The sequence below is a fragment of the Neltuma alba genome, unplaced genomic scaffold (genome assembly GCF_004799145.2).
Source record: "Neltuma alba isolate B1F8T4 unplaced genomic scaffold, ASM479914v2 tig00012280_pilon, whole genome shotgun sequence".
In the NCBI taxonomy this organism is placed as follows: domain Eukaryota; kingdom Viridiplantae; phylum Streptophyta; class Magnoliopsida; order Fabales; family Fabaceae; genus Neltuma; species Neltuma alba.
Window position 1 is genome coordinate 64496 of NW_021636801.1, and position 144179 is coordinate 208674.

At 33.4% G+C, this 144179-nt stretch overlaps 9 protein-coding genes and 3 pseudogenes across 14 annotated transcripts in view; 5 read left to right on the top strand and 7 right to left on the bottom strand.

Annotated features, from left to right (window-relative positions):
• Positions 1-9058: 9058 nt before the first annotated feature.
• Positions 9059-10576, bottom strand: LOC114725796 (uncharacterized). Its single transcript, XM_028912358.1, has 2 exons — positions 10087-10576; positions 9059-10002 (listed from the first exon to the last, which is right to left on the bottom strand). The coding sequence occupies exons 1-2, from the start codon at positions 10574-10576 to the stop codon at positions 9059-9061; spliced, it is 1434 nt and encodes a 477-aa protein (XP_028768191.1).
• A 30211-nt stretch (positions 10577-40787) lies between these two features.
• Positions 40788-46877, bottom strand: LOC114725797 (receptor-like protein 32; annotated as a pseudogene).
• Positions 46878-53789: 6912 nt separating this feature from the next.
• Positions 53790-62309, bottom strand: LOC114725798 (receptor-like protein 33; annotated as a pseudogene).
• Positions 62310-68650: 6341 nt separating this feature from the next.
• On the bottom strand, positions 68651-72667 carry LOC114725813 (programmed cell death 6-interacting protein). 2 transcript variants are annotated; one of them, XM_028912381.1, is made up of 6 exons: positions 72275-72667; positions 70741-70908; positions 70049-70301; positions 69798-69964; positions 69474-69623; positions 68651-69093 (listed from the first exon to the last, which is right to left on the bottom strand). In XM_028912381.1, the coding sequence occupies exons 1-6, from the start codon at positions 72317-72319 to the stop codon at positions 68740-68742; spliced, it is 1137 nt and encodes a 378-aa protein (XP_028768214.1). In that variant the 5' UTR covers positions 72320-72667; the 3' UTR covers positions 68651-68739. The 2 variants fall into 2 exon arrangements, with proteins under 2 accessions (XP_028768214.1, XP_028768215.1); XM_028912382.1 differs by having other exon boundaries at positions 68887-69109.
• Positions 72668-77101: 4434 nt separating this feature from the next.
• On the bottom strand, positions 77102-78017 carry LOC114725799 (RING-H2 finger protein ATL30-like). Its single transcript, XM_028912360.1, has 2 exons — positions 77447-78017; positions 77102-77181 (listed from the first exon to the last, which is right to left on the bottom strand). Exons 1-2 carry the CDS (start codon positions 78015-78017, stop codon positions 77102-77104), a joined length of 651 nt encoding a protein of 216 aa, XP_028768193.1.
• A 983-nt stretch (positions 78018-79000) lies between these two features.
• Positions 79001-96279, top strand: LOC114725802 (mediator of RNA polymerase II transcription subunit 25). 4 transcript variants are annotated; one of them, XM_028912365.1, is made up of 17 exons: positions 79001-79164; positions 79310-79493; positions 81809-81839; positions 82816-82879; positions 83252-83382; positions 84401-84610; positions 84707-84772; positions 85054-85261; positions 89982-90049; positions 90143-90970; positions 92084-92137; positions 92292-92320; positions 93068-93136; positions 93250-93334; positions 94327-94413; positions 95480-95750; positions 95816-96279. In XM_028912365.1, exons 2-17 carry the CDS (start codon positions 79396-79398, stop codon positions 95956-95958), a joined length of 2442 nt encoding a protein of 813 aa, XP_028768198.1. In that variant the 5' UTR covers positions 79001-79164; positions 79310-79395; the 3' UTR covers positions 95959-96279. The 4 variants fall into 4 exon arrangements, with proteins under 4 accessions (XP_028768198.1, XP_028768196.1, XP_028768195.1 ...); XM_028912363.1 differs by having other exon boundaries at positions 90143-90511; positions 90581-90970; positions 95480-96279; XM_028912362.1 differs by having other exon boundaries at positions 95480-96279.
• Positions 96280-97316: 1037 nt separating this feature from the next.
• LOC114725811 (ATP-dependent Clp protease adapter protein CLPS1, chloroplastic-like) lies at positions 97317-100886 on the top strand. 2 transcript variants are annotated; one of them, XM_028912378.1, is made up of 4 exons: positions 97317-97466; positions 98511-98582; positions 98662-98812; positions 100218-100886. In XM_028912378.1, exons 1-4 carry the CDS (start codon positions 97403-97405, stop codon positions 100477-100479), a joined length of 549 nt encoding a protein of 182 aa, XP_028768211.1. In that variant the 5' UTR covers positions 97317-97402; the 3' UTR covers positions 100480-100886. The 2 variants fall into 2 exon arrangements, with proteins under 2 accessions (XP_028768211.1, XP_028768212.1); XM_028912379.1 differs by lacking the exon at positions 98511-98582 and having other exon boundaries at positions 97324-97466.
• Positions 100887-101857: 971 nt separating this feature from the next.
• On the bottom strand, positions 101858-106494 carry LOC114725810 (GDT1-like protein 4). The gene is made up of 12 exons (XM_028912377.1): positions 106213-106494; positions 106057-106125; positions 105276-105335; positions 105099-105146; positions 104558-104646; positions 104412-104448; positions 104283-104330; positions 103205-103273; positions 103077-103121; positions 102932-102993; positions 102574-102646; positions 101858-102221 (listed from the first exon to the last, which is right to left on the bottom strand). Exons 1-12 carry the CDS (start codon positions 106228-106230, stop codon positions 102153-102155), a joined length of 687 nt encoding a protein of 228 aa, XP_028768210.1. The 5' UTR covers positions 106231-106494; the 3' UTR covers positions 101858-102152.
• A 6762-nt stretch (positions 106495-113256) lies between these two features.
• LOC114725800 (protein ASPARTIC PROTEASE IN GUARD CELL 1-like) lies at positions 113257-116491 on the top strand (annotated as a pseudogene).
• A 10061-nt stretch (positions 116492-126552) lies between these two features.
• LOC114725814 (CTL-like protein DDB_G0274487) lies at positions 126553-131483 on the top strand. Its single transcript, XM_028912383.1, has 7 exons — positions 126553-126732; positions 126994-127454; positions 128517-128700; positions 128827-129051; positions 129156-129272; positions 130173-130406; positions 130944-131483. Exons 1-7 carry the CDS (start codon positions 126670-126672, stop codon positions 131157-131159), a joined length of 1500 nt encoding a protein of 499 aa, XP_028768216.1. The 5' UTR covers positions 126553-126669; the 3' UTR covers positions 131160-131483.
• Positions 131484-134214: 2731 nt separating this feature from the next.
• Positions 134215-136148, top strand: LOC114725801 (protein PLANT CADMIUM RESISTANCE 2-like). The gene is made up of 4 exons (XM_028912361.1): positions 134215-134389; positions 134483-134554; positions 134678-134905; positions 136063-136148. Exons 1-4 carry the CDS (start codon positions 134215-134217, stop codon positions 136146-136148), a joined length of 561 nt encoding a protein of 186 aa, XP_028768194.1.
• Positions 136149-142871: 6723 nt separating this feature from the next.
• LOC114725815 (probable carboxylesterase 6) overlaps positions 142872-144179 on the bottom strand; it is a 1402-nt gene continuing 94 nt past the window's right edge. Inside the window, exon 1 of the mRNA XM_028912384.1 lies at positions 142872-144179. This exon is cut by the window's right edge and continues 94 nt beyond it. Within this exon, the coding sequence (XP_028768217.1) occupies positions 143138-144179 (1042 nt within the window). The 3' untranslated portion in view covers positions 142872-143137.

Genomic DNA, 144179 nt, shown 5'->3' on the forward strand with positions numbered 1-144179 from the left:
TTAAATTTGAAAATTCTAAATAGCCTAAATTTCATGACAGCAATGTCTTATTCATAATTAGTCTCTGTCATATAGTAAATTAAGAACGATGTACCATATCTGATGCTAAATCTTCAATTACTTATTGCATGTGACTCACAGGGTGTCTAGATTGATTGGAAAGTGTTTTTAAAAAATAATTTTTTTTTGATAAATCAAGATAAATTTGTTTATATATTTATTTCATACATTATAAAAATATTTTTAAAACCAAGTTGATTAGAAGACAAAAGCTCGCCCTTTCAATTTAGGTGACGTGACGGTAATATTATCCGTTTAAAGGATAGCATAAAGGTATTTTTATCCTAAAAATTTTCAAAACAAATAATGGCTGTCAGGAAGTTCTTTTTAATAACAAAAATATGGCAATGTCTGTTAACAAGCTCTACCAGCCAACTGTTAGTCAACCAGTTGTGACTCTGCCACCTAAGATATTATGCCACATGTTATCCCACATAGGATGCCAAATCATCAAAAATAAAATAAAAAATATATGAAATATCAAACATGCCCTTAATCCCTCGCCAAGGCATTCGGAGAGCAACCGAACAACTGAGAGAACAAACCTCCGGCATCAAGCCGTCAGCTGTCTCTACCACTTGTGAGTCGCTTTCCATCCCGTCCACTCGCGACACCGGTGACGACGTTGATCACATCCCTTGCTTCTCAGTTCTCTCTTCTGTGATGTTGCGATCCCGATTGGCTCAACGTCTCCCTTATGGGCCGATGAATCTCTCAAGCCTCTCCCCTCACTTGTTCTGTGTTTCTTCCCCTCTCTTAAGTCTGTTTAGTATGAGGGAAAATAAAAAAGAGAAAAGAGAAGGGGAAGAAAAATTTTAATAAGATTGATTTAAAAAATTAAAAAAATAGGATTAAAAACTTTTAATTAATTTTTATTACTCTTTTATATTACTTTTTTTTAATTAAAATTTTAAAACCTCACTTTTTAAAATTTTTTAAATAGAGCTCATTAGAATTTTTTTCCTTCTCTTCTTCCCTCCATTTCCCTCGTACCAAACAGTAACTTAAAGGGGTAGAAACTATGATGATAACGGAGGAGGAGGAAGCGGAAGTTGAAGATTCATTGAGACTGGAGAGAGACGGTGACGAGATGGATCGTAGCTGGAACGGGATTTTGACGGTGACGAGAAGACAACAATGGTTAACAATGGCAGTGGGGCTAAACCAAGGTGTGTGACAATGAGACCTTGGCTTCCACATCCTTGATGTTTTTGATATGATGTTGGTTCTCTATTCTTATTTTATTCCATGTTCAAATCTGGAGCCAAATATTAGCTCCATTTGGATTAGTTATTGAAAAAGTGGTTTATTGTCAGTTTGATTTTTAAAAAAGTGAAGTTGGGTAATGTGAATTGTATTTAGATTATATTTTATAAAAATTAGTTTGTAAAAATTAAATTGGATAAAAAATTGTTTGAATTATGATTAAATAAAAATAAGTTTAGTTTGTTTAATTACCAAAATGAATATGGGTTTTATTAGATAATGAAAAATAATAAAGAAATGAATTTATATAATTCAATGAATTTAAATTAGTAAGTTTAGTTTGTACAATTATCCAAATCGGTATGAGTTTTATAAAATAATGATAAATTATTAAAAAAATGAATTTACATAATATAATAAATTTAAATTATTTTAATAAAATAAAAAAATGAAGTATCAGGTGTGTCCAGGGGCGAGACAATGCGAGTTTTAATTTGGAACGAGACGTTTGGGTGAAATAAATGACAGAATAACAAGGGAGGAGTGAGAGAAAAATAAATTCTTCTGACAATTCCAATGGTAAATAGTTTAGTTAAAGGGAAAATGACAAGAAAATGACTGTTGAATTCTGAAATGACAAAATGAGCATGTAAATTACTGAAATGACAAAATGGGCATGGGTATCAATCTGGAATTTGGATAATTCACCAAAAAGACTGAAATGCCCTCAATTTTTTTTGGGAATCAGAGGGCGGGATATTGTGCAACGGAACTGGAGTTTGGTTGGCGGTTGTCTACTCGGCGAAACTACATAGACCATAGGGTTCTCCGAACTCTCACATTGCACTTGGCAAAACTGCACATGGTTCTCGCAAGTCTCACATTGCTATGGTTGAGGATATTGTGAATGAGGAATGTGAATAGCGTCTGGCTTCTTCGTCTTTTCCGTGGGTCGCAGTGAGAAGCAATAAACTAGTGACAAGCTTCAATCTTCAGAAGGGAGAGGGGGTGGCTAGAGAGAGAGATTCTGAGGGAGAGCACCTGTAAGGTCATCACCAGTTGAGGAAGAAGTCGATATTCGTTCTGACCTCGGTAAGCCACCTAAGTCTCTCTGTCTTGTACTTGTCTGATTGGAGTGTTTTGATTTGGGAAAAACGGTGAATGTTGGTTGTAAAGTGGGGGAAGCAATGGTAAAGGCTTAAAATGGAATTTAAAGGTAGATTAGATTAAAACTCGGTGCTTCTATGTGTGACGAAATTACAGAAGTTGTTTGCTTGCTTTGATTCATATAACTCGGTCCATGTTTGACGAGATATCTCTCTGATTGTTGTTGTCTGATTGCTGTGTTGCTGTAATGTTGGAAGGCATAATATACGTGTGTGTTTATGATTGTTACACTACTTTTTAGAAGCCCATAAATTGAGACCACTATCGCACATGAGCCAGTGGATTCCTGTTTCCGCCCCCTTGTTTGGTCTGTTTGTGTAATGGACATTGCACATTTTTAGCATTGTGTATGGGACTAAAATGAGTTCAACTATATCCCCATATTGGTTATGCAAATTTAACATTGTGAAATAAATTGAAAGGGGTGACTCTTTGTGGGTAGAACTCTGTTTTGAAGATATAGCTACCTAATGGTCATAACCTCAGTCATTTAGCGGTGCAATTTACCTGAGGATGAACATGCATATTCATTTTAGTATGTACCAAGTGAGAATAACCTTTGTGACCTTCTTATGCATTGCTATTATTTACTTGGTCATCTGTGGCACTGTGTAGTAGTAATTTCCATAATATAAGTTACTTGAAGATGCAAATTTTGTAACATTTCATCGAGAAAGAATCACTTTTGATGCATATTCATTTATTTTTTAATCTGCTGGTTTAAGGATTGAAGAGGTAGAGATTAATCTGCTGGTTTGAGGATTGAAGAGCTAGAGGTCGTTAAAGTGCTAAGAAGCATCAATCGCATTGCTGTCATGGAGGAGGTTGGCGAAGTAACTGTGACTGCGACAAACGGTAATATACAGTTGTAATAGGAATTAAGTGGTTGAGTTATATAGGTTTGGTAAGATTAGATTGTTTTTAGTTTGTTCTTAAAGTGTATTATGTCGTTAGTCTCTATTTTCTGCTCTGTTCTGTGAAGTGAGAAAGAAGCAATAACATTCATTATGTGATCAGCAAATTTAATTATTTGAGTAGTAAATAGTCGAGGTTCATTTTTGGCTAAATAACAATACCTATAATGTGAATGACTACATTGGAAATGGTAATGACAACTTTTTTGAAATGCTAAGAAAGTTGAGCTGTTCAACTGACCAGATTTAGTTATTTATGCTTGTTGTAAAAGGAGGGCCAAGTGAAGAAGTGAAGAATGGCTATATGTTGTTTAGACGAGAATTTCTTAAGGGTGGGGAGAAGTTTAAGAATATGTCTGAACAAGTGAAAAAGGCATCAAAGGCATGGAAGCAATTGACACCAGAGGAGCAGAAAAAATACAGTGATCGGGTGAAGCAATCAAGAAAGGAAGGGATGAAGAAGAAGAGGAAGAAAAAAGTGGCTTTTAGCACTCGTTGCTCGGTTCGGCAATTTAAGTTATTAGTGGACTTCATAAAAGATGATGAACGTTTGAAAGTGAGGGTACAAAATTTAGGCTTTGGCCATTTGCTTGACATTGGATGTGAGAGACTCCCTCGTGACCTCATAGTATGTGTGCTCCGAGCATATGATCTGCCTACCCATCAATTTCTAATAAGAGGGATAATAAAGGAAATAGAAGCAAATGATGTTGCAAACTTGTTGGGTGTACCCCACACGGGGGAGAAGGTAAAAATAGACGTATGTGATGATGATGAGACATACCAGAGGTTGAAGGAGGAATTTGGTAAAGTCCCTTATACGAAGATACTCAATGACATTAAATCTGGGCAGAAGAAAGATGAGTTTGAGTTCTTGTTTATGCTATACACACTTGGGAGTTTTTTAACTCTTACTTCACAAACAACTGTGAGTGACAAGCTAATAAGAGTCATGTGCTGTACCATGAAGGGATTTCACCAATTTGATTGGGCTACGTACATTGTGAAGCACTTGTGGAAAGAAATGGGAGATTATGTGAAAGTGTACACAAAAGAAAAGAAAGACGAAGATGAAGATGAAGGAAGCTGCAATGTGGGAAGATGCATCTACCTCCTGTTGGTATGTATTTCTGACCTATGCTTCTAAGTTATTGTTTTCTTTATTTGTGGAATTGGGAAGTTAATGATTTACTATTGTAGTTATATTTTGCTGAGCACTTCCTACTATCCAAAACTGTTGAGAGAGGGTCCCTAAATGCTATTCAATTCTGGACTGATGAGAGGATAAGGAAGCTGTAAAAGAAAGAGAAGGAAAGCAAGAGGGGTTTACTGTATAAGGGCAAGGGAAGTATGGATAGAAATGGGAAGGATGAAGGAAAACGTAGAAGTGTGGCTCATTTACACCCGGTATGTGCTTTCGTTACTAATTTTCATTCTCATTAGCAAATAATCTCAAGAAAAAAGTGTTTACTCATTTTAAATTGTTTGCTGCAAGAGTTACAGAAGTTGCACGGATGATTGATGGCTCAGATCGAATTAAGCACTAAGAGGCTTATAAGTGCAATAGAAGATGAGCTGGATAAGGTGCAGATAACGATAGAGGAAAATAATTTGACCATAGATGATGAGGACCCTATTGACGTCCCAGATGATGATAAGGGAGATGATAATGCATTTGGCGATGAGGACCCCTATGATCATGATGGACATGAGTCTGATCATGAAGATGATGATAGAGATGAGTTCCACGAGGGAGATGATTAGGGAGACGATAATGCAATTGGCTCAGATAGGGGTGATGAGATCGATGTTGTAGCAGAAGGTGCAGACAAAAAAATTATGGAGTCTCCCCTGCCCTTTTCCCCCATGGACAAGGGATGTCAACTCTGGAGATCGCAAAGGGAGATGAAATCCGCTATCAATTCTCCATGGATTTTGACAAAGCCAATTAAGAGGTGAAAGAGGCCCATGGATGACAAGGACCGGTTTTATGACATAGTTTCCCGTATGTGTTCAAGCAAGGAGGGTGACATGTATGTACATATCCACTACCCACGTAATCATATTCATTACAGTTTTGTGCTAATTGACTACATGCATAATGATATTGACAACATATTTTTAGGCTTTTGGTGAAAATCTCTAATGAAGATATCACTAGGGATCAGCTAAGGACACTTGATGGAATTGAGAAAATAGGTAACTGGGTAAGTAGAATATTTGTGATCAGGTCATTTAATTGTTTAGTAGATGCTGTGTTTTGGGTTTATCAAAACAATCATCTCTTTGCATACAGCTGATGTCAACTGTGTACAAGACTCTAATGGCTGATATGGAGAAGGAAGGGCAAGTGAAGCGGCACATTTTTGATGTTGACTTTACGGTAAGCTTGCTGAGATGTTAGTTTTTTGTGGATTGATGTTGATAATGACTAAAATGTTCATGTTTTAGGCAATAATGGCAGCTAACCCAAAGTTGTGGGATGCTACAAAATGGAAGAATCAATTTTTACCTGAAAATGTAGGCTACAACATAGAAGAATGTGATTTGATCTTTGGACCCACACTTGTTGGCGCTCACTAGTTTTGTGTTGTGCTTGAGCTTAGCACAATGAATTTCTATGTACTGGACTCAATAAAGCCAAATTTAGAGGGTAAGAAGAAGAGCAAGAAGAAGGGTGTAGTTACTGATGACATGACGATCGCGGTCACTGAATGTGTAAGGATAATGCAACTCATCTTCTATGATTGACATTTCATTTACCTTTTATTTACAATTGTGTAATGATATTGTGTAGAGGAATAGATTTTATGACATTATTAAGATAGTTAAGCCTAGTGCCATTGGGAAGAAGAAAATGAGTGATATCATTTGGGCTCCTGTTCCACAACAAAACAATCTATGAGTGGTTTATGTTGTTGATATTATTATGTCTCAAAGCAGCCCAATGTGTTATTTTCATTCTTTTACGTCGTTGGGATGTTTTCATGTGCAGGCGAGACTGCGGCGTTCATGTAGTAATATGGTTGAGTAAATGGAAGCCCGGTGAGATACTTGACTATACGGATGAACAAGTGGCTGAATTCCGACAAAACCTCATGGTGGCTAGTGAATCACGAGCTTAATTCAAGACGTGATGAAGCATTAAGCTTGCTTTCATCAACCCAAGCCACCACACTGACCAAAAGACAACATTTGTGATAGCAAGACACATTATGCAGATTAGGCATATAGTACTTGTGAAAGTAGTGTTAGTTTTAAGTCTTAATATTTGACTTATGGTTGGAGGTAGTAAGTGGCTACCATTTGTTGGCCTAATTGCAATCCTTTTTGGGATAATTTGAGTAAAAAAGTTATGATATTTACAACATGCCATGTGACTTCTGTGATGATAATCACAAGTTGATTATTTGTGTCCCAAATTACATCCACTTGGACCCAGGTTCACTACACAAGTAATAGGATTAACAACTTTCGTATTGAGAATTGCAACCTTTGTAATGATAGTTACCACATCGCTGTTGCCATTTGCATCTGAAGTCTTTCAAGCCCAAATCACATTTTTTTAATCCATTTTTGCTACCCCAGTAATGATAATGACAACGTTCGTACTTATAATTGCAACCTGTGTAATGATAGTTACAATCTTCCTATTGCCTTTTGCAACTCTGCATGTTCATACCCAAGTAACACTTTTTTAACGGAAATCCACTACCCCGATAATGATAATCACAACATTCATAATGAAAATTGCAACTTTTGTAATGATTGTTACCACCTCGCTATTGCTTTTTGCAACTGCATTTTCGTACCCACGTATAAATTTTGTCATAGAATTTCACTACCTGGGTGATGAAAATCACAACATTGTTAATGTAAATTGTAACTCTAGTAATGAGATTTACCACTATGGTTTCCCCATTTGCATCCCCATGTTCTAAACTCACGTATGAAATTGTAAATCTTAATTGCAATTTCAGTAATGATATTTACCAGTCTTTTTTTCTCATTTCTTGTTCCTTTAATTCAAACCCACACATCACATTGTTCAGGAAATTTCACTACCCCTGTAATGATAATGACAACATTGAAAATGTTAATTGTAACTTCAGTAATGATATTTACCAGTCTGGTTTTCCCATTTCTAGTTCCTTTAATTCAAACCCACACATCAAATTGTTTAGGAAATTTCACTACCCCCGTAATCATAATGACAACATTTGAAGTCTTAATTGCAATTTCACTAATGCGATTTACCACTCTGCTTTTCCCATTTTCGATTCCTTTAATTCAAACCTATGCATTAAATTGTTCACGAAATTTCACTATCCCCGTAATGATAATGACAACATCAGAAATATTAATTGCAACTTTAGCGATGATATTTACCACTCTTCTTTTTCCTTTTCCACCTTAATTCCAAACCCACGCATCAAATTGTTCAGGGAATATCACTACCCTCGTAATCATAATGACAAAATTTGAAGCCTTAATTGCAACTTCACTAATGCGATTTACCACTCTACTTTTCCCATTTTCGGTTCCTTTAATTCAAACCCACGCATCAAATTGTTCATGAAATTTCACTACCCTTATAATGATAATGACAACATTGAAAATCTTAAATGCAACTTTAGTGATGATATTTACCACTCTACTTTTTCCACTTCCACTTCCTTTATTTCAAAGTCAAGTAACACATATTTTCAGGGAGTTTCACTAGCCCGGAAATGATAATAACAACATTGGTAATGTGAATAACAACATCGTTGATGACATTAACCACTCCAGTCATACCCATTGGCAACTTCCACCATCTCCCTTGAGGGCATTAAACAAAAGGTCATCTGTGTTGACAAAATAGCATAGAAGTACACCTGAAGAGCATCATAGGATGTTTACATTAACATTCAGACTATACTACATGTGTAATGGAATTGACCACTGAAGTGACAATATTTATCAAAAACCAGTAGGCACATCACAGAAGCTACATAACTTATATTTAAATGACAAGTTAACAGTAAGATTAACCCACCACCTAATGTTTCCTTGTCATTTAGATTACAAAACATATCTTACCCAGTGAATATCATTTACAAAAAAGATAGCCTACCCATCATAGGATTTTTACATTAACATTCAGACTTTACTACATCTGTAAAGGAATTGACCACTGAAGTGATAATATTTACCAAAAACCAGTAGGCCCATGACAAAAGCTACATAACTGATATCCAAATGACAAGTTAACATTAGGATTAAACCACTGCCTAATGTTTTTTTGTCATTCAGATTACAGAACATCTCCTACCCAGTTAACATCATTTACAAAAAAGATAGCCTACCTATCAACCCTTCTCTCAAAAAAAAATTAAAAAGGGTTCAAGAGTCATTCCATTCCTATAAAAAAAAATTACCCCTGTTGGTATTGACATCAAACCTTAAGTTGGGCTTGGATTCTTGCATGTTCTTCTTGTGTGGCCAACTTGTTGGCACGCGCTACAATGGTACACCTTCTTGTTTTGAAACTGCGACTCTTGCCTATTTATCTTAGGCCTTCCAGGCGGTCGACTAGTCAAAGGTGGTGCCAAAAACACTTGACTTGCTATATCTTGTAGCTGATAGTTATTAGGATTTGGCATGTCGATTGTCACCACTGGAGTCATCGTCCTACCATAAATCTTTTGTTGGGATGTGATCTTGTAGCATTATTCAACAAAATCATCCACATTGCAATTCAAGGCCTTGATAGCTGCACATGCATGTGGGCATGGGATGCCTAACATTTGCCAAGCTGCACAGCTACATTCACCTTTTTTAAGATCAACATTAATGGCTCCTTTTGCTGCATGGACACGCACCTTCCCCCTTCCGTAAGGAACACTTAACATCCTTGCAGATCTTGCCACATTTTCCATCAATGTTGCATTTGTATTTGGGCCTATACCATTCTTCCATTTGCTCATTGCCATGCTTGCTGCATACATCTTCTTAGCTACTTTTTCACGATACTCATGTATAAGTTGGGCAACATTATATCTTCTCTCCTTCAGCATCCACGCATTGAATGACTCTGCAAGGTTTGTTGTTATGTTGTCCCATCGTTTAAAAAGGAACTTGCTTAAGGCCCACTTGTGAATATCACCATGATTGACAATCTTTTCAAATAATTGGGAATTGAAGTGTCTCATGTTATCCATTGCTTGATCAAACTTTGTGTCAAGCCTTGCATATGCAATGGCATCTAGGAAATGCAGTCCATCCTCCCTTGTGTTGCCACTTGTCTTCCTTTTTCCTCTATTTAACTTGATCATTTGTGTACTAAAATTCTCCTTAACATGTCTGTAACAGTACATATGTCGCTCACCTCCGAATATTGCTTGCATAGCGCCTATAATTGCATTGTACCGGTCTGAAATAATTGTTAATTGCATTGACCCAACTATCTCCTTAATCATATGTAAGAACCATGTCCAATCCTCAAGTGTCTCTCCCTTCACAATCGCAATGGCAAAAGGTAATAATTTGTTGTCCGCATCATAAGCCGACTCTGAAAGTAGTGTCCCCTTATACAGTCCACTTAAATGACTTCCATTAATATACAGTACATGTCTAGCACCAGTAATAAAACCCTCTATATAACACCCATAGGCTATGAATACATGTTCAAATATGTTGTTCCTTGCAACCACCCATTTTGCCACTATTTTGTCATCAGTTTCCTTCAACTAGTCACATATCCATGGAATAAGCATGTAAGTTTGATCAGGTCTGCCATGTATGTCCTCCAATGCTTTTTCCTTGGTCCTGTATGCTTGCTTGTGTGTCAACTTCACACCATAATCTCTTTCCAACCTCTTCTTTATATCATTTGGACGCATGTCTATGTGATCTCTAACCTCTTCAATTATAATTGATGATGTCAACCTAGCTGATCCACCATGTGTCACGTGAAGATTGTCTTGGGCATTATGAACATTCTCATTTTTGAATGTCGTTACACGTAAAAATACTGGAGTATTCTTTCTAGCTGTTCTTGCACTGATCCTCCATGGACAACCTTCAACATTGCATTTGACATACATATGGGCATTAGAATTCTTCACATATTTATACTCAAATTTGTTTGCAATGCTGAATTTGTGTAGTTTCTTCTTGAAATCATCCGCATCTGGAAAAGTCTGCCTCAATCCTAACAATATTGTCTTCCATTTCAGGGAATTCATTCGTGGCAAAGGAGTTGGTGCACTCTCTACTGCATATGGCAGGTTAAGAACATTTTCAGCTGCTATGTAATTCACACATTCGATAGCATCCTCAATTATTGGCTCATCATTTTGCTATGACAGTCCCGACAATTTTGACATGCTGCATGTATAATTACAACATTTGTTATGATACTGACAACAACATTATGGCAATTAACAACTTCCATAATCAGAAACTTGTGACTTACCTGTTTCGATCAGCTGCTTCCTCCTCCGTATTCTCATTACCTTTAGCTGCTACGTAAACATGTGTATTACTATTATTATACTCAAATAGGTTGTCAACTTCATCATCATCAATAAGATCTATTAATATCCTATCATTAAAGCCCAATGTGTATTTAATGTCGCAACCATTACTATCTACACCAAACCATTCTCCTATTATAACCCTCAAATCTTCAAGCCTTATACCCTCCTTTATCACTCTTACCCTGACAGTTCCACCATAGTACTTAACTTCACCATCACCATTTTCTGCAAAGTTCCCACCCACATGAAAGTAACAAGCAAGACGTTTTGAAGATGTTGACCCAATGTTAGATGTCATCAAAGCTACCTAACCTGCACCAGAGAAGCATAAATCAATATTTTAGTTCCCCAATAATCAATTTAATTTATTAGGATTTCGAAACTTTTCTTAGGATTTTACAAAAAATGCAACACTCAAAAAACGCACACACACTCTTGCTGCATTGACAACTCAAGTATGGGATTTCACAATTCCAATAATGAATTTAACAACACTGACCACCTCATGCTTACTGTTAGCCCTCAATCTTCATGCCCACGTTATCAGTTCCCACCATTTTTCCATTCCCAATGTATCACTCTCTCATCCTAGTCAGATTCTTCATTTAAACCATCTATACTCATAAACCCATCCCCATTAGACCATGTACCAGTAAACCGACTTGAAAACCCAAACCCATCATTAAGCTCCACTTTCTTATGTAATACCCACGTTCAACCCCTCTCTCACTACAAACCAGGTTGCCCACAAAGCAATTCCACCGTAATAAATCAGATTTGTAGAATGGTGAAAGTTGGAGGAGTAGATAAGAGCATTTTAGGAGAAATTTTCCTTACCTTTTTCATCTTCTCAGCGTTCGACTCTGCTCTAGCTGTGTTTTCAGCTTCTGAGCTCTCCCTCTTCTACTATTACGTGTCATGTGTTCGTTCTTCATGTGTTCAGACTGGTTCAGGGGCATTTTAGTCTTTTTGGTGAATTATCCAAATTCCAAATCGATACTCCATGCCCATTTTGTCATTTCAGTAATTTACATGCTCATTTTGTCATTTCAGAATTCAACAGTCATTTTCTTGTCATTTTCCCTTAGTTAAATGGTTTAGCATTTTCTTGAGTTTTCCATTATTTTTTACTAGCTTTTAAGTGGATTTGAGTGTCTTTATGCTTTTTCTGTTTCAATCATTGAAGCTATCTCCCGCCTTGCATAACTTTTTTGGTATTCTCCAATCCCCACTGACAAGGATGACGACGACGCTGGTGATGAGCAAGGAGGGTGACATGACATAATAGCAGAGCCACATCAAAATAATTGTTTGGATCCAGATTGCTATAATTTTATAACTTTCATATCACATTGCTCCAAAAATAACTTTCTAACTGTTGGTACTTTTTCGTGAAAACTTTTTAGATAAAAATGACCTTTATCCCTTTAAACATTTTATGGTTAAAATATGTAAATATATGAGAGATAAGTTTATCCCACCTCTAGCCATTAATAGAGAATGCTCATTATTCACGCCAAATAACAAAAATAAGATGCAGGGTATCGGGATATTATAGATAAAATTAATTATAATAAAATAACATATATTTTCTTTTCTGTAGTGATGACCTGTGATGGATTTTAATAAATCAATTTAATTCAAATAACCACATACAGCAACCACAGTAATTATCAGTCTTGTTCTATCAAATGGGTCAATTAATTGCATTATGTCGTTATTTATTTTTTTTGCCAGCTGCATTACATCATTATACTACATCAATAACCGAACTCGTTAGTATATATCAAAATGTGTGTGTATTTGTATATGGTGTTTGAAAAGAAATAATCATTTAGTTTTTTTTATAATTTTGAGTCAATTACAAGTCATTCATTAAATTTTAACTTAATGCAACTGGATCATTTTAGTCTTTTAATTTATTGATCCCCATATTTAATGGCTTAGTTACAATTCAATTTTAAAAACTTAGATGTACACTACTAGAAAAGACCACTGCTTGATTTATATTATTTATTCCAGCAACGGTGTTAAAAAAAAAAGACCGATGGCATTTTTGTAAATATTTATAAATTTTTTTACAGTGGTTCCTCATATAATTGGTGTAAAGTACCTCTTACACTAGTTGTTTGTGCAACTAGTGTAAAAGGTATTAAAAATATATTTGTTTTAAAAAAATATTTATAAGCTTTCAGACTAATTTCTCATACAATCAGTCTAAAATATACTTTTTACATCGGATATTTATTACAATCAGTATAAAATGTTTTTTTAAAAAGAATATTTAGAAGCTTTGAAAAGGTGACTTAAAATCTAATGGTTTAACTTACTTTATTTTGTAGCCACCTCTTCTAAATTAAACTCCATTTTCTCATAATCTCTTTAAGTTTTCTCATTATCTCTTTTCTATGTTTTATTTACCAATCACCTCGATGTTAGTCCTCTTCTTCACACACTTCTCTTTTGTGTTGTGACGTCTTATTCATGCTTGACTCCTTTATGGCGTGTCATCTTCTTCAAGTTCATCGACTTCTCCACGTTTATCATATAGAGATCCATACTCAAACCATCCGGATCCATACTATCTCAAGCTCTTATTGCGTTATCGTCCAGATGATCATATTTGCCTAGATCTATACTTGTCTCCAAAGTTATATTTGTTTTAAATTTATACTCTTTCCCTATTTTTCTGATTAATAAATAAATTTGATTTTTGTTTAACAAATATATTTTTATTGTGTGAACCAATATGAATGGATATCATTTCTAAAAAACTTGGCTAGTTTTTTAACAGTGTCATTAGATCTAATTGTTTCTACCATTATGCTATTTCTTATTTATTACATTGTTGGATTGTTTGTTGTGATGTTATGAGATCTCAATTTTATGAGATTTGATAAAGTCTTAAGAGAAGCTATAATTTAATCACAACTTCTTCTGGGATTTTATCAGATATCATGAAATCACATATCTTTTTTCATTTTTCTATTTTTTGTTTTATGTTTTACGCTGGTTGAAATAACAACCGGTGTTAAAAGTAGCATTTTCTACACTAATTGCAAGATTGGACTTTTAACACTACTCATTTTTACACTGGTTGTCTTTCATATGTCAGATACCCATTCTAATCGATGTAAAAGACTTTTTGTTTTAGTAGTGATGATTTCTATTTTGAACATGTAGTGATCAGTTTATTCAAATTCCATTATTTCTAAATGAATTCCTATGATATGGGAGCAAATGGCCAACACAACTAATTTACTTAATATCTCCAAATTGATTACCTAGTTTTCATATTAAGGACATGATATAGTAATTAATTTTTTTAATTGATGTTATATTTACATAATTATTAGGAAAAATCCCAGAAAAGACCTTTTAAATCTATAAAAGACAAATCAAGGAGCTGAATTTGGATAATACTGTACTAGGGTAGATGGACAGGTTTGGAATATTAAAATATTAATAAAAGATGTAGTTGCCCTTAAAATATGAAAGTGAATGACGGCAATTTTTCAGGTATTGTCTAAAACAAATAAGCTATTAACAAAAATTAACAAACACTGATTCCTCAATAACAACTTTTATTGAAAGTTCAGATTTGGGTAAAAAACCAACATGCTATTAATAACAGTTTGATTCCTTACTAACAACTTTTACTAACATTTCATGCTTGAGTAAAATTAAAGTCTTAAAATATGAAAGTAATTGACAACAATTTTTTAGGCATTACTTAAAATGAATAAGCCATTAACAAAAATTGATTTTTTCAATAATAACTTCTATTGTCAGTTCACATTTAAGTAAAATTAAAGTTCTAAAACTTGAAAATAGATGATAATAATTCTCCAAGAATTACCTAAAATGAATAAGCTATTAAGAAAGTTGATTCCTTAATAACAACTTTTACTAACAGTTCACATTTAGGTAATATTAAACTCTTAAAACAAGAAAGTGATTGACAACAAATTTTCAGGTATTACTTAAAATGATTAAGCTATTAAAAAATTGATTCCTCAATAGGAATGCTAATGGGACGGGACAAGATCGGGACAAGCCCGTCCTAGTAAACAAGGACAGGACAGATTTTTTGTTCCCTGTCCTGTCTGATCCCGAAGGCATCCCGGTCTTGATTGGGGTGGGACAAAATCAGGACGGGACCAGGACGTCTCGTCTAGCAAAAAAAATAGCAATGAAGGGAAAGAGAACCGATTTTAGTTTATACCCAAATGAAAATATTGAAGGCCAGAAACTCAATAAAAATATCAGAGATTACCAACTAGGAAAATGGATGTAAACTTATAAAAGGGAGGAAAAAAATCACAGCAAGCATTAATGGGTATATTCAAATAGACAAAATGAAACCACAAAATGAGAAATCAAATCTTTGAATTTTACAGCATAGGGAGCAGCGAGAGGCAATAGGCCAACACGAGAATGCTAGGCTGAGACTAAGAGCGATGAGCGAGATCAGAGAGGAAAGAGTCGAGATTGATAAGCATTGACTGATTGAGGAGGGAAGCTTGGTGAATAGCTAAGCATGATAAGGATTGAGAAGGAGGCGAGAGATAGTACTGAGAGGAGGTGAGGGTCATAGTGCTGAGAGGAGGCAAGAACGATGATGATTTCAATTGATCTAATAAACTTTACATTTTTTTCTTGATCCATATCTGATAAACTTTACTAATTTGCCTTTGTTTTTCAAAAATTTAAAAATAGGCTTCATCTACAATAAATTTTTGGGCCTAAAAAAAGAGTTTGTTATGGGCCTCTTATTTATCAGCATATAATTATTGATATGATAAGATAATGACATATTTTAATATCTATAGAATATCCTGGGACGGGACGGAATGGGACAACCCCATGTCGTGTCTTGTCTCGTCCTAGCCCCTTTCTTTGTCCCGTCTTGGTATTGTCCCATCTCAAATATTTTCAAGACGGGACCGATTGGGACTAAGATAGGACAATTTGGACACCCTTACTCCTCAACAACTTGAAAGTGAATGAAATGATTCTTCAGGTGTTAGGACTAGGATGAGACAATTTGAACACCCTTATTCCTCAATAACTTGAAAGTGAATGAAATGATTCTTCAGGTATCACCTAAAATGAATAAGCTATTAACACTTACATAAAATTAAAGTCTTAAAACTTGAAAGTGAATGATAATAATTCTTCAGGTATCACTTAAAATGAATAAGCTATTAACAAAAGTTAATTCATCAATAACCACTTTTACTAATAGTTTACACTTGGGTAAAATTAAATTTTTAAAACATGAAAGTGATTGACAACAATCTTTTAAGTATTACCTAAAAAGAATATGTTATTAACAAAAATTGATTCCCCAATAACAACTTTAATGGTAGTTCACACTTGGACAAAATTAAAGTCTTAAAAATTAAAACATTAAAGCTTGAAAGTGAATGACAATAATTCATTAGATATTGTCTAACAGGAATAGGTTATTAATAAAAATTTTCTTCAATAACAACTCTATTTGCACTGCATCCTCTTTTTAAATAACTTAGAAGTAGTAACATTTTTAGCAACATTTTAATATTTTAAATTAGTCCACCTATCTTGATATGGTATTATGCAAATTTAGCATCTTAATTTGTCTTTTATACATTTTAAAGCTCTTTTTAGAAGATTTTCCCTAATAATGAAATAAATTTTAACAAATGATTATTTATGATTCTTCTTGATGAAAATGGTTGCATTATTAAATTGCTAGTAAGTATTATTTAATTGTTTTGATTCAATGTTCATCTTGAAATATTATTAAAATTATATTTTAAACTTTAATTTTTAAATTTAATCCTAAAATAATATCATATTGATTTATTTTTGGATAAAGGTTCAATTTTAATCCTCATCTTATTTTTAAAGTGAGTCCAAGACCCTAATCTTTTTAGGAGTGCAATTTTGTTCTTGATGTATTTATATTGGTGCAACTCTACCCATTAGTAATGGTGGCTCTAAACACTGTTAACAGTAGGCATTTTTTTGGGGAAAAAAATCCACATCAGAAGGGGATTTGGCTGACATATAATAATTGGGATTAAAATTTCCACATACTAATTTATTTAGAGGTTACCCAAAAAAAAAAAAAGAAAGAAACCTAGAATGTGACTTTGTGCGGCACTTTGGAAAGATTGAAACTTTATACCTGCCATTGTCTATGCGACTTGAAGATTAGCATCCGAAGAAGAAGGCGACAAATTTCAGTGAGCCAAGTTGTCTTGGTTAGGAAAGGTAAGAACTAATTTGCAAGATGTGCTGTTGTTTTCATTCTATGGTCCCATAATAAGAATTGGCTTGCTAAAGGGGGTTTTATAATCAAAAAATGTTAAGAGATGCAAATCTAGGAGATGAGGTGGAGCGGGACTAAGATGATATGGCTAACTATGTGTCAGTCAACGAAAATGATGTGGCGCTCCATGTGATGATGACCGACGAAGATGTGGAAGGTGTCGATTGCTTTGATGTCGAGGTAGGGACAAAGCGACGTCAAAGAACAGGACTTGAAATTTGGAAGTTTACATATACCATTTGGAATTAAAAACTGAGCCATGGTATTTATGAATAGCATGGCTTCATACATACTAATTTACACACACACATGATTAGGCAAAAAGGATCTCAATTGTGGCATGAAATTTAATTTTTGTCTGCTGCTATTCTGGCCATCATGTCTAGCTAAATATAAACTTTGATTTTTATAGAATTGAAGGAGTAAGCTTTATTTTTGATGATGAATTCGAAGGATAATTTTTTATTTTTCATAATACTATATTGGCCTCTCTGATTTTGATAAACTAAGGGGGGGGGGAAATAATTTTCACTTTTTTTCCTTGTAATAGATGGCCAATTCTCCACTTGTAGTGAGGATTGAGATGGTGAGGAGGAAGAGTCAACAAATGATGAATGTGAAGTGAGGAGGGAGAGTTAGGAAATGAGGAGTCTGAATATGAAGAGAAAGAGTCAATAACAAGTGAAGAAACTGAAAGTGATAAAGAATTAATGAGGCTTAGTGACAATTATGGATTAGAGAAACAACCCTTCTTCATGTTAGGCATGACATTTGCCAATGTTTAAGAAATTAGGAAGGCCATTAACAATATACTATTGTAGAAGGGGTTAAATTGAGAATTAAAAAGAGCGGGTCGTCAAGAATTAGAGTTATCTATAAAGAGGGTTAACCTTCTGTTTTTTATACTGCAAAAGAGAGGGATGACTTTGGATTGAAAGTTAAAACTCTATATTATGAGCATAGATGCCTTAGGGTTTATAAGAACCCAAGAGCTAATATGAAGTGATTAGCTGGGCACTTTAAAAGCAAGATTCAAGAGAGGCCATAATACAAAATAAGTGATATGAAGAAGGATGTAGAAGCTAAGTTTAAACTACATGTAAGCATCCATAAATGCAAGCGAACAAAGAAGTTGATAATTGAGGAAATGGAAGGAAGCTATAAGGATTAGTTTACAAATTTAGAAGACTATTGTAATGAGTTGAGAACTTCAAATCCAGGGTCGGATGCTACTGTTGAGGTGAGCAAAGAAGCGTTAGAAAATGGGAAGAGAGTATATAAGAAAATGTATGTATGCTTTAATGCTTGTAAGGTATGTTTAATGTCCTTTTGTTTTTTTCTTTTTTCTTTAATAACAAGTGATTGTAAATAAATTTGATCAATGCCATTTTCAATTTTTCATTCTTGATTGTAAAATCAAATTTTGATTTTTCCATGACGTGTAGGTTGGATGGAAGGTTGGTTGTAGGCCATTTATTGGGATTGACAGTATCTTGGTAAAGCAAGAGGTATTCTTCTCACTATAACAGGGATTGATGCAAATGACTCATTATATCCAATTGCATTTGGATTGACTTAACAAGAAAATAAAGTAAATTAGAAATGGTTTTTGCAATGGCTTAAGCGGTCACTAGATCTTGGGGATGGATCGGAAGTGACATTAATATTTGATATGCAAAAAGTGGTCCTACTTAATTCATAAACTTCCATTTTATCATATTATAATTCTAATTGAGTCTTTATTTTGTAAGGATTACATTTGGCTGTTGAAGAGGTTCTACCTCGGTCTGAGCATTGGTTATGTGCTAAACCTATTTATGCAAATTGGAGCAAATGGTAGAGGGGACATGAGCTGTAGAAAAAATTCTTCTCTTGTGGACACGGAGCATGTTTAAAGAATAGTTTAAAGACAACCTAGAACAACTAGGAGGGTTGAGTAGATTAGTAGTTCAAGCATTTTTTTTCTTACAATCCACCATAGTGGGTGGGAGCCTATTTCCGTAATAGGTGTCAAACATGGACAATAGATAACAATTATAGTGATAGCTTGAATGCATGGATATATGAATGTAGGTATCTTCTTGTTATTCATATGTTTGAAGGGATAAGAGAAAAATTGATGATTAAATGGGCCGAGAGTGATAACATTATGCAAAAGTGGAAGAATGATTTTAGCTCGAAATGTGTTGAATTGTTTGAAAGAAATAGGCAATTAATAGTGTGATGTAGAGTTGTTTTCAATAGGGATGATGGGTATGAAGTTAAAAAGATGTCAAGTAAACATACTGTGTTTCTAAGTAGGAAGTTATGTAGTTGTAGGGCATGGGAATTAATTGGGATCCCTTGTCAACATGCAATTTGTGCATTTTATAATTAAAAAAAAATCAAACCTAGCAGTCACATAACAAAATGCTATCATAAAGCCTCATACATGGTGAGCTTTGACATGAAATTTTAGCCAGTTAGGGGTAAACAGTTTTGGGATATAAGAGAATTTTCATCCTATAGACCCCCCCACTAGTGTGCAAATTACTTGGAAGACTGAGGAAGAAAAAAAAGAGAACTGAAAGAGCAAGTAGGAGAAAGAACAAAGGTATTGCTCAACAAAATGGTTCACTTGAATAGTTTGTAACACCAAACCTAACAATTGAAAAGTTGGCCAAGTCAAGTTCAACTTAGAGATGCACTATATGTAGCCAAGAAAGGCACAACAAACTAACATGCAATGATGTAAGTTTTCCCTCCAAAATTATATTTTTCACATGTGATGTCCCCTTAAATCTAAGTGTAGATGATACATAATTTGTATTCAATGCAGCATCCTCCATCAACAAGCACTAATAGTACAAGAAAGAAAAGAGGAACACCTAAGAAAGTCAGTGCCAATTCTGGTCAATAGAGTCAACTAACTCAAGATGCACAATGTCAACCAATTACACTAAGGCCTGAATTCCAAGAAAGAGGTTCCTTCAAGAAGAGAGCAGAATTTGTCCTAGGTGTTAGATTTGACTTGCAAACTGGATGGGTTGTGTTAAATGCAAGTGGAGATTGTATTATACATGTGAATGATTTTTGTCTTCCATAAATTTGACACATACATGCTTTCTGGTTACTAATTTTTGTCTCTTTAGTTAGTAGCCAATTTTGTAATGACTGGCTTTTCTTCTATCTTTGCCTTGTAATGACCAATTTCTATTTTGTTGCTTCAGTGTGCTTACTATCAATCAAAGAAATGTCTAACAATGAAGTATACATTTACTCATCCTATTTGCTTTTTCTAGCCTGGAATGCCATCTGAGACTGTAATCAAAGAGGGGAATGTTGAAGAGCACATGGAACATTATGCAGATCCTGAGATACGTTATCCTGTTCCAAATGAGTGGGAATAAAGGAAGAGCTACCATCCAGAAGGTCAACAAAGGAGAATTGCACTTGTTGGTGATGGTTCCATTGTCTTACAGCCAATCAGCTTTCATTCAATCCACCAGGCCTAAGATGGATGGGATAACCATGCTTAACTACTTCACAATTACAGGCCTAAAGATAAAGGAGGGTTGGTTTACAGATAACTAACTCAAAAAGTGCTAGCATATAGACCTACTTTTTAGTATATTTTGGTCTCAACAATGTAAATTTTGGCTGTTAATTATGTTATTTAGTCTAATGAATATATTTTAGCAAAATATGAATGTTGTTTATTTTGATATCATGGAAACTATATGTTATTTTTTTGGTCCATGGATTATATCATTTTTATGGGAAATGACCTTATCTTACGTGAATGAGTGACTATTATTATCATATCCAAGTTGCAAGCTATACCTTGACAAATTAGAGTATATGCTACTTTTGATAGGGTTTAACCTTTTTAGCTCAATTAAATTTGCCAATTGTTTTTCTACAATTAATTAACTTTAAAATTTATTAATTTAATCTTTGCCACATGCTACTTTTGACAAGGTTTAACTTTTTTAGTTCAATTAATTTGCTAGTTGTTTTTCTACAATTAATTAATTTTAAAATTTATTAATTTAATCTTTCCTTTCTCTAGTTGGCTTTAAAACTCACATTTTTAGTTGAACATGTGCAAAAAAAAAATACCACACAAAATTAAAGATATACCATATATGTGAAAAGATATACATATCAAAAAGTATATATTTCATGCATAAGAAAGATATACCCTCACAAGTTAAACCCATATTGTCATTATGCGACTCTTTAACAGTACAACCTTGACAAATATATTTCCTACCAAACCAAATCAGACTTGTTAATAGAATAAGCACACAGTCATCAAGTCATTTGTACTAATACAATATATTGCCCTCTAAACTAGTTTATTGCGGCAATTTCTTCAAATGATATTGCAGTAGACAAAGTATTCTTCAGATTGAAATATAACATGATAGCAACATTAACATAGGTGCAAAATCAGTGCATTTAGAACTTCAATTTCACACCTTACATAAAATTTTATTACATTACAAATCTAATAACTACATCAGCACTTTGTAGCCGAAGAAGGAAAAAAAAAAGACTACGTGGGCCCTTTATGGCCAAGAAAAAGAAGAGTACATCAGCACCTCCTTCAAAAATATACATATAAAAATAAACCATGATAAGAAGATAGAAACTATGAACATTTTTGGCTTCTTCTTTCTACTTTCAACTACCACCTCTAACTTGACATGTCTCCTTTCTATCTTTTTCACCACTTGATATATGTGACGTACATCTGCACTCCAAGCCGCCTACCTAGGAGCAAACAAGCCATAGAAACAATAACTTCTTTGACCTTCATGCTGCCTCTCTACTCTGACTTGTCTCACTAAAAGAAACTCTTCTCCTTGATGCCATCAAAGATGAGTTTGATTCACCCTTCAAACATTCATCTGCAATGACCCATAGATGATCTGGATTCTATTTTAGCAGTGGGTATTTTCCATTCACCATTGTCTTTTATGGCTACTGCATTACGCAAATTGCTTTTAGGTTTTCAATCGCTTCTCTTCTCCATCTTTTGTTGTCTTCTCAGCTTTTTTAGTTAATAACCTAACATTTAATCCAATCAAATATTATGTGTCACTGCAATGCCTATACGGAAACCTCTCCCCCCAAAATGCATACGTTGTAGTAGTGTTTAGAGCCACCGTTACTAATGGGTAGAGTTGTATCAAAATAAATAGATCAAGGACAAAATTACACTCCCAAAAAGATCAAGGTGCTGGGCACTCCTAAAATAATAAGATGAGAGTCAAATTGCACCTTTACCTTTTATTTTTTATAATGAATAATACGGGCCTATGCCAAATTGTTATTAGCAAGAGATTCCCACGTCTGTGTACAAATAATCCCTAACTTCCGTCAGTGGTGGTTTATCAAAAGACTTAACCATCTCCCCTTGAGCTATGCTCATATTAGCTAGGCAATCAGCACACATTTCGCCCTCTCTACAAACATGCCTAATCCTAACCTATTAAATATACAACATTTTACTCTTTACAATTTTCACCAGACTCGACTTAACATTATTACCATCATATACAACATTTCAAGAAAAATTTATAGCATTAGCGGAATCACATTCTACAATTGGACTATTAATATGAAAACTATTAACAAGTTTTATCCCAGTGACGACTCCTCATAATTTAGCTTTATCACTGAACAAGATCTTAGCCACCTTAAGAAGTCCTTCATCCATCCCTGTTCCAGCACTTCCCATCTAATATCCCTTCTTACCCCATCAAATCCATATGCTTTAAAATTCTAATGATTTCATCTACATAATTTTCAAACAGCTTTAGCATCATTGGCATTTCGAAATTTTTGTCAAATAAAATTCTATTTCTCTAGTTCCATAGCTGCCAAGAAGGAATACCAAAAATATTATCCCACCTCTTAGACTCCCTCATTAAATTCCTCCTAAACCAATCCTTATTTTGAAAAAGTTTAAAATCATGGGGCAAAGTATACCCACCAATATGCTCCCATATGGCTTTGGCAACTTCACAGTCCTTTACCATATGCATAAGGTTCTCTACTCCATTCTCACTCCTTACACACATTGCATTTCCTCCCAAAATTTTACATCTTCTTTTAATGGTCCTGAGTAGTAATCCACATACAAATTTGAATTCTCCTTAGCCCCTTCCACTTCCATAACTTCCTCTATAGCACATCAACCTCCTTGTTCATTCTTTAACTCATGATACATTTTTGAAACAACATAACCACATTTTAGTGGAGTTCCCGATTTTATTTTGACACGCCTATAAGAAACATTAGGAGGAGGAATGGCTAAAACAAGACTTATATGTTCATCCATGCCACAAGCTTTAATTCTCTCCATGTTCCACTCTCCATTTGACCATACTATTTCCTTTGTAGAACAACTCAAATCATCAACATTCAACCTTATTCCATTCTTTAGAGACAAAATTCTTTTGATGCCAACCCACCTATCCCTCCAAAATTTAATAGATTCTCCATCTCCTACTCTCCAATAGATATTCTCTATTAAGTGAGGCCAAATTCTACTCAAATTCTTCCATATTTCAAAATCAGAGGCTTTCACTATACATTCTTCCTTTAAATCCTTAGTTCTCCCATATTTCCCTCTTAAAACTTGAGAAACTAAGTCTTCGGTTTTGCCAATAAGTTCCACTCAATCTACCCCAATAAGCATTATTTATAATCCCCACATCTTTCAATCCATACCCCTTTTATTGTTTGTAGTGCACAAAAGACTCCAACCTATAGCATGTATATTCCTTTCTTATTCATCATTATTCTAGATAAAATTTCTTTGAATCTGCTCTAACCTCTGCCTTACCCCCACTAGAATATGGGCATGCTGCATATGGAAGATTGTCATCTGATTTGTCATAGACTAAACTAGAGTATGCTGCCAACTAAAGAAAGGGTCTATTTCTTCTATCTACTCAACTTCCTTTGCTTTTTATTAAACAAATATTGAAATTTCTCTCTAGAATTCATTCCACTGGTTATATACCCTTCAAGATACAATCATCCATTCTTCTAAAACCTAAAACATCACATATTTCATTCTACAAACCTCAAGCAACATTTTTAGAAAAATATATACTTGTTTTCTGGGCATTTATTATCTTGCCTGAAATACTTCCAAAATCCTCCAGCACCTTAAGTAGATTACAAGCTTGATTCGAATTTGCTTTATAAAACAAAAGCAAATCATCTGTGAAAAGAAGATGGGACACTGCTATACTTCCTTTGCAATTTTCATAGGCTTACACTCTTTCTCTCTTACTTTATCCGCAATCATATGAGAAAGTTTGTCCATCCCTGGCACAAAAAGTTAAGGAGATAAAGTATCTCCTTACCTTAAACTCTTGAAGATTCAAATTTCTCCTTTGTTTTCTTTGTTCCATATTATAGCCATCTTTGTAGTGTTAACACACATCAAGATCATCCTTCTAACATGCTCATAAAAAGCCTATTTCCTCTAAGACCCTCTCAATAAAACACCAAGACATTTTATCCTAAGCTTTTTCTAAATCAATTTTGATGGCCATAAATCCTTTCCTCCCTTGCATTCTATTTATGGTATGAACCACTTCTTTTGCAATTATTATATTATCTTGAATACTCCTCTTAGGGACAAATCTAGTTTGAAAAGGATAAACCAATTTGTCCATAAGAGGTTATTCCTTTGTACAACACATTACACAAAGCTATAGGCCGAAATTGACTTGCTAACTCAGGGTAATCCACCTTCAGAATAAGAACCAGTAGCATGCTATTAAGCTCTCTAATTCTTTCTGGCTGTTTCCACAAAAAAGCAACCAAATTAGTTATAGCGTTTCCAACTATGCTTCAATTTTTCATTTGAAAGAAAGCATTCATAACTTCTCTTTCATTTATATCACTGTTGACTCAAGCTAATTCCTCTTCACTAGTCTTTCCCCATTACTAAAAATCTGACAACATCCTCTATCACTAACTTTCTCTTTAAACAGCTTTATATAGAATTTACAAAACACCTCCCCACTATCTCATTCTCCTCTTCAACCCATTCTCCCTCCTTATTCTTTAATATTTTCACCTTATTTCTTCTCCTTGTTTGATCCATCTACCTCTTGATTTTTGAAACCATAGCAACTCCTCTTGCTTCAAAGTAATCAATGTTAGATATGATTAGTTTTGATAATGTCAAATATCATAGCAAAAAGTTTGCATCAAATGTTTATATCATGCTTTGACTAAGTACAATACTTAATGAGAATATCTCGTATAGATTGGTCAAGTAAAGAAATGAGGTATCACTATGTTGAATAATCAGGAAGAAGAAGAAATGAGAGAGCCCGACTAAGGAGCATGACTTCAAGTAAAGATAGCCAAGAATAGAAAAGCCAAAATCAAGTAATCTAAGCAACATTACTCGATAAAGTAATAAGGTAATATCTGACTTAACAAGGCTTTCGAGTAAAAGCATAGACAATAGAAAGAACTTACAAAATCAAATGAGAATATCAAGATTTAAGTTCTTAGATTTAGTATTGAAGGTTATTATGCTTAATAAGAACTTGGAGTGGTTCAATTGGAAGTTATATCAACATATCTTGAATTACCCTTCATTTAAGCTCAAATATAACCTTCAGAGATGATTTTCACATGTGTTTCTTGAGTACATTTTTGAGTTTCATGTTTCTTTAATACGTTATCAAGAAATCACATACTATATTATGCTCTATTCTTTATTCAGCTCTAAAATATATTTGGTAGTTCTACAATATCTCCTAAACTATAAATCTATTTGAAGTGAAATTTGATGCATATGAAACTAGACTTAGAACACGGTTCATAGACACCAAGATCAAATCCAATAACTTCATACAAAGGAAATATACTGTTTGAAAGTTGCTACTAAGATTTCACACCTTGGCCCTGACTCTTAGTCACTATGATCATGATAAATTTAAAAATAAAATGACTTTCAGAGTGGCACTTATTGTTTTGGAAAGTAGACTCAAAGAGCTGATGATAGGTTATTTGCAACATTCAGAGTTGAATTGAAAGATTTATGATCACCTAAACTTGACCTTTATTTGCATCAGTGTTTAAATGACAAAGACCAGAAGTTGTATTTTCTACTTCATACTCAAACAAGTTATTAGGTTAAGGCATAATTGAGGCAATTATCAAGTAAGAAAAACATGTAACATTTTTCTAAACTCATATGCTTACTCAAATAAGTATTCGAGTCAGCGATAACTTCTTCGTACTCTATATTTCTAATGGATTCGAAATCAAGTCTAAATCTTTTGTTACTCTATCTAAACATGTTTGATGTAACATCCCAAAACTTATTTGTGTTTCAATGCTCATGGTTAAAAAAAAAAAAAAAAAAAATAAAATAAGTAGATTACTCACTACTCAAATCTCACCTTAAAAGATTAAAAAAAAAATGTGATTTAGAAGAGAATCACATTATATAAATTATACATGTGTAGTTTTTTTTTAAAAAAGGAAGCTAAAATCAACAAATATATGACAATAAGTATATATATAAATAATAATAAAGTGAAACAAATTAAAACTCAAGATATTACACAAACTTGCATCTTGAAATTAGTTTTTTTTTAAAATCTGGTTTGGCTTTGTTTATTTTCAAATAGATCTCAATTGATTTTGTGCATATTTTCAAATAAACATATTTAAATTTAATTTTCATATATTCTAAGAGTTTATATAGGTAGCCTACACCTAGTTATTTTAGTGTACTCTCATTCAATACTCCTACAGCCATCAGGTACTCACCTTCCTTCTCTTTTCTCTCTTTTCTCATTCTTTTTCTTCCTTTAACTCCTCTTGTTATCTTATGTTTCGTAAAGTGCCGCCCAGCTGCTCCTATTTTATCCTTTCCCATCTTGAATCACGTGTTTGCATGACCCAGGCGTAGTAACTTTCTGAACCTACAATTATCACTTGTAGTCCGAGTCTTTGTATAAATATATACACATGTATGGCAAGGATAGAAACTTTTCCTCTAATTACTGGTGCTACGTGGTCTTGTTTTTCATTCACATATATATATATATATATATAAATACACCTTTGCAATTGCTTCATGTTAAGCCGTACATATATATGTGTAAGTATATACATGCACATATGTATTTCTTAATAGGTATAAGGCATGAGTGTTATCATAAAACTGTCACCTTTGTCCTCTTTCTTGAAACTATCTCCATTTCTTCACATCCTTTGCTTTTTGTCCTCAAGTCCCTTCTTTCCTAATCACTTCTATGCATACACACACATAATGATTTAAAAAGAAAAAAAAACAAAGAAATTCTTTTACTTGTAGGTTACTGCGGATTAAATTAAATTACAAGAGGATAATCATTCAGAATAAAAATATATAATGATATAATATAACTTAGGGTATTTTGGAAAACTTTAAGACTTTAGAATATCTTAAGGATATGCTTTGAGTAGTGTGGTCTAAATATTAATTCCTTTATGTATACGTGTGATTTTGTAGATTCTCATTGAAAGCTTTTATTAGTTGGGATTTGCTACTTGACCACTTGTGACCTTAAGGATACCAGGTAGCTTGGGGGTTTTCCATGTGTATGCAATCTTTAACCATCATGATTATATACATAACTCTCTCGGCTTAAGAGATACAAATAAATAAATAAGATTTAAAAGGTGAAGGGATAAAATTGTATTATCTTCTATGTTATCTGAATTCTTTGTTAAGCAAGAATGTGTTTTGGTTATTTTGTGAAAGTTTATGGTGATTTGTCTCCTTTTAAGCATGCTTGCATATACTAGATTTGTTACATACTCATGACATGCATAGATGGTTGGACTTGGGAGTTTATGATGTTGATATATGTGATAAAATATGACCACGTGGTTTGCCTCCACTGTGCGCACAGTGGTTGGCCTTTTTAGGGCCCTGTTTCTTAATACTTACCTGGCCAAGTTTGTAGAGGGAGAACGTGGGATAGCGACACCTCCTGGTTCTTTTAAGAAGGGGAGCCATAGTCTAGGCTTGGGCTCTGTATCTTTGGCTAGATATATCCTAAGTACTAGAGTAGCTTTAGTTAGTCCAGTGTGTGGGCCAGACCATGTATAAGCCTATGATTCTAGTCAGGGGAATAAGGTTGGAGGGAACAATAAGGGAGGAAGCATCCATTGCATATGAACATGGTATATTATTAAATTAGTTACATATTTTGCTGACAATTATTTAAGCTGTTGCAATATCTATTTGTCTAGCTAATATGAAAATGTTTGGGTAATGGTTGTATCTACATGGTTGAACTCTGGGTTACTGAGACGTTTGTGCTCACCCCAATTATTTTAACATTTTTCAGGTGACAATTCTTATAGGGAGCAAGGAAAGGCACTAAATGAGTGAACCTTAAAGGCTCTAATGTACTCGTTGAGTACGTTATGCTATATTATATTTAATTTCCATGCCACTAGGGACTGATTCTTAAAAACAAAAAAAAAACAAAAACAGTTTTTATTAATTTCTTATTTGAGGCTACTTTTTATATTAGTACTTGTAATTATAATTTGTATTGAAGTAAGACTCCTATGGCAAAGAGTATTGAGATCCTGTATAGTTTGGGATGAAGTTCCTGAGCGTTTGTGTGGTTTGGTTGATTAAAAGATAAGTTTTTTGGTTAGTCGAATAAGGTGTTATGTTTTTGTAGTGAGGTGTTACATTTGATACTTAAGAAAATATCTTAGATCATCTAACAATATGTTTAGCAAGTGATTAAGCAGGAATTAAGTCACAATGGATTGATGATATTGCTAATCAACTTTTAGTTAAAAGCTTTCAATGGCTAATTTCAACAATCATATTTTTCAAGCCGAATGGGAAGAAGATGCTCAACAGTCAAATGCTTAATATCATCTGTAAATAGAAGGAGCATTTAGAGAACAACAAAAAACAATAAAGAGAGTCTAAGCTTGCAACGTCAAAATGCTGAAATGCAGAATTAACATATCTTCATTTAGAGCTCCAAGAGAATACTCTCTTCGCTTGCACTTCAGAGATTATGTACATATAATTGTGAGATATAAACAAAGAGTTTTCTATGTGCTTAAGAGTCAATTATCACTTCTTTGACAGAAGAATTATTCGAGTTTCATTCTAATCAGTAGATTTTAACCTTACGGTTTGTAAAAGGGAGTAAATTCTTACGAGTGTGAGGAGTACTTACCTTGGTGCGACAGTGTTATGTCTTGTAGTACTTCTCAAGTACCCAACTAAAACTTGAGAGAGATAGTGGATTGAAAATCTTAGATAGAGCCTGGGGACTGGACGTAGGTCTGTGAAGAGACCGAATCAGGATAAATCACAGTTTGCATCTTCTCTTTCTTACTTCTTTATATTTCCAGCTAAACTATTTTACTTTTTGATTGCACGTATCTTGTTCATTTTTTTTTTACTTTGAGTTTCTTACAATTTTCACTATGTTACAAAAAGGTTTTTGATTTTAATCAACACCCAATTCACCCCCTCTTAGGTGATCAGCCATTGTAACAATCAAAAGCTCTAAATCCCTTTCAAGCTAAATTAAAAGGGGATTACTTCTTTTATCATTACTTCCTTCTCTTCTCTTCTCTGTTCTACCAAACACTTCATTATTCCATTTCACAATATCCTTTTAACTATTAATTACTTTTGCTTTTAGAATTTTGATGACTACTTTTGTATAGTTATTGATTACATAATAATAGTAAGTAGCTGAACAAGAGTAGTTATTGGATCTCCAACACATCTCTTTGAATTTTTGAAATACAAGTAGGCACTATCAAAACTAGGATAGTAAATAGCTAAATAAGTGTATTCATCCAATTTTAAAAAACAAAAACATTCAATTGTAATACTAAAGTAATCAATAGCTAAATAAGAGTAGTCAATACTTAAACAAGAACAGTCAGCGGGGCTATGACAATATGCCATTAGAACTCTAGTAGCCTTCGACGACTAGCTTTTTGTTAGGGGTGCTAGGGTGGCATTCTTAAAAAGAAAAAAGAAAAAATTAAAAAGTGAAAAGCATTTGCATCATTTCACAATATTTAAAAATGTCAAAATAGTACAAAAAGGTATGATTTGAAAATTTGAAATTCACCTACCCTCATTTATCATTTAATAATTTTTAGGATATTTTATTGCCTTGTTCCCTTTTTCAGAAAAGGAAGAAAAAAATATACAAAATCCAAGCTCTGATCAGTCCGTTCAAAACTTTTGATAGGATAAAAATATGATTGATTAACCTATTGACCTGGGTTTGGTTTTAGGGTTAAAGTCCAAATTTTCCTTGGAAGCTTTTATTTAGGAGTCCTGGGCAATCTTTTTGGGTTCAATACTGTCTTGAAAGTTTAAAATTGTAGCAATTTTGCTCCTATTGTTAAGAAACTATTGTTGACTATTAAAATAATGACATTGACTATGAATATTTTTAACAGTAGGGCAAAATTACTATGAATCTAAACTTTTGAGGCAATATTGAATCCAGAAAAACCTTCAAGTGTATAATACCCATGAGTGAAAATTTTCAAGATAAATTTGCACCTCAACCTCTAGTTTTATTAACAGCATGAATCATTACCAAAAAAATAAAAAACTTTAAGTGATGGCTTTCAGTGGCCACACAAAATGTTGCCACTGAAAGTGTGACTTTCAGCAGTGACATTAAAAGTCGTTGTTGAGAATCTTACTTTCAACGATGACTATTATCTGCAACTCCTAATATTGCTTCTGAAAGTATACTTTTAGTGGTGACTAATCATGTTGCCGTTGAAAGTATATTTTCAGCAGTGACCTAATGTTGCTATTCAAAAGGGCTTTTATCAAAGTATCTTTTAGCGGCAGCAGAAAGTCTATTTTAACTGTGTTATTATTTTAAGTTTTTTTAAAAAAATATTATATTTAGATAATAATTTTGTCCATTAATATTATTTGTTATAACAAAATAAAGTATTTTCACATGTTGTTGTGTTAGAAAGAGAGAAAAAGAGAGGGTTAGAGAAATAACATGGTGTGTGTGTGAATGTTGCTATGAAAAGGGTTTTTATCAAATTTTCACATGGAAGAATTCTTAGGTACTCTAAGGGTACTAGCTCGGTGTATACTGACCGATGAAAACATCCTATTTGGACAAATTCAAACCTACATAGCAGCTTATGTGTGAATTTTCAGATTTATAATGTTTTAATAATTTCTTTAAAAAACTGCCTTTTTTTTTTATTTTCCAACTTGCTTTTCGATGCATCTCTTCCTCACTTTCTTATTTCCCCCCTTATCCTCAACATCTTAACATCCCCCATTTTCCCTTCAAATTTATTCTCTCTCCTTCCAGCTACCTATCCCTCTCTATTCCTTCCACCATTAAAACAAGGTTTGAGACATTTGGCTTTCGTTTAGCCTCCTGCAATATTCATTGAATTGCAACCAGTCATGCTAAAAGGGGAAAATCCACTTAATAGTGTAATAAATGGGCCTTCAGAACCAAAAGCACTCAAGCATATAGAAGATACTCTGCGTCTAAGAAAAGAGAAAAGAAAGTAGATAGGTTTGAGGAAGAAGATGATAGTAAAGGTGTGTGACGTGCTATTCCTGATGGCGTTCCCAATCACGATGGAGGCGACTCAGTCAAATGCGAGCACCTTCCGCTACCATTAATGTTCCAATGCTGTTAAAATTTCTTTGACCTTGCTTTAATGGTGGAAGATTGGAAGGGATAGAGAGGGGAGGGAGAGTGAATAGATCTAAAGGAAGATGGGGACTGTTGAGATGCTCAGGATAAGAGAGAGAAGGGAAAATGGGTCAGGTAGAGATGCATCAAAAAGAGAGTTGGAAAATTAAAAAAAAATGGCAGCTTTTTTAAAAAATTATTAGAATATTATATATTTGAAAATTCACACATGACCTGCTACGTAAGTTTGAATTTGTCCAAATAGGATGTTTTCATTAGTTAGAGTACAGGTGAGCTGGTATTCTCATAGTACCAAAGAATTTCTCTCTTCACAGATTGTTGTGTTAGAAAGAGAGAGAAAGAGAGGGTTAGAGGTATAATATGGTGTGTGTGACAATAAGAGAGAGAGAAGGAGGAGGGAATGAATGTGTGTATGAAAGTGAGATATTATAATTATATTTGTGAGGGAGAGTTAAATAATCATGATAAAATTTTTAATTAAATTTTATTATTTTTTATATACTATTTCTATATTTCAAATTATAAATATAAATATTAAACATATAAAACAAATAATATTGTATAAATTATATTTTTTTAATACCAATAGATATTATAAATAAATATTTTAATCAAATAAGAAATTTAATTATAAATATTTAATAATAGCATTATTATTTAACAATATTTAATATGATAGTCTTTAGGCTAAAGGATGCTGAAAATCTATTTCAATATTTTATTACCAGTTTCTAATTCCCTACCTATCAAACATCACCTGTCTCCAATCCCTAAAGAATTTGATTACAGTAAGGTCTTCAAAATGTCTTATCTTATCTTAAGACAATTAAGAAAACCTAAATCAACATTTCCATCCATATAACCTAAACCTCTTCCTAGACAACCAGTAAGACCACCTCATTTTTCTTCATTCGAGAATCTTTTTCAAACCTTCACCTTCATACACTAAACCCCCGAACCAAAACCACCCTCTCAAGAAGTACAAATCAAATATTTGCCATCTTCGCCACCAAAAACAACTTCTCTTCTAGAAAAAAGAAGGAATGAAGAAGTTATTGATCCAAACAAAATCATAGCCACCCGGCAATCATTAAACAAATCCCAATTACTTTCTGTTAGTAGTTCAGATATAGATCCCAGTCTTTCTACTGCATATAATTATAGCTCTGACTCTGAGACATAACATGCTAATATTTCTCAAATTGCTATGGTTAAACCAGATCTTGTAGTTGATGATCCATCTGAAAAAGAACCCTTTGTGTCAAATGTAATAACCTAAATTTATTTTAGGATTAATTTTTACAAATTATTTATCTAGTTAGCTCGTATATTTATGATCCAAGAGAGATTATATTTTTTTGGCTAATAAATGATTTAGTATATAATATTATTGACTAATTTAGATTTAGAATTAGGTCACATTTCGTTTACAAGAAGTCCTTTTCAAAGATGTTAAATTTCTTGCCATCTATTTACCTGTCAATTATAATATATATTTAGTCTATAAATACAGCTTCAATTCATTTGTAGTTTAGTCTCTATGATATGAATTCTTTTTTTTTTCCAAGTAAAATACGAATATCATGTTAAGAATTTAGGATTTACTTCACCAAATCAGGGGGGACTAATATGATATAACACGCAACTTGGCATCTTTCAAGTATGCATTTTTTTCTAGGTAAAAAAAAAAAAATGCGTTCTTCAAATGCCACATACCCACATAAAAATTTGGCATCTCTCAAAACAATAAAAAAATTTCTCAAGATTTTGATTAAATTTTAAAAAGTAAACAAAATTCCTAAATAATAAATAATTTTTTCAGGTAGTTTGAAAATCATTTACTTCTTCAAAATTAAACAAGCCAGCCTTTAGTGAATAAAATCATTATTATTATAATATCCAATGTCTTGCACTTCGGGAAAGTGGTGCAAACGTCTTCTAATGGGTGAAACTTGGAGAAACTTGTTTTGTATTTTATTAAGAAAATATCAAAGGATAGCTTAGTCATGGATTTATGGGAGACCCACAGGTTATGATTTATTCCACGTGTCATATAATGACAGGATCTGTTGTTAAAAATTCTTATTCTTATGAAATGTTGGCCTTACGGATAAAAGTTTTTTAGAAAAATTGAAGACTCAACTAATCAAGATTTCATTCAAGTTATACGGTTCTTTTATAGATAATAATTTTTTTTTTCAGAAATATGTATGGGAAAATTGTAAATAAAAACCTTTGAAAGTATGAAATTACGAAATACTTATGTAAATTATCATAATTGATTGAAGAGATTCGATCGTAAATTGCAATTATATATGAAATGATGAAAAAAAGCCTAAGGTATCCTTCCCTTCTTCTCTTCCTCCTCCTCTTTCCTCCTCTTCTTTGTCTCTTCCTCTACTTCCTCTCTTTCTCTTCCTTCTCCTTTCCCCCCAAAGTCCCTTTTATTAGTAACTTCACAACATTTTCTAAACCTGATTTTCTATCTATCTTTTGAATTCAAATGACTAATTGTGTAATGAGGTAATAATCTATGGTAGTAGAAAGTAATATTTAGCTATTTATCTACTTCTTATTTGGTGATTAACACGTAACTTGTTGGTTTTCATGAATTAATTAGTGAATGAGATTCAAAGCATTACTTTATTTTTTTTCCAGCTATGGGTTTTGCACTCAGTTATCTGAATATAATGTCGATAATGCCATGGTATCTACTCATGACTTGGATTTGAAATGTTCTAATAATTTCATAGTAGCAAGCCTCGTATGCTGTAAGGGAGATTAGTTTTGATATCATTAGATTATAATATGAGAAAGAATTGTTGCTTTACAATTCTATCGCTAAAAGGAAATTAAAAGATGGGAATAACAAGTTAAGTATGGAGAATTGACAAATTTATAATTAAAAATAACAAGTACATAATTGGAAATAACAAGTTTGTAAAATAGTTGGGAATGCTAAGTTAAGTTTCAGGATTTAACAAATGTATAATAAGAAATAACAAGTATATAAATGGAAATAACAAGTTTGTACAGTAGTTAGAAATAAAAAAAATTGAATATAAGGATTTGACAAGTTTATAATGAAAAATAATAAGTTTATAATTGGAAATAACAAATTTGTAAAGTAGTTCGAATAACAAGTTGAGTATGAGGATTTGACAAGTTTATAATTAGAAATAATAAGTTCATGTTATATGTTATTTGACTGCGTTGATTTATAAAACTTTGTAACATAAAAAGTGTCCATGTTAGATTAATTGAGTGTTAAATTTGCTGTGCAGGGTGAAGCTTCAGCCTTAGGAAGAAGACCTTATGTGGTAATTGGTCAACTATGATGAGAATAAATGCCACGAAGATACATTGAAACTTATTGCACAGCCACACAAGGGATAAAAAGCCTAAATGGGAGAATGGGAGTAAATTATACATAATGTTGTTAGAATTAAGATATGTTTAACATATTTTACTTTGTACTAATAATTATTCAGCACAATTATACATTGTTATTAACAATTATGTATTGTTGAAATGACCTATACCTAATTTGTTACTCTGATTTTAATGTTTCACTTTAAATTAACATTATTTCACATTTGATTAGTCAATAATAAGTCTACTAAGTAAAATAATGCGTTTGAATATGAAAATTATAGGTCTAATAAGTAAAATTATAAGTGTAGTATATGAAATAATAAGTATAGATATGAAAATTATAAGTGTAATATATTAAATAATAAGTCTTGATATGAAAATTATAAGTAAAGTATGTCAAATAACAAGTCAGCATATGAAAATTGCAAGTTTAGTAGGTAAAATAACAAGTCTATAAATAAAAATTACTGGTTTAGTAAGTAAAATAATGTCTAGATATGAAAATTACAAATTTACTTAGTACAAAATTAAAAGTTTTATATATAACTATACAAAATTGATGCGATTAATAGTGATGGGGTCATACTAAAATAGAAAGTTTCCAAGCTCTAACGTGCACCCAAGTTAATTCTCCAGTAAGATCCACGCCTCATTAGGATAGCTTATGATGACAAATCCTGTTAATAGGGATTATATATCAAGTAGAAGAATTTTTATTTTCGATGAAATACTTAAACATTTGAAAACTAATTTTTGTATTACTTTTTTAAATGTAAAAAGATATATCAAATTTGAAAACACATAATAGAAGGGGAGGATGACTAAACCTAAAGGCTAAAAAGATACACCCAAACTTGTTATTACACTAAGTAAACTTGTAATTTTCATATCTAGAGTTACAGACATGTTATTTAACTTACTAGATTGTAATTTTCATATCTAGATTTGTTCTTACTAGTCTTGTAGTTTTCATATGCAGACTTGTTATTTGATATACTATACATGTAATTTTTATATTTAGAATTGTTATGTAACAAACTACCTTTGTAATTTTCATATTTAAACTTATTATTCTACTAACTAAACTTGTAATTTTTATATTCAAACTTATAATTTTACTTACTAGATTTATAATTTTCATATGCATATTTGTTATTTCACTTACTAAATTTATAATTTTCATATCTGCACTTATTATTTCACAACTAAACTTGTAATTTAAATATATGGGTGCAAAAATAATGTCAATTCAAAGTGAAACATTAAAATCTAAGTAATAGATTAGATATATATATTATTTTAGTAATACATAATTGTCATTAACAATCTATAACTGTGCTGAGTAATTGTTAGTGTAAAGTAAAATACATTTAACCTATTTTAAATACAGCAAACAATATGTATAATTTATCCCCATTTTCTTCATTATCTATACAGACTTCTTCCTGTTTTTGGCTTTTTGTCTCTTGTTTGGCAATGTAATAAGTTTCAATGTATTCTCACGACATTCATTCTCACCATGATCGACCAACCATTATATTAAATCTCATCAAAAAGCTAACACTTCATCCTCCACAATAAATTCAACAATCATTAATCCTCATACTTGTTATTTTTAATTATAAATTTGTCAAATCCTCATACTCAACTTATTATTTTCAACTACTTCACAAATTTGTTATTTCTGATTATAAACATGTTATTTTTAATTATAAATATCATACCTTGTTAATTTTCGCTTGAAAAATAAGAAAATTAGGATTGATCAACTGCTAGTTAGTGTAGTAGAAATATAGACAGAACAACTTTTGAATTAAGATCAGATCAGGAATCAGACTATCATTTTTAAACTATCCTATCAATATTAATCAAAGTAGGAAGTTACACCTAAAATTCTCAAAAATACTCACAAAATCATTAAAAAATAGAATAAAGGGTACATAATAGTATTTAAGGTCTAAAAGATTAAAAATAGGATAAAAATAATTTATGCTGAAATTTTCAGTATTTTCTTGAAATTTTGGCTAATTAAAAAAATGGGCTAAATTGAATTATTCAAAATACCTAGGGTCGTCAATAATTCATGAAAAATTTAGGAAAATTATTTGGAGAATTATTATGAATTTCAAAATTGTTCCCAACCTTTGAAAACATAGAGCATGGCTTTAAAGATATTTAAAGTTTAATTTCTATTGGCAAAGCGCCGATTTCAGGAAAATTTTAATTTAAAGAGTTAAAGGTTGAAACAAAATCTGAAAAAAATAAGGAAAATCTCTCCTCATTAAAAAGAAGCTATCAGTGCAATAAAAAGAAATTTTAGAAGCAATGGATTTCATAAGATCCAAGAAAAATCTAACTAATAATGTGAGATTATACAGTGTAATGAGTATAAACTTGGTGAGACAAAATTTCCCTCTATTTTTCTAATGAAATTGGCACCAAATTGAAAGGAGAATGACCTAATTGGAATAATATAAATTGTTGAAAGGTAAACTTGGAAGAATGTATTATTGAATAAACAAATAGTAATTCTTGCATGTGGTGGATTAGGTGTCTATTGAGTTGGCATTTTACATTTATGTAAGGGATAACATAAGGGGGAATATGTGGCATGATCATGAAGGAAGATGGATCAAGATGATGCCATGTGTTATGGGTTAAAACTTATGGTAAATGGAAGAGTTATCAAGAGGTGAATTTTGGCTATTTTATAAATATGACCACCCCTCCTCCCATATATTATTTTCAGCCAAGCAAAAGAGTGAAAGGGAGAAGAGTGTTTCAGCCAACCAAGAGAGAAGGAAGAGGAGGAGAAGATCATACCAATCTTAGGCCAAATCAATTGCCAAATCAAGGTAAAAGCTTGGATTTCTCTTCTAGTTTAAGATGCCTAGTAGTTTGATAGTTTAAAGTGTAGTTTTGATGGAATTTGAAGCATGAAATGGTTAGAGTTCGGTGCTGTCCAACTTGGTTTATGTTGAGCTATGGATGATTTAAAGTTTGTTTATGGATTAGAAGGTAGAAAATGCTTGAATTATGGTGTTTAAACCTTGTTTTGGAAAGAATTCTAACTTGTGAAACTTGAGGGTTTTATTCGGCCAACAAGGGTTCATTGAGAGAGGGTTTATTTTTGTTGATTTGATGCTTCCAATGAGTTTACAAGCTGAAATTGTGTAGGTATATGTGAAGAACATGTGTTTGGAAGCATTAAAATTGAAAATGGAATTGTGAACCCTAGGTACACCAGTTTGGCTAATGTGAGAAATAATAGGAGGAATTGGATTTTGATAAATCTAAGTTCATAATTGGATTCTACATGAAGAATCATGTAGGAAAAACATGTGAAAGTTAAATTAAAAGGGATAATGATAAAACCCTAAAATAAAAGTTAAAGGGTTAGGGTTTTAGGTTAAAGTGTTAATGAAGTTGTTGATGTTGATTGGAATGTCATTATTGTTATTTGATTGTTAGGCTTTGGCCTTGGACAAAGAGGAGCTCAAGAGAAAGAGAAAGAAGTAAAGGAAGCAAGGCAATCAATAGGTAGCAAGAACTTCCAATTTAAGTGTTAATTTGTCTTGGTTGTTTGTTTTATGTGTGTGCGCCATGATATGGTTGAGTATGGATGCGAACATGTAACTAACTCCTTGTATTGATGCCTTGACAAATATTGAGTTGAGTTGTTAAATGATATATTATGTACTCCCTTTCTATGGCATATTGATAGTATGTTTATGGCATGTTAATGCTTGGATTTGATGCTTGCATATAACATGAATTTACCTTGCTCTTTAATGCTTTAATTGTTGTTCATTACTATTGGGGTCTTTGAAATTTCATTCTATTATATTTGAACCATAATCATTTAGGGGATGGAAGCTCCAAAGGAAAAGGCAAAGAGATGACCATAGTTTGAAGAACTTGATTATGCCTTGATTTTTTGAAACTTTGTTATGTAATATGCATAATTATGAATGCTTGACTGTTTGATTATTATATGCTGCACACCATGGTTAAATATGGTTTTATGTTGATTAGTATGATAGTTAAGGATTTTGAAGTGATAAAATGTTATGGTGCAAGATTAGGTTTTAAAATGGTTAAAGTTTGACCTAATTGCACCTAAATTTTGACATGCAAAGTTTTGAGCAATTAGAAGAGTTGGAGCCTCAAACTTAACAGTTTAATAGATCTCATTTTTAGTTATAAAATGAGCAGTAATTCATTAAAATTAAAGTTTTGTGTAAAAAGTTATGCCTATCCAAAGTTAGGCAAAAATTCTATTAAAAAAAAAAAGACCAAATGAATAGTGTATATTTGCGTGGAAACTAGGCACAGATGAGATGTATCCATAACTCAAAATTATTTTTATCTCAAATATCTCTCTAAAAGCTTCAAAGAAAACTTGAAACCACTTCATTTCAATTTTTCTAGAATTAGTTGTGATTTTTCAAAATTGGTTAAATTTTTAGGGTTAGGTGAATAGTAACCCAAGGAGAAATGTTTTGAAATTTAAAATTTATCAATTTAAAGACTTAATGGATAGTTTCATTTGCTTCTATTTGTTATAAAGAGGGGTTTGAAATTAATGTGTTACAAATAACTTGTCAAATCTTCACATTTAACTTGTTATTCCCCACTTCTTGATGAACTTGATATTGCTAATCATATACTTGTTATTTCTTATTATAAACTTATCAATTTCTTATGCTTAACTTGTTATTCCTAACTATTTGAGAAAGTTGATATTTCCATTACTGAACATGTTAAATCCCCACAGTGATCTTGTCATTTACAAATAAAATGTTCAACAACAATATGGCATGAATGGAAATATACAAGAATGACACTATGATAGAAAACAAATCAAACATTGCAAATAGCCCTGAAAAATCTAAAATTTGGAAAGGGGACTGCGGAGAAACGAATATTAAAGAAAATTAATTAGTTAAATTAATTATTTATAATAAATATGTGTTGTCATTTCTAAAATACTTTTGTTAATAATGTCTGTTAAAATGAAAACCTTTTAACATGTATAATCATCAACATAGAGATTATTTTGACAGAAATGAATAAATATGAAAAACAAATTAGATTAAGGTCATATATTTAGATTCAAATTGAATCTTCAACTAATTTTTATATTTAGAATCTAAGGTAATATTAAACTTTGAGAAAACTTGATAAACAAAGAAAAATACAAAATACTATATTTCAAGTCCTCACATTTCACTATAGCCCTATTTATTTTATGCTTAACACGCATACTCATAAAACTAAATATAATACTTTGAAGAAATAAGGGTTCAAATAGCAATTGTAAATTGTTGGCAAAAAAAGAAAAATAGCAATTGTAAATCGAAAAACTAGCTTTATTTCACTTCTGACTTCCCTAAGAGAACTAATTATTCATCTCTTCTTGATATTAAAAAAGTAAAAAAAGAAAAGAAATTGCATGCTCTTTCCCTCTTTGTTCAGCTAAAAATCAGAAAGGTTTCCACCTTAAGCATCTGTAAGTTTGCCCTCCACGGTGTTCATATGTGAAATCAAGTTGAGGGATAACCTTGTACAACATGTCATCTACATATTTGAAGTATCGAGACCTCCATTGCTGATAAAAAATAATGGGAAAGATAATAATACCAAGGCCAAAAGTAAATCCCAATTCAGCACTTAAGAATTCCAATCAATGTCACTGCCATGATTTGATTCATCAGATGTTTTGGATGATGATGTCGGGGTCAACAATCCTGGTACATCATCAAAATTGCAATTTTGTATCAATGGAGGCCCACATAAACGATTGTTTCCTTTGAAGGAATCAGCCTCAAATGACTGAATTTGAGTACCTGTTGGGATTGGCCCTATCAGATGATTATAGGAGAGGTTGACAAATGCAAGGAAAGTTAGACTTGCAAGTTCTGATGGAATTCTCCCACTGAGATAGTTCATTGATAAGTCTAATGATTCAAGATCCTTCAAGTTTCCTACAGATGAAGGAATATTGCCTGAAAAAGCATTCTTTGACAAGTTAAGAGCGAGAAGTGCTTTGAAACTCATAATTTCCTCTGGTATTGGCCCTTCAAAATGATTGGATGAGAAATCCAAGGAAGCAAAGGCGACCAAAATCTTGACCAACTTTAGTTGTCTTCCTTTGTTGACAATTGTCACTGAATCTGAGTAGCTAAGACGACCAATATCATATATATTGACATCAAAGAATATGCTATTGATCACAAATTGTGATTCTACTGCTATAATTTTGGCTAGCTTCAATGCAAGATCTTTGTTCAAAGAGGATACTGCATTGTTGACATCCATAAGATTAATGTTGTCATAGATGTCAATATGCAACTGGCCCAACTTTGATTTGCCATCATCTTCATCAGGTGTCATCAATGATTTCCAACTTTGCAAAAGTGCAATAGGTAGAGCACCACTTAAATTATTTGATGCCACATCAACAATTTGAGGTGCCTTCCACCTCCCATTGCTATTTGGACAATCAAGGTGTAACATCCTAAGTTTTTATCGGGTTTTAATAGCCTCTTTTGGGTTGATTTTGAGGATAGATTAGTGATTTAATCTTGTTCTTGGTGTTGGGTTGGATTTGAGGTTTGTTGGAGGAATAGGTGAACGTACCCCTCTCAGGGTATGTTCGCCGCGGCGCACCGGGAGTTTCAGAGGGGAGTGTCTTCTCGGGAAGGTTTGGCCGCGGCGAAGTCTAGGGGACGCCGCGGCAAAGTTGTTCAGGTGAGCGAGACTTCCCTTTCGGGAAGGTTTCGCCGCGGCGAAGGTAGGGGCATGCCGCGGCGAATGTTTTCTGGGCGAGCGAGAGTTTCCTCTCAGGAAGCTTTCGCCGCGACGAAGATTGGGGTTCGCCACGGCGAAGTCAGGTTTTCAGGCGAGTAATCCCTCTCGGGATTAGTTCGCCGTGGCGAAAGGTCGCGATTCTATATAATCGCTGGAGGGTTCAGCGTGCGAAAATAAGAAAAATATGAAGGAGGAGAGAGGAGCTCTGCTAGGGTTTCGAACTTTTGGCTTGGAGGAGACATTTCTAAGGATCCATTACCTCAAGTAAGTGATTTTAACCTCTAATCTTCTTTCTTTATTGGAATTTCTGAGGATTTTTGGTGGAACCCTAGGATTTTCTAAGTTGTGATGGAATTGAGGTTTTTGACCGATTGTTTTGGGTTTAATTGATTGCATTGGGTTAGTTTAAGTATTTAGGGATAATTAATCTGCAAGTCCTTATAGTTTCAACCAATTTTGAATCAGGTCCCTATAATTTTTTTTTCTTTTTATCAGATCCTTATACTTTCACCTGTTTTTAATTAGGTCCTTACATTTATTTTTCTTTTTATCAAGTCCTTATAAGATCACCTTATTTTTAAGTAAGTCCCTGAATTTTTTATTCTTTATTTTATAAATTCTAATAGTACTATTTTATAAACATAAAATAGTATATATTATTTAATATTAGTTTATAAACAGTAATATTCTAAAAATAATGAATTATTATAATAATTTTATTTTTTTTAGCAAAAAAAATTAATTGTTTTAAAAAAATTTCCTTAATTAATTAATTATATTACTTATCTTTTATTATATAATTATTAATATTTTATATTTTAGTACTAATTTATTTAATTAAGTTCATATTTAATTAATAAATAAAAATTAAAACTAGATGGACCTAATTAAAATTTTAGTGAAATTATAAGGACTTAATAAAAAGAAAAATAAATGCGAGGACCTAATTAAAAATAGATGAAAGTATAAGGACCTGATAAAAAGAAAAAAAACTATAAGGACCTAATCAAAATCGGTGTAGTTTCCTTGGATTTAAAGAATCTTGAGTTTTTGGAGTTGGGGTTTATGGAATTGGATGATTTGGGATTGAGGATGATAATGTAGAGATTGATTTTGAGTTTTGTGAATTGGGTTATGTTAAGGAGGGTTAAAATGGATGTTTAATCGGTTTAGATTTGTTGTTGGAACCTTAATTGCTCAAATGAGATGTTTGGGTGTAGAATTCCATAGTGGGTCCTTGAGGTTGTGAATCTTAATTGATGTTTGGAAAGGAATTAAGGTTTTTATGGATTGGTATGACTTTGGAGTGTTGCCTTGATAGTTATACCCTTTGAGTTGGGTAGAGTTCGGTGGGAGATAGGAATTTTGTGTCCCCAAGTGTTGTTTTGGCCACATTATTAGTTTGAAAGCTAATATATGATGGTTGTGTGTTTGTGTGCTTGTGTAGACCGGTTGTGAGTCTTGGTGGTGCACGGGGCCACATCGTTGGTTTGTTGTTCCTTGCTCAGGCGAGAGGTAACCACTTTCCAATCCTTAGTACTTGCTTCTGTGGTATTGTGAGTAGATTTGTGTTTTGTGCTCCAAATAGTAATTGTGTTCAAACTATATGTTGTATATAAAAAGGGAAAACCGTCTTGTGGGGTTTTGATTTATGATGAATGTATTTTTGGAATTGTGAAAGATATGCCACTGAATGAGGTTAATTGTGAAATGATTATTACTCTTTGATTATGATTTGAGCATGATGCATGATTTGGGATTTGGTGAGAGTTTGATAGTTACTACCACGTGGTAAGGCCTCCATTAATGCATGATGGTTGGCTTAGTACGTCCCCCATAGTGAGGGATAGGCCTTTTGGCTCCTTACGTCCCCCATAGTGAGGAATAGGCCGGTTTCGGCTCCTGAAAATTCCCCAAAGTGAGGGATTTGGTTGTTGGGATTGCATCATTGCACTTGCATAATTTGTTGTGGCTATCGTTTTATATTATTTGTGAACTGCCCCACTTGACACCTCACGAGCACCTATTTAGTAGTACCTAGTATTGGAAAGGTTGGTTACTGGGACTTTGTCTCATCCCGTGGTTTACAATGTTTTCAGGAGAAGGTTCTAGGCGTGCGCCTTCGGGAAGAGACGCAGAGGCTTGAGCTTGGTTAGCTCTAGGTCTCTAGCCTTTATTTATGTATGATCGGTTGTATATTGCCACAGTTAGGGTCTTTGTGATATTTTGATTGTTGATCTATTGTAAATTGGAGGATGCGTTATCTCCTTATTTTAGTTGGCCGGAGGCCATTGCTATTGTTTTATGGAACTTTGTTTTATGGTTGAAAACGATTTGGATGGGCTGATTTTGATGTGTGTGTTACCCGGGCCGGAGGCTCGGAGGCCCAGTGGATATGAATGGATTATTTTAGTTGCATGCAACTTCTTACGGGTTGACTCGAGTTTGAAAGTCAATTTCTAAAAATATGAAATTTTCCTTCTACTATGGTAGCTCGTTTTAACAACTTTCCTTTTCTACCATAATAGTGATTTCATGATGAGTTATAATGTTTTTGAGGTTAAGGGTTTTACACAAGGTTACCATAAAATTGATTTAACCTGAGAATAATGACTCTTAAGGTGGGTATGTTCCCTAAGAAACATGGAAATCTATCCCTCAATTGATTGTTTCCTAGGTTTATGACTTGCAGTTTAAGGCAGTTAACCAAAGATGCAGGGATTTCACCACTCAAGAAATTTTCATTTAGGCCTAAGAATTGGAGGGCACAAGAAGTTGAAAATGTGTCTGAAATCTGCCCTGTGAGCTTGTTTCCAGCTAGATTCAACACCCTATGAGTCCAACTCATTCTTATCAAACACTCAGGAATGGAACCACTAAAGTGATTATCAAAAAGATCAAGCATCCAAAGAGAAGAAATGTTGCAGAGGGATTCTGGGATTTTTCCCTGAAAACTATTATTTGCAAGGGAGAGAGAAATTATGAAAGGGATATGGTTACTAATATCTGGTGGGTCAATTAAGCTGAAGTTATTGCTTGAGTAGTCCAAAATGAGCAAATTTTTTGGAAGTATAGGAGTTGGGCCTTTGAGTTGGTTGGAATGAAGATCAAGAGAAAACAAATTAGAGCTAATATTTTGAAAAGGACCTTCCAAATCTGTTAGAAAATTGTTGGAAAGATTTAGAAAAACCAATGAATGAAACCTCCAAATCCAATTGGGTATTGTTCCTTGAATTTGGTTGCTGGATAGGTCAAGGTACAGCAAATTGGATTGATGTCTGAGAAATCTTGGAAACTCTCTCAACTTACAAAAAGCCAACATGAGTTTCCTCAATTTAGGGAATAGTGACTGATGACTTTGGTCAAAAACTAAATTTCCATCAACTAGCAAGTTGTTATGAGAGAGATCTAATATCGCCAAATTTTCCATACTTTTGAACATATCCAAGTGTATGGTTCCATTGAACTTGTTTGAGGAAAACTCGATGAAACTTAGTTTTTCGAGATGAAAGATAGATGGAGGAATATGCCCTTGTAAATTATTCCCACTGATATCAAGGACCTCTAATGGGCAAGAAGAAGCATTTGGAAATTCATCCAATAGACCCTCAAGTTTATTATGAGAAAGACTCAATACACGTAAAGATGGAAGTGTAAAAAGAGATGATAGAACACTCCCATTGAGAAAATTACGACCTAAATCAATGAAGGCAAGATTTTCAAGGCCCTTGAAAGAAAAAGATGGAACTTCACCCTCTAAGCCATTGTTATTGATAGATAGATATGAAAGGTTCTTTGACATATTGAAAAATGGAAGAGAACCAGTGAAGTTGTTGGATGACAAGTCTAGATGAACAAGTGAAGTCAGTTTTGAAATAGAACTGGGAAGCCTACCATGGAATTTGGAGTTTGATAGATCCAATGAAGACACTATCCTCAAATTGTGAATAGAAGTTGGTATTTGCCCTGAGAAACCTGTATGGCTGAGGTTCAATGAGCGGAGAAATACATTATGCTGGAAATATGGTAGAGAGCCTTGAAGATTTTGATTATCTGACAAATCAAGGACCTGCAATTTGGATATCTAGAAGATTTGTTTTGGGAACATCCCAATCAAATTGCAGTTTCTAAGATGCAAGGTGGTTAAGTTGGTTAAACCACCAAAGGTCTCAGGCACAGAGCTTGAGAAATTGTTGTTGTTCAAACGAAGAACTGAGAGAGATTGAAGCTTTACAAGTGATGAATCAATAGGTCCAAGGAGAAAACAAGAAGACATGCTAACAATTTGAAGATTTTGCATTGAAGATAGTGCTTGGCCCCACTCCTTCCCCTTAACAGACATCTTCACACCATCAAGATATAGCTCTTTAATTTGTGTGAGGTTCTGCAAGAACTTTGCCTTATTTGTCTCTTCAAGTTTTGTAGTGTGAAGTGAGGTAGATAAATCAAGAAAAACTAGCTTTCTCAGATAAGATATCTCATTTGGAATCTGACCCTTAAAACCTGCATTTGACAAATTCAAATACCTCAAGTTTTTCAACTTGTGCAACTCCGAAGGAACCTCAAAATCAAACTCATTATAAGCCAAGTTCAAATTTTGCAGAAATTGCAAGTTGAAGAGGCTGCTGGAATTGTCAAGTCCTCCAGAGATGGATTCTTCACTGAGATCAAGAGCTATAACATGTGCCTTGTTGTCACATGTTACTCCACTCCATTGACAGAAATCATGACTTTGGTTCCAATGAACCAATTTTTCGGACATCGAAGGGTTGAATACAAGGCTCTTCCTCAGATGAAGCAATGTAGATTTTTGATGGCTAATACAATTGCCAGTCACAACAAAGATATTGATGCGCAAGTTTATGATGCAGAAAGGTACCAAGAAAAGCCATAAGGTTAGGATGGACCTCATTGCATATAAGAGACTCCAGTCCTCTCTGTAAGTGATCAAATGAGGAAGGTGAGGGCTATTTTTTGCCTTATCAAAGCACATTATTCTTTTATATTGTCATTTGCTTTAGAGTTGAATGATTCTAAGTCGTATGTTAATCTCAAAGTCTCTTCAATCTCAACAGTTAGATATACATCCCATCATGTCATCAAGACCCTAATTTTTCCACATAAGCTTTTAGCGTAGTTTGTAAGTTTGCATAACTTTCGATTCCATGTTCCTACGTTGTCTTGATTGTGATGGTCACTACTAGAGACCCCCTGCCAAGTCCCTTTACTTCCATATATTGTTTTGTAATACTTCAAGAGCTAGTTAAAGAAGTTGTTTTGGTCATAAATATAAAAATATAATCAACCTTCTCTTCTAAATTTATAATTTTTTTTTCTATATTATTCCTATTATTACATGCGTTAAAAAGGATTTCATTAATGAAGTACTACCCCTGGTTCTAAATATAAAAACTAGTTGGTGGTCCTAAATATAAGACCCAAATCAAAGCACATTATTCTTTTATATTGTCACTTGCTTTAGAATTGAATGATTCTACTTAATCTTAAAGTCTCTTCAACTTAACATTCAAATATACATCCCATCATGTAATGAAGACTCTAAGTTTCCCATATAAGCTTTTAGCGTAGTTTGTAAGTTTGCATGACTTTCGATTCCATGTTCCTATGTTGTCTTGATTGTGATGGTCACTACTAGAGAACCCCCGCCAAGTCCATTTACTTTCATATATTGTTTTGTAATACTTTAAGAGCTAGTTAAAGAGGTTGTTTGGGTCATAAATATAAAAATATAATCAACTTTCTCTTCTAAATTTATAATTTTTTTTCCTATATTATTCTTATTATTACATGTGTTAAAAAGGATTTCATTAATGAAGTACTGCCTCTGGTCCTAGATATAAAAACTAGTTGTTGGTCCTAAATATAAAATCAAAGCACATTATTCTTTTATATTGTCACTTGCTTTATAATTGAATGACTCTGAGTTGTACGTCAATCTCAAAGTCTCTTCAACCTCAACAGTCAGATATACATCTCATCATGTTATCAAGACCCTAATTTTCCCACATAAGCTTTTAGCGTAGTTTGTAAGTTTATATGACTTTCCATTCCATGTTCCTACATTGTGTTGATTGTGATGGCCACTACTAGAGACCCCCCCAAGTCCCTTTACTTCCATATATTGTTATGTAATACTTCAAGAGCTAATTAAAGAGGTTGTTTTGGTCATAAATATAAAAATATAATCGACTTTCTCTTCTAAATTTATAATTTTTTCTATATTATTCCTATTATTACATGTGTTAAAAAGGATTTCGTCAATGAAGTATTACCTCTGGTCCTAAATATAAAAACTTTTTGGTGTTCCTAAATGTAAGACCCAAATCTAATTTGTCTCCCAAATTTATAATGTGTTCTAACAAATATTCCTGTTGATTGTAAGGTATTCTCACCCAAGTATAATTTCAATGTACATGATTGAATAAGAGTAATTGATGCTTCCAAATATTAAGATGCACTGCAAGTATATGGGTTATAAAAATAGACAGTGACAAATTAAGGTTGATCCCACAAAGAACTCAATTAACAGTGATTAGGCAATAAAAATCCTCGTTTCGTTTAAGTTGAGAAAATCAAGATTTAATGAAATCGAGCGAAAAAAAAATTAAAACAAAATAAAACCAAGCTTTCTAAAATTAACTAAGACAATTATTTAAAAAATCAACCTAGAGTTACTAATCCATTATTTGCTCCTTAGATTTTATCCTCACTGAATTAATTATATTTAAACTCAATTCATTAATCTAGAGTCTCAATGGTTAAAAATGCATGTTGGTCCACTTATAACTCTATTTCAATTAATTATGTAATGTCTCACACAATTATAAAAGTGCAATTTAGTCCAATTTCACTCTAATATAATTATGTGGAGCCTTTAGGTATATGTCTATCTTAAGTGCAAATTAGATTAAATCTAATTCCACGTTACTTAATCCTATAGTCTATTTAAGATTTCCTTTGTCAAGTTCAATCTTAAATCCCCAAAACAAACTCAATGGTAGCCAAACACCATGCAAGTTACAATTAAAAGCAAGATTAAGTAAACTAAATTAAATAGAAGTATAATTAAACAGTGAGAATAATCTCTAAATCACAAACAACTACAACTTCATAGTTCCTCTGGGTTGTAAAACAAAATTAGCTACACATGACTTACAATTCCAATTCAGCAACAATAATTCCAGATTCAAAATTCATGATCGAATTTTGGCCAAAAAAAAAAAAAATTCATGATCGAAATTAAAGGAGAAAGGAATGAGAAAACTGAAAGCACAAAACGCAGCTCTGGTCCAGCCGTTGGAGTGAAGACTGTCGTTGAACTCTTCCTCCTCAGCTCTGATGTCTGCTACAGCGTCCCTCCAGTCCAGAACCAGCACGGCGCCTTTTAGGTGAAGGAGATGATCCACAGCTCTTCCTTGCTTGTCTCCGTCGAGCTCCAGCAAAAGAACGGTATGCTTCCCTTCTTCCACAACAGTTCGGCGCCGTCCTCTGTTCCTCTAACGAGAACCAGCCACCTCCCTCATTCGGCGGCCTCCCGTTTCAAAACAGAACCCTTCTATTCCAAAACGCTGCGTCCAGCTTTACCCAAGCAGCCCGTGCTCCACATTCTTCCAAGCTCCCTTTGACTCAAACGGTGCTTTGCGTGAAGGCTGGGGGGAGGAGAGAAAATAAAATAAAAACAAATAAAAGGAAAAAACTGGAAAAGAAAATAAAAGAGAAAGGAATAAACTATAAGAAATTAAAATAAGATAAGATAAAACCAACAAAATATTAAACTTAGTATAAGTTATTTTTATTAATTTCAAACTAAGGTACTTACAAGAAAATCCCCCAAATAATACTCACAATTAGTTTTTTTTCAAATCTCTTTTAAATCATCCAAAATCCTATTGATAACTCTCCAAAAATCACTTAAAATATCCTTTCAATATATTAAAAATAAAGAGTTATCAGTAATTTAAGGAAATCTACCCATATTTGTTACAAATAACTAACTTAACTAATTTTCTTAATCTCTTCAATTTAGTTATCTAGTTCTCATATTAAGGATCAAAAGTAATGGTTTCTAACGCAAATAATTAAAGAAGCTCTATTAGAAAAATTCATGCACACTTTTTTTACAAATAATAAAACTAGCCAATTTCATTAATTTTCAGTAAACTAGTTAAATCTAGCTCTTATGCCCACATAGGACACAATGTATGGTTTTTCTTCAAACGAAGAGATTTATGAGCATCATCAAAATCATTATTTTTTCCCCCATCTGTTCAAAGTGCTAGTTAGTGCGTAAAAATCAAGTAAAGTTGATATTGGTGGAATTATGAAAACTCATGAAGGAGATTCGTTTAGACGAGGAGCAAGTCTCAAATGCATAATACAATCATGGAAGCTGTGAAAATCTTGTTTTGGAAAATTGCTTATTTGATGATAATTAGAGTCAAGTTGATATTTGTTATCAGTTTTTATAAATGGCCTTTGAACTTCGGGCCTGAAATTATTTTTTAAAGTCTTGGTTTGAGGGTCTTAACAAACTAAACAGCGTACATAGCAACACTAGAATGGGAAGAAGTTCAATACCTTATAGGGATGATTGTGGTTGTGTATGGTTGTATTTTCTTTACTATTTTGCTTGTAAGAGCCAGTCTTAGCTTGGAACCTCTATGAGATTGAATGAATGAAGTTTTGTTCGCTTTTCAGTATTACTTTACATCTATGCTGATTTCCACAGGTTCAACATGGTATATAGTGGTAGACTTATGACGGTTTTTTATATATGTAGGTGTACATCTCATAGGAGATGGGGTATATGTTGCAACTTAATATAATAAAACCGATGCAATGCAAACTGTTGGCTGTGGTTTTGGAAACAGAGCAACACAATCAGCATAATAAAACTTCATCCCCTGCATGTAATTGCCTATCACAAGTTACACGCTATGGTTGTCAAAACAAAATTATTAATAACCAATAATGGAAAAGTAATAATACAAAGTCAAAAGCATGAGATGAAATAACATTTGAAGCTTATTTTCTTAAAAAATCAATTACATTTGCCCGATTAGCCTTCTAATAACATATTCGTATTTACATTCACTTGGCACCGAATAATACATTGAAAAAAACAAAGTCAAACTAGAGAGCTCTCCTAGCCGACAAAGCTACATCTAGAAATCTTCATCCCTGTACTCTTCATCATTCCACTACTAAGTTGAGACCAATCGCGTCCCCAACAATTCTATACCAGCAAGCACGAGCTCTAAGACATTCTCTAAAAATATGAAAAAGTGCCTCTTCCTTACCACATCCAAAGCTGCACTTATGTCAAGAGCCAATTGTCTTCTAACACTTCAGAATTAGTGAGGAGTCCATCTTGTGCAACTGGCCATTTGAATATTCAAGTCTGAAAAAGACCAGCATCGCATTGGGGAATTATAATATCAGAGCAGTGATATACTAACTAGAGATCTGGCAATTTGAACACGTTAAGTAATTTCAATAAGCACAAAGCAGGTTCGCAAGAACATTTGAACATCCAACTGGCTTTCTTTTTATTTTGATATTGCATACCATCATTTCATTATAAATTAGACTACTGCTTAGCAAATGTCTTTAGTTCTTTGGGCAAACTGCATTTTGACATAACACCACTGATGTAGGTTCGCAAGAAACCACTGAATAAGAAAGAAATAGCAAAGAAAGAGGAAAATTTAATCACCATAGATTCCTAAGCTGACACGGCTCATGAAAGGAAACTTAAGGTGAGTAACTATGTAGTGGGTTGTCCAAAAGGACCTAGCTTTTCATAATATGACAAACTTATTATGGTAAAGAATTATGCATAAACCTGAAAAGGATATCATAACATAATATTCTGCATAAACATTATCTATTTCTTAAACATTAGGTCTGACTAGCATCGGTTTGATGGAATAGTCACAAGATATGTAGCAGATCATACATATGGCTTATACATCCAACACTAATTTCCCATCTAGCATTTTCCTATAAGAAGGCACTGCGTCAATATAGAACAAGACCTTATCGCCTATAAATATCTTTCATCTAACTTGCAACTGAAAGCTCTTGCTCTCTTCCCTAACAATAAACAATGTCTTCATCCCACGGTGGTCCATTTATCCATGTAGCACTACAAAAAAATTGACTTTCAGCGGCGACAAAAGTCGCCGCTGAAAGTACAAAAGTCGCCGCCAAAAGTTTTTTGCGGCAACAAGTCGCCGCTGAAAAGTCGTTGCCGTAGCAGCCGTGGCTGAAAACTTTCAGTGGCGACTAAAAAGGTCGCCGTTAAAAGATACTTTCAACGGCGACTTTTAGAAGTTTCAGCAGCGACAAATGTCGCCGCCGAAAGTGTTTTCTGCGGCGACTTTTTTGTCGCCGCTGAAAGTAATGCCTAAGAAGAATTGGCTTTACCAATGCCACGTCATCACCGCCGGTGCCACGTCATCGTCTCCGGCCGCCACGTCAGCACCGTCGACCTCCACGTCATCGCCATCGGTGGCCACGTCATCACCGCCGACCGCCACATCATCACTAGCCACCTCCACGTCATTGCCACGTCACTCCTCCTCGCCACGTCATCGTCTAAATATTTTCACCTTAAATGTGTCTTCTTCCAGGTTCGAACTTGTGACCGCCTCCCTTCGTGTCCAACCTTCTTGCCGCTGAGCCAGATTGAATTTGTTTATTAATATTGTAAAATAAAATATATATTATTATATTATACTTTCAGCGGCGACAAAAAAAGTCGCCGTTGAAGGTCCACTTTCGGCGGCGACAAAAAAAGTCGCCGTTGAAGGTCCATTTTCGGCAATTTGTTTATTAATATTGTAAAATAAAATATATATTATTATATTATACTTTCAGCGGCGACAAAAAAAGTCGCCGCTGAAGGTCCACTTTCGGCGGCAACAAAAAAGTCGCCGCTGAAGGTCCATTTTCGGCAATTTGTTTATTAATATTGTAAAATAAAATATATATTATTATATTATACTTTCAGCGGCGACAAAAAAAGTCGCCGCTGAAGGTCCACTTTCGGCAATTTGTTTATTAATATTGTAAAATAAAATATATATTATTATATTATACTTTCAGCGGCGACAAAAAAAGTCGCCGCTGAAAGTCCACTTTTGGCGGCGATAAAAAAAGTCGCCGCTGAAGGTCCACTTTCGGCGGCGACACTTTTGTCGCCGCTGAAAGTTTTGGTTTCAGCGGCGACTTTTTGGTGTCGCCGCCGAAAGTGGACTTTCAGCGGCGACTTTTTTTGTCGCCGCCGAAAGTCGTCGCCTAAAGTCTATTTTTTTGTAGTGTAGAGGGCAAAAGAAAAACTTGACATAATACTTGGAATTGCCATTCAAATATAGATACATGGACATCAGTTTGTGAACAAGGTAGAGTAGTAGTACCACAAAGATAAAAGATATAAGTTTCAAAACCTATGATATTTGTCCCTTCCAGGCATTGATAGAGACCTAGAGTTTGAGGATGCTGTCCACGGCTACGAACCTTCTTCACCCAAGATCAACTCTAAAGGAGACGTGACACAACGTGCGACAAATGATGAAGAATGCGTGCCGTAAGAGATGCCGTAGGAAGAATGCACGTCAGAAGCGAAATTCAAATCAAAGATGCAGTAAAGCTACGGACTCTTCACCGTTGATGCTACATACTCCCCACCGGCGAAGAAGATTTTGGAAGGCTGGGCTAGGGCATACTTCTTCAACGGAATGAGTTTCAGTGTGCAGCGGCTTGATAAGCGCAAGGAGCTCATCATCACCACTACACACTGTTTCATTAAAGTTATGAATGATCTTAACCATTCAATGATGGGCGATGTTGATTGTTTGTTGCGAATAGAAATTCTGAAAGTTTGGACCGTTTCAGTCCTCTCTCTTGTTCTTCGGCACCATCTTCACGTGCAGCTAAGCTAAACACCTAATCAAGCGATTGAAGAAATGAGAGAGGGAGGAAGGAAGGAGGGGGCTAATGATTGTGTCTTTGCTCCTTATTTCACAAAATCTTTGGAGCCAATGTCAACAAAATGCTTCAGGTTTCTTCATCTCTTTCTTGATTCTGTTCTCTTGCACTTCATCTCTTTCAAAAGACACACTGGTTGGTGGTTAATGTCAACAACCAGGATGAACAAGCAGTACCAAGAATGGGCTGTCAAGAATGCCACCCAAAAGGCTACTCTTTTGCTCTTTTCTTGACTCAAATCGGATAAATCAACACACCCGAATCATTTTTATTTTTCATGGTCTCTCCTCTGCTAAAACTCCGCAGCCAATTAGAACTAATTGATTTTATTTTTAGCCCAAGCACTCACAAATTCAACATCCAAAAAACCAGATCAGTAAAAAGAACAATGAGCAGATAAAAGAGGTCAACAATGACCCTAGGTTTGAAGGATCTTGCTTGATAGTTTGGGTGTAAAATGCTGTGGCTTTGAGATACTTCTCCAACTTAAAAAAACTCATTACCCTAATCTTTCAGAGACATTTTTTGTCCATCTGCTGAAGATGGGAAGTCGCCATTGGTATTCTTCTTCAAATAAAAGAGACTCAACTGCAAAAATTTAGAACTTGCTCATTATTAAAAAAAAAAAGTTAGAACTTGCCTTGCTAAGCGTTTTCTCCTCCTTCAGATAAAGAAAAATGATATCATAAGCATAAATTTATAGATCCCAGTAAAACGACATTGCCTGGCTACTGAATAATTATTAAAACGGTGCACATAAATGACGTGCTCTTGGTGCTCATCATTATGCTTAGCATGGAATCTGAGTCCCTTGTTCAACCCCTTCAATTTCTCCGCTGAACCTTGGCGAGGAGTTTTTTTCCGCAGAATTTAGAGGTTTATTTATTTGTTTGGAAAAAAAATAAATTGATTAGGAGCAAGTGAATCATCAGCCAAGTAGGATTAAAATTAGCTAAGTTGTTAGCTTGTGATTAGTCATACTACAAATGACATGGCAGACCAGGTTCATGTAAGAATTTCTTGCATTAGGAGTATATTCAACAACGACCGTGCGTCCTTACTTTACCAGATATGCCATCTGAAAGATATTCTAAGCGTTAAAAATTTACCCCTTATAATTTGATTAATACATAAACACAACAACTATTATTTGATTCGTTAACTGCTAGCTGCTTACACCACTTGATCTGATTATAAGCTTTAGCCAAAAGCAAAAAGTAATAATATTTCTTGATTAAAATTGATCAAACATTCAGAATAATTAATACACACACATGCATGTATGTATCCTACGCTCACAATGAACATTAATGCTATAGAATTTCGCATCTTAGTTAATTATGTAACCAAAGTCTACTAGAAGCATCTAGTGATACTTTACTACCTCTGGTTCTTGATATAAGAGCTAGTTGACTAATTTGAGTAGATTAAAAAAGTTTGTTAAGTTAGGTATTTGTAATAAATAGATGTTGTTTTTCTTAAAACACCTTTGCTAATTATGTGTATTAGTTAGAACTAAAATTTGATGAAACATCTAATATGTGCAACTACTACAAGGACTACCTTGGGAATAATGGATAAATATGAGAGATAAAATGTATTGGGATCTTATATTTAGGATCAAATTAAAAACCAAACTAAATCTTATATTAAGAATCGGAGCTAGTATCTCATAAGGAGAAAAGCATGGGACATTATTAATAGTATTTATATTAATTTATTCCAATAGACAAAAATTGGAGAAATATATCTCATTTTATATTAACTTTTTTTATTTTATCTAGTATAAATAGGGCAACATATTATATGCAAGTCTTAGAATTTCTACCATAATATTGTATAGAAAAAGAATTTTTATCGTAACATCTAAGAAAATATATATTGTGTAAACAAAAATATAAAAATAACTTTTGTCCAGTTCAAAATTTGTATGGTTCACTATCATTAAATTTAGAAACCATTTAGAATTTACTTGACATCTCAATTTGACAACTTCAACGTATACCAAACTTTAAGAGAATTGAGCTCTTCTTCGTCTCTTCTTTTTATTCTCCAAAACAAGGTTTGAATATTGATTTTATGTCATGTACAAAGACATGAAAATGCAATATTTATGGATACGAGTTTAAAGGAGAAATTGGAAATATTTGGTTTAGAAAAGAATAGATCGTGTGTGATGATAATTCACTACAAAAAAATTTACTTTCAGCGGCAACAAAATTTATGGCCAGAAGTTTTTAGTGATGACAAAAAGTCATGGCCCAATCGTTGCCATAGTGACTATTATGGAAACTTATTAACGGCGACAAAGTGAGTTGCCGCTAAAAGACCATTCAGCGACAACACAAAAGTCACCACTAAAAGACCCTTTAGCGACAACAAAAAAGTCGCCGGAGAAAAATAGGACTACTGTTGGCCACCACTACACCATGGATGGTCGTCTAGTAGGTGTCACCACATTGATTGCCACCTTGCATGTGCCACATGTCTCCACCTCGACGTGCCACATTGCTAACTGGATATTATCACTTTAAATATGGCTCTTTCATGGTTTGAACTTCTGATTTCCTCCTTCTACATGCCTTTTTTTTTGCCATTAAGTTGGAATGAATCTAGTAATAATTGTTGCAAAATTAGATACACACACTCTAGTAATAAAATATTGAAATAGACTTTCAATGTCCTTTAGCCTAAAGACTATCATATTAAATATTGTTAAATAATAATACTATTATTAAATATTTATAATTAATTTTCTTATTTGATTAAAATATTTATTTATAATATCCATTTTGTATTAAAAAAATATAATTTATACAATATTATTTGTGGTATATATTTTTATGTTAAATTATTCAAGTTATGATATTATATATTTTAATATTTATATTTATAACTTGAAATATGGAAATAGAATATGAAAAATAATAAAATTTAATTATAAATTTTTATCATGATTATTTAACTCTCCCTCGCACATATAATTATAATATCTCACTTTCATGCACATATCCATTCCTTCCTCCTTCCCTCTTTCTTACTCTCACACACTCCATATTATCTCTTTAACCCTATCTTTCTCTCTCTTTGTAACACAACAACATGTGAAAATACTTTATTTTGTCATAACAAATCATATTAATGAACAAAATTATTGTCTAAATCTAATATTTTTTTAAAAAAACTTAAAATAATAATACAAAGTTAAAATAGACTTTCTGCAGAGACACTTGTGTCGCCGCTAAAAGGTACTTTGCTAAAAGCCCTTTTCAATAGCAACATTAAGGATTCGTTTGGATTGATAGTGGAAAAAATAGCTTATTTTTAATATGAGTTTTAGAAAAGTAATATTAGATAAAAGTTAAATTGGATAAGTTGAATTGTATTTAAATTGTAGTTTAAAAAATTTAGTTTGTAAAAGTAATATTAGTAAAAAGTTGTTTAGATTATGATTAAGTAAAAGTAAGTTTGTTTGTAAAATTACTAAAATAGGTATGGGTTTTAATAAATAATGAAACATGACTAAAAAAATGATTTAACATAATACAATGAATTTAAATTAATTTAATATGAAGAAATAAAATTTAATAGGTGAATTAAATTTTAAAACTTTAAAAAAATTATAAAAAAATATTTTTAAATATAAAGTGAAATAAGACGTCACTCAGTAAGAATGGGCACAGGAGGGAAGAAGAAATATTCCTAGGGACTATCAAGAACTATACATGGGGTGGGGATGAGACTGTGATTCTAGGTGATTGGAAATTCCAAGAAAGCAAGTGACGATGACAAACAGGGCAAGTATCGTTTTGGTCAAAGTTGAGCCAAACATGGATACATTCAAAGCAAAAGAAATGGTCGCCAGGTAATTTGCCTGCATCTCCTCCTAATTTGAACTCCTCCTTGTATATGGGACATATGGTTTTCTCTCTTGTGATCGCCTCCGTTATTTCCATACTCCTAACCAAATCACCATGATCATCTTCAAACCCTGAGATTTCAATTGCATTTACACGGATTCGTGGAACCTGACTATGGTTTTGTAGATGATGTGACGGGAGCTGATCCACAATAAACGAAGGCGGCGGTGGTGGATAGAGTTGCCAATCAACTTTAGCAGCTGAATGGGAAGTGTAAGGTATGGCATCTTCAGTGGCTGGGCTCGGCGTCTTCAGTGACCTCGGTTGCAGAACGGTCCTGAATTAAGCTCTTCAGACTTAAAAAATAAGCTCCTCTTCACTGACTCAAATAGGCACTAGGTCACTGCTAAAAATATACTTTAAACAGCGACATGGTTAGTCGCCACCAAAGGTATACTTTCAAAAGCAATATTAGGAGTTGCAGATAATAGTCATCATTGAAAGTAAGAATTTCAACAGGGACTCTTAATGTCACTGTTAAAAGTCACACTTTCAGTGGCGATATTTTGTGTGGTTAGTTAGGTTAGTTATTTATAATGAATATGTGTTGTCATTTTTAAAATACTTTTGTTAATCATGTATATTAAAATGAAAACCTTTTAACATGTATAATCATCATCATAGAGATTATTTTGAGTGAAATGAATAAATATAAAAAATAAAGTAGACTAATGTCATATATTTATATTCAAATTGAATCTTCAACTAATTCTTATATTTAGAACCTAAGGTAATATTAAACTTTGAGAAAACTTGATAAACAAAGAAAAATACAAAATACTATATTTCAAGTCCTCACATTTCACTGTAGCCCCGTTAATTTTATGCTTAATGCGCATACTCATAAAACTAAATATAATACTAAATAAGGGTTCAAATAGCAATTGTAAATTGTTGGCCAAAAAAGAAAAGAAGCAATTGTAAATCGAAAAACAAGCTTTTATTTCACTTCTGACTTCTCTAAGAGAACTAATTATTCATCTCTTCTTGATATTAGAAAAGCAAAAAAAAAAAAATGAAATTGCATGCTCTTTCCCCTTGTTCAACTGAAAATCAGAAAGGGTTCCACCTTAAGCATCTATAAGTTTGCCCTCCACGGTGTTCATATGTGAAATCAATTTGAGGGATAACCTTGTATAGTATGTCGTCTACATATTTGAAGTATCGAGACCTCCATTGCTGACAAAAAATAATGGGAAAGATAATAATACCAAGGCCAAAAGTAAATCCCAATTCAGCACTTAAGAAATTCCAATCGATGTCACTGCCATGATTTGATTCATCAGATGTTTTGGACGACGATGTTGGGGTCAACAATCCTGGTACATCATCAAAATTGCAATTTTGTATCAATGGAGGCCCACATAAACGATTGTTTCCTTTGAAGGAATCAGCCTCAAATGACTGAATTTGAGTGCCTGTTGGGATTGGCCCTATCAGATGATTATAGGAGAGGTTGAGAAATGCAAGGAAATTTAGGCTTGCGAGTTCTGATGGAATTCTCCCACTGAGAGAGTTCATTGACAAGTCTAATGATTCAAGATGCTTCAAGTTTCCTACAGATGAAGGAATATTGCCTGAAAAAGCATTCTTTGACAAGTTAAGAGCATGAAGTGCTTTGAAATTCATAATTTCCTTGGTATTGGCCCTTCAAAATGATTGGCTGAGAAATCCAAGGAAGTAAAGGCGACCAAAATCTTGACCAACTTTAGTTGTCTTCCTTTGTTGACAATTGTCACTGAATCCAAGTAACTACGACGACCAAAATCATATGCATTGACATCAAAGAATATGCTATTGATCACAAATTGTGATTCTGCTGCTATAATTTTGGCTAGCTCCGATGTAAGATCTTTGTTCACAGAGGATATTCCAGTGTTGAAGTCCATGAGATTCATGTTGTCATAAATGTCAATAGACAACGGGCCCAACGTTGATTTGCCATCATCTTCATCAGGCATCATCAATGATTTCCAACTTTGCAAAAGTGCAACAGGTAGAGCACCACTTAAATTATTTGACGCCACATCAACAATTTGAGGTGCCTTCCACTTTCCATTGCTATTTGGACATTTAAGGGTCCCATAAAATCGATTTAACCTGAGAATAATGACTCTTAAGGTGGGTATGTTCCCTAAGAAACATGGAAATCTATCCGTCAATTGATTGTTTCCAAGGTTTATGACTTGCAGTTTAAGGCAGTTAACCAAAGATGTTGGGATTTTACCACCCAAGAAATTTTCATTCAAGTCTAAGAATTGAAGGGCACAAGAAGTTGAAAATATGTCTAAAATCTGGCCTGTGAGGTTATTTCCAGCTAGATTCAACACCCTATGAGTCGAACTCATTCTTATCAAACACTCAGGAATGGAACCATTGAATTGATTATCAGAAAGATCAAGCATCCGAAGAGAAGAAATGTTACAGAGGGATTCTGGGATTTTTCCCTGAAAATTATTACTTGCAAGGGAGAGAGAAGTTGCGAAAGGGATATGGTTACCAATATCTGGTGGGTCAATTAAGCTAAAGTTATTACTTGAGTAGTCCAAATGAAACACATTTTTTGGAAGTATGGGAGTTGGGCCTTTGAGTCGGTTGGAATGAAGATCAAGAGAAAACAAATTGGAGCTGATGTTTTGAAAAGGACCTTCCAAATCTGTTAGAAAATTGTTGGAAAGATTTAGAAAAACCAATGAATGAAACCTCCAAATCCAATTGGGTATTGTTCCTTGAATTTGGTTGCTGGATAGGTCAAGGTACAACAAATTGGATTGATGTCTGAGAAATCTTGGAAACTCTCTCAAACTGCAAGAAGCCAACATGAGGTTGCGCAATTTAGGGAATGGTGACTGATGACTTTGGTTAGAAACTGAATCTTCATCAACTAGCAAGTTGTTATGAGAGAGATCTAATGTTGCCAAATTTTCCATGCTTTTGAACATATCCAAGTGGATGGTTCCATTGAACTTGTTTGAGGAAAACTCAATGAAACTTAGTTTTTTAAGATGAAAGATAGACGGAGGAATATGCCCTTGTAAATTATTCCCACTGATATCGAGGAACTCTAATAGGGAAGAAGAAGCATTTGGAAATTCATCCAACAGACCCCCAAATTTATTATGAGAAAGACTCAATTCACGCAAAGATGGAAGTGTAAAAAGAGATGATGGAACACTTCCATTGAGAAAATTACGGCCTAAATCAATGAAGACAAGATTTTCAAGGCCCTTGAAAGAAAAAGATGGAACTTCACCCTCCAAGCCATTGTTATTGACAAATAGATATGAAAGGTTCTTTGACATACTAAAAAATGGAAGAGAACCAGTGAAGTTGTTGAATGACAAGTCCACACGAACAAGTGTAGTCAGTTCTGAAATAGAACTGGGAAGCCTACCATGGAATTTGGAGTTTGACAGATCCAATGAAGACATCATCCTTAAATTGTGAATAGAAGTTGGTAGTTTCCCTGAGAAACCCGTACGGCTAAGGTTCAATGAGCGGAGAAATACATTATGTTGGAAATGTGGTAGAGAGCCTTGAAGATTTTGATTATTTGACAAATCAAGGACTTGCAAGTTGGATATATGGAAGATTTGTTTTGGGAACATCCCAATCAAATTGCAGTTTCTAAGATGCAAGGTGGTTAAGTTGGTTAAACCACCAAAGGTCTCAGGCACAGAGCTTGAGAAATTGTTATTGTTCAACCGAAGAACTGAGAGAGATTGAAGCTTTACAAGTGATGAATCAAGAGGTCCAAGGAGAAAACAAGAAGACATACTAATAATTTGAAGATTTTGCAGTGAAGATAGCGCTTGGCTCCACTCCTTCCCCTTAACAGACATCTTCACACCATCAAGATATAGCTCTTTAATTTCTGTGAGGTTCTGCAAGAACTTTGCCTTATTTGTCTCTTCAAGTTTTGTAGTGTGAAGTGAGGTAGATAAATCAAGAAAAACTAGCTTTCTCAGATAAGATATCTCATTTGGAATATGGCCCTTAAAACCTGCATTTGACAAATTCAAATACCTCAAGTTTTTCAGCCTGTGCAACTCCGAAGGAACCTCAGAATCAAACTCATTATAAGCCAAGTTCAAATTTTGCAGAAATTGCAAGTTGAAGAGGTTGCTGGAATTGTCAAGTCCTCCAGAGATGGATTCTTCACTGAGATCAAGAGCTATAACATGTGCCTTGTTGTCACATGTTACTCCACTCCATTGACAGAAATCATGACTTTGGTTCCAATGAACCAATTTTTCGGACATCGAAGGGTTGAATACAAGGCTTGTTCCTCAGATGAAGCAATGTAGATTTTTGATGGCTAATACAATTGCCAGTCACAACAAAGATATTGATGCGCAAGTTTATGATGCAGAAAGGTACCAAGAAAAGCCATAAGGTTAGGATGGACCTCATTGCATATAAGAGACTCCAGTCCTCTCTGTAAATGATCAAATGAGGAAGTTGAAGGCTATTTTTTGCCTTATCGAAGCACAATATTCTTTTATACATTGTCACTTGCGTTAGAATTGAATGATTCAAAGTCGTACGTTAATCTCAAAGTCTCTTCAATCTCAACAGTCAAATATACATCCCATCATGGCATCAAGACCCCAATTTTCCCTTATAAGCTTTTAGCGTAGTTTGTAAGTTTGCATGACTTTCCATTCCATGTTCTTACGTTGTCTTGATTGTGATGGTCACTACTAAAGACCCCCCGCCAAGTCCCTTTACTTCACATTATTCTTTGATACACTGCCACTTGCATTAGAATTGAATGATTCAAAGTCGTACGTTAATCTCAAAGTCTCTTCAATCTCAACAGTCAAATATACATCCCATCATGGCATCAAGACCCCAATTTTCCCATATAAGCTTTTAGCATAGTTTGTAAGTTTGCATGACTTCCCATTCCATGTTCTTACGTTGTCTTGATTGTGATGGTCACTACTAAAGACCCCCCACCAAGTCCCTTTACTTCACATTATTCTTTGATACACTGCCACTTGCATTAGAATTGAATGATTCAAAGTTGTACGTTAATCTCAAAGTGCCTTCAATCTTAACAGTCAAATATACAACCCATCATGGCATCAAGACCCTAATTTTCCCATATAAGCTTTTAGCATAGTTTGTAAGTTTGCATGACCTTCCATTCCATGTTCTTACGTTGTCTTGATTGTGATGGTCACTACTAAAGACCTCCCACCAAGTCCCTTTACTTCACATTATTCTTTGATACACTGCCACTTGCATTAGAATTGAATGATTCAAAGTCGTATGTTAATCTCAAAGTGCCTTTAATCTCAACAGTCAGATATACATCCTATCATGGCATCAAGACCCTAATTTTCCCATATAAGCTTTTAGCATAGTTTGTAAGTTTGCATGACCTTCCATTCCATGTTCCTATGTTGTCTTGATTGTGATGGTCACTACTAGGGACCCCCCGCCAAGTCCCTTTACTTTCATATATTGTTTTGTAATACTTCAAGAGTTTAAAGAGGTTGTTTTGGTTCTAAATATAAAAATATAATCAACTTTCTCTTTTAAATTTATAATTTTTTTCCTATATTATTCTTATTATTACATATGTTAAAAAGGATTTTATTAATGAAATACTACTTTTCGTCCTAAATATAAAAACTAGTTGAGCATCCTAAATATAATACTTAAGTCTAATTTGTCTCCCAAATTTATAATGTGTTCTAAAAAAATATTCCTGTTGATTGTAAGATATTTTCACCCAAGTATAGTTTCAATGTACATGATTGAATAAGGGTAATTTAAGGAAATTACCCATATTTGTTACAAATAACTAACTTAATTGATTTTCTTAATCTCTCCAATTTAGTTATTTAGCTCTCATATTAAGGATCATAGGTAATAGTTTCTAACGCAAATAATTAAAGAAGCTCTATGAGAAAAATTCGTGCACACTTTTTTTTACAAATAATAAAACTAGCCAATTTCATTAATTTTTAGTAAATTAGTTAAATCTAGCTCCTACGCACACATAGGAAACAATATATGGTTTTTCTTCAAACGAAGAGATTTATGAGCATCATCAAAATCATTATTTTTTACCCACCTGTTCAAAGTGCTAGTTAGTGCGTAAAAGTCAAAGTTTGAAAAGTGGAATTGATTAAATTGAAGAAAAACATAAATGTAGAATGGAAGATAATCAGAGGTTACGAGTCTACGAATTGAGTTGACAATTCAAGCTTTGAATTAAAAGCCCCTTCCATGAAAACTATATAGGCGCAAATTGCATACGTTATGCGCGTGCCGCTCTTGGTGAAAGTTCAACTAAATTCTTATTCCCAAAAAAAAAAAGTTCAACTCAATTAAAATGATACTTTTCTTTCAGCATATGTCTCAAAATGTTCAACTATAAATGAAAATAGAAATAAATAATCTTATAAAAATTTGGGAGATAAAGTAGAATAAAGTCTTATATATAGAACCAAATCTAATTTTTAACTAGCTCTTATATTAAGAATATAAAGTAATATCTAATACTATTATTATATATCGAATGAAATGAGTTGGCTCTCATGTAAAGTATTAAAGTATTATACGATGATACTATTTTGGATACATTTTCCTCATATTGATAGAAGAATAATTTCTCACATCAAATTTTTGTTACGTTGATTTAGGGTTTGTAAGGAATTCCGTTGGCTTAAAAAGCTTTTTTGATGGAATTCTTAATTTTTTTTTTGGGGTCACCTAGAGCTAGTTTATATGGTGGTGGTAAGATGGAGGAAATCAAGCATGGATAGAAGTTGAAAAGATTCAAACCCTCACAATGTATCAACAAATTCATCATTTTTTTCTGATATTTTTTTATTATAAATATATAAATATACAGAAACACACACACACAATATTTTATATCTTTTTTGTTGTCAACATTTTATGTCATAATAAAGTATATATACTACGATATAGCATCTAAGATATAATTGGCTGTGAAATAAAGAAGGAGTGAGAAAATATTTACAAAATAAAAAAATATGATTTGTTTGCCCAAACCATTTTTATTTGTGATATTATTAACACTAATCTAGTTGGGCATAAAAAAGGAACAGTTATCTAAAGTAAATACACACCAGATATTTTCTTCGTTATGAAAAAATTACAACTATGATAGATTGTACCCACTTTTACCCTTAAATATTGTTAAAAACATGTGAAATAAAAAAAAATATAGAAAATCTAATAAAATGGGAGGGGGTGAATTTATAGTATAATGAAAGAAACTTTAAAAGTTAAAGCATAAGGAGGATGGGTGAATTCTTAGGTAAACATTGTGTATTTCTTAAACATTGGGTCTAAGCAGCATGGATTTGATGAAACAGTCACAAAATATGTAGCAGATCATAATCATACATATGGCTTATACATCCAACACTAATTTCTCATCCAACATTTTCCTATAAGAAGGCATTATTTAAATGGACACCACCAACTCTGTGTCAATATAGAACAAGACCTTACTGCCCATAAATATCTTCCATCTAACAATAAACCATGTCCTCATCCCACGGTGGTCCATTTATCCATGTATAGGGGAAAAGAAAAACTTGACGTGATACTTGGAATTGCCATTCAAATATGAAGAACACATGACATGAGAGATGCTATCGGAAGAACGCACGCCAGAAGCAAAACTGAAATCAAAGATACAGCAAAGCTACGAATCTTCACTGGCGATGCTCTGGACTCTCACTCCCCACCGGCGGCAAAGCTGCATACTCCCGCCGGTGAAGAAGATTTCAGAAGGCTGGGCTAGGGCATACTTCTTCAACCCCTTCAATTTCTCTGTTGAACCTTGACGACGAGTTTTTTCTGTAGAATTTAGAGGTTTATTTATTTGTTTGGAAAAAAAATTAAATTGATTAGGAGCAAGTGAATCATCAACCAACTAGGATTAAAATTAGCTGAGTTGTTAGGTTGTGATTGGTCACACCACAAATGACGTGGCAGATTGGGTTCATGTAAGAATTTTTCTGCGTTGGCTCCTACTGACACGGAGGTCTCCCACTCTCCCTGCTTCAACTTCGATAAGTGTCTGGACTAACCAACCTTATATGGTGGTAGTATTTGGATTTTCGTTAAAAAAAAAAATACCCATAAGTTTTACAAAATTAAATACAGATAGATTTCTGTAAATAAAAAAAATAGATATATTTCCCAATTTCATTTTATACTATTACTATACAGAGGAGTGGGACTAATTTTGCTTAATCTTTTATCTCATGTCTTCTGTTTATCAAAATTTTGCAATATCATTTCTCCAATTTTATCAATCAAACTTATTAAAAAAAAAATTTTCCCTCCCTTCCTCTTCAATTCTCTCATACGAAAAATAATTGTTAAAGAATAAGTTACAAATTAAAAAAAAAAGTAAATTGAGATATTATATTTAAAACCAAATTCAATTTACAACCAGCTCTTATATTAAAGATAGGAGATAATACCTCCTAAAAAGCGTAACATTTGCAAATATAATTAATTTCAACTTGTAAACATACAAGTTTCTCTTATAAATGCTAATCTGTAAATCTGGCTTATAAATAATGGGGTTTGACTTGTGTGTGTGTATATATATATATTTATATATATATATAAATTGACTTGTAAATATTAAATCTCTTAAGATATAGGGAGAATCCCAATTAAATCCAGCCGAAATACCTAAATTCATATTTAGGCCTGTACTTTTAACAAATTCTTAATTAGGCCATGAGACCTAATTAGGGATTTCTAAATGTTGTTAAATAACCAAAATGCCCTTCTTCAATAAAAAAAAATTGATTAATATATCTCTCCCAAGTAATTCCTCATCTCTTATGATTTTTTTTAGACCAAAAAACATATAAGTAATTTTACAATGTTTGAAATTTGTATATATAACTTACACTATTAAAAATATTTTAATAAAACATGTTAAATTAAAAATATAAGTAAAATTATAAATATAAGTAAAGTTTAAATAAATTTTTTTATTTTCAGTTTTTATAATTTACGTTAGTTTTATTTATTTAAACAATGTTGGATCCAACTGAAAACGTAAATGATTACGATTTAATATTAAATTTTTATTATAATTAAAATATTTTAAAATTTTAAAATAAATATTTACAACCTGAAAAAAATATTTATTTAAAGATTACTTATATTATAATTTGAAATGTTTTATGAAAATATTTTGAAGATTTTAGTTATATTACAAAATTTCAAACACTAAAAAATTATTTATATTTTTTTGTCTAAATATTAATAATAAGAGATGATGAACCACTTTAGAGGGATAAAATAATCAATTTTCATTTTTAACTAAAGAGGGGCATTATAGTTATTTAACAATATTCAGCAATTCCTAATTAGGTCTTATGTCTTGATTAAGAATTTGTTAAAAGTGTAGGCCTCAATTTAAATTTAAGTATTTCAGCAGGATTTAATTAAGATTTTCCCTAAGATATATTAGTATTAAATGGAATTAAAGTTTCTTACTTAGAGCTCATTGATAATTTTTCCCAAAAAAACAAAAGATTGTCTGGACTAATGTTCTTGATTGTTTCCGTTAACTTCGGATTAGCCCTTTTTGATGATTACAAGGGGAAAAAAATGGGTGTCCTACTCCCTTTCGCTTTATTTATATAACAAAATTATCTAATTCTTACATATCAATTAATGGATAAGTAACATTTATATAACAAGTCATTTTACATATTTAATATTAATAGGTATATATTGGAAAAATATTAAATATTTTTATCTTTTTGGTGTTCAAACTTCTTTTGCATTGATTTTTTAATATTTTTTTGCCATGATTGTTTTTTAAAAGATTTACCCAAAAATTGTTATACATTATGAATTCTTTTAAAAAAATTGAAATTTTAAATAGTTTTAATAGTAACTTCTTTTAAATTGTATGTTAAATTCTCATACATTTATTGAAAAGAAAAATAGAGCGCATGAGTTTTTTTTTAAAAAAAAAAAAGCATATTTCACAATAGAACCAAAAAAGGTTTTGAAAACTCATACACCTATCATCAACTACCTCACCGCAAACAGGTTTGGTTTTCTTTCTCCTTTTTTTGGCATTACAAGTCAATTTTTATTCAAAGACCAATAAAACGAGTCAAAACAAGCATCACACGCTAACTTGTTTTGTCAAAAGAGGTGAGTTACTGGCTCTCTTGCGAAGATGGGATTAACAAATTCTTCCCTTGTACATGATTGTCCTTCTCAGATAAGAACTTGTTCTGACCAAACAAAGAAATTAGAACTCTTGCTGACGAATATTGTATGGTATTGAATTCCCGTCATTAGTCTCATGTGGTAGGACTGTGCCTTCTTATGTACCGAGAGAGAAAAACGCAAGTTTGACTTTGAAGGACATTTGAAAGTTGATTTCCAGTAGTCTTATGTTTATTTCCAATAATGTGTGTTTGTTGCGGATGGCCAGTCAAAAAGTATACGTATATATTGCAAGGACTATAGGGAACTTTCCCCTTCTAAAATCAAGGAGGTAATCGCATGTTGTAATTTACACAAATTTTCTTTATCCAGTCAAAACTTTTAACCCACCAAATTTATGAGAAAACATTGTACGAAACATCATATTATTGATGAGACGTGTTTGGCAAAGACAGACAAAGCTATAACTTGTATAACTTTCCTCTACTTCATCACCTTAAAAGAAAGGTGTCTCTCCCATCTTTTGGGACTATAAGGTATCAAATTGACAATTTTGTTACCGTGGGGCAGTGGTAACTCATTTTCTGAGGGGATTTTCTCATGCCAGACAAAATCGTTCTCGCGTACAAATTTTTGGAGGATCTCAGAAGCATCAAGAATTTCCTCCTCAATCACAGATTTCCATTTTGCTTCAACTCGTATTTTCTTTTTGATCTTGCTCAATTCAGATTGAAGAACCCCGATCGCAGCCCCTATTTGACCAGAAGCCTTCAGACTTTCTGCATGGTATCTCTGACCTCTCAACGTATGTAGGGCTTTGCAGCATTGGATAAATTCCTGCGTAAGAGAAAGCCTACCAGTGAGAAAAGAGAACAAAATATTATCATGAACATAACATGAATGAAAAAAATTTATGTTTCCTTCAGTGGCCTCTCCTTAATTAAAATTCAAGAAAATGAAAAAATAAATGTGATGTTATTATATATAAGAGTGACGTAGTTTGAAAGACTAGGGCATACAGGGTGCTCTCTGGAAGAATTACACACATGGGTCCATCAGCCCTTACCAATTGAGCAAGCTCATTAGGATAAGGACTAAAACTTCAGTTTTAGCGCAAGTAAAATATATGCAGTGAAGTAAATTGAGATAGCGACACAGATTTGTACCAATACGGAAAAAGAGAGGTAAATTCTAACAGAGAAAATATGTAACAATACCATTAAGTTTGGTGCAATGTCTTTGCCATCTCTGACGGAAGTCTCTAAAACTCCACTTGCTTCTGCAAGAAACTCTGTAACGCCATGATGCAACTTTGCTAAAAGACTTGAAGAATTACCGTTCCCTTCAGCCTTCCTTGTTGTTACTGCCTATATTAGATATCTATCACGTTATCAGATATTACAAGTAAAAATTTTCCACCTTCATCAAATGGGAAAATTAACACAAAATACTGTAGAAATAATATAACTAAGCAAGTTTCAGGATATGACTGAGCAATTTATAATGTAGAAATAACAAAAAGTAGCAGCAATGACACCAACCTGTGCTTCAGCCAAACAAATGAGGCTCATAGCAGTGGAGACAGAAGTACGAGCTTCTGGTGGAACTTCTGATGCCCCAGCAGCCTTTAAGCAGGGAAGAACATTAAGTGCCAGGTGATGATAAATGCCAGCAGCTTCTCTAAATGTGGTGGCAGATTGAACCAAATCTATAACAAAACAAGCACAGTATAAATAAATGTAATCAATGGAACAAGTAAGGTCATCATGGAGAATAGAATCTTAATGCATACCTGTTGATAGAACTTCTAAAGCCCTCTCCCTTAGGATTGCACCATAGAGAAAAAGGATCATACCAAGCTCGAATTGCAAATGGTCAATCTGGAAAAACTCTGTACTCCTAAAGAAGTAAGATGGGCTTAGAGCACTACTCCACCGTATCTTAAGAGAGGCATCCCATTGATACGTTTTGTAATTGCTGATTTGTTCATTATGTAAAACTAGATTTTCCAATAATGGGAGATACTGTGTTACTCTGTGAAGATCCTGAAACAGAACAAAATAAAATGAATAAATGGCATTCACACAGAATGGGGAAAATCCATCAATATCCTTCGAAATTCAAAATTTTGGCAGATACTAGTCATTCCAATTTTGTCAGAAGTCTCACATTTCTGATCAGGTAAACGATCTCATACTGTGCCATTGCCAGAAAGACATACAGATACAGAAGTTCCAATTCCATAAGGTCCTTCCTTAAGTTATTATTCATAAATAATTATATTTAAAGGCATTCGTACCACAAAACAATAAAAAAATTTACAGAACTATTCACCATAATTGTTTGTGTAAGATTTCATCTTGAGGGGAGTGTAATTTGCAAGTATGATCAACTAAAAATAAATTGAAATCAAGGATTCAAGATTATAGGCATTTTTGAACTGTGCTAAGCACAAGATTCCTTACAGAAAGAACATGAAGTTACCTGTTCAAGACGAGATACCAACCCTCCAGACATTTCCCTTGCTATAGCTTCTGTAATATGGCTGCTCTCATTAATAGACTCTTCAATTGCTCTTCGTCTTGAGCTTAACTCCTTAAGTTGCTCAAGTGTGGCAGAATCACATGCAGCATATACATCCTCAAACACAATCTGTCAACATGAAAAATCTGCAGTGAATGCCATTGTGCCAGAAATTATCATGAAGATGCCAGTTATATTACAGAGAAAGATTGTGCATATTGATAGGTAAACAACAAATCACTTCCATAGCAACCGAACACACACTATAGAACTACTGCAAGTAAACACTTCAAACCTTCAATACCAAGCACTAAAAACAGTGCCGTATATTTGTAACTTCAGTAATAGGTCAGTCTTTTCATCAGCAATAGTTGTTTAGGTTAACAGAAGTCAAAATATGACGAAAGAGAGTATAATTAATTTTTAAGCATATCAAGTTGTCAATTATTCTTTAAAATTGGGAGTTTAATCTAAAGCTTATTTCCTTAGCAAACCCAAAAAAAATAAAATAAAAAATCTAAAACTTCTTTCAAGACAGTCGTTTGTCAGGGTTGCAGCTCCCTATAGGATTATAGTATAATAATAATGATTATTACAGGTTCTAAAGCCCAAAACAGCTATTTTCCTGATATACGCATTATTCTAATGAATAGTTCAGAAACATTTCCACATCCTTTTCAAATTCCAGCAGCTGCCGTTTTGCAGAATAAACAGTTTGGTGTATATGGAGAACATAGGTTGTGTCCTTGACCTTTGGAAGGCTTTCTTACTGCAAGGTTTACAGGTTTACGAGGGAAAACAGTACTAATGTTTAGTACTGCGGTAATGTGCAAGTTTCCCAATATCAAGGTGCATTTAGTCAGGAAGAAACTTTCGAATCTTCTTTGAGCTTTCCGTAAGTTTGGAAATGTTATAGGAAAGGAATTAAAGGATAGTGTTCATGTCTTCAGTTTGGCGTTCTGCTACCCTTTTTTTTTTTTTTTTTTTCCTTTAACAGATTTGATTTGATGTTCTCTTAATTCACCGTGCTCCTCTGTTTTGGGATTTTCATTGGAGGATATCTTGTCCCCTATTTTGTAACTCTTTTCTTACTTTCTATTCTTTCTTCTCCGGGGGAAAAAAAAAAAAAACTAGAAGACAAACAAAGCTTCGAATTTGAAAAACCAAAGCAAAAAAGGGAAACTATAATGTATCATAAACTCATTCTATTACTACAGGTGCACTCTGTGAGACCATGCATATTCTGATACTTCTTTTTCCTTGTATTTTTTGGATATACATAGATTATTATAGTCAATCCCACTAAAAGACACTGGCAAGTAAAGACCGAAGCTATGAAAGCTTGAAAGTGTGAATTGTTTTCCTCTTTAACAATAACACGATAGTGCCTAGAAAAGACTATGCTTTTCCTTTTGGCCAAAGAAAAAGACAAAAATTACTAGATGCATGTGAAAATTTAACAACAGACGAAAACAGTCAAAACCCCAAGTCGTACCTTCTTAGTCTTCAGCTTAGCCGGCTGTCCAAAATGCAGCATCATCTTTAACACGTTCAGTTCCTCGCACCAACAATACCCAATCTGTCAAGAAAAGGTAACGGAAAAGAATCCCAAAGGCCAAAGCACTTGAATTCAGTTTGCTCTCGGGAATACTAAGAACATCCAAATTCGTAAAGGCCCTCAAATTCCCAATTCACAACTCGCTACATAAATAATTTTCAGACCGCAAATTCTATGAGATTCGAAACTCTGGTCCGAGTCCTACTGAAATATCAGGCTTTGGATTGATCGCGTGAATATAGCAGAAGAGTGTGTAGAAATCATTGGGGATATGGGACCCTTGTGGCCTCCGTGTACAATGCGGATTCTGGTTCTGGACTTGCGCAATCGCTATCATTGTCATCGTTATTTTCTGAGATAAATAATTTTTAAGGAATTTCGATAAGCCTTCTTTTTCCTTGCGTTTCCTTCGCCAACAAGGTTACCAGGAGGCGCGGGACAACATCGTCGAGGCCACACGTGTGGGCCCCACACGTGTGGGCCCCACACGTGTGGGCCCCACACGTGTTTTGGTCATCTGACTGGTTCCTTCACACGGTAAGGTGATTTGATATTCGTCTTTTTAGGATTATTTAATTTTAAATTTAAATTTGAATTTGAATAAAATGATTTAACTACTTTATTAAAAATTAAAATTATCTTAAAGTTACTGTTGATCTCCCAAGATGATAACTAAATTCGGATCATGGGAAGAACCAAAATTGCTTATATAGTATTTGAACAATTTGAATCTTATTTTATTTTTAACCAAGTTTACAATTTTAATTTTCAAATAAATTCGACACAAAAATTAAAAATAAATTAGATAACCAAATGGTTTTAAAAATACAGTAAAATTACAAATGAAATTTATATAGTTTTTAAATTGTAAAATTAAGAAAATTCAAATACTATCACAAAGATGAACACAATTATAATATTTAATAACTAAAAATAAATTGTAATATTTTACAGTGCGTCCTTATTTCTCCCCTATCTCCTAACTCTTAAAATAAATAAAGAAAAAAAATTAAGAAAAGGTCTCCTATTAAAGAATTTATTGATGAGAATGACAAAATTATAATAGATAATTTGTGAATGGGTGTATAAAATTTGCAGTACCGATACTTTCTATGCATAAAATATAAGTCATTTTCATTAATAAAATTTTCAAATAGGATTTGCCTCTAATTTTTCTAATAATAAATAAATTATTCCCATCTCATTAATAAGTTCAAATATTTTATGGCTTTGACTTAGATCGATCAAAAAATAAATAAAGGCTATTTCATAGCAATTGTGGTTCATTTGACCCCCCAGAAAAAAAAAAAAAAAAAAAGGCAATTGTGGTGGTCAAGAATAGTTAAATTAATTTTTAGTCCTCTCGTGCAAGCATGTTAGTAAATGCATGGAACAGGACACATACGATATACCCTTTCATCTGCGGGTGGGGTGATTCATTTTTAATTTTGAAATATAATTAAGGGACAAATTATGCTAATCGCTATAAACTTTTATTCCACAGCCTCTTCAGCATCCTTTCGGGCTAATTAAATTTTTCAAAGATTAAAGTTTCTAGGTGATTATTGCCTTTTTTAATACACACGGAAATAGGGGAATTTATAAATATTCTTGAGGGAATGAGAGATGAATGTCTTGATGAATAATTGGTAAAAACATTATATACTCGCCTGATCTTGTTTATAAGATATTTTATTGACTAATAAAAACTTTAAATTGTATGAACTTTTTTCTTAAAATATAGCAGTTTTTCAACTTTACTTATATTTAATATATATTCATCTGGTTCTATTTATAAGACAGAAAAAAAAAATTTTGTCATGTTTATAAGTTGCTTCATTAAATTTTTAGCATGAATTTTTGCCACCTATCTGTTATAGTGTAGACAGTTTTTTTTTTAAAAGTGCATATATTAAATAGGAATAAAATTAAAAAGTTATTATATTTTAACAGAGAGTTAATACAGTTAAAATTTTTTTAGTTTGGTGAAACATGCTAAAAATACTTTATAAATAGAATAAGGAAAGTACACTATTTTAAAAAATAATTATTTATATTATAATAAATAAAAGACAAAATAGTATATTGGTGTTAAAAATTAAATAAGGTGAAGCTAAGAAAAATCTATTTTAAATTATAAAAATAATTAGAATGAACTTCTTTAGGTAATGAGAATGAAAAAGAAATAGCGTAAAAAACGAAATAATGCTTTTAATATCTAATGGCTTTTTAAAATGTTAAATTTCTATTATGATAAAATCTTACAAGATGCCTTCTCATAGGATAAGATAGGCAACTCGTGCTTAATTAGATTTAATGTGCCATCCATTGAATTCAATGCTTTCTTAGTACTCTCTCAATTGCTTTTATACTTACTCTAAGGTAATCTTATAAAAACAATTTAGTCTTAAGCATAAGTGATTGACTAAGAGCTTGTTTGGTTAAGTGGTGGGATTTCAAATAAACCCATTTAAATCCAAATAAATGATTATGAAGTATGTTTGTCTTGTTTAGGTAATTTTTATAAAATCCCGATAAATCGTAATTTTATCCTTCTACTGCACTTTTGGAATAAGTAACAAGGAGTAGCTTTGGTGTTTGAAAAATTCCAATTAATTTTCAGCAACTAAATTTTCTCCAATCTACCCTCCCACACTCTTTCAAAAATCTCTCCTCAAATATTATCTCTACATATTTTGCCTTCAATTTTTCAACTCAAACCATTTCAAATTTTTTTAAGAGGCCATCGTCTTGTCTTTTTGGATCAATCAAGCAATCAAAAGGTATGTTTCTTCTTTATTTGTAAGTTATTTTAAATAATAATAATTTTAAAATAAAAATAATATTTAAATATTTGTGTCATTTATTAAATTATATTTAATAAAATTTATTATTAAATATAATAATTATGAAAATGTAAACAACTTTATTAACTTCATACCCTTTTTAGTAATTATACATCCATAAGTGATTTTAATAAACGAAAACCAAACGTAATCACAATTCTTAAAATCACTAATAAAAAAAATCCAAACAAAATCACGATTAACCAGTGTCACTTTTAAAATTCACGATTATCTAAAATCTTTACTACTAATCCAAACAGGCACTAACTCATTAATGGTTACCTTCCAATTTTTTCATTATTATCAATTGAAGTTTAGTGTTAACAAGCTCAATGAACTTTGTGTTTTTTAAACCACATCGTTTAAGTTGGAGGTAGACTTGAAAAAAATTAATTTATAACAGATTTAATGCTTTAACAGTTTGATATGTAAGAATTAGTTGAGAAGCCTTTTAATAAAAATTAAAATTAATTGTTTTTCCCCCTCTTTAAAGAATTAAAGGGGAGCTACAGATAAAAATTTAAACACGGATTTGTTTTTCTGCTGATATAGCTTTGTAGGTTTTAATTTCTTTCTTCCAGTATCAATTGACAACTATTGAGTGTAATTTTTTTGAAAATTAACAAAATTTCTACTAAAAAAATTGATAAAGTTCATTGGTTTTGTTAATTAAAAATAAAATCAAGAGTTGATGTTCCCTTGATTACCCTAAAAAGTTAAAATAAAGATTATTTAATAAATATAAAAGTTATTAAAAGGCACCGTGTATATAAAATTCAATGTTTTTTAGTCAAGGTATATAAAAATCAATGTTTGGACATCAATTTGCCATAATCTCCTCCAATTCAGTGAACCTTCTATTAAGGCTCATAAGTAAAATCTCCAAAAGATTACAGCTACAATGCGGGCCGGGAAACATCTGTACTAACTGTTATTCTTGTTTTTTATTACACAACCGGAAAAAAACAAAAAACAAAAGAAACACCTAGTCTGCATCAAGAATTGCCAGCCTTCGAAGTTCGAATCCAAGCCTAAATCATTGTTCTACTTGAGCAATAATTATTCATGAAATCCTAAAACAATAATAAAACTAGAGATGTGAACAATTGCTAGGAATTAAATAAAATTGAAAACAAAGAAGATATCATTAAGCCAACCACCAATACATGCAAGCATGCTGGCTCCCTTAACAGAAAAAGAACTCCATCAGATCTTCTCAGTCACCACTTTGGATGCTCAAATCCTTGTATTGCCATAAGCTTATGTTAGTAGTAGTACATCAATACCTCAATGCTTTCTAAGGATATATCTTGGTGTCGATCTGTACAAAGAATTAGTGGTTTCACACTTGATACAACAACAACAAACCTTTATCTCCGGGGTAGATTTGACCATATAAATTACACGCGACATGTCATTCTACTGTGTTCTATCAATAATTAAATTTTGAGTAAACTATTGATGACCTAAAGGATTGGATCAAATAATACTTCACCCATCATATTTCATAAAAATGTGGGTTTGAATCTAATCTATGAATTTTTTTTTTATAAACACCTATTGTGTCTTAATACCTGCTCTAACCTGGATATATAAATCCTTACAATATATCCAACTTGATCATCTATCTTTGTTTTTCCCTCTGAAAAACCAAAATCTGTCGCTACTCATTCTTGCTTTCTTTTTTTTTTTCTCTCTCTTTTTGGGTAAGCATATATATACCTCTACGATTTTTCTTTGTAAAGTCGTGTCCCTTGCCTGATACCCATTGCGAAACATGAAGGTGCATATGCATGGCGGGTTTATCAGTGACCGTTAAATAAGGATTACTTTCTGCATAATATGCCATCTAGCTCTGTGCCCTAACTAGCTGATCATGTTGATTAGCATTGGATTTGCAGAATGAACATTCAAACCCTTAAAGGCTCGCAGGAAGTAGTAGTGCAGCCTGATATGGCTTCAGCATAGCAACATTTACTACAAAGTCTGGCCATTTCACTGTAAGATGCACAACTCTTTGCGTAGTTATGTCCTCTTATCAGTTTAATCTGAACATGCTCTGGTAGTTTCAATGTATATTTATCTTCATTCTCCTTCTCATAATTATTACTACTTCCTTCTTCGTCTCTTATCACAATAATGGAATGACCCGTTGAGTGTGACCTTGAAAACCTCTTCTCATCAGAAACAACTTCTTCTTCTTCTTCCTCCTCTTCTTCTCTTCTCCTCGAAACTTCTTCTTCTTCTTCCCTTACATCAATACGGGTCTCGTTGTTGTTGTGATTATTCTCTGTTAAGGGCTCTATTCTTGTCTGGTTTTCCGGGCGTTTTTCCTTTGACGAAGAATCGAGATCTATGCGACAAACAGGGCATGTCTTGTGAGATTCGAGCCAGAGATCGATACATTCTTGGTGAAAGACATGGCAGCAAACGGTCAAGAGGCGAAGGAAGCTATCCTCCTCGAATTCTAACAAGCAAATGGCGCATTCTAGGCTATAGCTTTTGTTATTCTTCCCTTGGATCTCCTTCACGGAGGCGTATGGGAAGGTTGGGAAGATTTGAAGAAGCGCCGGGTCGAGGCCTCGGATCGGAGACGCTGCGCCGGTGGGGGAATGAATCTGGTGGACGAAGTTTTCGGCGGTGGGACGATGCAATGCCCAGGAATAGAGGAGACTCACGAAGCAACATCGACACAAGTAGATGAAGCAGAAACCTATGATGAAACATATGAGGACGCCGAGCGTGAAAGCTATGATCACCGGCGAAGTGGCGTACGACGTCGCCGGAGATGAAGAGGAGGAATAAAAGCCAAGGCCTATTGCAGAATGAGACATTGCCTTCCGATGATGGAGGCAATAATTAAATCTCAAGGTTAATTGAATACTATTTTCTGTTATGAATTAGTTTATATTATTTTGCGAATGCTAAAAAGATTGGTAAATTCAATTTTGAAGTTAAGTTCATTTAATAAAAAAATCAAATTTAGATTTTATATAGTATTAATGAAATATCATTATTTATTTAAATTACTCTATTTCATATTCCTGCCCCCTTGCCCTCCCCGAACATCGCATACTCGGTTGATTATAAATTGGTAATACCACCTATAATATTTTTTGTCCAAAAAAAGAAATACCATCTATAATATTTGAATCAGATAATTTATATCTATACAGAGATTAATAATTTTATTTTTTAAGTATCTTTTGAATAAATAAATTTTTTCTCCAAGTACTAAGAGCTCCGATATTAAATATTTTGATTCTAAATATAAAATTTTAATATAATTTATTTTTTAAATTTATAATTTTTATTTAAAGTATTTTTATTAATTGTACAGATTTTTAATTTTTATAAAAAATTAATTATAATACACATGATTAGAAAAAAATTAATGAATAACTAACTTAGTTAATTATTTAATTATTATATATAATAATGACAATAGGTGGACTTATAATATAAAGAAAGATGATGGCATATGATCCGTTATCCGTTTATTTTGCTTCATTTTTTTTGTTTGAAGTTCCGTTTCTTCCGTAAATCAAGAAGGAAACAAAAACCATTTCTCCGTTTCTTGAATTTGTAGTTTGTACTACGCTTTTCTTGATAGGAGAATTTTCAAGAGGTCTTAAAAAATTTAATTATGAAAAAATTCTAATAACAAGTAATCAATTTAAACTTACTATCAGTTTTTACTTACTTTTTACTTATTAATAAATTTTAAGATAATTAAATCTTTTTCTTCCTTTTCTTGATTTATATTTATGTACGCAGCTTTTTTTGGCCTGTGCGTGTGTGTGCGCGTGTGTTATTCTAGTCACCTGACGCAGTTTTCCCAGCCCAGCTCCCGGCCAGGTCGTTACACTTTTCTCTGCGCGCTTCTAAACCAAGAAGCAAGCCTTGTTGGGAGTTCGCCGATTTGTTATAACCACCAACCTTTCCGTTCAGAGCGCGGGGTCGCTCGCTGGCCATTGCCGGGTATGGATTTTTCCCTCTGAAATTCTAATCCAAAAAAGCGATACTTTTTTAATGCAATTCATCTCTTTCCATTTCTGCTACGCCTTCGGCACAGTGGATCGGCCATATGTGTCATATTCATGCTCACTGTTTCTTGTTTTTCCAGAGAGAATAAGCTACGGCTAATCAGAGTGATCGTTTGGCTTAGACGCACTTCACTTTACTGCGTGTCTCCAAGACTCAGAATCGATCATGGCGGAGAAACAGCTGATTGTCGTAGTCGAAAGCACCGCTGCTATGGGACCGTATTGGCAAACCATTCTTGCGGATTACCTTGATAAGATAATAAGGTTGCGTTCTTTTTTGGTATCTGTGTTTTTATATTGAGTCAAACTTGGGGATTTTTTCTTACTCCCCTTGAGTTCTGGCGTTTGGAGCTCTGATTTTGGTGTGTAAAAATGCAGTTTGCTTCAACCCCTATTCAAGTTTATTTCATTGACCTGAATTTTCAAATTTCAGCTTCTGGCATGTTGTTAGTGATGGAAGGAGTCTTATCTCTCGATAATTACTGTCATTTATAGAGAATTGGCAAAACACCCATCCCCCTTCACTTTTTCCTTTCAAATTCTGAGAACTTGAAGACGTAATGCTAATCTTATAAACCCGGTTGTTTTCGTTGGTTTAGATGTTGTATTTCTTGTCTTTCATTTCTGAGTTGACTGTAGATACCCTTCTTATGGAGCAAATGGCTTTAATGCAATCAGTTGATAAATTCAGGAACTGGTCTTAAAAGTGACACTCTGAGAATTGATCTTCCGTTATTAACTATTTCTTATGGATCTGATCAAATAGATATTGGCAAACCATCACTTAGTGGACTTGGGATTTAGTCATTTTAATCCAAGTTGCAAAACTTTTGCCGTCTCAACTGTAAAATTTCTGTTGAAGGTGGATGAAATCACGGTTTAATACCGTGGACGTTTGACACATTTTCTTGGCTTCTGAATCAAACCTTGGGGGGATCGCCCCAAAGATATCATTAAGGGGAAAGAACCAACAGTTACCTGGTTTGAATTTCTCATAGTATTTGGATGCTGGGTCCTAACTTCTAGCTTCTAACACTTATTTTAAAGGCAGGATCATTCGTTGCCTATATATTTCTGGTTTACATGGGCATGGGAGGTAAATTTAAATATATGATCCCCCCCCCCCCCAAAAAAAAAAAAAAACAACAAAAGAAGAAGAAGAAGAATGGCAAGATCCTTGTGAACTGAATCCTAGACTTTATTCTAGCCACGTTAAATCATTTGCCCATTACTTTTGGGCTACTTTTATTTTTCTTAATTTCTCTTCATTCAAGAATTAAAATTGCTAGGAATGGATTCAATGCTTTGTCCTACTCTTTATGCCCCTACACCATGGGACAATTGATGTTGGACAAATAGAAAGTGAAGGAAAGAGAGAGATTATGGGGTGAGAGAAAGGGAGGAAGGACAGAAGTGGGGAAACAATTAAACACATTCTCAGTTCTGACTTCATGCCTGACAAATCCAAATTTGTAGGAATCCTTTAACTGGCAAACCCCAAATGATAGAAGAGAAATCCTAACTTAATGTTAATCCCACTCTTGTAAACCCAAACTAATGCTAATTAGTTAAATATCCAAATCACCATAAACTCTCTGTACACAAAAATTTATTTTTTGATACTCCTGCACTCCCGATATTTCTTTCCCATTGTATCAATTTTTGGCAGAGACAGACATGTTTATCACTCACAGGTCTGATGTTGAGTTTTATGGTTAATTAGTTAGATTTTGAATGATTATGTTGTTGGTATGAGTCATGCTTTAAATGTGACGTCTGATGAGAGTTTAGTTTTTAACATACTAGTTTTTTTATCATTAAATTTTTGTTGTTTATGTAATATGAGCTACATTGTAATGCTGCATGAGCCTACACATGTTATTTGCTATTAATTAATAATGATTTAAGTGAATGTAAATGTAAAATCTGCCAAGATATTATAACAAAAATAAGCTTCTTTTGCTTTGTTCTAAATTTATTAATCATGTCTAAATGGTATAATGACATAGAGGTGGTTTCACAGTTCAACACTTAATAAGATAAGAGATCTCATCTTTTTGTTTGCATATACTTGAGCCATCACTCACTTATAACTGTTGTATAATGTGTTAAAATTTTTATCTAAAATGAGTAGAATCTCGGAAACACATTGTAAAAGCTTAAATGGGCATCCTTATTACATGCTAACAATATTGCTTATAGACTATATAACGTGTCATGTTAAAATCATCAGTACTTGTTATTGTAGTTTATCAATATTTAATAGGCAAAAGAAGCTCTGCAAACTGGGGAGACTATTGTGTAAAAGCATGTTCTTTGGGAACAGACCATTACCAGTAAAATATTGAACATACTTGGTATTTTCACCCTTCACCACCTCCAGTTATTTTATCTAGTGCTGGGTGATGATTTTCAGGAGATTCCTTTTTCGTGTGCTGTAAATTATAACAGTCCTCATATGTGAAGTCGTTCCTGTTTTAGTTTAAATAAATAAATTGAGTCTTCAGAATTACCTTGCTTTACGGTTTTGTCAGTATAGCATAACACAGCATTTTTAACATCTTATGTTATTCATACAGGTCTTTTGGTGGAAATGACTCAGCTGGCCAGGTATGCCTGATTTTCACTCAAATGAAAATAATACCATCAAGGGGAAAGATAAAAGGAAGATATTATTGTCCAGTGTGACTTTGCTCACTTTTTATGAGCTGTCTGTTGTTGCCAATAGTATAATTGTTATTTTGGCTTGGTCTAAAGCTCTTATAAATGAATAAGGCTTCAATACTGGTCATTGATGCATTGGAGACATGCATGATTTGGTCTTGGCAATCCATTGGATAGTTTCAACTAATCAACTACCTCAATATTTTTATGTGGTCTTATTTTGTGCTGTCTATTGAAATTTACAAGTACTAAACTCTATATTGAAGTCATTGTTGGCTTACTGTGATTCAATTACTTGGATAGAGGAAAGTTGTGCAAGTAATCCAAAGGATTTATTAGGCGTTGGAAGCTTGCAAGGTTTTAATGTGATACTGTTGAAATTACTACTATTATAGGCAAGGACTGCTCATATCTTCAAGTTTATCTTCTTGATCTTACTACTACTGTGGGATGAAGTTTTGTTTACAGCCTCATTTTACTTCTCTGTCAACGAGTCTTTTTGTTTCAAATGAATTGTAATTTTTGAAATGCAGAGGCTGAACAGCTTTATATGCAGTTGAGTCTCTTTGTGCCTCCTCTCTCTTATGTTTTTCCAGAAATCTTCTGGCTGCTAATGCTATTTCTTCTCTTCTACCTCATACTGATTTTCTTTTGTAAAAAGAAAGAAAGAAATATTAAGGAAAATTTTCTCTGATTGCTATACAGGAGCATTAATCGATCTTGAAGGTTTAAGCTATTAGGTGAAGTCCCATAAATGCTATTAGCATGTGTAGTGTGGAAAAAGCCTAGGCCCTCAATAATATGTGGAGTACATTAGTTTCTAGCTTTTTATATCTTAGTAGACGTGATATTTTTTCTAGCTTGACAAATAATTGTCTTTTGTTTGCTTGTCTATTAATTTCTCCTACTCCTTTTAATGCAGAAGCCTTCGACTTCCAATGTTGAGTTTGCATTAGTCACCTTTAGTACTCGTGGATGTTATTCTGGTACATTTTTGCACAATCTTTAAATGGTGTTATTAAAATCTTCTCTTGTTTAGACTGCATTACTACTGAATTATTAGAACTTCAGATGAAGTTGATCCATGATTGTGAGTCTATTCTTTTAAGTGCATGTAAACATATATTATTCTATCACTTGCTATTTCTCTTTAAGTATTCTTGTGTGACCTGTCCTATGCACTTTAACTGACGAGTGTGATTTCTTTGGATGAATTGAGTATAATTTTAAGCATAGAATATATCAACAATTGTTTGTTGCGTTTTAAGTCTGAATTCTGCTCTCTCACACCAGAAAATATGTATGCAATTGGCTAATATATGGAGTATCTTTACTTAATTGGGCATCTCTGAATGCAGCTTGCCTTTCGCAACGGAGTGGCTGGACAAGGGACCTTGATACATTCTTCCAATGGCTTTCAGGTCTACCCTTTGTTGGTGGTGGTTTTGATGATGTCGCAATGGCAGAAGGGCTCTCTGAAGCTCTCATGGTATATATGTTTAGTTTCCACTTTCTTTCTTCGTTGAATCACGTTCTCCTTTCAAGTTTCATTTGACAGACTCTCCCATTTCTTAATGCCAGCACCCCGAACTTGCTTACTTTGAATGGAATATTCTAATGTAAAAGAGAAATGTATTGACGTTTAGGGGATCTTGTACAAGGCCAGATTCAAAAGCTTGCTGATTGGCAGCAAATGTTATGGTGATGAGAACTATGGGGAGAGCAGAAGTTCAGGAGAAAAGAAAGGGACTGAGCAAAATATATTGTTTAATGTGGGGGTGTGTATGGGTTGGATGGGGCCTGTAAACCAACCCAGTTTCCTTCTTGGGCTCCTTTTCCAAGCCCAAAATCGGTGGTTAACCTTGATTGACTGAACATGGAAATAAAATGGATTGGATTCAGTTGGGCTAGAGAAATTTGTTCTGAAATTATCAAGTTTTTCTTTGATTAAGTTGAAGAGCTGCTCTGTAGTGGTTGCATGCCAGCATTTTTGCATATGCTCCAATCACAGGACCCCCTCTACCCAAAAAAAAAAAAAAAAAGCGCAAGAGAAAATAGAAGATTAGAGCTTGAACTCTACTGTGGTGTTTCATCTTCCTTAGTGATTATTTAGGACCTCTCTTCCTTGTCGGTCAAGCAAAAGACTAGGAAATATCTCATTCCTTATCATCTGCCGAATCTCAAATCACTGATGAAATCGTTGCTTAGTAACCTAAATATTAGATAGTCAATAATGTCTGTTTTTCTATTGCTACTGTATTTTGATGCTACTTCGTGTTGGAATTTGTGCTAAAACTAGTCCTATTATGTATTTGATTTATGCAGCTCTTTTGTTTTGCTATTCATGTAAGTAACAACGTGCACCTGTTTTGGATGACCTGTTTTGTAGTCTCGTACACAAGTCCTTCTATAATAATTAAAATATTGAAATGCGTTATCTAAAATTGTCAAGTGGTTCTTTTTGAAAACCTGGAATCTTATTCATGCCAAAATGTTCAATTTCTCAGATGTTCCCCACTTCTAAAAATGGAAGCCAGAATCAACAGAATGTGGACTTGCAAAAGCACTGCATTCTTGTTGCAGCAAGCAATCCATATTCTTTGCCGACACCAGTTTATGTACCACGACCACAGAATTTAGATCAAGGTGAAACCATAGAATCAGATGCAGGGAATCATGTACATGATGCCGAAGCTGTTGCTAAAGCATTTCCTCAGGTGTTCCCTTTTTCTTAAAAAAGGGGGGTGGGGTGGAACTTGGTTTCCTTGCTCTCATTGTTCTCTTATATTTGGAATGTAATCTTTTGCATGCAGTGTTCTGTTTCTCTATCTGTTATCTGTCCAAAGCAGCTCCCCAAAGTTAAAGCCATTTACAATGCGGTAAGGATGGATTGCAACTCTTTTCAGAAAAGAATTATTTATTTTATTTTCAAAGGATGAGATATCAGATACTTTGTCTAAGATAAACTACTCATACAACAAACATGATCTGATAACTTAGTTAAGTCGATGCTGATATCTTGTAAAGCAGAAGTAGAGCATATTTAGTGAACTATTTGCTATTTCCCCCCTTTTTTAATGTTTATTTTCAAATTCAGCATACAAATGAAATTAGCGTTTGAGCTCTTCATGAAGTTGACTACATCCCTTTGGCAATGTAGGGAAAGCGAAACAGCCGCACAGCTGATCCACCTGTTGATACAAAGAACTCCCATTTTCTTATTTTAATATCTGAAGGTTTCAGGGAAGCCCGTTCTGCTTTGAGCCCTTCTGGGATCACAACTGTACCTTCAAATCAGAGTCCTGTCAAAGTGGATGCAGGCCCTGTTGCACCAGTTACTGGGACAGTACCTACTTCTATGCCACAAGGTTGATTATAAGCCTCTTAACAGATGCATCACCTATCAAATACCGTAGTCATGTGTACAGACTTGCTTGTTTGACACTTGTATGATCTTTTGGCATCATTTGGATGATTGAACACATCATACAATCTTAGATCTCAAATATATGACTTTGTGCTGCATTCAGCTTCTGTTGTTGATATGAATGGCTTTGGGGGTGAAAAGACAGTTTACGTAGACATGAACTGACTGCCAGTGCCCCTATGGTAGCATCATTGAAGTTGAGCTCATACCATATACTACTACAAAATATTGTCTTCTTTATTTTCCTCTGGAGCTCTTATTTTAGGGTTCTAGGATAGTTTCTGTAATGCATATAAATTGAGACTGGAAGGTCACTGATTAAGTGGCTTATTTCTTGCGTGTCTTTGCATTGAAGATGATTTTTATTGATCTCACAATATGACAATATATATAGAGCAGCCCCCATGATAGAAAGGAAAAAAACATAATACTAGGGGTATATAAAATTGGGGAAAATAAAAAATAATAAAGAGCCTCATATGTGCAACCCTATACAGTCAATTCTATTATATTCTAATAATTTTGATTATCCCACACTCCCTCTCAAGTTGGATCATATATGTTTAGCATGTCCAACTTGCCCGCCTAATCAGAAGCCCCTTTCTGAAGATATTTGTTGTTGGCACATAATTGAGGCATACAACGCTTGCTTCAATCTTTTCTTTGGTGAAATATCTGTCCACCTGTGTTGCTTGGTCTTGTCATGTTGTACAAGATTGTGAGAGATATTAATAGCTGCCTTGTTTTTACAGTAGAGTTTAATAGGAGGATTTGTTTTGGCAACTCTTCTAGCACTCTCTTAATTCACAACCTTTCATAGATCCCATGACCAGTAGAATGAAATTCTGCTTCAGCACTACTTTGGGCCACAAGACTCTGCTTCTTACTTATTCATGTAACTAGGTTGTCCCATATAAATGTGCAATACCCCGATGTTGATCTTCTATCCTCAAGTGAATCTTCCCAGTCAGGATTAATGTAGACATCTTTACAAGTCTAGTTCAATTTTTTAAACCACAAGCCTCTACCTGGAGCTCTTTCTAGGTATTTCAAAATCTTTTATACCACCTCTAAGTGTTTTTGGTTTGGACAATGTGAGTGCTAGCTCACATCACTAATTACAACGGCAATATATGGTCTTGTATGGGAGAGTATATCAATTTTCCAACAAGATTTTGCTATCTTTTTTCTTTAACAAGTTTCCCATCATTTTGTTCTTTGGTAATCCCAATTGGAATATCACTAGCCTTGCAACCAAGCATACGCGTTTCTTCTAGTAGATCTAATACTTGCTGCCTTTAAGATGTTTAGATTTTCCTCTTGGATTGAGGCACTTTAGTGTCATCCGCACAGACAATTAGGATAGTCTTACCTTCCTAATGCTTGAAGAATATTGTATGATCTATTTCCCCTTAAGTATACCCTTTTGTTTTAGAATATTAGCGAATCTCTCAAACTATGCATTAGGAGACTACTTGAGCCCATGAAGGGATTTCTTCAGCCTGGAGACCTAGTTACTTCTCCCATTGTCAAAACTAGGAGGAAATGTCATGGATGCTTTTTTCTTTTTAATCACAATTTAGGAAGGCATTTTTAACATTAAGCTAGTGAAGAAGCCAATCTAGATTGGCTGCCAAGGACAATGTGATATGTTAGGAAATGTCAGTGTGAACAAATTCAACTTGATGTCAGAAGTCCCATGTCAAATAGAATTGGGCTTAATAAGAGAAATGTATAAAAGTGGAAGGACTCATAAACTTGAGTCTTGAGGTTTTGGGTTAAAATATATTGTCAAGCCCACTTGTATGCTTTGTCTTCTTATTGCTATTAAAGCCTTGGTTATGGTAGGGACTTGTGTAAAAACGATGTGGGAAGCCTTAATTTAAGCAAGGACTTGGTGTTTATGGTGTCTTTAGTATAGGGAGCTTGTTTGTGTGGTACCAGTCTTGCCTTGTATCTCTGTAGTCTTTCCTTCGGGCCATTCTTTTCTTGGGCTTGCTTCTATTCTCAAACAGCTTTTGTCCCCTAAGGAATTCTAAAAGCCTACTCAATGTCGTTAGGCATCTTTATCCTATTAAGATCAATAATGAAAGCACAATGCTAAGGTGAAAGGGCTTTGAAAGATACAGATTTCTCTATAGGATGTAAAGTTCATGATTAGGGCATCTTTCTAAGAGCAATGGGAACGAGGAAGACTGATCATGGACTTCACTTACGGGTTTGGAATCATCAAGATTACCTTGTTCTGTCTTTGAATCTGATGCAGGTTTGTAATTTGGACAGGAAAGAAAAAGAGAGAGGGTACTTGAAGGGAGAGCAGAGAAAAGAATGGAAGGATTTGAAAAGGGGACAAAGGAATTAGAGACTAAATAATGCAGTTGTATTATTCTTGCATAATCTAAAATACAAGTAGGTAGATAGATCTATATACAGTTGTCAATGGTTCTAACAGCTGTTTCCTAACTAATGCTTAGAATCCTTACTTTGCCATTTACCATATTATCATTACACAACAGAATCAGTATCAACAAAATTATCTTCCCTTTCCGGGTCAGGATATGCCATTGGATCTGACTCAAGTTGTGTACCTTTGACTTATTACTTGTTTTCTTCATCCATGTGTGGATAATCAAATCCTTTCCAGTTGTGTTGGTTGCATTTTTGTCTCCCCTTCTGTTAGGATTCAGTTCAGTTTCTAGCATTGGAATATTTTCTACCATGGTCTTACTCTCAATATTGGTACTACTCTCAGACTTAGCGCTTAAGGGTAGCAAGGAACTAGGTAACTCTCTTTTTTCCATGGCATGAAATTCTCTCCAAATCTCCCCTGAATTGAAGAGTAAGAGTAAAAAGGATGTTCTTCATTAAAGGTGGCATCACAACCAACAAAAATTCTCTTTTTAATGGGGTCATAACACTACTAACCTTTTTGAGATGTAGAATAACCAAGAAACACATTTGACCACTCTAGGATTAAGTTTTCCATTCACCCAAAAACTTTCAAAGGAAGCTTATTCTCAAGGTGAGATATGGGATAATTGGTATGACGAACTTCAAGAGGGGTGTTGAAGGACAAGATTTTGCTGGCATCCGATGTCTAATATAGGTAATAGTTAGGATGACAAGAACTTCAAGAGGGGTCTGGAAGGACAAGCTTATCCATTCATGCCTATTCTTTCTCCCAGCAATTCCATTTTATTGTTAAGATGTGTAAGTGTGAGTGGACTTGTGTTGATACGAGAAGCCTGACATGGGATATAGTTGGGCTTGATAAGTAATATATAATTTAGTGTAAGGACCTATAAACTTGAGCTTGATGTTTTGAGTTAAGATGTGGTGTCCTCCACTCCTTATTGCTCATTTGTTCTCTCCCCCGGTTTTTAGGTTTCACTCCTCTTTCCTAACAACTGGTATCAAAGCTAGGCTTTGTCTTGGACTTGTATAAATTGGTTTGGCTCTAGCTTGTCTTTATCAAGAACTTGATGTTTGTGGCATCTTCAATATAGGGAGCTAATGGACTCACATTTGAAGGGGAGATTATTAGGATGTTTCAGTTTGGGTGACTTGAGTTGATGTAGGAAGTCTTACATCTGATAAAGTTGGGAACTAATTAATACTACCCCTAGTCCTAAATATAAGATTTAGTTTGTGGTGCAAATTGTTCTACAAAGTAAATCTTATATTTAAGACCAGAGGTAGTATATAATATAGCATAGGGACCCACAAACTTGAGCTTTAAGGTTTTAAATCAAGGTGTGGCATTCTCTCCTCCTCATCACCCATTTGTTCTCTCCCTCCACTTTGGGGTTTGCTTCTCGTACCTAACACATTTTGTTGAGGGCTATAAGCATGTGCACTTTAATGTAGAATTCCTTGTTTGTTTAGGTACTCTCCTAGGGTGGTGTTAAAGTACTTTGTGCCATTATCTATATAAAGGACTTGAATATAGGAGTCTCAAACAACATCCTAGATTTCATTTGTAGTTGGGAGAAACATGAAGCTCTTCTTTATCCTTGGGATAATAACATTCACCAACCAAGACTCTTCTTTATCATTGGGATAATAACATTCACCAACCAAGACAGCATTGCATGGCCTGAATCTTCGATGCCCTGATAAGGGTGTTTCACTAGTGATATATCCAGCCTTTCCACAATCTTCAACTGCAAATTCTATTGCCTGGGCCCTCTCAAACTAATTTTCGTTGTTTAGCTTCTGTGGTATGATCAGAACCACTGGCCCTTCAAGAATAGAAGTCACCATGATGGAACCCCCAATTTGGCACCAGTTGGACATGGAGGAGCCATCAAGGCCCGAAGTCATTTTAAAGTGTGCAACTTCCTCACCGGAGTTCAACTCCATGCCTGTTTAAGGATCACCGTCTTCGGTTTTTGTCTCATGCTCTAATGCCATATGAGTCATTGCACTGAAGATAATTTTTATTGATCTCACAATATATATTGAGGAACCCCCATAATATAAAAAGGGAAAACCTGATTGAGGAAAATAAAAAATAATACAGAGCTGGATATGTACAGCTCTATACAATTAATTCTTTTAAATTCTAATAATTCTGATTTTACCATATTTCTTCTTTTATCTGTTGGTTAAAAATTGTTATAAGCTCCATTAATATTGCTGCTTTTTCTATGGATTTTTAGTTAATGGATCTATCACAAACCGGCAACCAATTTCTGTGGGCAATATTGGCACTGCTACTATAAAAGTGGTAAGATCCTCAATTTGTATGAAAATATTATTAAAATTTGGCACTGATTTGTTTTACCCCCATAATGATCCCGGATTTATCATATCTCTTCAGGAGCCCGTTCCTGTTACTTCCATGGTTACAGGACCTACTTTTCCTCATATGCCATCAGTTCCACGTGCTCCTAGTCAAGGTGTCCCAAGCTTGCAGACTTCGTCTCCGTCTTCTGCTTCTCAAGATATTATGGCAAGTAATGAAAATACACAGGATGTAAAGCCCATGATGTCAGTGTCACAGCCCTTGCGCCCAGTGGGTCCTGCTCAAGCAAATGTCAACATTCTTAACAATCTTTCTCAAGCACGACAGGTGCTAAGTGGAGGAACCTCAATGGGACTTCAGTCAATGGGTCAAACTCCTGTGGCTATGCACATGTCGAACATGATATCCAGCGGAATGGCATCTTCTGTACCTGCTGTTCAAAATGTATTTTCATCAGGACAGTCAGGCATAAATTCAATAACTAGTTCTGGATCTCTCACTGGTTCCATGCAGGTTGGAGCAAACTCAGGTCTTGGTTCATTAACTTCAGCCACGTCAAATTTGTCTGGAAGTTCAAATATTGGGATTTCACAACCACTGGGAAATCTGCAAGGTACTGTTAGTATGGGTCAGCCAGGGTTAGCCATGAGCCAAGGAAACATTGGCGGCGCCCAAATGGTGCAAAGTGGAGTTAACATGAACCAAAATGTGATGAGTAGCCTTGGTCCATCAGTTGTCTCTTCTGGGACTGGTACAATGATTCCTACTCCCGGAATGTCTCAGCAAGTACAACAGGGAATGCAACCACTTGGTGTGAATAATGCAGCAGCTAATATGCCTTTACAACAACAGACCTCAGGTGCTATGCAATCTACACAATCAAAATATGTGAAGGTTTGGGAGGTTTGTCCTGATCCCTTTTTAACCCCTGTAAATCTGCCTCTCAAGCTTTGGCTTTCATGCATTTTCTTTTTTCCTTGAGAAAATTTTAAAATAATTGGCATGGAATGTGAAATCCTAACATCTTCTCTATAATGAATTTTGTCCAGCATCAGTTGACCATCATGCATTTGTCATCAGTTTCTTTAGATTTGATAAGAATAATTTATGCCACTTATCCCTTGTAAGGCTTATTCTTGAGTTTAGCGTGATTGGAGTATGTTTTTGAAGTATTACTGCTAATCAATTTTCGGGCATCTAATTCTAAACTGTTATTTGACATGAAACGAAGTGTTTATCTTAGACAAATTAACTGTTTTTTTTTTTGGCCGACAAATCGAGACTGTTATTGCAAACTGTGGTTTTCATTTTAATTGCAATGGTTGCCTTTTCTGTTATGGTTCACTAAGGGAGACCATAGTTTCTTCAATTAGATTTTGTTGGATCATGTCTTTGTTTTCCTGTTAGTATCTTTAACTTGAGGAGAATATTTTTGACAAGTGCAGCTTATATCTCTATCTTTCTAAATCCTCTGCTGTGTCCTCCTTACTCTTGCCCACATTGATTTTAGATTCTCATTATCACTATTTAGTAATTACATACCATAAATGTTTGTATTGTAGGTTGCATTATATCGTTTTTGCTTTGCTACAATTTTCAATTTTTATTTATCACGCATGATGCAATGATCATAGCCCGTACTACCTTAATCTCTGATATCTCTGAAAAATTCTGGATATTTGACATTATGAAATGGATAATATCACTGATAGAAGCAAGAGGCGAGGAAAGAATTTGCTCAAAATGCTTACTGCTGTAGTTGTTTATACTATTTGGCGTTCATTAAATCTAATAGATCCTTACAATTCTGCTTTAATCTCATTGAAGTTATCTCTTTGTTTTCTAAAATTCTATAAATCAATTCTATGTTGTCCGGTGGCTGTAACCATTAATAACTGTAGATCATCAAATGATAAGTAGGAATTGCTACAAAGCACGGGTCATGAAAATTCCTTATTGTTATTCTCGCATGCTTTTGCATCAGTTTTATATCTTTAATTGTTGCTATTCATGCAGGGAAGTTTATCTGGGCAAAGACAAGGACAGCCTGTATTTATCACCAGACTAGAGGTATCATCTCAAAGCTTGATAAAAACTATCTGGCTTACTTCTTCTTACTTGACCATTGCATTAATTTTGTGCATTTTCAGTCTCTTTCATAATAGCAGCAATTCCTCCAAGTTTGTGGCATGTGTTAATTTGATGAGTACTTTCTTCATGGCAGGGGTATCGGAGTTATTCAGCTTCTGAGTCGTAAGTTCAGGAACTCATATTCTTTCTTCGTAGAAGTCTAGGGATCATTGTCAGTGGTTAGACTTTCTAAAACTGTCGGCTCAATATTCTTTTCTCATTGGTTTGTTGAGCTGCCTCTTTATTAAAGAAATTACTGACTTCTCTTTCCTTGATGGCTTAATTGGTTTTTCAGAAGTTTTGAGTCATTAGATGATTATATTCACGGAACCATACTTTCAATACTGGGTAACAATTATTAATAAGCATCTTGAGAAGCTCACTTTTGAGTTTTTATTCTACTGATTTATGAAATCAATAAGTTCCTAGATTCTTTAATTTGGATACTTGGAACAGCAAGGATCAAACTTCCAACCTCCCTTTGAGTTTTAATTCTAGTGATTTATGAAATCGATTTCAAGGTTTCCTTTATAAGTTCTATAATTTTTCACATGGGCAGGACATGCTTTTAACGGAGCAAAGTGTGCATGAGTATTTTGTATTATGCGCATATGGAAGTGATCATAACTATTTAGGTTGAAATTTCTCCCATTTCTTCATAATAAATTACCTTAAGACTGGTATGAAAAATTCAACTTATCATGACACATCATGTGCTCCAAAATTATACCAATATGGCTGAAGCAGTGTGGGATTTTCCTAAATGTCTACCTGGTCTAAATCACTATCAGTGGCTTTAGATTGTCACCTATATTGGCCTAACTTGGCAGTAATTAAAAAAATCTAATGACTGCTTTTTATGGGTCCCAGGCTTGCATCGAACTGGCCACCAACAATGCAAATAGTTCGTCTTATATCTCAAGATCACATGAATAACAAGTAACTTCTTTTTTTGTGCTTAGCTTTGGTCTTGCTTATTTAGTGTGTGTAGCTTTATATTGGTCCAGGCATTATTCTGTATATATTCTGACTTGACAATGCTTTGACACAAGGCAATACGTTGGAAAGGCAGATTTCCTAGTTTTTCGGGCTATGAACCCACATGGATTTCTTGCTCAGCTTCAGGAAAAGAAGCTGGTAAGTTATCAGTGCATCTTAATTTCTTCCTTTTCTTTAGTTTCTTCTGCTAATCTATAACATAACAATCTTATTAGTCAATAAAGTATTGTTGCTTCTTGATAACCGAGCCTTGTTCTAGAAAGAAGATAAAATGTGGCTTTTGCAATGTGTGGATTTCCAATTAATTAAATTGGAAGATTAAAAAAAATCACATCACTGAAAATATAAGATTAAATCGCATGGAACTAGGACTGTATGCATGAGGTTATCTTCGAAGTGTTTAAAAGTTTCAATTTATATCTAAGATGTCCTAGTATGTGTTGGTGTCTTCAATTCGATGTGTTCCAAATTTGTATAAGCAAGTAACTAGGAGGTTTTGTTACCAGATATAACCAGTCACTCAAAATTTGTAAATCACACTTGTATAATTATCCTCTGTTATTTCTAACTCCACTTTTAAGGCACGGAATCAGAATGGACAATTTACCTGTTCCATTGAAGGATTGTAACAGTTGTGTATTTTGTGCCTGCTGCCTGCATATGCTGTGAACTTGTTTCGCGGGTATTCTTTGTTTGTTTGCATGCATAGGAGATAATTATGGTAAACTTGAATTAGGAGAATATAGGCACAGTATGCTTATGAGACTCGTGCAAAACAAACGGGCAGCATTTCCTGTGTTTCTCTTTTGAGCAAGTAAAGAAGAATTGACAAGAAAAAGAAGAGCAGGACAAAAAGGGGGCATAAAATAAAATCTCCTAGGTCAATTAAAGGATGTAAAAACGACCGTAGGAAGCAAAGGGAAAGAGAGAAGGCTCAATAGTGCTCTCCAATCCTCTATAATTTTACCTGTGCTCCAACTCAATCCTACAAAAATAAGAGGTGACAATATCAACATCAGCTTAATTTGAACTATTTTTGTGCTTGAAATTATGGCCCTTATGGCTGAACCGTTATATTTCTTGGTTTGGTAAGCCTAGTCTGGTGCTGAATGTTTCTTCTTCCATTACAGTGTGCAGTAATCCAATTACCATCACAGACGTTGCTACTATCTGTCTCTGATAAAGCCTGCCGCTTGATTGGGATGCTTTTTCCTGGGGTGAGAAATTCTGAACTCAAGCCTCTTGAGCATTAAATTTTCTTCCCTTTTGTGGGAACCGGGATAAATGAAATCCACACTTACTTTCACAATCAATTTGCTCACACGTGAAAAGCGTTTGAGTTTCTTTGAAGTATGCCAACTTCAAGGTGCATGCAACATTCTGTTTATTATACTGTTGTGAGAGTTCAAGCTAAGTACACCTCAATTAGTTGTTGACTCTTCCATTTAATGCTATTTACGCTGTAATAAGTCTAGAAGTTGGGCTACTCTTCTCTTTCCCAGGGGATGAATAAACTATACGGCTTAGACACGCCTATTTTCACACATTTAATGTGACTAACGTGTTTCTCACGCCAACACAATCATGACGCTATCAACAGGCAATTGAGCTTTGGTTTGATTATATATGCAGAACGGTCATTATCTATTTTTAATTGTAGTGGGCATGTTGTATTATGTATATTATTCTTTATTTATGCAATACTCCCTCTGGTTCAAAATATAAGCATCAAATCTTTGGAGGGGCTTAATTTTTTTTTTTTTTTTTAAATAATGAGCATCACCTTGAATTTGTCTAATCATTTAATGCATTTTTTCCATTTGTACCCCTAATTAATTATTTGTCTCTTTCATCTCTTTTTTCATTCATTCTCTCTTTTCCCACTCATTCTCTCTTCCACTTACCCTCTTCATAAATGAGGGTGTTTTAGGAAAGTAAATTGCATTGTTTTACATATTTATTGTCTTTAACCAATTTTAACTAACTTTTTTCATTGCATGAATTAGTTATTTGATGTTCATATTTTCAATTGGAGGGACTATTACTATACTTGCACCTTATATTTTGAAAGAGAATTGTTAAATCCCCATTCACGCAAGGGTAGGATACTTGTAACTGTACTTGTGCAACCTAAACTTCTACCTTCCCTTGGAGGTTAAAGTCAACCTGAAACTATTCTACTCTAAATCTCCTCAACAAACCCAATTTTTTGAAGTTCCAAACCATAATGATATCTGTTTATGCATGCTTCCAATATTTCTCTGAAAATTGTTATACAAACAGGACATGGTGGTATTTAAGCCACAATTATCCAGTCAGCAGCAGCAACAAATGCAACAGCAACAGCAGCAGCAGCAGCAACACCAGCAGATGCAGCAGCAGCAGCATCTTACACAGATGCAACAACAGCAGCCACAGCAGGTTGCCCACATGCAGCAACAGCAACTTCCTCAGCTGCAACAACCACAGCAGCAGCAACTTCCTCCGGTGCAGCAGCAACAACTCTCCCAGCTGCAGCAGCAGCAACTCCCGCAGCTTCAGCAGCAGCAGCAGCACTCCCGCAGCTGCAGCAGCAGCAGCAGCTTCCTCAGCTTCAGCAATTGCAACATCAGCAGCAGATTCCTCAGCAACAGCAATTGGTTGGTGCAGGAATGAGTCAAGCGGCGTACGTTCAAGGTTCAGGACGGTCACAACTGGTGTCTCAGGGACAGGTATCATCGCAAGGTGCACCCAACATGGGTGGAGGTGGATTCATGAGTTAGCTTAGTTTTGCATTTAGTTCCCCAATAATCTATTAGAGTAACGATCTACGAGTCTTTAGCTTAATGTTATTTGAAGCATTGGGCCCTTGGCATTGATAGTGTTAGGTTCAATTTCAGATTGCAATGGTATAGTCTTGGGATGATGTCTTTTGCCGATGAACCATGAAGATTTATGCAGGAAACACTACCGTTAGAATGTTAATAACTAAATGGAAGTTTGCTAGCTAGATGCTGTGGCATGTCACCCTTCCCCATGTTTATATGCGCGTATTTGGGTGATAAATATGTTTTTGAAACTAAATCGGTAAAGAAATTATTCAAGGCATTTGGTGCCTGGCAAAGCAATCTCCTTGCATGGGAGAGGTGGTTAAAGCTGGTTTAGCATTTGCTGGAACCGATGTGTGAAAAAAGGGCACTGTTAAATTTCATAGCTTAATATTTAAAATTGAGCAAGTTAATATTTATTTATAATTACACGTTGAATTTAAAACAGTCAATTAAAAATTTATCATTGCAGCAAATATTAAGGGAATCTATAATTATAATTATTAATAATTAAGTGTAATGATACATAATATTATGAAATCAGAAGAAAACGACTATCCAAAAGATAGTGCCATTTTGTGCCAGTAATAAAAAAAATCTGAAAAGTTCAAATCGTTGAATTACGATTCTTCTTTTTTTTTTTTTTTTTGCACAAAGTTATTGAACAAAATACACCTTTTTAATAGTACTAAGATTAGAGATTTTTCCCCCGCAGTAAATCATCCACATCCGGTATTTGGCCTTTCCTGTAGATGGTTTTTTTCTTCATTTCTCATCCGAAAATTAAAGATGTAATTTAAGTTTGTTCTCATAGTAAAAATATTATATTTTTTGCCATTAAATTTGATTGTTAAATTATATTGTTTGATCAGTCAGGATATTTAAGCATCTTATACTACTAAAAAAAGATTTAAGATAATTCTTTAAAGTGTATTACATCTTATTTTGTCACTTAACCCATCATTTATTGGTAAAATTACAGAGATTCTACATCCATTTTATTCAATTTTATTGTTAGTTTACTACCACCAATTGACTCATTAAATTTTGGGACTTATTGAGATAATGTTTCAAATTATTTATAAACGCCTTTTATATAAGTCAACACACAAAGCTCTTTTTATGTACTTATCATATTCTGTAAATCATGAATAAAAAATTAGTTATGAGCTATTTCAAATTCACCTTATAAGTTACAACCCCATTGGAAGGAAGGATCAACAAACACAGTCTAGGACACATTTCACTCAAAAAAATGGAGGGGAAAAAGAGAGATTAGGAGGCACGTGTCAGGTTTCTTTTTTTGTTTTGCCCCCTTCCTCTCTTTATACGCAGGTGAACTGAAAACCAAAAATCTCCACCAGAGGCATAGAAGAGATAGAGAGATAGGGGGAGGGAGATGGAGAGTGCGATGTGTGGGAGATTTGCTCTCTCTCCCAACCACGTCTTCAATTCTAAGCCTGGTACTTTCTTCATTTCTCTTCTCGCTCCCATTTTTGCCTTTCTTCTCCGAATATTTTGACTTCTACTCTATTCTGTTACTCTTTCATTTCGAGCTTCTCTATCACGATTCCTGCAAATTTTCTGGCGTTTTCATTAATTACTCCTGCTGATCTTATTTATCCCCATACGTGATTTTTATTTTTCTCTTCTGGAACGTTTTCGCTGGGAAGTTTGTTTGTTTGTTTTTTAATTGGCTACCGAGTATTAAGTTGCAATCCAACAGGAGCACTTCGGAAGCTTCAATTCATCAATACGAGTGGCTCTCCATTGTTTTAATTTAATCTATAAGCTCTGAAGATAGAGCAACATATGCAGAATCTCAGAAAATTGGATTGACAACTTTCACTGATTTTTTCTTGTTTCTCCAATTTCCATATTTTCCTCCCTTTTCCAGAATTATGATTACATAAAAATCTATACTTATACGCAGATGTCAAATTCCTTACTGAACTAGAAATGAGTCAGGAACAACTGCTCATCCCGTACTCGGAACGTAAAGAAATAAAACTTAAAAAGAATATGTTTTCATGCCGTGTAGATAATATGCGTGCTTCTATTGTGGAAAAGTGATCAGAAAGAATCAAAACATTGGTTAGCATAATAATGACATAATAAACATTCTCGTTTTTTGCGCTAGAAAGGTATTCTGTTTATCTCGCCATACCAAACAGGCCACTAAAGCTATTCCATCAAGAATCGAAAATCTGTGTTAGCTTCTACAATGAGAATATGAGATCGAGTGTCTGATCATTTCATGCGGTTGTCAAATCAATGGATTATTTTTCTGGGAATAAATGCTAAGAAACCACTTCAACTTTAGGACTTGGGCAGAGGTAGATTTTCTTTCTGGAGATTTCTGTTTCTGTTTGCGAATTTTTCTACTAAAAGAATCAGCAAGAGAATTGGTGTTTGGAAAATTAAAGCATGATTCTAGCGGCAATTAAGTAACAAAACATGGATAAAAGTAGCAGATAAGTGACAAGCATCTCTCATTTGTGTTAGAGGGGAGATGCATCAAGAGTCATACTTAATTTGCTTATATTTGTGTAATACTAGTATGCTGACCCTCTCTTTTGGTAAACATAAAATCTTGAACTCTTCTGTGTATGATTGAGTGCTCCAAGAACACTTACTGAAGAAAAATTCACAATACAGGGGACAAATATTCTTCTTGCAGAGGACCATGCTCCAATCTTTGCATTCCCATGGCTGTATTAGCAACAGGACCAGGCAGAGGAGGAGGACTGCTGGAGAAGCCAGTTATTGAAAAAGGAACTCCTGGCCGTGAATCTGAATTTGACCTGAGGTATAGAGCAATTTTGATGTGGAAAGCTTCACATTAAAATTCTTTGATTGGGCTGACTTGGTTTTACAACTTGACTGTATTAATTACAAGTGTTAGGGGATTGCGTTTGCAATCTAAAACCATTGGATGAAAGGAAGATATATAGGAAGTGCCATGGTTTAATAACAGGAAGCTGTTGTGAGTTCTTCCAATATTGTCACTTTTAATAGGAACAGGAATTTAAGGTATGCAATCGTTTGCTATAAAAGCTAGTCTAGATGCTGGTAAAACTGTCTTGTGGAAGAATGGAGATATTATTTGATTAAATCATGCCAAATATGTATTATTTTATATCGTGTAATGCGTATCACTTGCTTCTTTAGCCCCTTTAATTTTAAACACTATTAGGAGTGTCGCTTGGAAAAATTGAATAGCTGTTTTTGCCTAACCTTCCTAATATAACAGTCTAGAGGGATCCTATAGTGAATTATGCAGATCGTTCTGTAGTTAGTTATTGTTTGTTTGTTTTTTTTTTTTTTTTTAATCTAGAGGGTTTTCTAATCAATATTTTTATTTTGGGTTGTTTGGTCATTTTTTTCTTGTTCTGATGAGTTCTACTCATGTTAGACTTCTGCAGCCTGCATATTTATAATATTGCTTTGGTTTCATGCGTTTTCTCTTTGTTGACACTTGAATTCATAAATCAGATTACTGAGTTAAGTTTTAGAGTTTTCTCTCTTGGTTCTATGCTCGGGGGTCAGCTGTTATTTTGTTTGATTGTGCTAGTGGTTAGCTTTTAGCATATTAACTTTGCATATTTATCTATCACTCCTCTAGATACTAGTAATCAAGTTGCACAAACCAAAGAATACAGTGAAAAGCAATAAATATGTTTATGATCTTCCTTTTTTCCCAAAATGCCCTTATCAGTTGCTTCATATAATGGTTATATAACGATGTTGACTTAATTGATGAGGGTGATACAGGAAATTTTCAATTAATATAAGGAATAATAGGTAGTTGTTTCTTATATTCAAGTCCAAAGAAATACTTTCATTTGATTACCCAAAAAAAAAAAAAATCCGGAGGGAGTGTTACTCCCTTTGGTCCCAAGTCTACTCTTTTTCAGCTTTTCTTTTGGCCAACGCTTTACGAAGTACGCTGCAGTGTTTATTAGCCATTACCAAATATATCCTTGTTCAATTTATGTAAAGCTGGGTGAGTAAATAGACTAGATCTATTATGTTACTTCTGCCAATAAAATTGAATAGGGGAGGTTTGGAAAAGGAGTATGATTCTTGAAAAGATGAAGGTTGTTAACTATCATTAATAATTTTGTTATTAAGGTCCTATATTTGTACTTCATGTATAAAAAATTTGTGAGAGTGAAAGAAAATATTTAATTCTGGTTTCCCAAGACATGCAGGAAATCACGGAAATTAGCGCCGCCATATCGAGTAATATTGCACAATGATGACTTCAACAGAAGGGAATACGTTGTACAAGTATTGATGAAGGTCATTCCTGGCATGACCCTTGATAATGCATATGACATCATGCTAGATGCTCACTACAATGGATTGTCAGTGGTCATTATCTGTGCCCAAGCTGATGCTGAAGAACACTGCATGCAGCTAAGAGGCAATGGCCTGCTGAGTTCAATTGAACCTGCAAGTGGTGGGTGCTAATCATTGGCCTCTTTGTAAATCTGATTATGTTCTATGTTGTTGAAAAGCAAAATTTCCAGATTTTAGTCTGTGTACATAAATTTGTCCTCATGAACGTTACAAGAACAAAGAAAAGGAGAAAAGGTATGGTCATCCTGTGAATTATAAGGGATGGTTGTGTCTTTCAATAAAAAATTTCACAACTTCCGTATCAGAAATGTGGTTACTTGGTGTTGTTAACGTAGGTGACCACAATGAGTCTCTGCTTTGTCTTTAGTTTCTGTGAATAGGACTTGTTTGGGTAATGCCAGTTGTACGAATGTGCCGTTGTGTTGTCAGTAGAAAACGAGTTCGTGTATTTCTTTTGTACCTGCGTCTAGTAACTCGTATAATAGTTGTGCATAATTATCTTGTGAGTTTAATTTTCATTACTCGTTTTAATTACATAACTTTTGTTTCTTTTATTTGCATTGTATATATTGAATAGCATTCCAGAAACATGGACACAGAGAACTTCTAAATTTGTTTAAATTAGTTTAACTATTTTATCATGAGTTTTTTGAAACAATTCTACATGCAGTAAGATTATTTAATAAAATATCGTAACTAATACGGATACTATCCATAAAAATAGACTAATTATTATTCTCATTGACAAGAATTATTATTATAAACTGATGCATTTTTCGTAAAAGGATCAAATGTAATTTCTTACAAATTATACGTAATAAGCCACCAAGTTATAAGAATTCTATTTTCTAGGGCTTGGGATGATTATAGAATTAGAAGGACGGGGGATGAGGGAGGTGCGCATATGCATATATACAAATATATGTACACAGACCAACGGGATTGAATTTAGCAGAAGGGACTAGTCTCTCACAACGTGACGAACCAAAATTTGAATCCCCACTCGGAGAGGTACCCACGTTTAGTGCCTGACAGTACTTCGAATACGATTGCCTCCAATAGGAGGATACCTATGCTTTAGCCAAAGAAAAAAAAAAAGGTACACAGACACATACATATATGGTAATTTTTGGCAAAGTTTTAAGATATGAATCTGAAAATATGAATTTCCGTAAACTTGGAATTCGGAGTCACAGGTAGGATAGCCGTCCAAGTTTCGTTTGGAACGACGAAAGAGAGGGTGCAGAGTTAGAGAGAGACCAGAGTAATAGAGAGATAAGAAAATCAAAGGGAGACTTGTTGAGCCTGACTTTTGTGGGCTTCAAACTGAAAGCAAACATTAGTGCGGATTGGTTGGCCAATTATAATCCTACTCAAGTGGATGGCCTTCAGTTTTCTTGTAGTTTATTTGGGTCTGCCCCACCAAAAAAAAAAAAAGGGAAAGACGGGTGCTCATGTATTTAATATTCTAGGTAGTTAAAGTTAATCCTTTTATCCTTCTAATTTGGTCCTTTGATTCCTCGCGATGGAGGGAGGAAGACAAAAATGAAAAGTAGTTCTACAATTAAAAAGAAAAATAATCCACTTATCTAAACTTAGAACAATGAATTCAGAGCCTGTCCAGCCATGCTTATTTGATTTTAACCCATAAATTATATGGAAGGGTCAAAAAACAACCTTTACCCCCACAATACCTAAGGCAACAAGTTGAATTCTTCAGGCAGCCAACCTCATTGCCACATACAGTGTGTGTGATAAACCGACCAATAGCACAGCCGTCTTCATCATTCAATTGGAGTGAGGAATGACTGGATACCGAATACAATGAAAAGAATTCCACCTGAGAGTGCAATCTGCGAGGCATAAAGTATAATGTTACTACTATACCAGTCATACATAATAATATAAAGGCATAAATACAGAAAATAAAACTCATTCCACCAACTCGCCGTTTAGATACACTCATAATCTCTTAGAAGGTAAATAGATCTTACTCAATCCACAATTCTTACTTTTCTCGTTGGTTTGTTGGTAGTCTAAAACTTATATTGACCCATTTTGGAGAAGTTATAATGTAAACTTAATCCATGAGCTTCCCCAAAGAAAAGAGATACCAACCATAAAGGGGGGGAACATGGCATGTGGGCAACATATCATGCATAGGTAAAAGCGGGAGACAAGGAACAATAAAATAAAATGCATTACCATTTTTTCAGATATTTGAGATGCCAAACTCTTTCCTCCAACAACAGCAGCAGCAGTGCAAAACGCCTGTCCACTGAAAAAAGAAAAACTAGAAAATTAAGGTTCTCTCCCAAGTAGTTGCTGGATTTTAGGCATGTGAAACATCCTGCAGCCACGTGTATGGTTCCAGGCAAGAACATTGCATGTGCAAGTATGCACATATGCTAGTGTGTATGCAGAAGTTCAGGAAAGAAACCACTGAATTAACATACGAACATTGGCCCAAAAAATTCCTGATATACATATACATATATATGCATATGCATGCAGGTATATTAGAATGACTATAATTCTCGAAGATAGTATAGTAAAAGCTTACACAATGCCACCAAGAACCACACCAAATGGATTCTCTTCAGCGGCCAAACCAATGGTAGCCAGCTGAAACAGAATGAACTGATGTTAAGTGCGGAACCAAAGTCTCTAGTCATGGAAAAAACAAATATATGCGAAAAAATACTAACCTGGCTCTTGTCACCCCACTCACCGAAAAAGTTGATAGAAAATGCCTGCATTATGGACATGATAATGTGAATCATCTGGAAAGGTGGGCAATTAGAAAAATAATCTTTAGAGGAAATGCAATTACTACCTTTAAAAATATGGGGGAGAAAAACTGAGTGAAAAGGGGCCGTTTATGCTTTTTCAAGTCATCATTAACCTGGAAATGAGAAGTGGGGAACATAAAGTGAGCATTATCTAGAACACCGAATACATTATCTGACAAATCAGTTCTAAAAGCAAATGATTCTTGAAATACCAACTAGAAAACTCTTTGTTCCAATTCAAAGATATCTACACAACAGTTTGGCATGGATTGTGTCATAATGCATAAGAGGAGCATGGCTATGCATTTCTGCACTTAACCAAAATAATATCTACTCCATAAAACTCCAGTCTTGATGGAAATCCCCTCAATTACAGTAAGGAGATTTCATCATCGACAAATTGGTATTAAAGCTTTTCCTATAAAGCTTTGAGCAATATTCATTGTTGATTGTAAAGGATCAAGGCCTCCCACCTCTGTTACCCATAAGTTCATAACTACATATTTTACCTACATGACGTGAGATGACACATGATAATAACCTAATGAATCCAGCAAACAATCAAAAATTTAGACCACGTACTTGTCTAGCATTCAATACTTTAAAAAACTAGTCATGCACATATAGATACTTATAGATACTAATACTGCTTTACATCCATCAACAATGCTCCAAAATTTAAGAGTAAAATAGGACCCTTATGAAGGTAAGGCAAAGCTCACCTTTGTAAGGGGCTCATACAATGATTTTGTCCAATCATGTTTTTATGTTACGATGGAAAAACAAACTGTGGTTTATTTATAAGATGTTATAGAAAATTTATTCATGCATGTGGTTTGTTTTAACATGTATACTACAATGTTTAGAATATTTAATACCGATTTTTCCTTTTAATGAGATGTTATATTGGTTACACAAATAATTATATACATGTATATATACCCCCTGTCCCTATATTCTAAAATTTTAGAAACTGTCATATCTTATGTATCATATCATGTTGTGTCCAATATGTGTGCCCGTGTTGGTTACATGGGTATTTGTTAGCACGACCAATAGGTATGCCTTAATAGGGCAGAGGGGGGAAAAAGCAAAACTTCAGGATGATTATTATTGCCATACCTTACTGCTATCTTTTGTGGACCCCCCATTAGCCTTGTAATCCGCATCCTAATCACAATACAAGGATGATGTCAAAAGGTAAATAAAGACTGGAGTTAAAATAAGAAATCAAATAAAAATGTGACAGACCAATTTCGCTTCAACTTCAGCCAGTTCTTCAGACTCCCTGTTCAGTGAAATAATCCAGCATCAGTAAACAAAGTATCAATGCAGATGAGAACTTGCTTTCAAAAGAAAAGGACCAGCAATTGAATGTCCAAGATAATAATCATCACCCTTCTTCAAATATTGCATCCTTCAAGGACCATAGCCCAAAACCAAAGAACAGCAATGTCGTTATGTGATGAGCCCATTTACGAGAAATCTGCAGAATTACATAACAATCAATATGTGCAAGAACCAAAGAAAAATGCAGCATGCCTAAACAAGAGCTTGCTACATAATCTTCGTATATATAATTACACTTCACCTCCCATGCATGTTCACTTAAAAATGGAACTTCACTAATAATTATTTGAGCAGTCTTGCAGCAGACACTCCATCAATATCAAAGTTCAATCACCAAGTTAGACCTAGCTTTGAGGGAAGCAGACCAGAACAGATTGCTAATTCAACAAAACAATACATTTTAATTCAATGACTCAACACATATTAGATGATTGCTCCTCTTTTGTCTATTCATCCGGTGGATTGGAAGACTTTGTAATGCATTCAAGCTAAACACCTGAGTTAACTACTTGCATATTCATTCTATCAATCAACACACAGAACAATGAGAAGAATTGTCAAGTTTCACAAGCAACAAAGAATGCTTACCAGATTTGGAGCAGCCCATCCGACAAGAGCAGATAGAATGGTCATGACCTAAATGTTTCAAATTTCCTTGAGAAGTTTAGATTTGAAGACAATACCATATTTGACGTAATAAGCTATTAATTGTAACAAAAACAGAAAGATAGCTGTGAACCAAATAGGGAGAAAAGAAATTCTTACAATCAAAGCTGATAGGCAACCTGACAAAACAAGCCGTCTGGGGTAACGCATAGCCAGGATCTAGAAATAAGCATTAACGTATCAGATAGTCAGAGTTATGATATTTAGTTCTCTAGACCATACAAAGAAACAAGCAGCACTTTTTCTTCTTTGGTCAACGACTATGTATAAGAAGGGGGCAAATAATACAACATAACATGTCAGACTAACTTCATCATGCTAAGTACTACAGCAATTGAGAATGAACCGCTCAAATAAACTTAGGACAGCACAGCGACTAATTGCTAATTCAAAATAAATTCATGGGGATAGAAGAATTTGTTAAGACTTTAGCAGTTCCTTGTCAAATATCAAACACAGAATTGCAGGAAAAGACTCAACAGAAGTGGGGAGAAGAAGAAGAAGAAGAATGAAATAAAGAAAGAAGGCGAAGAGAGAAATATCTCTGGGTATTCTAGTCGATGATAACATGCTAATCTCCAACATATACTGACCCAAAGTATCCAACCCATCAATCCTGAGTACTTGGTCTTACATGTTGTCCACTGCCAATATTAAAAAAAAAAAAAAATTGCGCCCTTCAAACGAGCTTTAAAGAAAATAAGAACATATATGTTGACTTGCACAACAAATCGCCAGCAGCGAAACCAGTGAATATTATAAGCCAAAGTTTTCATATGCCTCTAAATACAGTTTTCAACTTTAGTTGCAAGCAACAAAAAAGTATATAAGATCAAACAATGAAGAAGAACAAACATAAATTTTCCCTCAAAAAACTAACCGCAGCAGCGAAAAATGTTTTGTCCCCGATTTCAGAGAGCACAGTCATAGCCAGAGACTTGGTGAAACCCTAACCCAGGAAAGAAAAACAGAATCAGGGGCCAAATCAAAAGGCGAAAGGAAATCAAATTCAGGGGGGAACGTAGGATGAAGTTACCTGAACGACGGAACTCATCTTGGATGAATGCACGGCAGCTGAATACGCAGAGCAGAAAAGAGAAGCTGTAAATGATGATGTATCAAAGGAATCTCTCAGACTCTGTATTGGATTGTCGTGAAGTGCGTCAACTTCCCAAGTCGTCGGCGTTTGATCCTTCGAATTTCTACACGAGCTAGTAATTCTAAGGAAAAAAGGAACAATTTAGCTCCTTTTGGATTCTAGAAATAGAAATCAGAGCATGGGATTCAATGCCTGTGAAGGTAACTGATAAAGATGAATAATTGAATACGGAGACACTGAGCAGAATCGGGGTGGAATAAAAAGATGCGCTTTCGTCCGGCACCACACCGGAAGCTCCCCGTTGATAAAATTACAAAGATAAACAATAAACAATCACATATGCGACAAAAATAATGGTTTGAAATATAATCTCATTTTAAAATCTTTATCAGAAATCATAAATAGATTATATAATTAATTATAGATTGATTAATTAAAATAGGAATTAATTAAGAGTGTACCTACGAAATATCAACAATGCATACCATTTTTTGTGAAGAACACAAAGAAACGAAAATAAAATTAAAAAAAAAATTCAAAGTTTTTTTGGGGAAATAAATAATTTTTTATAGTTTTTAATTAACTGTGAGTTAATTTCTAAAATTTAACTCTATACAAGTGATTTTTTTTTTTTCAGAATTTCAACTCATGCACTTTAGTTTTTATAATTTAAATTTGGCTTAAATTTGAGACTTCATCTCAATATTGCAAGTGCTGTTGATTAAAAAAAGAAAAGAAAGTGGTGATAAAGGTATGGAAGTGGATGGTGTTAGTGGAGGAGGTATCTGATTAGAAAAGGGCAAACATGTATGCTTATGCCCTATAGCCATTATTGATTCTTGATGGATCATAGGTGGGTGGGCCAAGATCAGTATTTTTCGTGATTAGACTAGATTAGATCACATCAGATTAGATTCTTTGAGGACTATAATTTTTTTAAAATTTTTTGGCTAAGTTTTTTGTTATTTTTATATGAAAAGTAATAATACTGTTAGTTATAATTTACATAAGATGTTACTCATGAAAAAAGCCAAACGGGTAGCTCTCAAGCTCCTCCGCCCCTAACAAACACGCAAACAAACAACGAGAAAGGAGACTTCTTAGAAAGTTTTTTTTCTTTCTCATGATGGTACGGCCAATAACGGAATGTTAATTTCCTCAATTTTTATTACGTTTATTATTATTTTTTAATTTTAAGAGAGATTTTTATAGCACTAAAAAGAAACGTCCGTAATTTACATAAAATAAAAAGATGTTAGTGTATTTTAATCATTTATTTATATGTAATAATTATTTGGGTTACTACTGTTGTTAATCGGTTCTTGTGCTTTGATCAAATTTTAGTTTTGATTCTTATAGTTTTAAAAGTATTTGGTTTCAGTTTTATTAGTTGTCTCTATATTTTTAATGAAAGATTTTAGTTCTCATACTTAAACTCAAACTCAGACTTCTAAGCTAATGATTTGCAACGTCAAAACCAAAATTTGATCACTGCAACAATAATATTAATCTTAATTATTTTATAAAAAAAAATAATAACGAATAAAGGATATTAATATTAAATATAAAATTTATGATTGTTGCCAAAAAAATGAAAATGTTATAGTAATAAATTATACTCTTCCGATCTTTAATATAAAACCTATTTAACTAATTTGATTAGATTAAGAAAGCTAGATAAGTTAGTTAATTATAAAAAATATAACATGTTTTTCCTAAAATATTATAATCATCTTTCTTAATATTCGCATTCCCTCTTGTACTTAATTATAGTTGAAGGATATCTATGAAGATAGTTTAAAAAATTAATAAATATAATAAATAAGTCTTATATTTAAAATTAAAATTAATTTAATAATTAAATTTTATATTAATAACAGGAGGAATATTATATTTTATCCTCACGCATCACCTTATCCGTGTCGTTAAAATCAAAGGCGTTGAAAATCCTCAAAGCTAAAGCCAATGCTAATGAAGTTGCAAATACCAAGGTGGCCACAGGCCCAGGCAAGAGAGGAGCCGATCAAATTATAAACATCAGATTCCCATGGTCTCTCTTCAGGAGAAAGGGACGTATTTGCAAAAACAAATTTAAAACAGCAAGATTACCAATAATTGAAATTAATTAATATTATTAGTCTTGTCTTGTACGAAGCTGCCGTCTCTTTGCAATTTTTTATGGGCCACGAGACAGTCGTCTCTTCCTAATTAAAAGGGTCAAAATTTAATAAAAAGATCAATTATGGAGTGGATAATGTATTTTGGAATTACAATGTCGACACAAAAAATTTTGTTTTTAAATTAATTGAAGGAAGATTGCTTCAATACGGAAGAGGTAACTGAATGAGATAGGATCTTGTTGGATAATAACTTGTTATAAAAACTAATTGAAAAGTTGGCTTTACTTTTAATTTTAAATATAACTTCTCAATTTATTTTATCTCAATTCTTTTTTCAAATTCTCTATATTAATTGCATATATTAAAAGAAATTTATCAATAGAAGTAATAATTAAATAGGATAGTTGAAGAAAATTAATCCACTTTTATTATGAGAGTGTTTGGGTTTACAACAAGTAATTTTTAAACATAAAATAAGCATGTGAAAAGAGTTTTGTCTCAAATTACATGAAAATACTTCTTAAAATTCCTTCTTGAGGATAATGAAACACCCAATAAATAATTAAAATAACTAATTTTTTATATTGATAAATTAATTGTATACCTCTCATGTGGACCGATAGCTTCTAAAAAAAGTAAACGTGGGAAATTCCTTTGTTGTTATCGTCATCGAACTTGTTTCCTTGACGTGCACGGTTAATTATTACGCCACGATGATTCTCTCATGTTCCGAATACATGGACGCGAGATAAAATCGTGAGAAACCCATATTAAAAATTTCGTCTTTCACAATTAAATTTGGTTCGGGTTGTTGACAACATATATGTCAAGTCAGGCTTCTTTCATCAAGTCAGGTTGTAAATAAATTGTAATAGGTTCAAATTAATAGGGGTAAATAGGTAATTTTATAATTAGAATTTATTACACACAAGTCCCTGGGAACTTAATAATTATTTTAAGATTTTGAGAGACTTTTTCTAAATTAATTGTCTTATATGAGACCTGAGTGTAATTTTTCCTAAATTATACGTGCTATACACTAATTTAGAAAGATAATCAGCTGTACTAATCTATAGATCTATTCCCTATAAGTATGGTTTCATGTGAGGTGTTGGTTAAAGTATTTTTAAGAGGCTTTTGCACATTGCTCACCTATTTGAAATATAACTTGACCACCAACAATCTGTTAGTTAATATGGTAAATGGTCTTATTTTCATAAAAAGAAGAACACAGATTCAAATTTAAAAAAATACATTTGTTAGAAAGATTTTAACATCAACACTCTCAGCCTGATACAGGTTAGTTTTAAACCCAAAATAATTTGAAAATACTCTAAGTTGCATTTAAAAATATATATATAACTTGGCCAAAAAAAAAAAACAGAATTTGAACTATATTAATCAAGCAGAACAAGAATGCGTAGGTTTTGGTACTGCCTTTTCTGCTTTCCTCGTTGGTTTCTACTTTTGTCATCGTGCTCCTTTCTTCAACCACAACTCCATAGATAACATTATTTCTTGTTCGTATTTTATTTCCCATATATATATCTTTTTTTTTTAAGTAGCCCCTTATAATAGTTTTATATGTTAAAAATTTCATCAAATAGTAATTCTAGTTAATACTCATGATTAATAAAAATATTCTAAATGCCAACCCTCAGTTCACACAAAAATATTCTAAGGGTAACTTTCAGTACATTCAAGAAGGTGAAGTTTTGGGGTGATACATAGGTGGCTCTCTGAGTAATTAGTTGGTAACTGGTAAGAAGGCTTGCGTGTGAGCATAATGGACGATAAAGTCGCAGACTGCGTAGACTTCCTGGAAGAGGCTTTTTTTTTTTTTTCCTGGGAGATTAGAGAAGAGAACCACGTGAAGCAGGCGCCAAGAGGCGCAAGGCCTCAAATTAAAATTAAAATGAAACCTAATTTCTTGGCAAACGAGTGTGAATTCCTGGTGCCTTTTTTGTCCCGATTTCTACAAATGCAAGCATAAAAATGTATAAAATATAGTTGAGAATTCGGAACAAAAAAAACAGTGTTAAGTAAAAAAAATGACTTTATTTTTACGATACAAATCACCAAAATCATAATTTTAATTATTTTTAAATATTTGTTTAATTAAAAAAATTTAAAAGATTATTATAATAATTTTTTATTTATAGAATATTATTAGTTATAAAATAATATTAAATTAGTTAGAGAAGAATATTAAATAATATTTTTATAGTTATTTATTCTATTTATTGTTATTAGAATTTATAAAATATTTATTATTTATAAAGATAAAGAATAAAAACAAATTGTTTTTCAGCCTGACCAGGTTAGTACCTAGGCCGGCCTTTTTTGTTCCCATGAGTTCTGGATAAAAATAATTTATTTGATCTAAAAAAATACTTGTTATTGAAACATGATCAAACATCAAAAATTCAAAATGTCATTTCTAATTACTCTTTTTTTTGGGTAAAGTATCTAAAAAAAGAATGAAACTAAAAATTCTTGCACAATGCATTTTTATGTTAGGGTTTAAGTAGTTATGGCAAAAAAAAAAGAAGCATGACACCAAACAAGTATTAAAAAATTAGGGAATAAATTAACGCAGCGGAGTTTGATGCCTGCCCTATGGGAATATAAAAGCAGATCCAAATCCTCATGTTGTCTGACAAAAAGACAAGAACTGAAGATTTGGTGGCCTAATTGATTTTGGGCCGCTCACGATTCACAATTAGATGGACTAAAAGAGAAGCAAAACTTATACCAAAAAAAAAAAGGCAGTAGCAAAACTCATATGTTTGCTTTTTGTGTCGGCCTCTGACATTGGAAGGTCCCAAAGCAAACCAAATGCTGCGTTTGTGTTTTTTTTTTTTTGCTGGACCTATATATTCTTTTATTAAAAACAATTCTATTTAAAATGCCACTCTCTCTGTCTTAAATGTAAAAACCATTTTATAGTATAAATTACACTAGAAAATGGATTCTATATTTAGAATAAGAGGAGTATTAAATACTAAATATGATGACACTTCTTTCAACAGAGAATTCAAATCTTGATTCGCTATATTGTGAAGAATTAGGTGCCTGTTTGGATCAGCAGTGAACAATTGTAATTTTAAATAATCGTGAATTTTATAAGTGACACTAGCTATAAGTGACACTGGTTAATTGTGATTTTTTTTTTGGATTTTTTTATAAGTAATTTTAAGAATTGTTATTATGTTTGGTTTTCATTTATTAACATCACTTATGGGTCTATAATTACTAAAAAGGACATGAAGTTAATAAAGTTATTTACATTTTCATAATTATTATATTTAATAATAAATTTTATTAAATATAATTTAATAAATGATATGAATATTTAAATATTATTTTTATTTAAAAATTATTATTATTTAAAATCACTTAGCAATTTATGTGTAGTACAGATATTAAATAAAAGACCCCATATACTCCCTTTATATAAAATAAGCTGAAAAATTATTAGTCATCATTATTTTCTTAATTTAACGATACTCCTCGAATCAGAATATTACCTGAAAATTTGATTGCATTGTTTCAATCATATGTCATTTGTTATCTAATTTTTTTAAAAATGTCTTTTAGATAAAATTAAAAGAAAAATAGTTTCATGTTATATGTTTTAAAAAAAATTATAATAATTACCGTTAGAAGGAGGGGTAGCTTGGAGAAAATTTAGTTGCTGAAGATTCATCGGGATTTTTCAAACGCACAAGATACTTCTTGTTGCTTATCCTAAAAGTGCGGTAGACGGTTAAAATCACGATCTAATTAGGATTTTATAAAAATTCTCAAACACCCCAAACATGCTTCATAAGCACTTATTTAAATTTAAATGGGCATATTTGAGATCCTACCGCTTAACCTAACAAGCTCTAGCTCATTTTACTAGATCCACATCCTATTAGTCAAATGTTGCATTTTGTTGATGTTTATTATCATTTATTTTTCTACAATAAATTGAAATGCTTGCGATTTAATGATAAAATGGTTCCTTGTGCAATCCCCAATATATGTGTGTATATTGGAAGGTACTTTTTTGGTCATATTTATACAAGGCAGAAAGAAAATAATTTTTTTATTATTTATAAGTCATACCATTAAATTTTTAATACAAATATACTAGTTTACCCTTGGTATATATATTATTGTGTAGATTGTTATTTTCTCTAAAGTGTATATATTAAATAAGAATAAAATTAAAAAGCTAAATTTTAAATTTTTAAAGCATAGTTAATGATATTTAATGTTTTTCTTAATTATGATAAAACATGTTGAAAGTGATTTATAAATAAAAAAATAAATTACAAGTGAAGAGATTTTATTCACCACACCACATTTGATCTAAACGAGTGCTTAATTGTCCAATTTGTGGTAACTGATTGCTGCTCTATCCTTAAGAATAATAGTGATCACTTACATGTGTTAGTATATTAAGTTGGTTCTTAATTAAATATAACATCTCATTTGTAATGCAATTAAAAATGCATCCTTTGCATCAACTCGGTATCCAGAGAGAAAGTTCTTTTACTAACTAATTCCAAGGTTTTGAAGCTTGCTACGGTACTCCTCTAGAAGCTGAAAATTAAATAATCCTCTGGTCCTAAATATAAAATCTTTATACACATTAGTATAAAGGTCTTATATTTAGGACTAGAAGAATATTAGGAATAAGAAATTTATTGTTCATTCCCAAGTGCCAAGCCTACCATGTATCTTCCCAATTATACTATACCCTCTCATTCAAAGTTTCTCTGGATCCCTCTTGTCATATCTCCAGCGAGCTCGACATGAACTCTAGCTTTTAGCTTCATCCTTAAATATCCACATTCTCTCATCTTCAACTATGGCCAAATCAATCAATCCTCTCTCATTCGTCGTCGTCGCCGTCATCACCTTCTTCTTCTCCATTTTCGCATTACTCCATTGTCGACCCACGCCCCCCAGCTTTAAAACCACAAAGCTCAATGTCGCAGCTTCCCTTCAAAAGACCCATCAAGTTTTCACCTTCAAACCCCATCATCATCAACAGCTTCGCTCTTCGTCTTTCCTCTCTTCACAGATATGCTCTCGAGCCTTCCTTCACCAAACTCCACAAAGCCACTACACTAATTACAGGTCGATAACTTTAGCTCGACTCGAGAGTGATTCCTCTCGAGTCAAATCATTACTGACTCTGTTAGATCGAGCTTTGAAAGGCAAGCTTAGGGTTGAGAAACTGCAGGCTCCTGTTGGGCCGAGTCGAGGAACTGGCGAGTACTTCGCTCGAGTAGGAATCGGTAACCCGCTGAGTTTCGCGAGCATGGTGCTCGAACCGGAAGTGACACCTGGATCCAGTGCTCCCCGTGCACCTATTGTTACCCTCAAGCCGGCCCTATTTTCAAGCCAGACTCGTCGGCTTCTTACTCGCCGCTATCTTGTCAGTGTCGTCAATGCAAGGCATTGGATTCCTCCGGCTCCGACTGTTGCAACAACACTTGCCTCTATGAGGTTTCCTACGGTGACGGATCCTATACCGTCGGCAACTTTGGGACGGAGACCATCACTATGGGCTCGACTCCGACGAACAACATAGCCCTAGGCTGCGGCCACAATAACGAGGGATTGTTCCTCGGTGCAGCTGGCTTGCTCAGACTTGGTGGCGGCTCGCTGTCTCTCCCTGCACAGCTTAATACTTCATCATTCTCTTACTGTCTGGCGGATCGTGACTCTAACTCAAGCTCCCTCGAGTTTGACTTGCCAATGCCTCTGAATGCTGTTACTACTCTGTTACGTCGTAATTATGGACTCAACCCCGTTCTACTATGTGGAACCGATCGGACTCAGCGTCGGGGGCGAGTTGCTTCCTATTCCCGAGTCAAGTTTCGAGTTGGATGGTGACGGAATGGGCGGAACCATAGTGGACTCGGGGACGACGATGACGCGGTTGAGGAGGGAAGTGTACGACATGTTGCGTGAGTCGTTCGTGAAGTATACATACGGTTTAAAAGGCGTGGTTAAAAGGCATGGGTTTGTTTGATACCTGCTTCGACTTGGCGTTGACGATAACGTGGAGGTGCCAGCGGTGTCGTTTGACTTCTCCGCAGGGCAAGAGCTGGTGTTACCGGCTAGGGCTGTGCAAAAACCCGGTGATCCGGTTTAACCCGAGCAAACCCAGTCCAATCTGGTTTAGAAAAAATTTATCCGAAACAAGATTGAACCAAACTGGACCGGACTGGTCTCATCGGGCTAGATTGGACTAGGGACTGGCCCTCAGACAAGTTGGTCCAGTCCAGTCCAGCCTGGTTTTTTTAAAATTATTACTTATATAATTTTAATTTGATTTAATTTTTCTATATAAGTTTTTAGTTTATTCAAATAATTAAAATTTATCTATTAACTTCCTAAGTAATGAGCATGCGTATATATTTTAATTTCTACCATATAAGATTTATATTAATGAGGATTACTTAATAAAACATGACATTATTGGGAAATTGAAAGGGAATGATCAAATTTGATGAACTTCGGATTAAAATATGTGCAAAATTTCATATAGTAAGTTACAATCTTGCTTTCTATTGAAAGAAAAAAAAATTTTAAATTAAATTCAAGTTCTAGATTGCCTGGGCTAGTCCAGAGGACCAAGTCTAATCCAACCCGATCTTGGATTGGTACTGGACTGGACTGGACCTCGGATGGTCTTTTTCAGCCTGAGGTCTTTACTGAATCAGACTTCATGTTGATAACAAATCTGGTCCAGTCTAGTTCGTGGATACGTCTCTTACGGGCTATAAACTATCTTATACCAAGTGACTCGAGGGGAACGTTTTGCCTGGCGTTCGCACCATCCCCATCAACCTTGTCAGGGCTTGTTTGGAGCTCCATTCCAAACGGGCTTTTAAGCAAGTTCACGTAAGCCGAGACAAAACTCTCCTCACATACTTACCTCATATTCCGTAAATCACGTTTGAAAAGCTACTTATAAGTCAATCCAAACAAGCCCTCAATCATTGGTAACGTTCAACAGTAGGGGACACGTGTTGGTTTTGATCTCTCAAACCATCTCGTTAGCTTCCCTCCCAATAGCTGCTACTGGGCTTTCCTTGTGCCCTCTACAGTGAGTTCACCTTCTCGCAATCTGAATTACTACCTCCGGTTCTAATTATAAGACTCTATTTGATTTTTATTTTGATCATAAATATAAGACCCCAATCCACTTTGTCTTTCATATTTATCCACTTTTTTCAAGATAGTCCTTCTAACAATGGTAGTTCTAACCAATACACTTAATTAGTAAGGATATTTTAGGAAAGACAACATCTATTCATGACAAATAACTAACTTAACTAAATTCCTTAATCTCTCCAAATTAGTCAACTGGGTCTTATAATTAGAACCGGAGGTAATAGTTACCTACTAAAGATACCGGATACCAGAAGTTATCACCCAAAAAAATAATTATTAATGGGTTTGCATTGTACCCCAAGTTTTGTATGAAGATTTAATATTTGTTTTTTTGGATTCCATTTAAACATTGACAAGTTTAATGTTATTAAATGTAATTAGAAATAATCCTCTAATTTTATTGATAGAGTTGAGAGTATTTTTTTATCCCCTTTTTATATGGTTATCTGACTGGGTCATGTTTCACATTGATTAGTTTACTAGGATGATCAACACTTGTTGGTTAGTTTAAGATTCTTTTTTTTTTATTTGAGAAAAACCAATTTGCAAATTTTTATAATTTTCTTCAATTTTAAATCAAGTCCTTAGATTAATTTTTTTTAATTGAGTCCTTTTCAGTTTTTTTTTTTTCCCATCAAATCCGTTGATCGTTCTATTGAATTCTACAAACAGTGTTAGGAATTCTATGACTGACCAAGACACGTGGATTCACAGTTTCAAATCTCAGTCACTAAAAAATTCCCCTACTGTTTTCTTAAAAAAAAAAAAAATCCCCTACTGCTATTTACCAAAAAAAAAAAATTCCCCTACCGCTTCAGCATCGTCACATTCGCGTCGCCGTCAGCCTCATTGAGGAAGAGGAAGCCCTCCGTGGTGTGCCCAGCGCCTCCCCCATTCCGGCAGAGCCCAACTAGAATAGCAGTGCCTCTTCTCTAAGCTCATGTCGTTTCCATCTTCTCTTTCACAGGCGCCCTTCCCCACCATCTTCACTCATTCCCTCACTTCCCCATATATATTCATGTATGGCTTTCTTTCTGAGGATTCGTTGCTTCTAATTTCTTTTGTTTATATTCAACTTCACTCAAACACTATCCACAGAAATCACCTTTTGTGGTATTCCACTTTATTCGATGATCTCAATTGACCACTGCACTTACTGTTGAAACTAGAAATCGCTGACTAAGGAAACTGCAATTGTGCTTTTATGTGCCAATAAGTTGGAGTTTTTCCCCACTTAAAGCAAAATGAGGGGCTGAATAGAATGGAGTGTGAAGAATTCTGAGGCACATGTTGAAAGCAAGATTGAAGTGATTCGTCCAGTAGAGGATGCTTTTCCTGCGCAATTAGTTGAAGCTTTGAAAGCTAGAGGGAGGTTATTGCTGCACAATTGGTTGGCTTGGTATGCTATTTGAGTATGTTTTATTGGCTTCACATTTTGCTTATGGTCCGTTTGTTTAGAATCTTCACAGCATTTTTATTATTCTTATGTTGGCCTCCACCAATTTCCGATGGGGAGGGGTGGGAGCAGCGTCGACGGAGGAGACGGTGCCAGAGCAAGCAAAGAAGACCATGAGCTCGACTTGCTTATGTGGCAATTTTAATGAGTCAAATTTTAAGTTGGAAAAATTACAAAAGAAGACCGTCAAAATATAGAAAAATTACAAATAAGGATTCATTATAATATTAGTATGGATTTTGACAATAATAGTACGTGTTTTGACAATATTTTTTGTGAATGGATTCTTGTGTGTAATTTTTTAATTTCGGCAGACTTTTTTTGTGATTTTTCCTTTTAAGTTGTAACCCACGTGTCTTTGCCTGATAACAAAATTTTAACATCATTAATTGGAATTTAACAGGAGTATTAATGGATTTAACAGGAGAAACTAAACGAGTCAATAAATAGGGGAAAAAAAGGTATAAGGACCTTATTCAAAATTAAAGAAAACTACAAGCAGATAGCTCTCAATATGATCTTTTATATTAACAAGACTTAAATCCTCAGCTTTATTTCTTTTTAAGAAAAATGAGTCCTGCCATCCACTCAACCACCATTAATTTTTCTCTATTTTTTAAGATGACTTGGATTTAGAAGATCCCAATCTTTGCTAGGTTTCATATTTTTTTATTGCTCTGTCTATTTTTGATAAATATATATATATATATATATATATCTTTGAGCCCCTCTTTAAAACATGATATACCAAAAAAAAAAAAAAAACATTTGGAGTCACATTTGATTTTAAAATTTCACCGCGTCTCATTTAATTGTAATATTTTACCCTCACACCAAACTGTTCTACGCTTTTTCATGCAAGAATCTTCAAAAAAAAAAAAAGTATATGGCAGAAATTTAAATAACACAAGAGACGCTAAAATTATTAACGTGCAAAACCCTTCAATACAAAAGTAAAAATTATAACTCGTTTAGACTAAAGAGAAACAGCTCCACTATAATCAAAACATGATGAACTCAAGATCCTTCGCGCTAGGCAACGAATCAGCAACCCAAACATTAAAAATGATGTCAAAATGTCTTTCTTTTTTCTTTTCTCATCAAATGGCTACTATTTTCTCTCAAAATAAGAACTTGCCCTCAATTCTAATCTGCGCAGCGTCTTTTCCACTTTAATAAATGATACTCAAATAGGCTTCAAATATTGGGCCTTTCTCTATATAAGAAGGGAGCCCATACCCAACAAAAAATTAACATTTTTGCTAAAAAAATTTTGTCAGACTTTCTGGATTTAAATATAGAAATTGTTTTAATTAGTCTGCATAACTTGAGTGATAATCAACCAAATCTTAAATCACATGTGAATTATAATCCCATAATCGCCAAGTCAACTTTGATCACTTTCTGGGAAATTCATCATATGTATAATCTATCTGCTTAGGAAAACTCGAAAAGAATTCTATGTTGACGGCACACATAAATTAAAATAATAAGTGTATGGAATTATTTTATTTTATTGCTTAATTAAAAGAACAAATATCATTTATTTTGTTTTGTTTTATTTATGTGTTATTTTGACTTCATTTTGTTTAGTAAACAATAAAATCACTGCCCCATGATCCCTCTAAGTTCTGTTTAGAGTTGCAGTTAAAAACATTTATAAGTATAATTAATGTAAATCGAAACAAAATTTCTCTCACATACTTATCTTATCTTGTGTTCCGTAAATCACAATTAAAAAGTTGCTCAAAAATTATTCTAAACGGGTCCCTAGTCACTCAAGCTTATAAAGGGTGCGTTTGAATTAACAGTAGCAAAACTAATTTTTATTTCAACTTACTTTTGTAAACGTGAGTTAGAGTAAAAACCAATTAGTGTAATATAATTTATGTTTGAATTGAAGTTTATAAAAAGTCAATTTAAAATGTTAAAACTTGTTTAGATGATTAATGAAAAGTAAGTTTAGATGTAAAATAATTAAAAATAATATAAATTATATAATAGATATTTATATTGTATGTATATAATGTGATAATTTTGGGAGAAATATTAAAATTAATTATGAGAATGAATAAAAAAGAGTCCATGTACTATTGGAAAGTTTGTAAAATATACTTGTCATATTTTAATTAAGTTAATATAAATAATTTTTATTTTGATTAGTCAAACGTAAAAATTAAAATGAAAATAAAAATTATAATTCTTAATTAATGAATTGTTTTTTTTGGTAGAAACTATTGGTTATTAAAATAATAGTGACTGAAAACAAAATAAAAATAGTGACAAGTACTTATTCCATTATTCATGAGAAGTGGAGAGAGACGATGGAGTTATTTGGATTATCATTTGAAAAAGCAAACATACCTGTTGTGAGATCATATCACTTTGGAGGTGGAAGGTTCAATTCTACATGATGGAAGAAATGGATGTGGTGGAGTGATTTGAGATAAAGAAGAACAATGGATCATAGGGTTTCGCTACAAACTCACCTCAATTCCCCCAACCATTGCTGAAATTTTTACCATTCTTTATGGCCTAAACATTTGTCGGGCTGAGAGACATAGATCGATTATGTTATATTCTGATTGTGTTGAAGTGATTAATTTGGTTGTAAGAGGATGTGATGCTAATCATCCCTTCATAGATATTATTGAGAAAACTAGGTTAGCCTTATATAGAAATTGACAGGTTATTATGAGACATTCTTCCAAGGAAAACTTGTTTTTGGTTGATCACTTGGCTAAATCCTCTCATCAAATAGAGGCAAACATTTATATCCTTAATCAACGTCCACCTATTAAGCAAGATGGGGAGGTTGATGAGGGAGGATAACTTCTTGGTGATTTTATGATATTCAGTGCCTGTTTGGATCAGCGATTGAAAAAGTAGCTTATTAAAAAAGTAGCTTATGGATAAGTGAAGTTGGGTAAAAGCTAAATTGAATAAGTTGAAATGTGTTTGGATTGGAGTTTAAAAAAGCTAGTTTACAAAAGTAAGATTGATAAAAAGTTGTTTGGATTATGGTTGAGTAAAAGTAAATCTGGTTGTAAAATGACCAAAATGAGTATGAGTTTTAATAAATGACGAAACATGATAAAAAAAATTTGTATAATGTAATGAATTTAAATTAATTTAATATGAAGAAGTGAAATTTAACAGGTGATTTAAAATTTAAAATTTTAAAAATAAAAAAAAATATTTTAAAAATGAAGCTCCTTGGGCGGCAAAGTAATGAGCCTTTACGTTAATCTGAGAGGGGTCATGGGTGATGAAAGCTTGATAAAAAAAAAACGAAGTAAATAGGGAATAATGATATAAGTGGGAGAACAACAAAGGAGGAAATAAAAAAAAAAAAAAAAGGACCCTCTGCAGCAACGAAATTGTGGGAGAGTTGAGGTGAAAAAAACGAAGAAAGTTGAAATGAGAAAATATGGCAGAAGTGAGAGAAAAGAAGCTCTGGCAGAAAATCAGAAAATTGGTCCTGACACATCACAGCGGTTAAAAGCCACAATAAGCTCTTCAATAAGCTATAAAATTCATCTTGAGAGACAACGTAGGTTTGCCAGCTTAAATTCCATAAGCTTCTTTTTTTTTTAAGCCCAACCAAACGTTTGCCAGTATGATTTTTTTAATCGGGCTTACACTACAAATAAGCTACTTTTAAACCCCTCAAAAGCCCTGCCAAAGGGACCCTCAGGGTCCGTTTGGATCAGTGATTAGAAAAGTAGCTTATTGAAAAAGTAGCTTATGAAGAAGTGAAGTTGGTAAAAGCTAAATTGGATAAGCTGAATTGTGTTTGGATTAGAGTTCAGAAAAGATAGTTTGCAAAAGTGAGATTGGTAAAAGATTGTTTGGATTATGGTTGAGTAAAAGTAGGTTTGGTTGTAAAATGACCAAAATAAATATGAGTTTTAGTAAATAATGAAACATGATTAAAAAAATGATTTCACATAATACAATGAAATTAAAATAATTTAATATGAAGAAGTCAAATTTAATGAATGAATTAAATTTTAAAACTTTAGAGAAATCATAAAAAAATTTGTAAATATAAACTGGAACATAATAAAAAAATAAGTTTATATAATACAATAAATTTAAATTAATTTAATATGAAAAAATGAATTTGAATGAGTAAATTAAATTTTCAAATATTAGAGAAATTATAAAAAAATTATTGTATTTTGTTGACTAGGCAGACTTTTGACAAAAAATCATCCATGTGGCATCTGAGTGACTTACATGACAACATGTGTTTTATTGATTTTCTCCCCAAACAAAAATTCATCGCATAATATGAAGAAAAACTTTTCTAAAAGATCTTGACTTTTAACAGTTTAACTTCATCATTGAATTGCTGGTCAAAAAACTTCATCACGAAACTGGGAGAAAAAAATACAATCGACCCCCAAACCATGATCGATGCCCTGAATCGTGAAGAGGAGTTTGCTCTTAAGCTCGCAAGGCAGACGTGACGGAGCTTCGGGCAAGGAGGCGACAGAGCTAGTCCAACGACAGAGACGGGTCATGGGTTTAATGAGCTCTGGTCGAAAAAAAGAGAGTGAACAATAAGAGAATAATGAAAGGAGTGAGAGAATAATGGAAGCAGAATAACTCTGACAAGATAACAGACCATCTCTTTTTTTTTTTCCGCCACAAGCTCTTCTGGGTTAAGCATAAGCTCCTTCCTCTAGCTTATGGCAATTGGGCGTAGAATCAAGCTTTTGGCACATAAGCCCAATTGGAAAAAAGTGAATCCAAACAGATCCACATTGCAACCCAGCTTATTTTAAAATTTAAACTGACTTTAAGCTCAATTTAAGTGAATCCAAACAGGCACTCAATCTTTTATTTTAAAAGCAAAACGGCAAACATACATAGGAATCTGTTAGACTTGGGTTTTTGAGCTTATTTGAAGTAAATTGGTTGTTTGGATAGGCTTTTAGCTCAACCAACTTCTGCTCCAAAAGTTCAGTGAATTAAAATGCCAAGGAAAGCCACACTTGAGCGTTCAATAAGCTCATTTACTGTCAAGAACACGTAATGCTCATTTAAAATGGACGAATTACAATCAAGTCCCACAGGAAAAAAATAATTACCAAAAAGTCCTAATAACAACCTCAACAGCCTATAATGATAAGTCCTATAGTAAGAATGACAATTTCTGGGACTTGCTTTTCAATTATTTTTTTTACTTGGGACCTTATTGTAATTCTCCCATTTAAAATTACTATCTACCAGATTTGCCATTGTCTCTCTTCTCCCTCATTTTTTTCCCTTACAGCTTAATTTCATTTACTTCAAAAATGAACATATTAATGAATTTAAATTTATAGTCATGTTTATCTATTATATACATATATTTAATTATCTTCAATGTATTTTCAAAATTTTCCCACTAAAAAATATTTTTATTTTATGATTTCATCAAAAGAAACTATATTTATTTTATTATAATAATTTTAGATATTTTTTTAACTATTATCATATTAAAAAGATATAATATCAAAACAGTACTATTTAATAAAATTTATGTGATTTTTAGTCATTTTATAACTAAACTTACTTTTTTATTAATCATTCAAATAAGCTTCAACCTTTTAAATTGAGTTTTTATAAACGCTAATCCAAATATAAATCACATTACACTGACTGATTTTTATTTTAACTCACATTTATAAAAGTTAGATGGAATAAAAATTAGTTTTGAGACTCGTAATCCAAACATACCCAAACGAGCGTGAAGAAGATGGGCATGTGAAAATTTTTAATGCCGGATGTGACACTAACACAGAGAAAAATGACAAAAAATAGTATTGGCTTTATCGTGCGATTGGAGATATGAGCTCCGCTGACCCAAACACGCAAAAAATCACAAATGAGCTTCAACCTCCATTTCACAAGTTTTTGTGTTTTTCATTTTCAAACTTAATTAATTTCTAAATGATTCTGATGTCCCCGAAACGCTCTTTCCAATCCCTCCACCCGCACAATCTTTTCAAGGTTACAAAGCGCCATATAAAGATGGGCCAAATTTCAATTATTTTCTTCACCATACCAAAATTTTGAGTAATCTAATTAAGACAATTTAACTTTTTTACAATAGGGTACTAATGTATTAGTGTTCTGTTTTGCTTAAAAAATTAAGGGAGAATTACAAGAAAAAAAAAAGTCCCTACTATAAATTTTATTAGTGAGAATGACCTAAATTAGAATACTGACCAGATAGTAGCACTCCATGGGTATAAATTTGCAGCCGACAACACTTTCTATGTGTAAAAATTTATTAGGTTATCCTTGCTGATAGAATTTTTAATGAGGGCCTTTTCTTTAATTTTTTCAAAAATTAATCTGATGATAAATGTATTTTAAAAAATAAATTTTGTCAACTAATTATGTATATAATGTTTTAATTTTAAAATAAATATTAAAACTAAAATTATAAAAATAGTTAATATATTATTGAGAAAATTTGAATATACTAAATATAATATCTCAATTTATTTTGTCTTTAATATTTGTCTATTTTGCCCCCAGATAATTCTTATAGTGATTATACATATGAAGAAATTTTTATTAATGGGTAGTTTTAATGCATATAATTAACAAAAATATTTTAAACAAGACATTTAACTTAATTAATTTTATTAAGATTCTTAAATTAGTTATCTAACTCTTATACTAAGAATATGTGGTATCAAATTATTGTGTTTGTTAAAAATAATTTTGTTTTTTTTTATTACCATCTTTTCTCTTTCCGCGTTTGTGACAATAAGAGCTCAAAAAATTAGTTTCAACCTTATGCTATCTTTTTATTTAAAAGCTCATTTGCAAAAAATTTACCCAAACATTTGATTGAACATTCATCCGCCAGCAACGTGGGTCTGCGTCATTTCAATGCACGTTTTTTTGTTAAAAACGTCGATCGCTAAATGATTTTGCCGTCCCCGAAACACCCTTCCTTCTACCCGCACAATCCTTCTACCCGCATAAAGACGGGCCAGATCTCAATTATTTTCTTCACCATACCAAAATTTTGAGTAATATAATTAAGACAATTTACTTTTTTTCTACAAGAGGGTACTATAATGTATTAATGTTCTGTTTTGCTTAAAAAATTAAGGGAGAATTAGAAAAAAAAAATCTCCACTATAAATTTTATTGATGAGAATGATCTAAATGAGAATACTGATCAAGTAGTTGTATCCGAGTGTACAAAATTTGCAGCCAATAATACTTTCTATGTATAAGAATTTATTAGGTTATCCTTGCCAATAGAATTTTTAATGAGGGTCTTTTCTTTAATTTTCTCCAAAAATTAATCTGATGATAAATGTACTTTAAAAAAAATAAAAATTACACTTTTGTCACGATGTCCTTGGCTCCTTGTACACAGACAGAATTGGTCTTTGGGTTTGGTACATTGTTTTAGCCTTCTGTCTTGTAAAAGAAGTTGATGGAGTTATTAATAGAATAAAAAAAGCTTTTGATATGGAATGGTCAAAAAAGGGTTTTAATATAGATTTCAATATTTGTCCATATATATATATATATTTCAATATTGACCATTCACATGATCTTTATCTCAAATTGGAGGGAATCCTATAAAGTCAAAGATTGGTTATGTTAGTTAAATAGAATTACAAAATAAACAAATAAAAAATAAATCTTTCTCTCACACGCACGACTTTAAAATATTCTAATCTTGGTGGATGAAACCAAACTTACTCCTTTTCCTTATTACTGCTCAGAGTGGATTCAACGGAAGATGTTAACTTTTCTTTGACAATTTTCTGGACAGGAAAAGTAATCAAACCCAGCAAAGGGGATTTATTTGTTAGGGTTTCTATCCCCATCTTATTTTTTATCATTTATTTTCATGATTTAATTTGTTTGGCATGCAGTGTACATAACTGTAATTTGCTGTTTATCGAATTTTAAAAAAAATCTTAAATTCAATATGACTTTCTGTATCATCAATGTATGTAAAATTTTACAACAAATAACATTGTCAATAAATTATAAATATTATACTTTCATTTTTTTAAAATTCTATATAATTTATAATTTTCTTTATATATCGAGCTTTTTTTTAAAGCCTTAGTTTTGAACCTTTAACCTTTGAAGTTATTGAACAAAAAAAAACCCTTTGGAGGTTAAAGAGAAGTGAAAACCTCCAACCTCTATTTTTTCATGGGATGGATCTAGCTTTCTGATTTCTCCAAACATCTCTTTTTCGTTAACAAGGAAAAAAGAGACGGGAAAAGATGTTTCCAGCAGAGTAATAATAATGCCAAAACTTTTTAAGCGTGAGATTATTTGTTCAAAACTTTAATAAAAGATATAATGAATGTGCGAATTATGAAAATAATAATAATAATGATAATAATACTCTGGTCCTTAATATAAGACCAATTTAACTAATTTAATTAGATTAAAGAAGTTAAATAAGTTAGTAAATTATAAGAAATGTAACACGTTTTTCCTAAAATACCATAATTATATTTCTTAATGCCCCTTCTTCTTCTTCTTTTTCTACTTGATTATGGTTGAAAGAGTATCTATACGGGTAATTTAGAAAAAACTGATAAATATGAAAAATGAGTCTTATATTTAGAATCAAAATCAACTCAATAATTGAGTTCTATATTAAGGATCGGAAGAGTAATAAGGAAATACATCAGAAAAAAAAAAAACACCAAATGCATTCACAAACTACTCTTTTTCATCCCACTTGTATTAAACTGCTTTGCAGTTCAAGATTTTTGTTCAAAGAAAAAAAATTCTTTACATCTATTATATCAAATTTTTCAATCATACATAGTAATATATATTTTTATTTAAATTTATAATTAAATATTATAAGATGTTAATATTTTAAAAATAAAACGCATGATTATTTATGATTAAAAAACTTTAAATAATAAATATAAAAAATTTGATGTAATTGGTGTGGATTCTCAAATCTCAAAAGATCTCATGTTGAAAATTAATCAACCGAGTAACATGATGATACATAATTGCATGGATATTTGAAATTTCTATTCAAAGGCGACCGTTAAATGCTTTGCCCGCCTAGAGCTATGTAGTGTCTCTTTTATGACTTGAAAGGCTAAATCCCATCAATCAACAAATATTAGTAGGATTTTCCATATAACCTTGCATTCCTGTTTCCTTATCCTCATTTTTGTTACAAGAAAAAAAAATCTCATCAGAACTTTGTAAAAAGTTATTACAGTTCCGTGGCTCCCACGTTGAAGGAGGCTAGCGGGTGGTTTCATCATGGCGCGTGGTGGCCAAAACCGTCTTTCTCATGGCCTCCAAAAGTCCACCGAAAGCGACTGTGTCAAATCACGACGCCACAATACCACTGCGCTTCTCTGTTTCCTGTTTCCTCTCTCTGTTAGCCGTTGAGTTTCAGTCCTCCCTCGCTCCCTTTCTTGTTTCTTAATCTCTCTCAATTCTATTATTCTTTTTTGGATTAGTCAAAAACCCTAAAATCACCATCCCTTGACCTTTCTGTTCTCAGGTTCTCACAGCCTTTCGACTTGGTGCTCAAGCTTTCCTCTGTGGTAATATCTCCATTATGACCTCTTTTATATTGTTGATCCCTGCAATGTTCCTCCATCGCTCTCAATGACCGACTCTTCTCTATCACCCGCCTCCTCCGATTACGGCTCCGTCAACACCGCCGATCAGGTACCGCAATAACTCTCCGATGTCAAGCATTTTCTCTTTTTTCCCTCACGTGAGATTTAGTTCTCAAAATGCAAAATTTCACTGATTTTGTTTCGGCTATTCCCATTGGCATCTAATAGTTGAATTCCTGCGCCCCCCCCCCAAAAAAAATGATTCGTTAATCTGCGCATCCCAGATTTCCCCTGTCTCCATCATTTTTGTTCTGTATCAATCGGGACATTTCCAACATAGTTGTTTAATCACTTTTTTTGTTTTGGATAGAATGCGGGGCGGAGTCGGAGAAGTGGGGGCGTTAGTGAAGTCGTGATCGTGCAGCAAACGCGTCGGTGGCATGACGTTTTCTGGTTAGGAATATTTTTGATTCATTTGATTGGCCTGGGGTTCCTTCTGGGGCTTCTCGGCCTCAATAGGTTTAAGAAGGAGAATAGACTTAATATTGATAGGTATACTGCCCCGTTTTCGGAGAATAAAAACGGCTTGACCGAGGATTTCTGGCCTCTCTATGCTGTTGCTGGTGGAGTTGGGACTGTTCTGGGATGGAGTTGGTTGTTGTTGTTGGGTTCTCGTGGCAGTCAAATGATGAAGGTCTCGGTCCACATCCTCACCACTTATCTTGCAGTGATCAGTGTTTTGTGTTTCTGGGCTGAACAGTTTCTCTGGGGGGTCTTTTTCGCAATTGGGGCTGCGTTGCAGTTCTTGTACATCATATCGGTCATAGACAGGTATCGTCAAGAAAAACCTGTAGGCTCTTTTTTGTTGGATAATTTTTTTTTTTTATTGATTTGCTGCTTAGGTTTACTGGTGCATAATTTCGTACCTTTGAAGCTAAGATTTTGCCCAAATTTATTGTCTAAAGGCGTGGCAAATTTAAGAACAATCTATTGCAACTACTCTTGCAAGTCTTTTGCATCTGATAATTGGTATGCAAATCCTGAAGTTTTGACAGGAAATGAAACATGGTAAATAAGTTTGCCGTCAAACTCTAGATACGAAACAGTTTAGTGCATGTTGTTTCATCGAAGCCAACGCATGTAATAATGTTATAATGCTTAGTGTAAAATTTAGACAGACAAAAGTACATTGACTACATTCTCATGCCAACAAGCCCCTTCCGCCATATCTGCATCAATTGGAGCTCAAGTGAATATTTGTCTTTTTTAGTGGTTACCCGTAAATACTGGGACAAAATTTTCAGCATTATTTTTTTCACGACTGAAACTTGTTCGTTTTCGGATGCGGTTGACTTGAATTGTGAAAATTTGGGTATTTGAATGTGGTCTGAAATATATAATTTTGATTGAATCCTGAGGCTCTATAAAGATTATTTTTTAAAATAAATATCCGTAACAAAAGCTTTACCTTATTTTTCCTCTGATGATATCTGAATTATGAGAGATGCAGTGAGTAGGTGCAGAATTTGGTCATTCTTGGGTGAAACCTTAGTTTGTTATTGCATAGGTGCATATTCAATATCTCTAGTTTTAAGCAGTAAAATTTGACATGGGTAGGATGGCCTTGCTTGACATTTTAATCTGGAAATTTCTTACTGAAGTGACTAGGTTTCTAATGCATCATGGGTGCTTTCATGTATTTACGGATCTGTGTGAGAAATTACCAAATTTAGTAGCTGGTTGGTATGATCAATTCTTTTTAAAGTCTAAGTATATTCTTTGTTAATTTCTCTTGCCTCATCCCTGTTTTATAATTTTTCCCCTTTTGTGATGAATCTAAATAAATAATTCAACTTGGAAAATAATTTCTGGTGGAAATATTTGCTTCTGTAGACTCCCATTTACGATGTTGGTTCTACAGAAGGCTGTGAAGATGGTGTGGAGTCTTCCTGAAGTTATGAGATTGGCATATGCATTTATGCTTGTTGTGCTTTTATGGATGGCCTTATGGTCCTTTGGAGCAGCTGGTGTTGTGGCTTCGAGCATGGGTGATGGTGGACGCTGGTGGCTTCTTGTGGTGAGCTGGCAAGTTTTGCCTTTCATTCTATCTATATTTGTTGGGAGTAATTGAGAAAGCAGATTATGCTGGTGGCAAGTTTTGCTTTTCTTTTATCTACATTGATATGGTTATTTGTGGATTCAGGTTTTCTCTGTAAGCTTATTCTGGACTGGTGCCGTACTTTGTAATACTGTACATGTTATTGTGTCCGGGATGGTGTTTCTTGTTCTTATTCATGGTGGCAGAGAGGCAGCATCAATGCCAGCTAATCCTGTATTGAAATCTCTTAAGTATGCTTTAACTACATCTTTTGGCAGCATATGTTATGGCTCATTATTTACAGCTGCTATCAGGACACTTCGTTGGAAGGTATCTACTACTGTCTACTATTGGAACTAATTGCAAATCTTGATTTTTATGTTCAGAAGCTTCTCTTTTGTCATCTTGTATTAACGTTATCTCAAGTCTTTCAGATAAGGGGCTTTAGGTCAAAGATTGGAAAGAACGAGTGTTTGCTTTGCTGTGTTGATTTCCTTTTTCATCTTGTGGAGACTCTTGTCCGTTTCTTCAACAAGTATGCCTATGTTCTGGTATATTTCTACTTCTATGTCATTAATGCCTTTCACATGTGATAATTTTAGATGACAATCAGATGTGATATATTGCTTGCTTTCTTTAATTTGAGATTGTCCCTCACGGAAAAGAGGAAGAATGTTGAATTTTTATGGGCAGCTTCTACCCATGGGCTTATTTTGTTTTAACTATTTATTATGAATGAGGCTGACTATGCATCACAAAGCGATGAAGAAGAACTAATGTTTTATACATTTAAGTCTGAAGTTGTTGAGGCTGTATGTGAAATAGTGATGATTGAACTTTTTCAACGATTAATTCCTGAAAAGTTCAACATAAAATAGGGATTAAATCTTGTTAAGAATTTCGAAAGAGAAAATTTTGTATATAGAAGAACATTCGAATGGGCGCCCAATGCTCCAAAAGCTAACATCTTGTAATTACTGACCACCAACTTTTATACCAATTGATGAGTACCTAAATGGAATAGGGAGTCTTACCTCAAAAGTTAGCCATTAAAGTGGGATAACTAATGTACTTAATACTTAAATATCCCATTAAGCATCTCATACTATTCATTGTGGGACTCAAGCATAACATATCACCTAAGTCTCCATCACTGCCTAATCTATGCCTCTCAGCTTTGCACCTAAAGACATCGGTGCTTAATGGCGGAAAGTAACAAGATTTGGATAGGTTGGACTTTAAAATAGTGCAAATTGGTGTGTTTGAAATGCCTTTTCTGATAATTAAAAAGAAACAAGTGCCCTTTTTTGGTGGTGGTGGTTTTTTTTTTTTTTTGAGGGGGGGGGGTTTTGAAATCTAATCCGTGGACTTGTGTTACCAGTTTGTTGAAAGTAGTTCATAAGTTCTTGGAAAACTAACTGTTGCACGGTTGATTCTCATGGTCCTTGCAGATTGCTGTTAATGGTAAAAATTTTAACCATTCGGCTAGAGATGCATGGGAGTTATTCCAGTCAACTGGAGTTGAAGCACTCGTAGCCTATGATTGCTCTGGAGCTGTTCTGCTAATGGGTACCATTTTTGGCGGGCTGATTACAGGAACTTGCTCTGGTGTTTGGGCATGGCTCAAATGGAGTGACAGAGTACTTATGATTGGGTCCACGTCTATGTTGATGGGAATGGTCTTGGTAAGTTTACAGTCTTCGAAGGAAGTCCACCCAGTCTTGAGGTTCTTTCCATGCATCACAAAACTCACCGGTGGTACTCCTTGCTGTTCAATTTCTTGTCTTATTATATTCGGTGTCGTTGCAGTGGCAGTGACTGACATGCTGACACATGAAAGTAGATGCATTTGTGCTTTATATCTGCCTCTATCAAATTTTTTTTGCTGTTTGTTGCCTAATATTGTAGTTCATTACTGCACATCGTTTAAGTTCATATTGTAATAAAAGTCGGCATCTTGGTAGAGAAGGTTTGCATTATGTGTGTAGAGTTTGGTTGAGAGGAGAGAATAAAAGTGGGAACTTAATGACCAAGAACTGGAATTTGACACGACAAGGAAGTAATAGAATATCTCAGTAGATTTATTTTTACAAATGGTTCATTAAATTAATTTCATAATTTCAAAACAAATACGGTTTCTTGGTCAGGCCAATAAATGGTGATGTACAGTGAAGGCCGCTAATAGCAAATCCTAATATGACACGAAGCATGTATTGTTTCAGGTAGGAGTGGCAATGGTAGTGGTGGAAAGTGCTGTTACATCCATTTATATCTGCTATGCAGAAGACCCCTTGTTGATTCGTAGATGGGACACTCAATTTTTCAACCAGATGTCTGAGACACTACATCAGCGATTACAACATCGGAGTTCCCGGGCTAGTGAGGTTAGAATGTTATATCGGCTCGATGGGCTGGTTCAAGAAAATGCTTCAATTTGAGGGATCACCTTCATTTATCCCACTTGAATCACTGCGTTTTTCTCCTCTTGTTTTTGTGGTTTGCCATAGGGTAATTGTCGTGTTTTAAGCTGTAAGTTTTATTGTGATGTTGGGAAGAGTGTGTGTCCATATCTGAGTTTGGTCTTTAATTTATAACAGTGAAACATTAGATAAGGAAGAAAAGAATTGTTTTTCCTTTTTCATTGTAGTTTTTGTCAGTGTATCTTGGTCAAATATTTTGTGTAAGTATTTACTTTACAAACTGCAAATTGTACAGTCTTCCCATATTTGGTCGGAAATAAAATTACAGTTTCATTGTTGAGATGGGTTGCGCGAAATTAATTAAAACTGACACCTTGATGGTAATTTCTCTGTGTTTCTTTTGGTTTGTTCTTTGAAATTCAGGCTAGAAGATTCTTCTAGTGATTACAACCTTATGCAGCAATTTGATACTTAATATTTACCCGTTATAATACTTTAAATTTCTGTAACATAAAACATGTTAACCTGTATTAGGGATGTTAGATTGCAAAGCATCAATCAAATATATGTCTAAAGACAGTGAAACTGAGTGGCCGCTATAAACAGACTGACACCAAAGATTATTTAACATATCAGTAAACAACCTGCGAAGAGAAACAGGGTTATCACAGGTGAAGGACAATAAACCAACCGTTTTATTATACTATCTCCTCTTGTTCTAAATGTAAGAGCCAGTTGAGAGTCTTAAATGTAAGACTTCAATTCACTTTGTTTCTAATTTTTTCCTAAAATATCTTTATTGATTGCAAAAGGTTTCACTCGGGGATAATTTTAATTATTCAATGTATATGATTGAAGAGGATAATTCAAGGTGATCAACACATATTCATGACAAATAACCAACTAAATTAATTTTGTTAATATTCTCAAATTAGTTATGTAACTTTTGTATTAAGGAATGGAGGTAGTATTACATGTTCATGACAGTGAAGAGACAGTTTAAAATAATGACGGATCATTGAATTAGTGGTTTTACATTTTGCCGCTTTTCGTTTCTACTTTCTAGCTTTTACGTCTCACTTTATCAGCTGTATGCATATAATCATATTTTGGGCAGGGCTTCCACTCCCATGATTGTTATTGACTTAGATTAAAGAAGACGCCAACTTTACAACTCATGCTTTCATGGTGCCTGCTACTATGGCGTGCTTCCCTTTTATTTTGTACTACTTGAAATTTTTTTTGGGTATGTTGCCCCGAGTCTAAGAATAATTAAGCCGCATTATTTATAGCTTGTAAAAAATCCAACTAATTATAAATTTTATAATATATATTGATATTTTAGTTTCTCCTGATAACATGTGCGGCATTCACGATAGCTTTTTTGGTGTTTATGTTATGGACTTATGGCTATTGCCCAAAAATCAGATCTTTCTAAGATAATGTATTCTCAACAAATAGAGTAAATTCGACAGCACCAACTTCGCTAATCTTAATAGAAGTTTCAAGTTTAGGAGTTTCTTCTCTTTTAGGCGTTTATAATCATCCCCTGCTGTAAGAAATTTCTGGTTTGGCTATTGATTTGAATCTAACTTTTCCCAAGTTTTGATTTGAATCTAATTGCCTTTTATTCTCCTATTTATAGTTATGATATTTACTAGTTTTGACTGGTTTTCATTGATTGGTTTTGAACGCTTTATAATTGGACCCAAAAGTATTCCACTCAGATTTTGGAGTCCATGCATATCAGTCAAGTTCATTGGTTTAAGGAAGTGCTCGGTTGAGGGGTGAAAATGTGGTTTTTCATGCTTCTGTCAAAGCAGCCCTTTAGGTTGCTTCATTAAAAACGCACTCACATAAGCACATGCACACCAAAGTGTTTTAGAGTGAGGCCATTCAAATTCTAAGAACATCCTATTGATTCTAACTCATGGACAGAAAGGGTATTTTAGCACTTTTAATAAACGTATTTTTGCACATACATTTCAGAGGAGATATTGCAAATTTGCAATGAGAGGCAAAGACAGATTGTGAAAATCAATTAAAAAAAGTAGATTTTATGAGAAAAATATGATTTGTATATATTAATTAATTCAAATAATCAATGCATGTAAATATCAGTTATAGAAAATCATATATTTACAAGTTATGAAGAGGATGATTCATTTTGCAAACTCTACACGCGACTAATGCATATTATACAATAATTTGCTCATACAAGAAACAAATTAATTAACACTTCTCTTGTCCTTAATATAGGACCCAATTCTTAAGTTGGTTTTTGTCCTAAATATAAGACCCATTTACAATATTTATCAATTTTCTCTAAATTACCCCTATAAATACTCCCTCAACCATAATCAAATAGAAGAGGGAGAGGAGGTATTAAAAAAGATGATTATGGTATTTTAGGAAAAATGTGCTACTTTTCTTATAATTAACTAACTTATCTAACTTCCTTAATCTAATCAAATTAGTTAAATGGGTCTTACATTAAGGACCGGAGGAGTACTACCTTCAGTCCTTCATATAAGAGTTATTAATTAATTTAAATAGATTAAGAAAATTAGTTAAATTAGGTATTTGTAACAAATAAATTGATTTTTTCAAAATATCTTTTTTAATCATGACTATCTTTGAATGGAAACCCATTAACATATGTAATCAATAAAGATACTTCTGAGAATGAATTACAAATTTGAAAGACAAAGTGAATTGGGTTTTATATTTAGGTTTAATTTTTAATTAGCTTTTTATATTAAGAATAGGAGGTAGTAGAAAATTTTGGAATATAATTCCAATGGTGTAAACAAATTCTAGGTGTTGCATGTAAAGCTTTATATAGAATTAACCATAATAAAATACTCAAAACGTGAAAATCGGTTTGCCCGAGGGAGGTATAGCTCATAGGAGAGAGGCGGACGTTTATAGATACAGCTATATATATAATGCCTGTCTTCTTCCTCATATGGTTTGCTCTTCTCCTTCTCCTTCTCGTTCTTCTTCTTCTGTTCAACAACATTATCACCAACATTATTCATTCAAGCTTATTCCATATTTCAATGCTTGAAAAATGTACAACAGCGGTATGTGTCCTCCATATTTCCAGACCAATCAATATAATAATGCTCATCATCAAGACCAGTCGTATCAGCCCTACGTGTATCCACCAATCATGCAACTTCCTGAGGTAACAACAGGACCCTGGTCTACTGGTCTCTGCGATTGTCCTGAAGATTGCCGAAGTTGTAAGCACTTCTAATTCCTTATCCTCTTCAAACTCAAGACCCATGATGTTTTGTTTCTGACGATATACACACACGTTTTCTTTTGTTTTCCAGGTTGGTTAACCATGTTTTGTCCCTGCGTCACATTCGGACGTGTATCAGAAGCCCTAGACTATGGCACAGTGCGTAAGTCCCCTTAGATACTGGAACCCACAGAAATCTCTTAATTTTCACAAACACATTCGATATGAATTGTCATTGTTGGAATTGTTGCATGTGATGATGTTGTGAGGTTGTGAATGGATGAAGCATGTGTTGTGAGCGGAAGCCTGTACTTGATGCTGATGGTGGCGTCGTTGCTGGGGTGTTTCTGTGTGTGTACGTACTATTCGTGCTTCTACAGAACAAAGCTGAGGCAACAATACATGCTGGAGGAGCAACCTTGTAACGATTTCTTGGTCCATTTTGTGTGCGAGTTCTGTGCCTTGTGCCAAGAGTACCGCGAGCTTCAGAACCGTGGCTACCTCATGTCCTTAGGTCTGTCTACGTACCTTCGTTCTCCTCTTCTTTCCTTCTCAATTACTATCTTTTTGGTCTTTAGTATAAGAACTAGTTAAAGATTTAATTTGATTCTAAATATAAAACCTCAATTTACTTTGCCCCTCATACTTATATATTTTTTCTCAAAGTAATTCATTTGGTGATTATACATGTTTAAAGTTCCATAATAAGGTGATTTCAATGCACAACAACAAGAACATTTTAGGAAAAAGGATATATATTAGTCACTAACAACTAACTTAACTAATTTTTTTAATATTTATAAATGAGTTATCGTTAGCTTTTAAATTAAGGACAGGAGGTATTACTTTTTTTTCTTTAATTATTAAAAAAAAACAGTAAGCCAACCAGCATACGAAACCACATGGAAGTCTTACTCATCAAATCAAGCCCTGAACAAGAGCATCTAAATTTACCTTGTTAGACTCCGACTTATCAGTTCAAGCTCGGTCGAGCCCTAAATAGGAAAGTCTAACATACAGATATAGATGCAAACCTGAGTCGTCATCTAATCTTTAAGAAAAACCTAACATTTTTTTTGGTAAGGACTAACACATGTCGCATTCATATCGGAATCACGTATTAAACTCCAACTAATTGTATTGATAAACTCGATCAGGAGCAGTATATGAGGACAACTCTCCTTAAAGACACAATAATATTATGCATTATAGAGACTTGAATCCCAGATGTCAACATATGCTACCTCTGATCCTAAATATAAAAACTAGTTAGAGATTCAATTTAGTTTTAAATATAAGACACAAATTCACATTGACTCTCACATTTATTTATTTTTTTCAAAATAGTTTTCATGATAATTACATATGTTAAGGAGTTTTATTCTAATACACATGATTAATAAGGATATTTTAAAAAAGACAATATTTATTTATTACAAATAACTAACTTAATTTTTTTCTGATACATACTAACTTAATTAATTTCTTTAATATTCACACATTAGTTATGTAACTCTTAATCCTTCTTTGTTAGGAGCCGTTATGCTTCTTAATTCACTTTGATTGCTTCAGTATATATATGTATGAATGTCTGTATATGTATATGTTGCTGTTTGTTTGGTAAAATGAGGTAGAAATTTGTAAATAATGATGGTGTATATAAAATTATAGGGTGGCAAGGCAATGTTGAAAGGCAAAGACGAGTGGCGCTGAATATTATGCAGCCTGTAGGCTTAGAAGGAGGCATGATTCGTTAGAGCCATCAGCTTTTACATTAATTTTTGTTCATATATAGCTTCTTCGGGGGAGAAGTTTTTATGTACACAAATCTTTGTATGTTCATTTGTTAATAAATATCCTAACAGAATATAATAATTTGTATATATTTTGTAAAATATTCTAAAAGTAACTGTAAATAAAATGAATAATTAAATGGATAAATGAGATTAATAGTATGATAAGATGTATATGTGGAGAGAATTAGGAGGATCCAAGTCTGATACAAATTAATTGCCAACTCACAGTTAAGCAAGGTTGGTTTACCTATTTTTTCATTGTTAATTTTTATTTATTTATTGATTGTAAGTTTTCCTACTCACATTCCATGATATGGATTATAATATTAATATTAAACTACAAAATGAAATTTTGCACAAGATTTTTATCATAATGTTATAGATATGTATAAGATGCTCGTTAAGCCTTTTGGGCCTGGGGCTTATCAATTACTCTTAAGACGATTGAGTTAAAGGCCAATTTTGACCGCTTAATAACGAACTTCTAATTCCGACTAGATAACAATGAATTGAAATCGGATAGAAGGGATATTTAGCCATAAAATAAGAGACTGAGAAGTGGCCGGCCTCTAGTTGAGGTGTTTTGTTGTGAGTCATCAGATCAAATGGACGGTGGTGATTGAAATGATTTGGTGCCTTCCCGTGGACATCATCGCTGCCCTGCCACTCTCAATCTTCAAAGGCATTATTAAACTTTTCGTATTAGGAAAATAACACATACAGAATGTGGAATATATGATATTTTAATTTGGAAAGCTAAGAAAATATAATGACAGAAAGGAAAGTGCTTCTCAAATTAGAATTTTGAAATTTGGTAAAATAACAAAAATGTTCTTGATCTTTTTTTTTCCTCAAAAAAAGGGCTCAGCCCTCACCGGTGGCCGGCCACCGCCGACGACTGGCCGCCGACACCGGCACCGGTGTACTGGTTGCAGGCAGTTTTTTTTGTCATAGTTTTGTTTTTTGGCCATGTGAGAATATTGCATAAAATTGGTAGGGATGGGATTTGATCTCACTACCCCTTAGTCATTTGGGCTAACAAAAAAAAAAGACCATTAGGCCATTAAAAATTTCTTAACCTTATAATGCAAACAAAAATATAAGTTGACTATTTAATTGTGATTCTAGCTCATGACAACAATTTATCTGGAGATGACAAGTCTTAATTGAGAAATAACAAGTCTAAATTTGATATTAACAAAGCAACTTTTCCTGATGCATAACAAGAAATAACACGTGTATTAATTAAAAATGACAATAATTTATTTGAAAATGACATGTTTAGATTGTTGTCATTTTTAATTAATATACATCCTATTTCTTATTATGTATCAGAAAAAGACACATTGTTAATCTCAAGTTTAGACTTATCATTTTCCAATAAAGACATATCATTTTCAAATAAATTATTGTAATTTTTAATTAATGTACGTGTTATTTCTTATTATATATTAGGAAAAGACACATTATTAATTTTAAGTTTAACTTGTCATTTTCCAACAAAGACATGTTGTTTTCAAATAAATTATTGTTATTTTTAATTAATGTACATGCTATTTCTTGTTATGTATCAAGAAAAAACACATTATTAATCTCAAGTTTAGACTTGTCATTTTTCAATAAAGACATGTTGTTTTCAAATAAATTATTCTCATTTTTAATTAATGTACGTGTTATTTTTGTTATATATCAGGAAAAGTTGTTTTTAATATCAAATTTAAACTTGTTATTTCTCAATTAAGACTTGTCATGGGCTAGAGTCACAGTAAAAGAGTCAACTTATATTTTTGTTTGCATTATAAAATTAAGAAGTCTTTGATGGTGTGACAACCGTCCTTTTAAAACTCATTTAGATTAAATCAAACAATTTATTTGAAATATTAACCTTGATAGAAAAGAAGAAACCTTAAAATTTTAAAATCACTATTATGATTAAAAGAAATAAACATATATCACAAACAACGTTGATAAGTAACTTGGGCCTTGGATTTCCGAAGTCCCGAATATCATTCAACCCTTAACCAAATAAAGCCCATACTTTCAAAAGAATGTCATGTACAAAGTCTTAGAGACCTTTGGCCTTCTAACAGCCCTCTCATCAAATAGCAGTAATCAAAAGTATTAATTTACAACATCAAAGTAGATGAGCACTATGTGACAATATATAAATACTCATCACATGACAAAAAAGAGGCTATACAAGATAAATTTTATAGCTAAGCCTCCGTCGTCTTCCCCTAGAGCTATTACCTGAAAATATTAAACCATGGGGGTGAGACAAACGTCTCAGTAACTAACTTTCCAACTCATCATACATACTGACATATGCTCATGAGATATCAAGTGGGACAAATATTAAATCTCAATATATATATATCAATAAAAATACAAATATGTATATTCAAATAATCTCAATCATCCAAACTCTCATTACGAGAGCTAACACACAAGCCACATAAGTCTATCCTTCACTATAGGAGATCAATCCGACATATAGGCCTATCCTACACTTTGGGGGACAAATAAGTAGTGACAAAGGCCTATCCCTTATTATAGGCCTATCCCACACTTTGGGGATGAATAAAAAGCCATAAAGGTCTATCCCTTACTCTAAGGACGAAGGAAGCCATCCAATGTGCACCAATGGCGGCCTTACCACATGGTAGGATAGAGCTCAATCCAAAATCCAAACAACAACCAACTATTCATAATATAACAAAAATGTCTCAATCTTTTTCCCAGTATAATCCATAAGATATAATCTTATATCTTTTTCAAACTTCTCAATCGCAATTCCAAAAATCCCACAAGACAATTTTCATAGCTCAAAAGATATACTATATCTACTCGAATTCCAAATAACAAATATTATTTAAAAATAGAAAAATACTCACAAACAACATATTAGCACATATAACAAGTGAAAAGTAGTTACCTCTCGCTAAAGTAATGGAAAGGATTACACAAGGTCAATCATTTGCTCAATCAATAATTAATCTACACAATTAATATAACCACATATTAATATAAGCTAATTAATTAATTAATTATGCTTACATATCAATTAAATTCCTAATTTAATTTAATTTTCATTCTAAATTCTCACAACTCTAATAACCCAAAATTATGTACTTTAGAACTAACTTGTAATCTTCTAATAAGCCAAATTATTTATTTACATCCTTCAGATTATTTACTTCAATAAAAAGAATTTTTCAATATTTCTAAATATAAAATTATTATATTTTAAATTCTAAAAATCCCATTTAAAGTTTAAACTTCAAAACTAAACCATTAAAAATTCAATAGTACCTCAAATATTTATATATAAATAATCTAATCAAAATTTTAATGGTATAACCCTTATATATATATTTTCATAAATAATCAAATTTTTAGCTAAAATAATTATTTTGAAACCTCCAATTACCCAATAAAAAAATAAACCAATTAGAATCTCAATAATATGTCAAAGTACCCAAATAAATTATTTAACCTAATTTTAATAGGTAAAAATATTATATAAATCATATATAACAGATTTTTTAACTAGAAAAATTAATTTAAATACTAAAAACTAATAAATAGACAAAACTAAACCGATTAAAATTAACAACTCATTCACCTCTAAATTTCTATAATCATCTATTACCAAAACTTAAAACTTATCCCACATGTAAGTTTCAAAATTTTTTCTAATCACTATAGTAATACTACTATTACGAAGCATAAAATATATATGAAATATTTATAAAGAAAGTTTGATAAAAGAAAGTATATTTGTGTACCTAAATTATCTTCAAAATTTGCCCTTTCTTTCAAAATGACCGCAACTCTGCTTGTTCTCTCCCGCACTCTTTCTCTCTTCTCCTCTCTCTCACGCCCCATCATCTTCTGCCTTTTGCTATCTCTTTTATCTTTTATTTTCCCAACTACTGTTGTATTTTTTCCTTCCTTCATTAATTCCTTCTCCCCCAAATTCTTCTCCCTTAGTCAAATGGTGCAGCTTTCCACTGAATTCGGTGGAAAGCTAGTTCCTTTTTTTCCCCCTAATTTATTAAAATATTATTATTTTATTATAATAATAAAATATTATTATTTTATTTTATTTTATTTTTAAACTTTTTTTTAACTAAATCCTAAAATAAAGTTTAGGATATTACAGATGACCCAATGGTCATCTTTTTTTCTGTTGGTCCAAATTACCAATGGGTAGTGGGATCAAATCTCACTCCCACTACTTTCATACAATATTCTCACATGGCGAAAAAAAAAGCTATGACAGAGAAAAACCGCTGGCGACCACCACACAGCTGGCCGGCCACCAGTGAGGGTTGAGCCCTTTTTAAAAAAAAAAAAAAAAAGACTAAGGGTGTTTTTGTTATTTCACTGAATTTCAAAATTTCAATTTGAAAAGGACTTTCCTCTCTGTCATTACATTTCCTTAGCTTCCTAAATTAAAATATCATATATTCTATCTTCTTCATCTGTCATTTTTCCTAATTTCATTCAATTGCCCAAAAATCCTTTTTTTTTTTCCAATTACATTTGGTTCAATGTCGGATGTTGGGACGAAAATTGAAGCAAAAATTTGAATGATTGCTATTTTCAATCATTAATATAAGAGCCAAATAACTAATATGTCAATATTAAAAATATTTTAAGCATATTTCTTAATTTTTTTCTTCCTTCTCTATTTGATTATTATTGAGGAAGTATTAATAAGATTAATTTAAAAAATTTAATTTAATAAATATATGAAATAAACCTCGTATATATAATCAACATCAATTCTTTAATTAGATTATATATTAAAAATGAAAAGAGTAGCATTTTGTGGCTCGCATCACATGACCATGAAATTCCTCAGCAAGCCCGTCGGATAGGACAGAAATGAAAAGATGTTCCGATGTAAAAGGTCCAAATATTTTACCAAAAGAGAAGAAGGTCCAAATTTCTTGATGAAAATGTGATACAACTAAGTGCTCAGATATTGACAATAAAGTGTTCAAATTTTGGCAAGTAGTCCTCAATTATTACTGGGAGAAGATGATGAAGGAGTTGGTATGAAAACGAGGAGTGGGGTAGCTCAATTTTTAATCAAATCCCTAATTCATGAATTAAAAGAAAAAATCAATAGTACTCTGATTTTATTTAATATTTATCATGCATTTAGCACTCTAAATATTAGGATGATGGATGTAAATTAAAAAAAAAAAAATCAGAGTATTCAATACATATAAGAAATAAAATCAATATGCCAGATCCACGTTTACCCTAATATATATATTTATTTAAAATTCATAGGACGTGATGAGCAAGAAATAAAAAAATTCATGCAGGCCAAAAAAGAAATAAAAAAATTCATGAAATTATACAAGTGGGTTCCATGCATTGGATATAGGTTGAGAAATGAGCTGTAATCACAATATTTATAACTTGTTAATATCGTAACTTCTTATGTATTTAATATAATATTTAGACTTTTTTTGGCATCATGTAAATTTAAAATAAGTCACGTTATTCACAATTTAGAATGACTTGCAATAAATCTTATATTGTATATTAAAATATTGAAATTGAACTACCGCAAATAGGTGTGTTTATATGAAACGTGAGATAAGCGACAATTTAGCTTACAGTAATATATTTAAATTATAATATGTTAATTTGGAGGGACTAATTTTTATACTTAACGGTTTTTAATTTGAATAAAAAATGTGGGCCACATGTTCTTTAAGGTGCTTAATTAAATCATTTAATCAACATCTTAGCTTGTCAACATATAATCATTCATCTTCTTTAGCGCATGCCATACCAAACCAACAAGCGTTTCTATCTCCATGCTCCCTTAATATTTAATTAATTTCACTAACATAACATTATTCTTCAAAGCAATTGTTTTGGTTTCAATTTAATTCTCCTTTGTGAGACATACACCAATCCATCAATTTGATGATTTAAAATTGGTTGATGCATTCCAAAAGTTGTACAAATCTGAAGACCAATTCATTAGTGTACTCAAATGAAGGAAAAACATCATTTGAACATGATAGATAATAGTATTCCACACAAAGCATGTGGGAAAAGAAAGGACGAATGGCATTAAAAAGGAAAGAAAATCAATCATAAGGTTTACTTTTTCTATTTATATTTTTAGGCAGAAAATACATATTTAATCTTTTAATTTTACATAATGTTTTATTTTATTTCCTTAATTTTGTAAAATGTCATCTACATCCTTTAACCTTATTGTTATTGATAAAAAATATTAATATTGAAAATTTAAATCTTAACAAAATATATTTTAAACACTCACATATTAAATTTAATGTTCAAAATAACAATAATTGTTACATATATCATTTGAGACTAATTAAAGGATTGAAAAAAAATATTTTTTAAAATTAAAGGATTAAACTGAAACGTTTTTTAAAATTACAGAAATAAAATTGCATTTTAGTGCTTTTTCTTTTACTCTTCTAATTTTTTTTAATAAGCCAAGATTGCAAATCCACAAATATCCATATCAATAGCCTTTTCTCACAAGGAGGCAAACTCAATTACATTCACTGCCATGTAGCATGTAGGAGCTAAACTTGAATCTCCTCCTTAATAGTATTGGTTATACTACTTCCGGTCTTAATTATAAGACTTTATTTATAGTTTACAAATGAGATTTTATAATTAAAATCAGAAGTAATATGTTATTACTGAGCAATTCAGATTTAAGTTACACTCTAAATAAAAGATAAAGCTCTTTCAACATGGTTCCTTTTTTCATTACAAAAGTTGAAATCATCTATCTATTATACCTGTAAAAAAAGTAAGAAGTATCATATCAAACCTTTCATTCTCTGTTGGGTTTTTATCTCTCTATATATGCTAGCACAATATCTAAATATATAGACACACATAGGCCTGTTCAAACAGGTAAATTGGAGAAGAGATCATAGACCCATGACGAAGGATTTGATACGAGCCATCAATTCATGTGTTTGGCTCTGTGATATCTGAGATTTGCTTAGAATCTGAAACGCGTGACCTACCCCTCTGCACACCAAATGTTCGACCTTTTTCCCAGCTCGCACCAAAGCACCACACAACTCCAAGTTCCGATCTTTCAATATATCCAACTCCGACACACAAACCAACACAGGACACAGCCTCAATTCCTCCAATCTCACCGACTCTTGTCCCAATGGGTTGCACCATTGATGGTCCCGGTTCGAACCTCGAGGCAGAGCCAAGCGCCAGTACGTATCAGAAGCAGCTAAGCTCAGTGCAGAGCTTGGAGCTTCACCCATCTTCTTCTCTGATGCTGTTCTCTTTTCTCCTCCAAAGAAAGGTTGTATCAGAATCATACCCTTCACATCCAAAGGCCTCATGGCTGATGAAGCTTCGTGTGTTGATAAATTTAAGGCTACGTTATAGGCTATGTTGGCACCAGCACTATCTCCTGCTAGGAAGATTCTAGAAAAGTTGCATTTTTGAATCCACCATTGACTAGCTTCACACTGGTATAGGATTTGCTGTTTCACCCATAACAGGGATTTGAACCCATCTTCATAAGCTGCAGGAAGAGGGTTTTCTGGTGCTAGACGATAGTTTATTGACATGATCAAGCAACTGAGTTTGGATGAGAGCTTAGAAAGGAACTCATGGTAACAAACCCAAGAAGCAGAACCAACGCAGAAACCACCTCCATGAAAATAGATCAGCAAAGGAAGCTTCTGGTGAGGATTATGGCGGGAAACTGTGGTGTTAGGGACATAAAAACGAGCCCAAGTGCCTGTGAAATTGTCAATGGCCATGTCTGTTGAAATCACATTGAGATCTGGACAGGGTGAAGCTGGGACACAGGACACAATCTGGGGTCGCTCCACGTTTCCATCTCTGTGAACTCTGATAAGTCCCTCAATTTCCTCAACCACATCGCCATGGTGGTGGTGGTGGTGGATTTCTTTGCTTCTGTACTGATGGCTATGGCTT

What these genes read in the sequence shown, in the direction of transcription:
- LOC114725799 (XM_028912360.1), bottom strand. Translation starts at nt 78,017, where the DNA reads ATGTCTCATTCTGCAATAGGCCTTGGCTTTTATTCCTCCTCTTCATCT. An exon ending in TCACAACAACAACGAGACCC is followed by an intron (nt 77,182 to 77,446) that starts GTATTGATGTAA and finishes TGCATCTTACAG; the next exon opens with TGAAATGGCCAGACTTTGTA.
- LOC114725814 (XM_028912383.1), top strand. Translation starts at nt 126,670, where the DNA reads ATGACCGACTCTTCTCTATCACCCGCCTCCTCCGATTACGGCTCCGTC. An exon ending in ATCATATCGGTCATAGACAG is followed by an intron (nt 127,455 to 128,516) that starts GTATCGTCAAGA and finishes TTGCTTCTGTAG; the next exon opens with ACTCCCATTTACGATGTTGG. An exon ending in TCAGGACACTTCGTTGGAAG is followed by an intron (nt 129,052 to 129,155) that starts GTATCTACTACT and finishes CAAGTCTTTCAG; the next exon opens with ATAAGGGGCTTTAGGTCAAA.
- LOC114725811 (XM_028912378.1), top strand. Translation starts at nt 97,403, where the DNA reads ATGGAGAGTGCGATGTGTGGGAGATTTGCTCTCTCTCCCAACCACGTC. An exon ending in CGTCTTCAATTCTAAGCCTG is followed by an intron (nt 97,467 to 98,510) that starts GTACTTTCTTCA and finishes TTTGTGTTAGAG; the next exon opens with GGGAGATGCATCAAGAGTCA. An exon ending in GAATCTGAATTTGACCTGAG is followed by an intron (nt 98,813 to 100,217) that starts GTATAGAGCAAT and finishes CAAGACATGCAG; the next exon opens with GAAATCACGGAAATTAGCGC.
- LOC114725813 (XM_028912381.1), bottom strand. Translation starts at nt 72,319, where the DNA reads ATGATGCTGCATTTTGGACAGCCGGCTAAGCTGAAGACTAAGAAG. An exon ending in TGGTATCTCGTCTTGAACAG is followed by an intron (nt 70,302 to 70,740) that starts GTAACTTCATGT and finishes GTTCTGTTTCAG; the next exon opens with GATCTTCACAGAGTAACACA. An exon ending in TTTGTTTGGCTGAAGCACAG is followed by an intron (nt 69,624 to 69,797) that starts GTTGGTGTCATT and finishes TATCTAATATAG; the next exon opens with GCAGTAACAACAAGGAAGGC.
- LOC114725810 (XM_028912377.1), bottom strand. An exon ending in CCACAAAAGATAGCAGTAAG is followed by an intron (nt 103,274 to 104,282) that starts GTATGGCAATAA and finishes TCTCATTTCCAG; the next exon opens with GTTAATGATGACTTGAAAAA. An exon ending in GTGGTTCTTGGTGGCATTGT is followed by an intron (nt 102,647 to 102,931) that starts GTAAGCTTTTAC and finishes TTCTTTTTTCAG; the next exon opens with TGGACAGGCGTTTTGCACTG.
- LOC114725796 (XM_028912358.1), bottom strand. Translation starts at nt 10,576, where the DNA reads ATGAATTCCCTGAAATGGAAGACAATATTGTTAGGATTGAGGCAGACT. An exon ending in CATGCTTATTCCATGGATAT is followed by an intron (nt 10,003 to 10,086) that starts GTGACTAGTTGA and finishes ATGTATTCATAG; the next exon opens with CCTATGGGTGTTATATAGAG.
- LOC114725802 (XM_028912365.1), top strand. Translation starts at nt 79,396, where the DNA reads ATGGCGGAGAAACAGCTGATTGTCGTAGTCGAAAGCACCGCTGCTATG. An exon ending in TACTCGTGGATGTTATTCTG is followed by an intron (nt 82,880 to 83,251) that starts GTACATTTTTGC and finishes CTCTGAATGCAG; the next exon opens with CTTGCCTTTCGCAACGGAGT. An exon ending in TTAAAGCCATTTACAATGCG is followed by an intron (nt 84,773 to 85,053) that starts GTAAGGATGGAT and finishes TTGGCAATGTAG; the next exon opens with GGAAAGCGAAACAGCCGCAC.
- LOC114725801 (XM_028912361.1), top strand. Translation starts at nt 134,215, where the DNA reads ATGTACAACAGCGGTATGTGTCCTCCATATTTCCAGACCAATCAATAT. An exon ending in TCCTGAAGATTGCCGAAGTT is followed by an intron (nt 134,390 to 134,482) that starts GTAAGCACTTCT and finishes TTTGTTTTCCAG; the next exon opens with GTTGGTTAACCATGTTTTGT. An exon ending in TGGCTACCTCATGTCCTTAG is followed by an intron (nt 134,906 to 136,062) that starts GTCTGTCTACGT and finishes ATAAAATTATAG; the next exon opens with GGTGGCAAGGCAATGTTGAA.